The 144,179-nt window shown below is 39.3% G+C and overlaps 2 protein-coding genes across 5 annotated transcripts; both read left to right on the forward strand.

Moving 5' to 3' along the window:
* Positions 1–46,254: 46,254 nt before the first annotated feature.
* On the forward strand, positions 46,255–110,435 carry HBS1L (HBS1 like translational GTPase). 2 transcript variants are annotated; one of them, XM_068399496.1, is made up of 18 exons: positions 46,255–46,413; positions 49,807–49,872; positions 51,834–51,971; positions 54,240–54,434; positions 82,683–82,791; positions 90,625–90,881; positions 91,365–91,530; positions 93,532–93,649; positions 96,308–96,454; positions 97,128–97,202; positions 97,999–98,116; positions 98,303–98,371; positions 102,998–103,102; positions 105,113–105,203; positions 106,790–106,898; positions 107,526–107,626; positions 108,547–108,691; positions 109,766–110,435. In XM_068399496.1, exons 1-18 carry the CDS (start codon positions 46,371–46,373, stop codon positions 109,775–109,777), a joined length of 2,064 nt encoding a protein of 687 aa, XP_068255597.1. In that variant the 5' UTR covers positions 46,255–46,370; the 3' UTR covers positions 109,778–110,435. The 2 variants fall into 2 exon arrangements, with proteins under 2 accessions (XP_068255597.1, XP_068255605.1); XM_068399504.1 differs by lacking the exons at positions 46,255–46,413; positions 49,807–49,872; positions 51,834–51,971; positions 54,240–54,434 and adding an exon at positions 64,665–64,684.
* A 2,468-nt stretch (positions 110,436–112,903) lies between these two features.
* ALDH8A1 (aldehyde dehydrogenase 8 family member A1) lies at positions 112,904–122,900 on the forward strand. 3 transcript variants are annotated; one of them, XM_068411343.1, is made up of 7 exons: positions 112,904–113,041; positions 116,917–117,064; positions 117,450–117,605; positions 118,958–119,107; positions 119,759–120,015; positions 120,864–121,025; positions 122,448–122,900. In XM_068411343.1, the coding sequence occupies exons 1-7, from the start codon at positions 112,904–112,906 to the stop codon at positions 122,898–122,900; spliced, it is 1,464 nt and encodes a 487-aa protein (XP_068267444.1). The 3 variants fall into 3 exon arrangements, with proteins under 3 accessions (XP_068267444.1, XP_068267460.1, XP_068267452.1); XM_068411359.1 differs by lacking the exon at positions 120,864–121,025; XM_068411351.1 differs by lacking the exon at positions 118,958–119,107.
* The last annotated feature ends 21,279 nt before the right edge of the window (positions 122,901–144,179 follow it).

Below are 144,179 nucleotides of genomic sequence, written 5' to 3' on the forward strand. Positions count from 1 at the left end.
AAAACCAGCCCCTTTCCATGTAAAAATCTGCATCATCACACAGAAAATTATTTTCTTTTCAAGGCACACTACTAACAATAAGAAGCATTTGTTGCATATGCAGCTCCATCTTTTTAACCTGTAAGAGGGCACTGACATTCAAAGCAATAGAAAATTAACAATATGGTGGGGTATTGACATTGTATGTTATCAGCATACCTGGAGCAATACATCCTTTCCACCTACTCTTGTCACACGGGAGACTGTGAGATTTCTTGTCTTTATTTTATTGCTAGCAACTAGTATTTCAAAGGCAATTGTGGTGTTTATTTATTTATTTAAAACATGATGTGATAAAAATATTAGACAAATTTGATTAGTAACAGAGGATAGAACAAATAAATGTAAACATGGGCAAATAAGTTTATTTTCTTAAGTGATTCATTTAAGCATACTAATATGTCAAGAAATAGCAATATGCCTTTCAAAATGATAAAGTAAACCCTATTCACAAAAGAAGTGATTTGCTCTATGTACATGGTTTACCTAGAAGGGTGTGGTTACTATAACGTATGCCTGGCTGGCAAGCAGAGAGGCTTTTGTTCTGTAGCTGCCTTTAAATGTGTCCTCTGACAGAGGTGCACCTTTGCACCGGTTTCACAGAGAATTCAGCCTGCTGCTTCTCTCCCATTTTTGCTCTTGTAAATGCAAAGCGACTCCAGCGATGCTTCTTGAGGTACTATTGATATACCCGGCTGTACCTCAAAGTAGAGCTTAATCTATAACCCATAGTAGTGTAGCTGAGGGCAAACATGTAAATGAGTTTAGCCACCTACTTGTGCGATGCAGAACATAGCAACCTCCCATACACACCAACTGCTTACATTTACCCTTTTTTCACTGTTACGCCACGGGGGAGGCCTGGTTACCACTTATAGCAGTCTTCCTCCCCTCTGCTTTTATTGACTTGGTACACTGGAAGGAAAAACATTTGGTTTACACTGGTTTAAATAAAAGGGTGGGCAGACTCTCATCTTGTCAAGCCCATTGTCTGTAAAATTCATTAATTTCTCCTTGTACTGGAAGATATGTAAAGGCTTATAACTTTCCCCCTCTCAAACGTTCTCCCAAGGTTGGACTATCTGAATACTGTGAAGTGGAATCAATCCCTCCCTTATTCTTTTTTATTTTCCTTCACACTTACTCTATCACTGTGGTAGCCTAATGTAGGCTAGATGGCAAAGCTTTTAATTTCTCACTATATTTGTTTTACATCCTCAGGCCCTGTGTCACCCCTTTCTGTATTAGTCAGTAGGAGGTGCCAAAAGATTGGCAAGAAAAGTAATTTTTTCAGGCCAAGACAGAATTAATCACCTCCATTTTATACCTTGCAACCCTTGTTACTCACTGCTGTTCAAGAGCTAGTCAAATTATGTTTGCAGTAAGGTTGTGTATACAAATAATGCTGTACTTCTTCCTGTCTTCCTTGTGCCCATAAGTGCTGCATTTAATTCAGTTAAGCTACTCCTACATCACACCATTAGTTTTGAAAGGAATTTGCTGGATCCTAACTAGAAGCAAGACTAAGTGGTTAAATAGGTGGTTGCTATTGCTTAGACAACTCTGAAGCAATCACTATGTTATTACTGAGTATTTGTGTCCAACAAACTTTGTGTATCCTGCTTGAAAATTCATTCACCAAACGTTTTGTAGCAATAACTCATCAAATTGTGTGTAACACTGCATCTGCGTTCATTTACATGCACTGGTTTTCCAGGGTTGGAAATACTTTGGGGACCTGCAAAAATATTTCCTGAGGTACCTCGTCACTGTCAATTGACAACATTCGGAAACTTGTGGTTTGAGAGCTCAACCAGATAGGAAAAGGACAGTCAAAAGTATTGAAAGGGCTTATGCTCGTCTTCCTGAGCAGAGGGCACCTCAGCAGTGGCTGGGTGCTTATTTTTCTTTAGAGATTTGAGCCTGTATTGGGTTTACAGGACGAGGTTAGCCTGAAAATTAGCCTCGGTGGCTAATTATAAAAAGGAGTTGGTCCAGCAGACCGGTGACATAAGTGAGTAGAAAACCAGGTCTGTGGCCAGAGTGACTTGCTGACAGTGCTCAGCTTTGGGAGCTCTGCAGTGCAGGAACTACAAAGATAAGTTGTGAAAATGAAAACAGCTTTAAAAGACAGGTGTCAAAGTGGAATTTTCTGTGCTTTCCTTTACTTCTCCCTTTAGTGAAGGCTGGTGAGTTATACAGAAAATGATACTTGGAAGACTCTTTCATACATTTCTTATTTAGATACCCTGGTCTTTTGCCGTGCACTCTCTCACACGTGTAAAAGAAGCCATTGACTTTTGCATTCACACTTCCAGTGCTTTCGTTACGTTCATTACTGATGATTGCACTTTCTGGACACGCTGGTGTTTGTATCCCTATTCTTTAATGTTTTATTACTTCTGTTTTGTGCTTCCCATATGTTTCCGGGGAGAATTCCCTTCTTTCTTTTACTTGTCTTGTTTCTGCTTGCTTTCTGTGTATGCCAATTAATAATGAAGGCTATGCCTGTCCTTCCCCTCCCTATGGCACAATGTGGTTTTTCTCTAGCTCTCACTTTTTGTGAAAAGTAGGCCATCTACTGTTCCTTTCTAGTATAGATTACAGATCGTCCAGCAAATGGTCATATTATGCATATAGCTTCAAAGGTGGACTTCACAAGTCCCTGTTCTCCTGTTTATAGGCACTTCTTATTTTGCAGGCATATTGTGATGCAAAAGTTTCCACAGCAAACCGTAATCTTATTTCTTTTTTTTTCCTTCTTTTCAATAGTAACCAGTATATTTGGGTCATGTGTTCAGCTGCCATAACCTTATAGTTTTTCATTTTGTAAAACAGATAGTGTTCAGTTTTGTTAATCTAAGAATTTTCCCCAAATTGACATTTTTCACAGTTATACATCAAGCACGTTTCCTCTTTCCCATTCTCACTGAAGTTAGAGGGCAGGAGATGACCAGCTAATGATTTAGACAACAGTTAGTGACAAGTTTTGTCAGTTTAGCACATTTTTGTTGCATGGTGGTTGTTGGTTTGTTTTTTGTTTTTTGTTTTTTTTTCAGTGTGGTTATGAGCAGAAAAGTGACTTTAAAAATTGAATCTTAGTAGTACACATATCTATTCTCCATATGTCTTCTGAGTCATATCTGGATAGTACACTGACGAAAACAAGCTTTAATGTTGTCACCACTGTAAAACACAAAGAGCCGTGAAAAGGGAGCTGGCCCATCATCTGCCTGTTGTACCACCAGGTCAGCAGTTGGGTTCTGATTCCTCAGTTATTTTTTGGAGATGCTACAGAAACTGAGCATTGAGAGCACTTAACTTCTTGTTGGAGGGGAAACTGCTGTGGGGGCAATTGTTTGGACTTCAGTTTGATGGGGATATTACTGCTAGATTAGAATCAGATGCAGCCAAAGACAGCTTTTCTGGTCAAAAGTTGGATGTTTCTTCCTTTCCTTCCTGTGAAAACTGGCTGAGGTACTTGTCATGCAACATTATGATTGGAAAAAATTTCCTTTACTTAGTCACCTATTAAGTCTGTAATAAAATATTTACTACTTGGTTCATTAAGAATAAAGCACAAATATAATAATTTTATTATGCTCAGTCCATTCTTTGTTCACTTGCAATCATATATGATTTCTTAGTGCCTTGCCTCTCTTTATGTTTTCACATGGAACTTTCAGTAAAATTTTTTAATCCAGTTTTACGTAAATAGCTATTTTCAGGGATATTCCCTTTTCTCAATTAGAAATACAGGTATGATCGTAGTTGCTCTAGGGAGTGGTTTTTTTAAATACACCTACTTTACATAAGCAAAATTACAGAACAATTCCATCTTCTTGAGTATCTGACTCTTTAAACTGGTCACCAACAGAGAGGCAGTCTTGCACTGGGTGTGATTGCTGTACAAAAGAAAAGGAAAAAGAAAGTAGTTAAAAGTACCTTTAGCAGCTCTGAGAATGATAAAATGAGGCGGATTCTTAGTGCTTTGTGGGTAGAAATATAAGATAAGAAGAGGCAACTCACTTTTCTTAAACCAGACAATTAGGGAACCAGCTGAATTGCTGGGGGGTGCATATGAATAAGTAAAGCATCTATCCTTACTGATCTATCACTTGTCAGATGTTGTTTTAATTTGATGAGGAGGCCAATGTCTGCTTATACCCCCACTCTGCCCAAATGTAACTAGAGAGCAGGACTCAACTCTTAGGGTGAGGTACTAGAAGTCAACAGTGGCAACTCACCAGCTAAGTGCCATTATGGAGCTGTGACAAATGACTTCTTGACAGACATATAGGAGCTATCTGGTTACAAGGGAAGGGGCATTAAAATTAACCTCAGATGCCCTAAATCTCAATGTAGTAAGCTAACACACACAAATTCTGTCCTCTGAGGTGCCAGTGCCTTCTAGAAGTCAAAAATGATGCTGAAGGCCCTCTGGGTTAGAAGAAACATAATTCTGGAGGAGTTTGGATAGAATTGAGAAACTTTTTTAATATAAATTATTTCTAATATAAATTATGAAGTAGTCAATGCCAATGTCTAAATGGTCCATGTCTAGTTTTCAGACTTAGCCAAATGAATGTCATAAGTTGATTACAGGAGCTGCTTCTTCAGGCTGCTTTAAACATGGGCATAAATCCTGTACTAGTTCATACTGCACAAGTTCCTTTGACTATGCAACTGCAAGGGATAAAAACATTCAACTGAAGTAGATATGTATTAAACCTATTTTCACACTACCAGAGGTTGCTTCTGTGGCAATTCATGTGATTTTTTAATCTCGGATACCTCTTGGCTTCACAAGCAATAGAGGCAATGTTGCTGTTTCTGTTTAAATGTGTGGTTTTAGGTAGTCCTGATAATACTTTTGTATTATCAGCATCTTTTGTGGAAAAGTACTCACACAATTTTGCTGAGACAAATTTTCCTGTGATTTTGCAGATGGTGATCACCTTTGCTCTTCACCTAAATTCCCATCTAAATCTAAATGTTCCAGAGACAGCTGGACGTTGTCATAATATAGTCTGTACAACCTCTGTCTTCTGTAAATAGATAGGTAGAAAGATAGACAGAGCTTCTCCTAGCGTCAGTCACTGAGATGGCAAGTGCTTCTCTGCAAAGTCTGTTTTATTTAGCTGACACAAGAGGAGCTGATCTGTACGTAACTGTGCCAAGGAAGGATCATCTTGTCTGCACATTTCTTCCAGTCTCTGCCTTTGCTTGAGGATATTGAGGGCTGGTGATAATGCAGTAGAAATTATATCTTGCCAAAAAAGCTTTGAAACCTTGCCCTATAAACCATGGTCCATTTTTTTTTCATAATAGTTCCTCTGGAATTCCCCAGTAAGAAAACATACTCTTAACCTTCCCAGTGACATTTTAGTTGTACTTGGTAACCACACAGTTCATAAATATTTTGGCTAATATTCTAGCCCAGCTGGCTATTTCTCTTCCTCTAGTGCACAAAGATTGATATCCACTCTTCTGGTCTTCCTCAGACAAAGCTGGTATTATCAAAAAATCACCCTTTTTTTTTTTTACTGCCTTACTAAAGTGTCAGAATTCAGAGAGTCTCTGGCTTTTTACATCCTGTAGGCTACTCTAGAAATAGCGTTTTTTTTCCAGCAGTTTCTAAAAGCCTCAGGGCCATCCTATCATCTTCTATTCTCAGTTTCCTCTCCAGGTTTTAGGGATTACCCTAAACCTACAAAAGAATATGTTTTTTTTTGCTTGTAGATAGTGATTCACTGCTGTTTGAAAAGGCAGGGGGTATTTTGTGATTATTTACTCTACTCTGTAAGGTTCTGGTCAGGCAAATGTAGTTTTGTTGGTTTTGACTTTCCCAAAGAGCAATGGCCTGATTTCCTTGACCCTGTCATGTCTGTGCTTTCTTCCACAGGATAAATATATTGATATTTTCGTTTCTGTAACTGGACAACAGGTTTGGACATCCATTGTTATCAAAACTTTTCATAGGACAAGGTCGTGCTTGGCTTTGGAGTCATTTACCCCAATTAGCAGAAATCTTGTGAAAGGAACGAGTCATAAAAGCTTCATGTGGTTTCATTGAGAGAAGAAAGACAGAGGACTGCTTTACTCTTATGTGGAAAGTAGCAATACCAAGAATATTGTTTGTTTTACAAGAAACATTTTCAGGCAATTTGGTACACTACACAATATTTTTTTATGGGTGTTGGAAAGGCCCTGTCATTCTGTATTCCTTTCCTTTCTGATACAGATGAGCTGGCTGCGGAGAATGACCTCAGGGTTACTGTAGGCAACAGTGAAACTCACAAAAGATTCATTTGTAGAATAAGTGTCTTCCACTGGTCTCATTTCACAGGGGATCAGCACAAAACACACCAGCTACTTCCCTTTGCCTGAGGAAGATGCTCGCCACTTGCAGTTATCATCTCCTGCGCTCTCTGAATTAGTAATGGTGATACAGGCCCTGATTCATGGAAACACTTGTGCACTTATGAACCTTGAGGAAACACTCATACCTTCTTGACCTCCTTTTGATTAAGCACATGTACTGAGTACAGAAGTACAAAAGGCTCAGGCCTTCCTCAATTAGTCTCTTGTGTTGGAAGGGGGGAAATATTGCCAGTACCAAAAGATTAATTTAAAAATTAAAAGCACTCTCCAAACGGAGAAATCTGAAAATAAACACTGTTTGCAAGAAAGAAGCTCTGCCCAAGTCCGTGTGAAATACCATATCTTGGGGAAATATATCTGCCTGCCTGATGGCTTTGGGAGAGCAGTTACCTGAACACATTGCTGTCCTATCAGGATTTTGTCGGTTTGTTTCTGGTCTAGATGCATGCTATGTCTTATCCTGCAGGATCTGTTACTGTGGCACTTGGATCTCTTGGCTAGATCTTCCAGACCTTGTCAAGAAATGAGATTTGATGCTCTTCATCACTGCTACAAGGGAATTGCCTCTTCAGCTTTTCATCCCTCTTGCCTCACATTTCAAGAGACCCACCTTCTTCAGATGCTCCCTTTGAACTTTTGTATCAGTTGTGTTGATATGACATTACGACTCAATAGACTGCTGAACTGTACCCTTCCTATACACTGGGTCTCAACAAACAGCCACTGTGTGTTGTCTTCTCTGTAAACTGCCCTTTCAAGTCCAGTTCTCCCGCTTGGCTACTGAGGTTTATTTTAGCTTGGATTGGTAATGAAGATCGTTGTATACTAGCTCTCACAATAGACACACCAGGCCTGTTTTAAAGCTCGTATGCTTACCATGAAGGAGGAAATCTGCTTTCCAGGGTTCATCAGACTTACCAACACAAGAAACAGAGCCTGAGAAGAATGGCTTTGCATGCTCCTCCTGGGTGCCTTTTGTGCAGCACATGACTGAAAAATGACCTTTCCTCTGGCGTTTCCTACATTTTGCATTTCTAGCACATCTATGATCGAGATCAGTCTTTAAGTACTGCCTTCTGCTTTGATCACATATGCTTGCTATACTTTTCTGTGTCCTTTCATTAGTTGGAAATACTTTCATAATGTCTGTCTTCGATACTTTGTTAAACGGCCAACTTCTTTCTTAGGGTCATCTCAGTGTTGTTCTTTAGAGTGCCAGTGGTATATGACTAGAAAGCCATCCATTAACCCTTTTCAGAAATAACAATTACCAGGCTGTCTCAAATTTAATTATTCTCATAGGAGTTACACCTTGGCAAATACTTCGGAGTCTCCCTTTGGCTTTATTACCATCTCATAAAGCTTTATTTGGACATAAAGTTATAGTTAAGTTTCCTGAGGCTTTCAAGTCTTTCATCTTTTTTTTTTTTTCCTCCCTGATTAGGAAAGCTGTGATTGGTAAACCAATTTTCTCCCCTTCCTACCTTATTGCAAACTGAGGGATCTCTCCCCTACCTTTAGCTGTCCTTGCGTTAAAACTTGGTAGCCACCTGTGAGAATTCCTTCTATTCTGGCTATTCTGTAACTTCATCAGCGTTTTAGTGCTTCAGAGTACTAAGGCCAGACTTAGGTTTTCATCTTTACCAAAGCTAAAGTTGTTTAGCTTGAAATCACACTGGAAAGCAAGCTAGTGAAAACAGTGCAAAACATGGTATAAATGATATTCTTTTTGTTTAGCCTGACTCATATTAATTTAGCTATAACTATCCATTTGGGATAAAATTTATATGAATCACACATTTGAATTCATTTTACTGCATGTTCAGTTTAACTGAAAATGTAATTTTAAACTATATAACTTTTAATACAGACAAACCTCACTGGTGATATATAAACATATATATATATATAATCATATTCATTTAAACTCCCTAGTACATACACTTCTCAATGTACTGAGTTAGTAAAACCTACAAGCCAAAGTACTTGGAGAAGTTACTAGATACTTTTTAGAGATAAGAAGTGGCTGACTCAAGTGTTTATTGAGTAGTTGCTTCATTCCTGTATTGAGGTTTGGGCATACAAACTACAATTTTAAAACTCACTTAAAATTTAGAGTGGCAGAGATGGTGAGTGATGGTACGTAAAAAATCAGGGAGAGGAGGTAAAAGAGTAAAGTGGTGTAAGAAACCGGTTGTTAGATACTGATAGAAAAATATGTGTACATACGTGTATATGTAAGTATATACACCAGTTTAGACAGAACTTAGGCTCAGATGCAACCCTCAATTTAGTAGTTCTTGAACAGGCTCCTTGCATGATGTTCTATGCCTGGTTCTGTTTGTCGCAGAGTCAAAAGGATTTTTCTAATCATCTAAATGAGAGTAGGACAAAGGCCAGGACATAACACATGAAGTCAGTCCTAGATGCAATGACTTCAAGAGCAATGGCCAGCAGCAAATCACGCAGGTACAACTTCCTCAAGTGTGGTCTTGGAGTTGCTGAACTCACTTGTCAGACTAAGAGCTTAAGAGAAGAGGACTGCACACTGCCATTGATCTGTTGCATGACCCAAAGCGTATCATCTAGCTTCAGCAGGTCCAGCTTAAGGACTTTTACAAAGGATAATAACATTTCCCTTCCTTAGAGGACATTGCAAAAGTTAATCCATTAAAGTTCATGAGAGTCACTGAAATGATCGTGATATAAATCAAACGGAAAGTTACTGAAGCAAAAAACTCTCTGAGAGATATCTTTCTTTTAGAACAGTTTCTTGTGCTCCACTTCCTTCTTTCCACACAGTGGAGGTCAACAGGGGCAGAGATAGCCCTATTATTTTTCCTGCTCTCTATAGATTTTTATTACACAGTATTTAGGCAATTTTCTAAAACGCAGTAGTATTTATGCCTTTTTTTAAGCCTTCAACATCTCCAGCCTGAGAAAGTTCAGCTTGGGTTTTTATATCAGATATTTAGGTCTGTTTCTTCCTGGAACACAATGCAACATGAAGGATAATGGTATCAGTGTCACCCATACAAGTGAGACCCGATTAAATAAGGTGGGACTTCTTCTTTCATCTGTATTATTCCAAAGCCTTTTTTATTTAACACTTAATCACCGCAAATGCCTAAACTATTTGTGAGAAAGTCTTCCCTATTGATTTTTAATATTCTTATCTTTCTGTTGAGGCTTGAGAGATCAAAAACACAAGGAGGACCTCTAACAGGGGAACATCTGATATATAAAAGCAGCAAAGAAAACAACGCAAGCAAAAATTTGCATGAAATTAACGTTCTTTTAAAACAGCAGAGAGAAACATACCATCCCATATTTGTTTCTTACTCTTACAAAACATACCGTACAGCAATGCTCAGAGCCTCCGTTACAAATGCTAATGGTAATAATATTAATGTGGGTCCTTATCTGAGACCTGATGAAGTCAGTTAAAGGCCTTCCATTGATTGCAGGGGATATTAGATCAAGCCCTTTCAGAACATTTTTTGGTCAACTCTTGTCCAACCGTTATTTCGCATAGGAGAAATGGGTTTTATCTCCCTTCTGCACTCCGGGCTTCTATCAGCAGAGTGACATCCAAGTGATCCAAACATGAGAAAAGCCCAGGCTGTCCCAATGGTGAAGTATGGAGGGTGTGGCAGTTTAAGAGCCTCAACACAACGACACATAGGAGAGGAAGACAGAGTGAGGGAAAATAAATCACAGAGCAAGACTGGAAGGTAAAGAAGTAGAGAGGTATAAAAGCAGTTCTTCAGTTTTTCTAAACCAAAAATAGTCCAGTCATGTTAAGACATGAGCAGGTTGGAAAGTACAGCTTCACAGTTTTAAAATTGTATATTGTTTTTCAGCTGTAACACAAAAGAGAGTTTGAAAAAAGTGAAAAACGTTCCAGCAAGTTTCAGAGCAGGAAGGAGGCTATGCCAAATTATTGCTGATGATCAGCCTTTACAGGTGTGCTTTCTCCTTCACCTTGATGGGAAATCCCCTCATTTATTCTCATAAAATGTAGCAGAATGATTGTAAGCAACTTCCTACCTGGTGTCCTTTTCTTCTGCTTTTCAAGCCACAGCGAGGCAGCAGGAATTAAGACCCTGCAGGTTTCGGCACATGGATGAAACAATATCAGCTCGCACAGCATCACTGGCAGTGGGGCTCTGGAGGGACACTGGCAGCCCTGAGTAAGGACACGTTTAGCAGAGTAGGGTCCAGCTTAAGCTGTTCACTGTGGCTTGGTCTTCCTCCAAATACTTTCTCCCACACTTCTCAAGAAAGCTTGCTTTACTCTTAAAGTAAGAACCATGTTACGCAGTGTTGCATTTTAGTAGGGAAGTGCTGACTGTAAGTGGGATGGGCATTTGTTTCATATTGTTTTAGAATAAAGATGATTCACAGGGAAAAATACCTTTAACACTGTATCCTATCACATCCTTTCTCCATTATACAAAAAGAACTAGATACTAGTATGTCCAGTTGCACATTTTATTGCCCAAATCCCAAAATGACCCACAAAAAATGGAAAGGACAAGCATGACCCTAATGTACTCCCTTATGATCTCAATTATCAGATTCCTTCAAAATATTAGAAATTTTTTATCAGAAAATGACATTCTGCTGTCAAAATACAAATATTTTACAAGTTATTTTTTTAATATTTTGAATCTTACTGGCAATATCAGCTTCTATGTGTTATTTTAGGATTTTGTGCCATTTCACTTTTATTTCATTCATATTTTTATTTTTTAAAATCTTTACATTAGTGCTAATATGATGTCTGTGTTCTGTTTAACATTAGAAAGAATAGTAACAGTTTGTATTGCCACACTGGCATCATGAAGCAGAAACATTCCAGTATTTAGTGTTTTGATACAGTTGTTTTCATGTTTCCCCAGAAACCTTTTGGAATTTGTTTTATACAGCAAATCTCAATATTTTGACCCTTTGCCCCAAATTTGGAAATGTAATTTCTTCTTACCTGGCATTAAGCTGATAATCAGCACCATTTTCTTCTCAGTTTTTGTGGGATGCATATGAGATTAAACATTTGTCTTGTCTCTTGTTTTCATTCCTCTTACTCTGCTCATTCCCATCCTAATGCTACAGCCACAAAACCAAAACTAATCCTCTTCCCTGTGCACTCACCCAACTGCCTGCAACCAGAGATGAGACATTTCTCCCCTCCTGTAGGAGCTCAGACTCTGGGATACTGATAAAAAACCCTTGGAAAAAAACAGGGCCACATCTTACTCCATGTATTTTGGTGAGATAGATACTGTCTATTTTTTAATTATTTATTAATATAAGGGACAGAATGGGAGATGAATAATTCAATGAGACCTTGTATTAATTTTGCAAACATGCCACAAGAAAATATATACATCATAATATTTGGTAGCATCTCAAATATACATTGCTACTTGTGTACATGCAATGAAAACATACAGCATATTCCTCTGGCACTGTAATTAGAAAATGTGAATGGTTAAAGAGCTTATTATAAACAGAGAGAAAAATATTTCATTAATTTTAATTTATTTTCCATTATTATTGTGTTTCACTGTTTTTTACACCCAGTAAATAAAGTACTACAAATGAAATATTTGACTAAATAGAACTTAACAAGTAGGAACAAGCCTTGAAAAAAAAGTCTTCATTATTTTTGATTAATTTCCATCTCTTTAGATTTTTACTGTGATGAAAGATATAATTAAAGATTTTTCACCAAAGGCTTGATCCAAAGCTTGTGAAAGTAATAGGTGCTATCATAGCTTCATTAAAACTAATTAGGAAGGCTCCTGAATGAGGAGGAGCAAGATTTTGAGCATGGTAACTTGCATGAGTTTTACAAATTCAAGATTTATGTTTTGAAATTACAATTCCTGTTCATGCAAGTACCGCCTATAAAAAGTAATGAACAGAAAGTTGGGTGGAAATCTTGAAATGCTTGTTCAATTAAAGTATTTTCATGTGAATGTACTGATTTTTGTAAAGATTTTGCAAGAAATTACGAAAATGGTCTATCATTTCGATTTTCATATTCTATGTATTGATGTGCTAAATATACAGGGCACTCTGTACTTAATATTTTAGCTTTTTCTATCATAGCATTAGCCAAAACCTCAAAGCCTAAAATAAACGTTGTGACTTAGCCAAAACAGATATTCACAGCATATTTCAATCTGAAAAAAATAATATTTAAATTTTCCTGCTGATTTGGGATGAAACAAAGTGCTGGCATCTCAGAGTCTCACAGGGGGTGACAGTTCTAACTTGCACATCGGTGGTCCACTTTCTTCAGTTGTGCGTGTGGTTTGTCAGCCCGTTGTCTTGCTGAAGTCGGTGGAAATCTTGCCGTTGAGTGAATCACAGAATCACACAGAATCACAGAATGTTAGGGATTGGAAGGGACCTTGAAAGATCATCTAGTCCAATCCCCCTGCCGGAGCAGGATTATCTAGACCATATCACACAGGAACACGTCCAGGCGGGTTTTGAATGTCTCCAGAGAAGGAGACTCCACAACCTCTCTGGGCAGCCTGTTCCAGTGTTCGGTCACCCTCACTGTAAAGAAGTTTTTCCTCATATTTATGTGGAACCTCCTGTGTTCCAGCTTGCACCCATTGCCCCTTGTCCTGTCAAGGGATGTCACTGAGAAGAGCCTGGCACCATCCTCATGACACTTGCCCTTTACATATTTATAAACGTTAATGAGGTCACCCCTCAGTCTCCTCTTCTCTAAGCTAAAGAGACCCAGCTCCCTCAGCCTCTCCTCATAAGGGAGATGTTCCACTCCCTTAATCATCTTCGTGGCTCTGCAGTGGACTCTCTCTAGCAGTTCCCTGTCCTTCTTGAACTGAGGGGCCCAGAACTGGACACAATATTCCAGATGCGGCCTCACCAGGACAGAGTAGAGGGGGAGGAGAACCTCTCTCGACCTGCTAACCACACCCTTTCTAATACACCCCAGGATGCCATTGGCCTTCTTGGCCACAAGGGCACACTGCTGGCTCATGGTCATCCTGCTGTCCACTAGGACCCCTAGGTCCCTTTCCCCTACGCTGCTCTCCAACAGGTCTGTCCCCAACTTGTAGTGGTACATGGGGTTGTTCTTGCCCAGATGCAGGACTCTACACTTGCCCATGTTATATTTCATTAAATTTCTCCCCGCCCAACTCTCCAGCCTGTCTAGGTCTCTCTGAATGGCTGCGCAGTCTTCCGGTGTGTCAGCCACTCCTCCCAGTTTTGTGTCATCAGCGAACTTGCTGACAGTGCACTCTATTCCCTCATCCAAGTCATTAATGAATATATTGAATAGTACTGGTCCCAGTACAGACCCTTGAGGGACTCTGCTAGACACAGGCCTCCAACTGGACTCTGTCCCATTGACCACCACTCTCTGGCTTCTTTCCCTCAGCCAGTTCACAATCCACCTCACTACCCGATCATCCAGACCCCTCACTACCGGATCACCCAGACCACACTTCCTCAGTTTAGCTGCGAGGATGCTGTGGGAGACTTTGTCAAACGCTTTACTGAAATCGAGATAGACCACATCCACAGCTTTACCATCATCTATCCACCGGGTAACATCCTCATAAAAAGCTATCAAGTTGGTTGAGCATGTCTTCCCCTTGGTGAAGCCATGCTGAGTGCCCCTAATGATCCCCCTATCCTTGATGTGCCTAGAGACAGCACTAAGAACAAGTTGTTCCATCACCTTTCCGGGGATGGAGGTGAGGCTGACCGGTCTATAGTTCCCCGGGTCCTCCTTCTTGCCCTTTTTGAAGACTGGAGTGACATTCGCTTTCCTCCAGTCCTCAGGCACCTCTCCTGTTGCCCACGACTTAGCAAAGATGATGGAGAGTGGCCTAGCAATGACTTCCGCCAGCTCCCTCAGCACCCGCGGGTGCATCCCATCAGGGCCCATGGATTTATGGACGTCCAGGTTGCTTAATTGGTCCCTGACCCAGCCCTCATCAACCAAGACAGATTCCTTCTCTATCCTGACTTCTTCTGGGGCCTCAGAGGTCCGGGGCTCCTCAGGACAGCCTCCAGCAGTATAGACAGAGGCAAAGAAGGCGTTCAGTAACTCCGCCTTCTTTTTATCCTCTGTCTCCGGGGCCCCCACCTCATTCATCAGGGGGCGTACATTGCCTCTCGTGTTGATTTTACCTGCAATGTATTTGAAGAAGCCCTTTCTGTTGCCCTTGACCTCTCTTGCAAGGTTTAATTCCAAGGAGGCCTTAGCTTTCCTAGTTGCCTCCCTACATCCTCTGACAACAGACTTATACTCCTCCCAAGTGGCCGGCCCCTCCTTCCACGATCTGTACACTCTCTTCTTCCACTTGAGTTTGCCCAGCAGTTCCCTGTTTAACCATGCAGGTCTCCTGGTACCCTTCCTTGACTTCCTACCTGCTGGGATGCTCTGATCTTGAGCTCGGAAGAAGCAGTCCTTGAATGCTAACCAACTATCTTGGGCCCCCTTACCTTCTAGTACCCTGTCCCATGGGATTACCCCTAGCAATTGCTTGAAAAGGCCAAAGCTGGCCCTCCTGAAGTCCAGGGTTGTGATTTTGGTAGCTATTCTGTTCCTGCCACATGAGATCCTGAACTCTACCCTCTCATGGTCACTACAACCAAGGCTGCCCTCAACCTTCACCGCTTTAACCAGACCCTCCTTGTTAGCGAGAACAAGATCCAGCAACGCTCCTCTCCTAGTTGGCTCATCCACCATTTGCATCAGAAAGTTATCATCAATGCACTGGAGGAACCTCCTGGACTGAGGATGGCTGGCTGAGTAGGCCTCCCAGCAAATATCAGGGTAGTTGAAATCCCCCACGACAACCAGGGCCTGTAATTGCGAGACTGCTCTCAGCTGCCTGTAGAAGGCCTCATCACCCTCCTCATCCTGATCCAGTGGCCTGTAATAGACACCCACAACAGTATCACCCCTGCCAGCCTGCCCCTTAATTTGCACCCACAAACTCTCAGCTCGCTCCTGATCTGCCCCTGGACAGAACTCAATACATTCTAGCTGCTCACCCACATAAAGAGCAACTCCATCTCCTCTCCTTAGTGGCCTGTCTTTCCTGAACAGGACATAGCCATCCATGACCACATTCCAGTCATGCGAGGTGTCCCACCAAGTCTCGGTAACTGCCACTAGATCATAGCCCCCCGACCGAACACGGATTTCTAACTCCTCCTGTTTATTCCCCATGCTGCGTGCATTGGTGTACAGGTGTGAAATAGGATGATAGCTAAGAACTTTATATTCTTTTGAATAAATACATATCTTTCTTAGCTTTTCCTTTTACCTCACCACCTCCTTTCCCCTTGCATCTCCACAGCCATCTCTCATTTCATACTGCCGTGACAATACTTGATAGACCACCGTGGGCTCTGTGCAGCTTGGTACGCGCTATGTGGATTTTTCTTTTGTGATTGAAGTGTCTCTCTTTCAATAAGAAATGTCTTATGGCAATGCCCCTCAAGGGCCTATCTCTCTATGATCAAAATATGTTGCTGTTATGTGAATTTAAGCTGATTCTGACCAGCCAGCAGGAAGGAGAAAAGAGGAAGGACGCTGGTGCGGTTATGGTGTTAGCCAGAGCCTCTGGGGATGAAGGTGCATTTCCCTGTTCTGCCACAAATGGCTGTGGTGGTCTCAGGCAAAATAATTAAAGTACTATACAGGTCCCTAAAATGTTGCTTAGGCAGCAAAGTAATACTTTAAAAATCCTATTAATTTTAAAGTAATACTTTAAAAAATCCTGAAACCACTGCTGGTTTTGGCCTGAAATTCATCAGGCCCCTAAGCTTTTATTTCCCTCTGCCCATATAAGAAATGCTTCACTCTGGACATGACTGAACAGCTCAGTGCCTGGCTCATGCCTGAGCTTGCCCGGCCAAAAAGCCTTGGCACTTCTCCACCTACTTCCAGCTGAGGAAGGGTCTGGCTGGCAGGCTCACCTGCTGCCAGCCCACCTGGCTGGTCCCAGGCGGGGGCACAGTCAGGGTCTTTACTGTAGGTTATGGTCGCACCTTTGAAGTGCATCCCCCTGCCACCCTGCTCCACTTGCTCTGCTCCGGTCTGGTTGCAGGCTGCATGTTCTCTCAGGTGGAAGTAAGATGGGAGTGCACAGCAGGAGCACACCTAGTGCACTCCTGTGCTAATTGGCTTTCAGTACCTGCTGCCAGACTACAGCTACTCGCAATTAAAACCTCCTGAAATGCTCAGCGGGTGGACATGGGGTCCTCAACATCAACCATGTCATGCAGTGAATCATGCCTATTGAGGTGCTCTACTTGCTAATGTAGACACAGAGTGGGAATTAAGTGCGGAGATGCTCAACCGTGTCCCTTTTGCACCTAACCTTCAATTGCTCTGCAGCTCAGGTCCCCACCCAGGAATGCGGATGTCAGTGCTCTTCTACCCATCTTATGCACAGTTACTGGATTTCACCCTGTGGTTGTCAGTCAGGTATTACCGTGCTTGAGTAAAGATTTCATGAAAAGAAAAAAAATTCTCTCTTACAAAGATAAATGTTAGGCCAAATTCTGTGCTTAGTTAAATACATGTAATAACCAAGATCTTGGAATTTTCTTCCTCTACTTAAACCTTTGTAAAAAGAGTTAGAAAATCTGTTAATCTGCCCTGATTTCCTTTACTAAAAGGCAGGCAAATACTGTCCTGTTTTTTTACCAACAAGATGGCTGGGGAAGGATGGGAGCTCAACAATCTGTTTTCAGTGTCTTATGGACTTTTATATTTCCCTGTTTGTAAGTGAACTCTTCTCCACCCCTACTTTCTCACAGGCGTATTTAACCGATGTACATTTGAACTCCTTCCTCACCTCAGTTTGCACTCTGCCACTGTCAGGTGGTTAGTCTAACTTCTCCAAAACTGTGTTTTTGTCTATATTGTTAAAATCTTATATTTTCATACCCTGACTCTCCTGGTGGTAGCTTTAAAAAAAATAAATACAGCCTTTCTTTCATTAAGAAGAGGGATGCATTTCAAGCCATGTTAATTAATCTTTGATAAAATCTTGAGGAAGACAAGACAACTGAAGTTTTTAAGCCCTGTTAGCTAGTGAGGGGGAGCTAAGGATTTTAACAGAGCTGTAAATATAAAAAAAGATTAAGATGCGTTAAGTTTTTAAATCTTATGCAATAAGTCTTTGAGGGAGATGAAAGAGGTAGAAATCTGGCTTCAGAATACTTGAACGGCTGGTATCCAAGTGACACTGATTTTCCAGATTTGTTTTTACCTCCAGAAAGTCCAAGAAAACTCAGAAAAGCTAGGTACAATAGGTACACTTTCTAAATACCAGTCAAAATTATTATAGTAGGGTCCTTGGGCACTCCTTGTGCCCTTTCCTTTAATCTAGGAAAGATTAAAGATTGTTTTTCCCTTGGTTTCAGAATTGTAGCATAGACCATAAAAGAACTGGATTAAAACCAGCCTTCACTTATTTTTTTTTCCCTTCTCCTTTTTAGAGAAGACAAAGTCTGTATACCAAGTATCTAGCCAGGTGCATAGAAAAGCAATATATAGTTTCAATATGAAAATGACCACCTCTCTGCCTCAGAACCCTGACACATATGCATTACATTACACAATCTGGTGTACATTGTGATTGCCACTTCCAGAGACATGAAAGTCATACAAGCCAACCGTGTCCTTCAGTCAATTTTGGATCAGGCCCCTGGTTGCCTTTTCTGAATTGAGCATTGGCTCACTCAAAATGCTTGAACAAGTCACTTGGGGAAATCTTTTCTAAAAAGTCCCCCACATTTTGGGTTCTTCTTTTTTTAGATAGCCTAATTTAGACACCTGCTGGTAAGTGTTTAAAGCCAGACAACCGTAAACAGAGGCATGCAAAGTCAGTGAATACTTTTGAGCCCTTTCAGCCTTACCTCTGTATGGCTGATTAATTTCTGGTGTGATTTGGGAGGCCCAGATGAGTTACATCAGGGCTAAATTGTGAAATTTAAGTTTGTGTGTATAAAATTGATTGAGTTTTTTTTTCAGAGAAGCCGATCAGGATCTTCAAACTGTAAGGACTACAGGTAAGTCCTCAATCTACTCATCTATCTGTCTACAAAATATGGCCTGCTCTGATGAGGTTTTGTGTCTCTTGACCAGAGACGGAAAAGATGCGTATTTGTTAGCTTCCACAGCTTTAGGCACTTGAGACTGACATGAACCACTCACTTCAGACTGTTATTAGCAACAAGAAATCCTGAATTGCAACTTAGTTCAAAAATATTAAGGAAGCTAGGATGAGGAGAAAGCACATTTGGTGGTCACCTTTTTACTGCTAAGCTTATCTCTGTCACAGGGAATTAAAAGCAAAATCAAGAAACAAAACATTGAAAACAGAGAAATCCACAAGAAAAAAAAGAATCTGACTCATGAAAGGGATGCCCTTACTTTCCTTATTGGTAAAAATGAATCACTTCTGTGTGTGAGAGCTAAGTGAAAAAAAGATCAACTGTAAATATTGCTTTCTTTTTCCTCCCTTTTATCCTGTTCTTGCACCTACAGGCTGTAGTTGCTATGAAAAATAAATGACATTTTCTGAAGTGATATCCACAGAGTCCCCATAACACTCAGACAGCTAATCTGGAAGTTAATCTAGGTTCCCTTATTTTGTTCAGTTGTCCAAGCTTTTGGCCAAATAGCACGAGACAAATTTTTAAGATTCAGTTGATCTGCCCTTGTACTTAAAGCCAGTATCTTGGTGTTTGTGAAACTCTTGTACTCAGCTAAGATGTAGAGGTGGTGTTTTGCCTGAGCAGGCTTTTGAGTCTTTGATACAGAAACTTTGTGCTTGTCATTTTAGTTCGCTATGTTTGATCAAAACTTCTTGTGCCTTGGTGCCTGTGAATAAGCCTAGTCTTTTCTCTGTGCAGTCTGTGATAGTGAAATAAAGAGACGGAGAACTAAAGGTGATTTGACTCTGAAGTTAACAGAAAGTATAGGTATGATTCAGTGAACAAAGGAAATCCTGTCCCTAAGCTTGACTTCAGTGATTGTTGGCCTATGATATAAAGGCCTAAGTATGTGATATGTACCAGTGTTCAGTAAAAACAAAAGCAAACCCAACTCTATTGATTAATAGTTTTTTTTTTAAATAAAAGATGACATACAAACCAGAAATGTATATATATTTTTCTTTTTTAAGAGACTGCTACAAAACTCAAAAATAGTCCCAAACAAAATAGCACCAATTCATTCACACAATACAGACTGACATATTAACATTTGAACAGTTGGGGCCACATCTGCGACCTCTTATAAATTACGCATGCTTATTTTTTCCAAGCAGAGCTATAGCCAGTTTTCCCTCACTGAGCATCTGGACCACTGTTTATAAATTACCTGAGTGTAAATTAACGATGGAAGTGTGGAGCCATCCCCAAAAGACTATCGCCACTAAAGTAAAAACAAGTGTAATTGTCAGATTATTGTCCAACCTGTTCTTGAAATACTTCAGTCACTCTGCTAGGGAAGTGAGTAAAGTCTTCCAGAATCTGTCCAAAAGACTTTATCACCTATCTGCATACGATTATCACTTGTATTAACTGAAGTGGCCTTTGAGTCAGATCCATAGATCCATTTATCAACTTCGCAATATAATATGCCTCTTTAAAACTGCACAGCACAAGCAATATCCTTCAACCTCTTATTTAACAGGACAACCAGGATGGCTCCCAGTGTTTGCAAGAGGGCTGAAAAGCAGAATACATCTAGTATGCAATACAGATGTGACTAGGATACTTTTGGAGGCTCATAGTATCAGCACAGATAGGGAGGGCACCACCAGAAATCTCCCAGCACAGAATAAACCAATATTTGCTTTTTTCTCCTAGTCATGTGATATTGTTGTCTCTCAATCAGTTTGTGAGGCACTCCAGTTGTTGCTCTGCTGCCCTGCCTAGATCATTGCTCCTGTGTTTGTGGCGTTGTACTCCTGTTCAGCATTGTGCAGGTTTCTTCTTTGATTTTCAACGCACTAAATTTTGACCATTCTTCCTGTGTAAAAAGACTAGTGTGAACTGTGATCCTTTTCACCAAAGTATTTGTGGCTGCCCACAAGTTTTTAAAGTACGATTTCTATCGTACTGTTCAAGTCATTATGGGAACATTAAATATAACTGGATTCAGAAGACCCATGGCAGAATCGTATCCACTTGAGACACTTTCTTTGTTCAGTGGGGAATCACTGATAAGTAGATTTGAAACCAATTTTTTCAGCCAACTTGATCTACCTGATGGTGACTACATCAAGATTCTGTTTCCCTCTGAGAACGCCATGTGGACAACGACAAAGCTTTATTGCACTTCAAATATAGCCTATCTTCTGCTTCTTCCTTCTGTGCTACGTCTATTACCTATCAAAGAAATAAATTAGTTTGATTTGAAGCAAGCTGTTCTCGACACACCCTTGCTGCCTTTTATTATCACTTTATTATCTTTAAGGCACTTGACATGGATTGTTCAGTAATTCGTTTCAGGATTTTTATAGACTGATTATTAGTTTATGATGCTCAGCATTGTAACATCTTCCTTTCTCCCTCTTTAAAAGGCTTCTGCCCTTTCTCGTTTTCTGCAGTCTCCTTTGTCCTCCTCAGGTTCCCACAGGCAATCACTAATATTTGGTAAAGTATCTTGGTTAGTTCCAAAATCAGCTAGTTTGGCTACTTCCAAGTTTTGCTAGTTTTGTCTAGAGTAATTTTCATCCAGCTCTGTGGGCTAGAACATAATTCACTTATCCAAATATGTTCTTTAACCTGCTTTTTCTATGCTCTGTCTGGTACTCTTCTGTCCTTGTTAAAATACATTTTTTTCCAAGTGGCTGATTGCAATTTATCTTTTGTGTTTGTGTGTGTGTGAAGTTATGCTTGCTTTCTTCCTACACTATGCAATGGATCTATACATTGTTTTCCTCTTCTTTCTAATACATTCATAGCTACTTTTTTTCTTGCCTATTATGCCTCATGATAATTTAAATCTGTTTTCCATCTGAGGTTTTCTGATTTTTCCCCACTTGATCATGCTTGGAAATAAGGCTTATAAAATAATATGCCTTTCAAGAGCGCTTGCTGTAGCAGTGGAAATCCTAACCTGAAGGCCAGGAAATACAAGTTTAAGTACTACTCAACTTGCAAAATAAAGTCTCAAAAGCAACGAGAATTAAAGTGAATGGGAAACAGCCTGCAATCATTGTTCAAAAAGAAAGTCACCTCTTCACCTCACTCAAAGCTGAAAATCAGTAGCTGCATGTTTTATGGCATTATGAACTAACTCAAAGATATTGAATAAAATGCTTCTATTTTTAGCCTTTGTCTTTTAATATAAGGAAATTACAGAAAAAATAGTGACTGATGTTATTAGGAAAATAGTGTTAAGAATAGAAGATTATATTGTAGGTTTGACATAGCAATACCATAGCTGTATCATGAGATGGGTCATGGTGATCACGTAACTGACCTAAAATGTTTGAAAAGTATCATATGTACTTCACAAATAGCTTCTGTCAATACTTAGTCTCTTGTATGATCATGCACCTTTCTCTCTTCTGTTCAGAAGCCTAGACTTTTCTAAAGAGGCTGTGTTTTCTTTTAAAAGCTGCCATGATATGCCTTTGAGCATGTTTCATTTGCTGTTTTGACTGGCTTGACTTCTCACTTCAACAATGCAGCTGAATTACAAGTCTTGCATTAATTTTAATTCATCCTTTTGATAACGTTAATAATAAAGAAGTCAGTCTTATCAGGGGTGAGGATCAAGGAGGATTATGAAGCTGAAGCATGTGGGATAGAATAGAACATGAATCAGTTCTGCCAGATGGAAAATGAAAAGATGAAGAGAGAGGAGTAGGGGGTGGCTCATGAAATAGACGAGGAGGATGAAACAGGAGAGCAGAGTGTTACTGTGAAACTTCAGGCTTTGTGGGAATTCACAAGACTTGCCTTCAAACATCCCAGCCTTTTCATAGAGGCACTATGAATATAGGCACTGCATTTCTGGTATTGACTCCAATAGAGAAAGGTGGCTAACGTCATTACTGTGCTGCATGAAATTGGGAGCAAGTCACATGTGGCTGCTATGGTGAGATCACGCGATATGAGACTGTGCTGGAGTTTGAATTGCTAAGTACTCCAGGACACCTAGAGTAAAAGGGAGAGGAAGTTCGGACGTAGGCTGCCTTATGACCTAGCTCCAAGCCCTTTTCCACCCATTCCACAGGGCAGTGGTGGGACAGCTGAACGAAAAGATGCTTCACCTCCCACCTATCACCACATCCTTCCCCAGGACCCCTCTGGCTGTTCTCTGGAGATATGTACTGAGCTTCTTGCCCTTGGCCACATGCAGATTATTTTAAGTGGCCTGAAGGAGCAGGAGAATTGGCTCCAACACATGGGTATCATACAAGCCAGGTCGAAGACTAGCTATGATTTTCTAGGTGATGTTGTGGCCACGTTAACTTGAAATAGAGACTAAAAGTTATTAGCATGTTAATATTCATACGGGAATTTTCTGAACACTGAAGGGCAGCTAGTGCCAGTGAACATCAATGAGGGCTTGACACCTGACTCTCAGCTGTGCCTCCTTTCTGAGTCACTTACAGGGTTGACAGAAAATTAAATTAGGGAAGAGGTAGGCTAAGGAGTGTTGCAGGGGTGAGTAGGAATAAAAAGAGCGAGGACAGGAACAGCAAAACTTACCCACATCTTGGGCTTAAAGGAGCAGTACATTGACAGGGATTGGCAATCAGCAATGGGAAATATGGGAGGCAGGAAAACCCTTCTGCATGCATCTGTGAATAGAAGTAATTTTTTTAAACAAAAGAGTATTTCATCTAATTGCAGGTTTCATGTGTTAAAATCAGTTTTTGCTTCATTAGAGCATTTGCAGTGTGGCTGGTCAATCTGTAGATATACAGAGATATCCTTATAAATATAGATATAGATATAGAGCCCAAGCAGCTTTTCTCTGACTTCTAGTGTTATGCTTAAAATAGCATGATGGCTGTTAATATAACACAGCTTTATCATGTGCACTATTTAAGTCTGCCAAAATAAATGGGGATGTAAAGGAAAGAGAGGGACGGTGGCTAACTGAGTAATGTTCAAACTGTCAAATTCCTTATGAACAAATTAGCTGATCCTAATCTAGTTGACATTGGGAAACCATCCAGGACCTTTTTTTTTGATATAAGATGACTTTTTATTGGAACTGAAACAACTGCTTCCTTGGCTCTGATTACATCCTTCCTCACCACAGAGTGCTTGGTATGGCTAGCAAAGAGAAGTCTTATTCCTTGTCTTACGCATTCTGCCCATACATCAATACAAAGGGTTCGGGGAAGGGGATAAGGAAAACCTCTTTGCTGAAGGCAGCCCAGAGAGGAAAGCCTACAGTAGGCTGATGTAGATGTGAGAATGCTAAAGTGTTGCTAGAAGGCTAAGCTAGAGCCGGGCCATTCCACCATACAATACCAGCCAGGATTTTGTGGTGGTCTTTCTGAAATGGGGCCTTTCCTTTCCCATCTGCTTGGAATAATTATGTGCTCATATTTTGTCTTCCTTGAACCTGTTGGAATTAAACCCCTGACAACAAATGGATAGAAGATAACTTCTGCTGTGAAAGACTTCTGTTGTTGAGTTATGTGGGTGAGCTGTGCCAGTTTTCAGTCGTCATGGGAAATCTCCTGGTGTGCATATGATATGCTTAAATGTGGTGCTTGGGAGAGCTCTTCAGAAGTCTGTTCTTCAAGTTTTGTTCCAGTTCCAGCAGGCTGGTCCACCAGCTCAGCTTTCTGGTTGAAGAATGAACAATTTGTTACTTCAAATACCTTTGGGTTATAAATTAAAAGTGAGGTTTGGCTAAGTATCAGTGAATGGTTGCTGGATGCTGGGGAACTAAAAGGCCACAACCAGAGGGAAGAGGAGTCTCACGTCTTCTGTTCAGAAACAAAGACAGAGAAAAAATAAAACCCTTGAAAGGGGAAAATTAAGAGTTACAACAACCACATATTAGAGCTAATTGCCCGGACACTTTACGAAATTTGATTTCAGTGTGGGGGGAACTTAATTTGCTCTTGGCAACAGGGTAGAATGCTTAATTCAACTTAACAAAAATACGTTTTTTGAAAGAGGAAACAAGACTGACAGAATTTTGGCATGTCAACAAAAGGCAAGAATACAAAAAGAAAAGGATTAGTGAAAATGAAGATCAAGAAAGGATCAAAAATATATTGGCTAGAGTCCAGGAAACATTTGTTACATTTTATAAGCAATGCTATTCTTCCCAAGTGTGTAGAACAGAGGAACTAGCTGATCTTTACCTAAAGCGATATTGGCCACCCTGCGTGCTAATGAACAGATGTCCCCATAGGAATCAGAAAAGCGTTGATCTCTGTACTGTAACTGAAAAGGCATAAACTGCCAGATCCACATGCATTAAAAACAAGTGGAAAATTCAGTAAGGACTTGCACAATTATATTGATTTATAAACAATAATGCCTAATACATTAAATATCACAGAATCACAGAATGGTTAAAGTTAGAAGGGACCTCTGGAGATCATCTAGTCCAACCCCCTGCTAAAGCAGGTTCACCTAGAGCAGGTTGCACACAATAAACTGGTTTTACATTTAGTAAAAGCTTTTCTTGTCTTCTGTTTCTTACAACATAAGGACTTGAGCCACGCCATAAAATGACGAGACAGCAGGCTTAAGAGAAGGAGAATATTTTTTCCATGTGATATCCAAGTGTATTGTGGCAAAACCAGTGCCACAGGATAGCAAGAAGACCAAAATATAGATTAATTAAAAGAGATCAGTTAAATCAGCATAGGATGGGTCCATCAGGAGGTTTCAGAGTGAGAGAGCCCTAAACTGATTATTATTGACTGCTGATACATACCAGCATCACTCAGTATGTGTCCTTGTTCCTTATATCCTCCTCTTAGCATTTTTGATAGCGGCCAATGCAGATGTTGCATACTGAGCTAGATTGGTTTTAGGTCTGACCCAGAATGAATATTTTTACAGTCTACTCTTGCATTCATATGACCTGATTGTATTTCTGCCATATTTTTCTAACAAACTTAGGAAAAATTTACTCTTTTCTGTGATTCCCAGCTGAGCCTTGCTAACTAAATATATAAGCATTCCTTTACAAGGTCAAACAGATTAGCTCGAACCAGGCTCAGAGTGGTTCAGTTAGGAGTCAGCCTCTTTGATATTGCACTGAAATGGACTAGGAGTGTTTCAGTAATGATATGAGCAACAAATAACGCATGAGCAGCTTTTTTTTTTTCCATGTGATTGCAATCACTGATGTATGGCTTGGAGTAGAATAAAAATTCAGAGAAGAATTACTGGAAGAATTATCTGACTATTGGTGTTGCCCATCCAAAATTTTCTCATTACCTATGTCTAATAAGATGCAGAATGAACAGACTGAAGAAATTCTTCCTGCGGTCTAAACTAGGAAGTGTATAATTTATTTTATTCAAATAATTTATCTGCAAAGCAGATTAAACTTGAATGACTTTCCAAAGCTATTCAAAGCTATTTCAAAACTGTATAATGTCAATTTTCAAAAGTGTTGCCTGCCAACTTTGCCTGGATACCTCGAGATGCTGGGATATTTTTTTACCATGCCTAAATTCAGATCAAATGAGGAAAGAAAAGGTTAAGGACAGAAGACTGTGGGAACTGTCAAGAGGACTAGTAATTACAGAGCCAAGTCTTTCACTGCTGAACTCTGTCCACATGGGCACTGCTGAATGTGTCAAATCATTTTGGTTTAGCTAGACTCAAACAACCCACAACTGTCTCTTTCTGATATGGAAAAATATTTTTTTTCAGTTTATATTATGTCATTTGGAAAGGGATTCAGGCTTGACTGGGAGGAACGTTCTCATACCTGACAAGGTCCACTGAGCTATTTTTATGTGAGCAATGATACTGCTGTAAGCAAGTGACTAAACATTCCTGCATAAGTAAAGCACGAGTCACTACTCAAGAGGCCATGTTAGTAACCAAGAGACGTAATCTGGTGGCATTCCAGTGGTCTACTAGCATGAGCTCTGTTCCCTTGGTCCAGTTTCTGGGAGATGACCACTGCCACTGGAATTACAAGTAATTTACAGCCTGAGATGGAGCAGTCAAGATCTTGATGCTCTGCACTAGAAATGGCTTTCCAACGTACGAGGAGCAAGAAATGTAAGCAATCTTAAAAAGAAGAAAGCTAAATTGGAGGCTTTTGATATGAAAAGCTGCCCAAGCCATTTGTTTGCAAAAAAGAAAAAGTTTTTGGAAACAACTAGAGATTTTTATCAGAGTTTTAAAAAATGGCAGTGAATCATCAGAAGTCATTTGCAGTGACTCATACTGTGGTCAGAGTTTTCATATGTCAAGCAGGTATTTGTCTCAAAGAATACCTTCTGGTGTTTCTTTTTTTTATTTTCAATTATTTAGGATACTACTTTGTATTTATTCTTCTACAGCAGTCCATGCTATGAGCACGTACAGTTCAGTCTGTCAGACTAGCTAATCGTGCAATGCCATGTTCTGTACCTCTTTCAGTTCAGCTATTACAAGCTTTGAACAGCCAGAACAAAGAGAGCTGAACTCACCTTTGCATTACAGTGTTTTGAGAGAGAAATCTATGTGTAGGTAGCTTAGAAGCACACTCTTGCTGATTGCTATAGGATGGGTTGTGTGGGCTCCTTCCCTTCGCAGACCCTTCTCTGCCTCATGCAACCTGGACCTAATCCAATGCCCACTGAAGCCCCCTCACGTTTGACTTCACTGAGCTTTGGATCTGGATTCTCGTGCAGAGTGTAGCGGCAATATTGTTCATTGACATTACCGCCTATAACATGCCAGGATGATTGTAGATATCTGCGGAGCAATGCTAAAACTCTTTTAAGTAGAGGGATGCAGTTGTGCTCCGGACTTCCTTCTTAGCCCCTGCCTTATTAACCACCTGGGCAATGACAGTTCTTAGAGGTTCAATAGCAGCTAGGTGGGTAGGATTTAATTTTCCTGTAATGCATAATTTAGTGTGGTACCATGCTACTTCCGTCAGGATATAAGCCTAAAACCACGCTACCCCATGTTCAATAAAACACCTGTTATTTGTTCAGTAGAATTTTTAATTTTGACTGTACTCAGTCTCTGGGGAAGAGTCTTGCTGCTGATTTTAAAGATGATGTTCCATTTGGCTTGTTTTAAAATATTCTTTTCTACATTGTATGTGACATACTCATCTTTGGAATTTTTCATTATTTTAATTATTAGTGCAGAATTGTACCTGATGTGATCTATCAATGTTATTCCTTATACCTGAAGTCACATCTGGAAGTTGTGAACATATATAATAGAAGTGTCAGAGAGTTTCTCTGAACACTTAATTCTTTAGAAATTAAAATAGTAAAAAAAAAAGATTTTTAAAGTTGCTGTAGATATTTTTTAAAGAACTTCATTGTTGGTTACTTTTAAGGTACTGACTTCATTTTATAGTAATTCATTGATGGTTGTTCATCTGGGGAGAAATATTCTTCATCAGTACCATACAGTCTTTTACAAATAGGGCCTGATCCTTTATGCAGGTTCAATTTAAAATCAATAAGATTAAAGCTGTAATGCAGTTTTGCCAATAGTTTCCCCCACACTTCTCCCTCCTGGCATTCTTGGAGTGAAATCCAAGGGTTTGCTGTAGGTGGAATAAGCACGTCTTGGGGAACAGCTCCTGGGGCACCACAGCTTCTCTGCTGGGTAGAGCAGCTGGGAGCACGGGCTAATCTGCATCAGTGACCAAGCTGACACCCCACTGCCCTTATTAATGCTAATCTCATTTACAGACAGTTTTGCCCTTTTGTCCAACTCACCGAGGCTTGCATTGAGTGGCATGTGGCTGGACTTGAGGAAGCAGTCATTTTGATTCTTCTCTTCTGGCATATTAGAATAAAGCTGTGAAGGCACGTACGAAACAGTGCGGTCTATGGATGTGTTATCTCTTTTCTGTTGTTTGACAGAATTTTGGTGCCCTTCTGACTCATAAAAAAGAGTTGGCAGAGAAGCCACAATGAACTGTGTGCCCCACTGGTGATAGCAATGAAAAAACAATGTCTTGGGCTGAAATTTTGTTTCAGCCTTTGTTTCAGAAGATACCTTTCATTATCAGTCTTTGCTTTGAAACATATATTCTTACAATTAACTATGTTCAATTTTAGTCTTGTACTAATTTTGAAAGTCTTTCTTACTTTGGTAAATACATATATACACAATATATTAAAATACCATTGGGACAGTTATTCTTCTTTAATTTGATTTGAGATTTTTGTCAGTACTCTGAAGAAAATTGATAATGCTAATCAAACTGAAATGATAATAAAATTTTCTGGGTGCCTATATTACAAGTGCAGTAATTGTACCTTGTATTTGTATATGCAAGTAAGCATTTGAATGTTTAGAATTGATGCATAGACATATCAACATACTCCTTAGCTATGCTGTACACATATTTAATTGCACTTAAAGATGCATTTGGGGTACTTCTTCATGCATACGCTTATTGTAAAGCCAACACTATGCTGAATATTTCCGGTGATTGCAGAGAGGTTTCGTATGTGTAATTAATAGGTGGTTCCATAAGCAGAGGAATTGCTGGCTTCCTACAGATTTGAATCCTTTATCCCTTAACCATTTCCACCACAATAGTGCCTGCTCAACAACAATTCCCTCAACACCTCTGGTACGAAGGAGATGTTGATATCATGGCTGACTTGGAGATATTGATGTGCTTGGTGGCCAGCCACTATGTGCAGGTTCATTGGTCAAGAAGGCAAATATTTTTTGTAACTGCTGAGTTCTCCTTCCTTTTGCTCTACTGCAGTATTAATGTGGGATGGCATTCCACCTAGGAGTTGAATTCCATGAAATCCTTAGGATCACAATTATCACTGAGATATTTGCCACACTTTGAAATGTGTAGAAACTGGCCAGTGAAATCAGAAGGTATGGGGCAGGAGACATACAAAGGAAGAGATAGACAGACCTCTGGTCAGACAGCACAATCAAATCCTCATTTCCATAGGAAATCAAGCTAAAAACTAAAGACAAAATTTATGACATCTGACTTACAGTATCTACCCCAACTTTTCAACAACTGTAGGACTGAGTTTGCCCCAGACCCTGTGCTTGCCCTGGAACCCATGTCCTGAAACTAAGTTTTCACTGAAAAAGCAACAACTAAATCAACAAAGAAAAATTGTTGCATGGTGTTACTGTTGTAAGCAAAACCTTCCAAACAAAGAGCAGTAAAGAAAGGTTTTTTTCTACTTAGTCCTAGAGAAAGTCTGATGTAATAGAGTAGGGAAATCTTATAACCACATGAAGATATGGGCTATAAATACATTGTTCTCGCATAGTGTTTCCTCTGGTCTAGCCAGAATGACCTACAATTCTCTTGGCTTGGGTTCTTTTTACCTTGAAAACAATTTTGAAAACTTTTGGTGCTTTTATATCTCCTTGGCCTAACTTTAGTCTTTTTTTCTTTCTTTTTCTTTTCTTGCTTCCAGTATTCAGGGTCTCTTAGCACCTGTTGACTGTCTCATTTCCCACACTTTGTGTCATCATGTGATAACACCGGCTGAAGGGCTTCTTCTGAAACAACAACCACAAAGGCAGACTGTGGTTTTGAGAAAGGCACGTGTTACAGAGGGTGACATCCAACACTATCGTGATGCCACCTGCATCTAGGTTTGAAGTAGTCTCACAAGTAATGTGAACCATGTCTGAATCTGTATGAGTGTCAGAGGTCCAGTGTAGGACCTTGAAAAGAAAATTAGCTGGCTTTAAAGAAGTTAGTTACTAGTTAGCAAAAAGGAACACATTTTAAGGACTGAAGTCAATTACCTCCATTAAGATAATTTGAGGTCCTAGCCATATCCTCACATGCCACGACCCCTATTCCTTAGCTCTTTCTCAAAAACTACAGCCACAAACTCTGTACCACATTCCCACACAAACTCCCACCACATTCCCATCCTACCTTGGGATCCCAGTAGCAGCTGTATTCATAGAAGGTCTTATTGCAAGTACTGTGAATGTCTTCTTTCCTAAGACCTCATTCCCTGCCTTCAGACATATTGAGTGAAGAAAGAAGTGACATCTCCTGCCTACCTGAGAAGAAAACCCACCACCATCCTGACAAAATTATGATCGGGCAGCAACAGTCAAGAACTCCCTCCTTCCTCCTCAAACAGCCAGATAAAGCTAGGATGGTATCAGCAGATGACTCTCAATGTTCAAGTACCTCAGCTTGAAGGGTTGGGTCTTCTCACATCATTACTTTTTTCTAGAGGATATGATGCTTTTTGCAAGAAAGGTACTGCCAAAAAGACCCACAAACCTTGAGAAATACTGACAAAACCCAGAAGATGCTTGGATGACTAAATACAAATTTCAAATACTTTCTATTATCCCCCCAAATGAACGGAAACAATGGATGGTCCCATCTGCCCACCTGAACCTGTGGAGAAAATTCAATGCTGTGAAAATTAACACTCTACTCAAATTCATACTGAAAGGTCATCTACATAGTAAATCTTGATTTGCCCCCCTCACAGTCCAGAAATAAGGTTGATTTTAAGTCAGCTTCAGAAGACAGCTGTCTAGAGTTGTGACAAGTTTGTCTTCTTCAGAATCATTCACCTTCCCATAAATGCTCAGGATTTTCAATTCTCAAGATGCTACTTTGTCATGTTACTACATTTACTATGATCTCACAACTGTACACACCAAAGCTGTGACTGTTCCTTCACACATTGTTTTCATTTGGAGTAAAACCAACCTACCATCAGTCAGGATGGCCACCACGTGTCTGTTTTCTCAGCACATACAGTCAGCGCAGCTAGCTGCTAGCCTGCTTTTACAGATAGCTACCACATCATGTATTTACTTGGGGGAACAAACAGGAAACAAAATACTCAAGAACTGGGATGCAGGTTGAAACTGTAAGAGCACACATCTCGAAGATCGTGAGGCCCCCAGACTGCAGTAGGGTGTACTAGATAAGTTTATTAGGCACACAGTAGTCAAAAGAAATAGAAGGGAGGAGTGACAGGAGTACGTACACAGGGAGCATTGCATGAATGTGTCCTGGTTTGGACTAAAACAGAACTAATTTTCCTTTCAGTGATTTTTACTTTCAGCTAAGCTTCTAACTGCACTTTCTGAAACTAACTGCATGTTTTGCAGACAGTGTCTGCTTCCAGGACTGATAACGCTCAAAGTTTACAGTTATCACTGAGGCACTGGTAGGGATGTTATGCAGAAAGGCTCTTGCTGTACTTAGTCTTAGAGAAACCAAGGTCACTGCTAAATTCCTCACTGCTTACGAGTGAAGAGCCGAAGGGGGGTCGCACCTGCAGGGAGGAGCGGACAGGGCAGGTGATCCAAAATTGACCAACGAGGTATTCCATCCCATACACGTCATTCTCAGTATAAAGTGGGGGGATCATGAGGGTCTCGCCCCCTTCTGCTATGGCCAGTGTCCAAAGAGAACTCTGTCCCTTTTTCTGCTGCTCCTGATCCCAGTCCCTGCATTCCTGGATCCAGTTCCCGTCCGTCGCTGGGCCCAGTCTGGGCCTTTCTGGAGCCTGCCCTGCAGTGCCAGTGGTGACGTGACCGACATCGGGGGAGCGCGATCTTGGTTTTGTATATATTTGTATATATTTAATTATTTCCATTATTATTATACTCTTTTTCATTATTATAGTTTATTAAAACTGTTTTAACTTTCCAACCCGGAAGTCTCTCTCCCTTTTCCCTTTCCCTTCGCCTTTGCGGGGGGAGGAGGGTTAATAGAGAGCATTTGCCATCAGTTTAATAGCAGACCCAGCCTTAAACCATGACAGAATGACAGAGAAGTTAACTGCAGATGGAGAAACGTAAGAGAACGACAGTAAGCTTAGATAATGGTCACTGAGATTTTCTTACACTTGCAAATAAAACAGGGTCAGAGCTCATACTCGTGCACCGTTCTGCAGTTGCTGATACTTTTACAGTTTTAGCACACTTCCCTCGCCAACTAGCACTACTACCCTGGAAAATGTGTGGGCATTGCTAAGTGGACAGCATGTTACGTGAACTTTTCCCTTTAGGAGGTTTGGATAAAATGAATCTGTTTGGGATGGCGGGGGGGGGGGGGGGGGGGGCTGGGGGGTTTGGACCTGGATTCAAGCCATGTCATGTCTTTTGTCTTCTGGGCCAAAGCACAGTCTCCAGCCTGTTTTACTTAGTAGTGTACATGTAGCCCAAAATACCTGTCATAGAAAGGGAGGCAGAACAGGGTGGTCAGGGGTTTTTGGATGCAGGCCTCAAACTTTTTTTCCTGGCTTTGAAGAATTTACTCATGAGATCAGGATAAACCATTACATCTAAAAGCCGTTCACCAATTCAAGTAAGAACTGATTCGGATAGTTTGTGTAGGAGGTCAGATTATGTGATAACATTAGTCTTTTCTTGATTTATAATCTGTAAAATGATCAGTATTCCTGGACAAGACAGAAAAGAAAATTTGTCAGAAAGGAATAACAAACTTGCAGAGAAACCATGTATAGGTAAGTTCAATAAGCGTGAAGATAATAGCTGCCTCAAGGTTAAAGGTAGTTCCATTATTAATGAATGTGGGAGCTGAGTGGAAAATCAGCAGGAACCTGTGTGTGGGTCATAAATGAATATAAGTATTGTCTTCCAGCTCTCACTGGTGTAACCAGGAAAAGCCTCACAGCCTTCACTGGCTGTTGAATGAAACATAAAGTGCAATATTTCTAGTTAAACAAATCATATATTATTCTTGATGGGTTACTTTTTGTCTTTTGCACACAGACCAGAGTTTTCATTAATCTTTTTGTAAATGTTTTCTTGCTTTTGTGGTGATCACTGTTTTGTTTTGTGATGTTTTCTTGAGGGGAGACATTTTGATTTTTCAGAATCAGATGGGTTGTGAGAGCAGAATTGGAAATACTGAAATCACCTCATTTTTGTTTCTTAGTGGGAGGCCTGCAGGGAAGAGCAAAACCAAGTTTGCTCAGCCCAGACAAGCTTAGCAAGACAATGTGAGGTGAGGGCTGAAACATATTCTCTGATCATCTGCAGGCCATGGGTTTGATAAGCATAGAACCCTTATTGTTGATGGTGTACAAATCCCCCAGGAATCATCACGCTAAAATTGCATAACCAACCACTCAGTGCTGAGTAGAACAAATTTACACTAATGAACGGGGACACTCTTTGAGAAATATTGTTACGTGAATTCTCACGCCCATGAATCAAAGAACAAAAAAAAATGTTTCTTGTATATAGCTAATTTTTTTTGATTGATGGTAGCTTAGCTATAATGCTTTATCAGAAGGGACTGCCATATCACAGAATCACACAGAATCAATCAGGTTGGAAGAGACCTCTGGGATCATCGAGTCCAACCGTTGCCCTTCCACCACCCTGTCAACTAGACCATGGCACTAAGTGCCATGTCCAGTCTTTTCTTAAACACATCCAGAGATGGTGACTCCACCACCTCCCTGGGCAGCCCATTCCAATGTCTAATAACCCTTTCTGTAAAGAAATTCTTCCTAATGTCCAACCTGAACCTCCCCTGGCGAAGCCTGAAGATGTGTCCTCTTGTCCTATCGCTAGTTGCCCGGGAGAAAAGGCCAACTCCCACTTCACTACAACCTCCCTTCAGGTAGTTGTAGACTGCAATAAGGTCACCTCTGAGCCTCCTCTTCTCCAGGCTAAACAACCCCAGCTTCCTCAGCCGTTCCTCGTAGGTCAGACCCTCCAGACCCTTCACCAGCGTGGTCGCCCTCCTCTGGACTCGCTCTAGCACCTCAACATCTTTCTTGAAGTGCAGGGCCCAGAAATGAACACATATGACATGATTGCACCATTAAGATGATGGTCTTACAGAGCTGCCTGCAGATCACCCACGTCTGTGCCCCCCTCACAGACAAACAGACACCCGAAGGCCAGTGTCTGACCCTTGCTTCTTCCCGTGACCCCGTCTGACTCTCCTGCCAGTGAGTCACAGTAACATTGTCGTTCTGCCTCCAACTACCTTGCCACTTGAAAGGCTGTGTGCTGGCTTCGCTTCCTGGTTTTCCGGGCTTAGGTCACGAGAGGCTGCTGTACTACAAACAGGTAAGCCGGAGCTGGGGCTCACCACAGTCGTTAAGGGTGAAGCCAAGGTCACTGACAAACAGCAGGAAATCACCAGCTGAAGGCACAAACTCCGTTAATGTAAGAGCTCTGCAACATTTGGGAATGTACCTGTAGCTGTTTATACTCACAGAGGATGGATGGATGGGTGGATGGATGGATGGATGGATGGGTGGATGGATGGATGGATGGATGGACAGATAGATGGATGTACAATGCATTCCCTAGAACGAGCACGGCCATCCGGCTTCCCTTGCTGCTCAAACCTTCCCAGCCCCTGAAGACGACTCCTAACTCCTGCCATCAGAAAGCCTAATAACAAGTAATTATAAGCTAATATTTGCACACTCTGACAACTGAGATCTACATTGTGAAGCACATGCTCACTTTCCTCCACTCATCTGCTGAGCTGTGCTTATACAAGTCTCCCCGTACTTTGTTTTTCATTAGACATTTATCCCTCAAGTCAAGAAGGCAAACAATCAATAGTAAACAACTACATATGTACTGCATAGAACTGGTAGAAATGATTGATTTTTAAGTAATTATTTAATTAGTTGGCTTTGAAAAGGTGATTATTTAAAGATTTGGAATCTTCATTATTACAAATGTCCCTTTTCCTTGAAGATTCAGTGATGGAGAAAATGAGTATAGAAGAATCCATTATTCCCTTCTTCCCTGCGGCTGCAATTATAATGTTAGGCCAGATAGTACCTATTACCTGCCTGCTTCCTGTTATTTTTGGAATGATCTTAAACAGGGTGAAAGTGCTTAGCCAGGGTGTGGGAATACGAAGGTTTTATTTCATCTTTCCAAAGATAAACTCTATATTGAGCCAGTATTTTGCATGACAAGCTGAGGACCAAAATCCATTGAATTTTACGTGAGTCTTACAATAATGTCAAATAAATTTGGAAGAGACCCTGAAATAACAAGAATACACATCCTGTGGGGATCTGGAGGGGATGTTGCATTATCATTCTCAGCAAATGCACACCACGTGGCAACGCTTGCAAACAGCACTTTTTTTCACTTTCTTACCCTCACAAAGTATTTACTGTTCACATAGTTAAGTGTGTTAGGTCTGTATTAGGCTCAGACTATAAAAAAATCACATTACTTATACCTTGAACAGATTGTTTGTTTGAGCATTTTCATGGAATAAAACTTATGTCAAAGCAACACATTCATCCATTCATCAGCTAAAGTAGTATAACTTTTTCCTCAACCTTGCTGATGTAAAGAGATCACATTCAAACTATATTGAAAGTCTGTCTGTTTTACCTTTTGCTACTGATATAAAGCACTGTAAGAGACAACTTTTGCTGCCAGTCAGAGAGACAGGACAGCATAAAGACTAGTGATCTGTTTGGGTAAAACTCAATGTAGACTTAGTTTTACAGATTTTGCCCTTTCTGAAGGAAATATATGCAACCATTTTGACTTCACTCAATTATTATTTTCCTTTCTTCCTGTATACATCTTTTTCATGGCTACAATTTTGCCCTCCATTCCCATTTGTTTGATTTTCCCCTGGTTATTTTCAACAGAAAAACATCCCCAAAAGATTTCAAGAGCTCATTTTGTGTGTTGGAACAGCTCATAACCATGTGACTAATTAAGGCTTCTTTAACTTACATCGGTGGCTAATACAGTTTTCTACTATTTCACATATAGCCTTGGATTCTTCTCAGAATGAGTGCATGGTGTAGAAGACAGGAAAATCAGTTTGATGTACAAGAAAGGAAAATCAGTCCCTCTGGGTCTATATCTGGACTGAATTTACTTTAAAAAAAATACACTACTTGCATCCAGGTTATGAAATGGAAGTTTTAAATCCTGCAAATTTAATGTGCAGCCACATTAAAGGTGTCCGCAGATTCATGAAATGATTCTCATTTGTACAACACTGATTTATTTCATGAACCTACACAAGTCATATAACTCATACAAATGCAAAACTGCTGTAAGGTTAAAACTGCACTTTCAATACATTGAGAGTCTTTTAGTTGGTCATAAATATATATATGTGTTTATATCCATATTTGAGATACCACTGTTTTACTGCTATTGCTGTTGTGTGCCAGTCTCAGACAAGAACAATGCAGTACTAAGTAGGGTACAAATACAGAAAAAATAAAGATGATCCTTTTTCCAAAGAGCTTATAACCTGAGACAAGCATTTTTTTCTGGTTGAAGAATAGCTACCTTTCAACATACAAGAAGATTTTTAAAAAAAAATTGAATCAATGGTTCACAAACAATCACTTTTTCCTCTTCTTTTTCAGAGGTGACAATTTTTCTTGATATGCACTCAAAGATAATGTGTCAAGTGTGCTTTAAAATACTGGAAAGCGTCATGTCTTTATTCCAAGGTGAAGGAAGTCTTGTACAAGCACACAGTATTTGCTAAGCCCCTATATTTTTGTAAACTGGCAGGCTCCCTCACCAGCCAGGGAAAAAAATCCGGTACCGCACCCAAGCCTCTCTAAGGCCCTTCCCTCCGGCACAGTTTATTATCTGAAATGCAAACTTTACCAAGTAGCACAACACAAGGTTATTTCCCCCAACTAAAGCTACCCTCAAGGGCCCCTACAACCAGGAGTCAACGGATCCAGCTGAGTTTCTTGGTCTGTAAGCAAGACTCACTTGATGCCTTCCCTTTTGGCCAAATAATGGCTCAGGACCAGCTGCTTCCAGTGCTCCTCTCTTACCTCCTCAGGCTCAAAGGGGAAGCCTCGGTTACTCGCCTCCTCTTCGCTATGTTTCACTTCTTTTTTTTTTTTACTCAATCTTGTGTTTTCACAGATAACATCCATTGGCATTTTCTCACTGCCTGAGAATATAGATAAGAATTTTTCTGTACCTATTATTATTATCTTCTGTTGCTCAGCTCATGGTTCCTCTAGCAGTAATAGGGTGTCTCTCTAAAACAGTTCACTCCACTGGAACTCAATGTACCATTTTGCAGTTTTGTTCCACTAAAATTCTCTCCTTTATATGTTTTGTTGGTCTGGTTAGTGTCAAATTGATTCATGAAAGCCAATGCAATTATCTCTATTGACTTTCATGAGGATTGGACCAGACCCCAAATGAATTTCTATAAAAAGATTACCAGAATCTTTTAGTTGGAGACTATTAGTAGAATTCTGCTGTAGCATTTATTGAGAATGAAATGTGGATTTCCACACGAGCACAGCTGAATTAAAATGCAGTAGGAATACTTATTTGTTTCTATTGCTAATAATGCTCTTACTGATCCTGTTTGTAACATCTCCAATCATTCTAAACTTTATTTTAACAAAGTTAAGTGACCAAGTTAAGTTACAGCATTGCATCATAGCTGTAAATTATGATCTCAAATTTATGAAATCCAGGAAAGCACTGATGCATCTATCTAATGTTCTGCCAGAACAAGGTTTCTGAATGGCAAGTAGATACCAAAATTTATTGCTATGGGGTTAAATTTATTCCTGATTAAAGTGGGAATTCACTTTTACCTGCCTTGCCAAATAAATTATACTGATTTAATTAATCAACTTTTAATACTCCTGAGTATCAATTATTAAACACTGAATAGAAGTAATTTAATTATCTCCTCAATATCCTACCATCAACTTAAGTAATGTGGATAGATTGTGACTATTTACATTAAATCCTTCAGACTCCAGGAATAGCTTCTGCCAAATAAAACAAGTTGTTCCACAAACAGCGAAAGGATGAAACTCGGATTCTTCTGCACTGCATTTGTTGTCCCCCAACTACACTTCACAGCAGTAAGCAGAGCTGCTCCTATATGTCTGTGACACCATCACTGGGCCCGTACTGTGGCTAATGTGAAACTCTGCATACACGCAGAACATGTAACAGGTCAATTTTAGATGTTTTTCTGTCTGAGGGAGCACTAATTTGAGTCCCTCTCTTGTATCTCACCTTCTGTACAAGTTTAGAAAAAACCCCACGCAGATTACTGATGTAGAAGGAAAATTAAATTAATTCTCAATTTCCACGAGTGTAGAGCAAAGAAAGACTTTGTTGCTGCAGGAATCCGCTCTGTTCAAAGATGTAGTTACTGTAACTCAGATGTGTTTGTTAGCCTCTTCAGAGGCTGTCTGCAGGAAAGACTGATGCAAGGTACAGGCGATTCAGTACAAAGTCTTGTGGGAAATTATTTTTATCCATAGCAGAAGGACAGAAAGAACCATTTATTTCCATTGTGTCCACGTATGATTTGGGAAAAACGACTTTATTGCTAACTGAATTTGGCTCACACTGCAACATTGTTGTGTCTTTCAGGGAATTCATTGCATGGATACAGACATTAAAAATATGTGGACTTCAATGAAAAGATGAAAGTTCACCACATGTCCAATCAGCAACAAAATCACATAAAGCAATTTATAATTTTAAGCATATTAAGCAAAATTTTATGTAGTTAACGTGTCCTCAGAGACAGCTTAGAAAGTGAGACAACCACCTTTTCAGAAGGGGATACTTTAGAGGTAGAATAATGTTTAAGTAGAACAGCTACATCAGTTAAGCTTTTGACACCAGTATTAAAAAATTGATTCATAAGGCTTAAGCCATGTTTGTTTTTATAAACAGTGCAGATATGAAAATTGGGGAGACGAGTAACACATATCCAGTTAAACTGAAATCCTGCCATCACCCACGAGGTAGCTGTTGCAGCACCGTAAGACCAAAAGCTTACATGTTCCTTTACATAATATACTGTGTACAGACTAGGGAACTTTGGACTGGTACTGTTTTTTTCTTTAATTGGTGTTTCTCTTTTACACTTTGTGGCTAATGTTTTCCTATTATCAAGGTCTTGCATATTTTCAGCACCCACCCAACTCTGTGGTATTATATGCATTTTTTAAAGGTCTGAGTGACAAGTACATTGATATAAGTGAATCATCATTTTGCAGGCATAAAATTTTATCAGATTGGTTTTCAAGTAGATTTATAAATTTAAGACAGTGCATCTGCCGTACAAGATTAGCTCATGGAAGATAGGACATGTGTTCTAATAGCGAGTGATAGAATTTTATACTTTAAACATGTGAAGCAAACTAGATAGTAAATGAGCATCTTGTTAAGTAGTTCCTGGTTATCAGATAAAGCAAACAAAGCTGAACTAAAAGGATATTACTATGCAAGATTAGGCCAAGTTTCCACTCCCTGCTAGTGTCACTGCGTTATGCTCCAGGACTACTTTTGACTCTAGGATATACAAAATATAACCAGATGACAAAGCAACGAAAGCAAAATAAAATAACATCTGAAATGCATTATTTCCTGTGATTGCAAGATGAATTTGCAATACCTGCTATGGGATTCTTCAGTCTGCAGCACATGAGAATTAACTGAGAGATAAAGAGGGACTTGAGAATTTCATGTAGAATTACCCCCTTAGAGTAAAATTTTTTTTGGAAAGAAAACAAAGACTTTAGTCAAAGACCAAAGTACAGTATCAGTCTGAATGAAGCCACATTTCTTATTCATCTAATGATGCTCCCTGTCACACTTAATAATACCATATATCTCTTTTCAGCCTGACGTATCCCAATTTTACAGATTCATTTCTGAGTCTCGTGTGCGAAGGAATGTGATTCAGGAAAACCCTGCAGGTAGCAGACTTCCAAGAGAGGTGAGTATAGAGGGTTTCTCTGACTCAGTGGCCGTGTCACCCCTGCCATCAGGATGCCTGTAGTTCACCCCTTCTGCATCACACAAAGGTAACGGAACCTCAGGCTGCCTACAGACCGCAGATGGCTGTACAGCCTTGCAACGTGTACACAAGGTAATGCTCCATGCTCCACAGCATGGAGGGCAGCAGACTGCACACTGCCGGTAAGGCTGCACTCGACATGAGCCTAACGAACACCACGTAGCTGAGATTTCTCCTTCAGGATACCCTACGACTTGCCCAGACCCCATGTGTGAGTCTGCACTTCAAATAAAATGGATACATATTCACTGAGTTTGCCACAACCTCAATTAATACATGAATATCAAACGGTAGTTCTTCTGGATGTCTCCTGGAACTGGGAATTTATTCTTCTGCTGGAAGTCTTTGTTGTGTTTTCCACACAACAATTCTGTTAGACAATTTTTCCCCCCAGTCTAGGACAGCTTTTTTTAGGTCAGTAACCAGAAAGGGCAAAAAATAAGTCTCTGAGAGACGAGCATATGGAGTTTTCTTGACAACATATTGTCCATTCTGCCCAGCGTATGTAGTTGGGCTTGCCAAAGGCAGGTCCCAAAAATTTAGAAGCGCAGAACACAAAACAAAATCAGAGTAATTGTAACATAACGCTTAGAGTTTAACAAGCTGCCTTCCCAACAAACTAACTATAATTATGCCTCCCACAAGCATACATGTGAGGGCATTTGTTTTTAATTTAAGGTCTATATGAAGAGATCAGCAGTGGAATGTCCCAGTCAGATTTGTATCATGAATTACTTTATTCAGAAAAGTGAGGGACTTTTCAAACTGTATTTGCCCTGCTTTGATTTGCACTTGTGGATGTTTGTGTAGTGTTTCTTAAAAATATTTTCCAGAATCTAAGTTCTCTTTTTCTAGAGGCAATAGAAAAAAGATCCTACTGGTGTTACTGGGAGTTTGACTGCATCCCTATGTTCAGTAAACATACCTCACCACAGATGTATTGGTGAAGACACAGTTTATGGCAGTAGCCAGGATTCATGACAAACTTTTTAAAGTGCTTGCTAAATTGATGTGTACAATCATATATAACAGAATGGTGCCACTAAATATGTATGTGAGTCATTGTAATATGCTTTAGCACAGACATGTGCATCGTATTCAGCTGAGTCGTAATGACAGCCTTCTGGTTTGTCTCTTCATTATGTCTGTAGCTCCCATTAATTTATCCTGTCAGTCACCTGTAACAATTAAAAGTAGATTGAATCACTAACATGAAGATTTCCATACCTTGCAGACTTTTTATATAGATTTTAAATATTTATTGTGATCATGTTTAAGTGTTCTTGTCATCTGCACAAGTATCTAAACTGTTTGAATCCTGAAATGTTTTTAGCTTTGATAATTTAATTTGGCAGTGAATTTTACAGCCTAATTCTGTGCTGAATGAAAATTGTTCACTTTTATCACTTTAAAATTTACCTTCTTTCAGTCTCAAGGAATTTTCTCTTTTACTATGAGGGAAAAAACAATGGCTACTTATGAGCCATTCCCTAATACATACTTTGGTCATGTCCCATTTTATACATCTCCTCTGTAAGACAAATTCTTTTTAATCTTTTTAATCTTTTTAATCTTTCTTCGTGTAAGAAATTTCCCATGCCCCTACTGATTGTCATTACTTATCTCACTCTGTATCAATGATATACTTCACAGAACAGCAAGAAGTGAATGCTACTCTCTATCATAATCATATTATTTCTTTATTTGCATTCAGTGGTAAAAACAATTGATCAGGGATTTTCGGTGAGTGCTTCACAGGGGCTGCAGCTACCATGCTCTTGGCAATCGTGCTTGAATTTGAACTCCTGCTCTCACAGCCACGTGGTTCAGGGCAGTTCTCCTCCTTGCAGAGACTGAACTTCTTTTCTGGACTGATGTTTGGGTCACTGCAGATAAGAAGGAGTCTGGGAGCCAGCAGGGAGGCAGCAGGATGACAGGGGAATTTGGCATTGAGCCCAAAGTATTTTCAGAAATATAGACATAGATGAAGTCACTGAAATGTTTTACTCCTTATTGTAACAGTAACTTTACATACTTGTGATGAACACAAATGGCTCATGTTAAACCATCCAAATAGGCAACTGTTGCAGATCAAATTGCCATTACATTACCTATTCATCTAACTTGGCTAGATCCTGTTGAAATTGTATAAGGTCTTGACTAACATAAATCACTAACTCACATGTGAAACTTGTTGTTCTGCAGACTGATCCATTCTCAAAGAAATAATAAATATATTTAACAAGATCATTCATAGTGTGGAAAATTGGAGATGCTTGCTATTTACCATATGTACAAAATGATCATTTATTAATACTCTTCACTTTCTGACTCCTAAATCAGCTCCTGATCTAGATGGTGTCATTTTAAACAAAAACAGACACATATTTATTGGCTGCAGTTCTTTTGATCTAGTCAGATCATTTATCACCTGGAAAAGTGCTTAATGACATTGATAATATCTATATTTTAAAACTTAACGCCCAGACTGCATATTGTGGTATAACATCTGGAATTAAGCTGTTTTTTTTTCCCCAGACCATGTCTTGCTCAACTTTGGTTTAAAAGGAAACAATATTGAAATAGACTGGATGTTTTTCAACCAAGAACTTTGAAACTACTAAAAAGCTGGGTAACTACTTGAAGAAGAAATAACATAATTCAATAGACTTTCTGCTTAGCTAAAAGAAATTATTAAACATTTTATTAGTTGATTTGTATTGTTACAAAAAACCTTAGTAGTGCTGGGGCTGGGAGTGCCCAGAACACTGCTGAAAAAAACAGGATTACCAGTAATGCTGCCACTTGGATTGAGACTGGTGGCCTTAGTTCACTTCTTAATGAACACGCCTTAAAGCAGTATATAATCTCAGTGGGCAGGAAGGAAACGAACGCTCATAGTGATTACCAGAAGTGACCTGGTTAGTCATTCCTCAGTCAGAGCTGCTGGAGCCAGACTGACGAGGTTCTCTGATGGTGCTTTAATTGCTGCTGAAGGAATAATGTTTACTTATAGACTGCTTTGCTACCAGATGAACAGCTTTCATGAACCTTGCACTCACTTACTTACAAATAGCACTAAGGTATAGCTAGGGCTTGAAGACTAAAGCTTATCATTTCTTAAACACCTTTCCCTAAAACATTTACATAGGTCTCAGAGTTAAGGAAAGCCAAGGAATGATCACAGTGTATTTATGACTCTTTGAAGATACTGCTGTAATATGAAATAATTGTTCTTCTGTATGAAATTGTTGTTCTTTTTTTTTTTCTTCAGATCTTCATATGATATAACCTACTACACTTTAAATGAAGAAAAATAGCAGCCTTCCAAGTTCACTGTTAATGCCATGGAAAGGCTACATAGTGTATGATCTCCTACATTGGGCTTAGATTTCTTTCTATTCATACAACTATTATTTATTTTGTTAAATACTAATTTTGAAATCTTGAAAATAATGTTACATTTGAATACCAAGCAAATGAAACATGGGCCATATCTGTGGAGGCCGCAGTCACTGAAAATCAAGAGCGATAACATAATAAAGGTGAACGTAAAATTCAAACATGAAAAAATGATTATTTGATAAGCAGCTGGTGATTTCTGTAAAAAGCATGAATAGGAAGCATAAAAGGAACGTCTTTGCAATAGGATGGTCATGTGTGAAATGAGAAATATCACTGCTTGAAAGAAAAACCCGCTAAATTTACATGATTAAGATTTACTAGAGTTTTTAACATTTGCAAAATGGGATCTAAGTAATTTTGGAGGCTGGAAAGAGTGCCATTTCCAAGGTAAAGCTGTTGGAGGCAGACTGGCAGGATGCTGTGAGGGTTGTAGTGCCACAGTGTCTTAAGTCACTGCACTAAAGGCTCAGCACATGCTGGAATCAGGTTTTGAATTTAGAAGTGTGTCACTCTGACTGAGTAGTATTAAATCATAATGTATGATAGCAATTCTTCACTTCTGTATCTTTGACCCATATCAAGAGATTGGGACAGATAAGGATGAACATAACTTCTGTCAAACCTCTGCTGTAGAGAACATTTGGGTCACTAAAGGTCAACAGGACACCAGCACTAATTAGAAATCTTTGTTTCCAGTTCTATTTTAATCTTAGCACCATGTGAAAGACATTATATAGTTCCTAAGTTTGAGCAGCTGCATGTGCTGTTCTGTACAATTTAGTTAGAAATATGCAAATAACATAAGGAAACAATCTGCATATTTGCATAAAATTTGTACGTGAACACAAACTTTGGCCTGTGTTTAACACACCCTGCCTCCGGCGGTGACCAGGAAGGATGTGGAGTCGCAGATAGTGACAGTTTTGGCATGTGGGCCAGGATGAGAAAATAGTTATGCGGCAGTTACAAAACCACAGTATGTGTGTTTGCAGGGATGTGTGGCTACACGGTGGGATATCAGAGGACACCTGGGGCATGCAGGTGGCTGGAGGAGGCTGGATTTCTGGTGTTGTCAAGGCCAGATAGAAAGATAGTAAATAAGGTATTAAAGGTCTTGAAGATGGAGATATCAGACTTGAGAAATACTAAAGGGATTGTCTGCCTAGCAGCTCCTGAGCATGTAGATGAATGCAGGTATCTGAGGAACAGCTGGACTGGAGGATGTAGAAGCAGCTGAGTCTGTCAGAGCTGGAGCTCAGCAAGGACCACTGGCAGGGCCTGTGAACAGGGACCTCTCTCCCATCTCCCTCTGCCACCGAAGCTTACAGTCTTCTCTGCTTGCCCTTCTCACTCTGACCCAGCAAGAGCAGTAGCTGTAGGGACTTTCCTTGATTACCTGATCCCGTGGCACTGCAACAGCATCTGCAGGCTGAAACTCGGCTTTAGATGGTGCCTACAGTAACGTGCCAATGAAGTCAAATCAAGACTTCCATGGAGCCTGATGCTTTGACATTTTGCTGCTTAACGCTGCCAGTAGCAATGCTAATTAATACAGTTTGCATTTATCTGCAGTTAACTCATTTAATCCCGGCCACTAGTCAGTCACTGGATTGTAACTGCTACTGGTCACCAACAAGCCAGGAAAATTTGAGCTGTTTCAGATCCAGAATTGAAAAAACTTTAGTCAATTTCAAAGCCTTTTGAACTTTGCTGCTGTGGTGGTACACAAATATGGAAACAGTATTGTGAGAGTGTGTTTAAATGAGCATATCTTCCAGTGAACTTAGGCCAACCCAGAATGCTATGTTGTCACCAATGATGTAACTGTGTCGAATAATCTTAAATACGCTTGCTCACATATGTGCACGTATGCTTGCAGCACTTTATCATATTTTAAGTTTGAGGTGTGAATAATGACGTAGCAACGAGGGTCACACTTCAAATGCCAAGACTGCGCCCGACTGTAAGATCAGAGTCGTGGCAGCGTCAGCAGCAGGGTGGGCAGCTGCAGCACCGCCACGACGGGGGCGCCTCCCTGGCGGGGGGGGCAGTGAGGCGGACAGGCGTTATCCCGGGCCGGGCCGCAGCACGACGCCACTGGAGACTGCGCACAGAGACCTCCCAGAGCGCGGCGCCGCTGCGGCTCTTCCCGCAGCGCCTCTGAGGGAGCCGAGAGAGGCCGGGGTCGCCGGGCGCGGTGACAGGCGCAGGCCCGGCGGTATCCGGCCCCCCCAGCGCCTCGGCCGGGCGGCGCGAGGCCAGCGCCCGCCGCTGACGTGGAAGCCGTCCCGGCGCCGGGGCGGAGCGCGAACGCCTCAGGGAGCCGCTTCCCCCTCGCCCCGCGCGACCGGCCGACCAGTAAGCCGCCGGACGAGGGGGCAGACGTCGCGCATGCGCGACAGCGCGACGAGGCGGAAGGGTGCCCGGCGCGCCTGCGCAGCGGTATCCCGCCCGGCCCGCCGGACACCAACATGGCGCCCTAGGTCCGCCGCGCCAGCGTCACCGCGGGCGAGCGAGCGAGGCGGCCGCCGCTGCCATCATGTCCCGGCACAGGAACGTCCGAGGTTATAACTACGACGAAGGTAGTGGCGAGCAGGAGCCGGCAGCAGAGCTGCGGGGGGCCGCCCCAACCGCCGGTCCCTTCGCGCCCTCCCTCCTCCCCGGCCCGCACCCCTTTTCCCCCGGCGGGCCCTTCCGCCCCGCGGGGGTCCGCGGCGGCGTCCGCAGGCGGCGGGGTGTGGCGGGCCCCGCGCGGGTGGAGGGGAAGGCGCGGGGGGCTGTCAAGGGCGGTGGGAGGGGAGGAGCAGCCCCCTCCCCTCCGCGGGGGTTGGACGAGGCTCCGTGTGAGGCCTCGCCCCGCCCCCGCGCCCCCACTCGCCCGTTTCCCGCCCGAGCGGCGAGCCGGGCCGGGCGCACGTGGCGCCGTCGCCGCTGCCCTTCAGGGCCGCCTCCGGCTGCCGGGATCTCCCGGGAGCTTCCACACGGGGAAAGCGCGGCTCTGGCAGGCAGGCCGGGCCGTGGGTTTACCTGCGTTGCCTTAAGCTGCCGAAGTCGAGTGCTTTCAGGCGGGTGGGAGTGACTTGGAAACCAGCCTCAATACAATTGAACCTGCCATTCTTCAGTCTTGTAAAACTTAAGTTTGTGTTCCCAGTCTAACGCTAGCAAATTGTTGCTGATGTTCAGCCATGATAAGAAATAAAAGGCAACAGCCGTTCCTTGTAGAAGAAATGTAGTTCTTAAAGATGGCGTTGAGCATCTAAGGAAGAACCTGTTTTTCAGACACGTTTCTGTCATATTTTACTTAAGCTCGCATGGAATGAACGAGCTCTTGTGTAGGAACTCGGCTTGTGCCTGCAGTGCTGCAGCTTTTTTTGTGCCCTGACCCATTAACTTAGGCAAACTGTAAATTGCACCCTTTTTTCTCAATGGTTTTGTTTGTATTGGCTTGGGCTGTGGAAAAATGGACACACTTCCAGTTGATACTGGTATTTTAAAGAACACTTTGGTATGGGAGGAGCTATTTTGTTGCCTCACTTTGTCAGATTATGTACAAAAATTGCAAGCACTAGTTCTGCCTGCCTCTGGTCTTCTGCTGTTGAGTGGACAGATGCAATGTGTATATGTGTTATAGTGGCACAAGTTGGGTTTTGCACTGTGATCTTGGAATTTTTGGGGAAGTCATGTAAATCCATGTGAGCCATGGCATCTGTGTGGCCTACCTTGCAGGTTTTGCTCGTGCAAATTTACATAATACAGGCAAAATCTTAGACTGGTTTGGGGATTTTACTGCTATTCGTTCATCTTCTAGAGAGATTTTCTTCATCACAGATTGGTTGAAATGTTGATTTCAACTGAATCTCTGTCATCTGTGAAGTTGCGTGCCCAATCTGTAGAATTCATTTCAGTGTTTGTACACTCGTTAGAATCTCTTTTAATGAGGTTACTGAGATACATAGTAATTTGCTGTAGCCATGTGAAGCTTAAGTTGCTATTTGAAACTTTACTGTTGCATTACACATAAGGTTTAATTAGAAGTGTGTATATGTGTGGTCTTTATACTTAAACTGTATGCTACTTTTGTAGTCGCATATAATCATTTCTGTCCCAAATGAAGTACACTTTTGTGTCTTCTTTTTTTATTTGATGTAATGCCATATGTTCTTTTAATGACACTTAGGATTCTGTAATGCTTTGTCTGGCCCAATTATTTGTCTCCTTTATAAAGTAAATATTTGCAGTATTTTTTGGTCTCCTCTCCTAGGAAGGCTTAGATCTTGTAGCCTTTATTTGACCATATTCCATTTCTGTTCTTTTTGAGGTATTGTGATCAGAATTGATGATGGTATTCCAGCTGAGTTTGTTGGTATACAGCTGTTGATACTATGGGATGCTTCCGTGGTTTATACTCTGTTCTCTGTAATTTCTTTAATTTTTTAGTAATTATTTTTGTGGTCAATGCAAGCTGAGCCATTTTCACTGAGGTGTCTTTTTCTTAGTCTAGAAATTAAACCAGTATGGGATATACAAGTAATTCAAGTAATGCCCACTGACAAGACTTACCTTGATTTCACTTACTACTAACTGTGAATGTTAACCATTCACAGAAGTCATCTTGGAGTTCTCCTTGACACTCTCCAAGTATTGGCCAAACTACAAAAACCGTTTTTACCTTGAAAAAAATATATAACTCTTCTCTAGAATTTTTATAGATTAATTGGTCCTAGCGTGGAACCAGGAGACAGTGTATTCTTTTCAACGTGGTCAAAAAGTAGATAACAATATGCGCTTTTTTTTTTTTTAAAAAAAGACAAGCAATCAAAACAAGCATATAATATGTTTTCTTTATCCTATGATACTTAATTTCCAAAGTAGCTTCCTGGGTCTTCCACTAAACTTTTCATACACTTGTGCCAGCCCTTTTAGCTACAGCTTTTGGTTGGCATTTTTTCAGAAAATTACAGTAGATTATAGAGTTAAGTTTACTTTGATTTTCTTGTTCCATGTTGAGAGATAAATGAGCCTTTCATGCCCCAAATTCTGAGCCTTTTATAGATGGATATAGTGTTTGTCCTGTCCCAGTTCTGTTGTCTGTAAGTTGATACCAGAGTGCAGATTTTTTTTTTTTTTTTGGCTGTTAGCTACTTTCCTCTCTCACTCTTTTAAAACAACAAACAATACATGTTATTTGTGAAACTGCCAAGTGTATGCAATAACATCTTAAAAATATTTCACTACTTTTTCATGTATTTCATTATTACTTAGTGAAAATTACAAAGTTATTTTCAAGATTTACATAATACTAGGATTTTTTTTACAGGGGGGATAATTTACTTTGTGTTTCCTGATAGCTGATTTGTGATACCTTTTTTTTTTTTTAATGGGGAAAGTATATGGCTATGTTTAAGTAACTATATAAAGTTCTTGCTTTTTGGCTGAAACAATTTTGTGTATTCAAAGCGGATTGTGAATTCTGTTTTTGCCTTGCTGAACTTGAGTTGAAAGGTAGATGACCATGAGGATAGACCAGAGAAGAAAGCTGAGAAGTAGATAGGTATGGGGTAGAAATGCTGATCCTGAGTTGTTGGAGTAGAGGTAGTAATTGAACTGTCTGTGGTTAAGACTACTGAGAGGTCAAGCAGAAATATGAAGAGAAGTACCATGGGTAAAAATTTGTGAAGCTGTAGAAAGTTGGGTTTGGACTGTGAGGGCAGCCTTCCAAAGGAGATGCTGAAGGAGGAGGTGTGAAGCATGGCAGCTCTTGAGAATTTTCAGCTTTCCTAATGAATAAGAGTATTAAATGTTAAAATTCTATTATTGTAACTTAGAATTTCTTACCTAGGTAAATAAACAGTACTTCACTTCTGGAATACTAGAGATGCATAATTTCTTAAAACTTTGTGTAAAAGCTGCCCTTTGAATTATAATATTAAGTATTTAGAAATTGTGCAGCTAATCTTACTGTTTATGCTTCGTAGATTTTGAAGATGATGATGTGTATGGCCAATCAGTAGAAGATGATTATTGCATTTCTCCTTCAACAGGTTAGTTCAAATGATTACATATACACATTGTCCATTGATTCCTACTCTGATATGTATTTGTAGAATAAAACAATGTTTAGAAGCTAGTAAAAGTTTTGAAAAATGCCTAGCGGCCATAATCCTGTTAAAGTCAGTTAGATAGTGTTAGGCATTGTACTTTTGGAAGTCACATTAGACAACTGGGCACATCTTCAGTCATACAAGTACATTATCTTGGATGGTCAGAATGTACTTGATAATGTAAAAATCTGTTTTATGGGAATGTGTTGATATTCTTGAAACATTTGATATGTTTTAAAATTGTTAGTAGGATCTAGCTGTGATTCTGTGCCTGGTAGTTGTTACACAACTTTGAGTAAAAGTGGAGTAGGGAGTCTTATTGTGAGATGCAGCACTGGTCCTTACTGGCTTCTGTTCTCATGCAACATTATGTGGAGCTAATAAGCCTTCTGGTATTTGTAATGTTGAAAAGTAGGTATAAAATCAGTGATGCTATGTGCTCAAGTGAGACGTAATTGGAGCGGCTCAGCCCAGTTGACTTCAACCTGACTGTAGAACCATTAGGTTGTGTTCTCCAGTGAAATCTCTGGCAAGATTATCAATTCAGGGTTTCCCCAGTTTTGGTGGCAGTATTTCTAGAGCTGAGTAGGCCCTGAAAATAGTATGTCTGATGTTGATAATGAAGCTGTGCTACTGCAGGTAACTAGGTTGGATCTAAATCCACTGCGACTGTGATGTAGTCTGTGACCTCTGGCCTTAGTTAATTACGTCTTTAAAAATCTGTTCCTATGTCATTCTGTTGATTTTAGATAAGTGAATCTAGGTGCGTATTTTTGTCACAATACAAACAATAATACAAAAATAATATTTTGTATTATTTGTAGTCACGTTCCCTGATTTAAATTCAGATTGTCTTGCATTCATTTTCTAAGTTTAATTGCTAGAATTTTTTAGACCTTTTCTAGGAATTAAGGTAGCCTTGTATTTTGTGATGAAAATGTGCAACGTGTTTACTTTTTAATCAAGTATAAACTGCTAAATTGGAAAACTGAATCTTGTTTGTGCAGAGTAATTTTCCAAAGAATTCTTTTTATGTAAGCTTCATTTATAGAATAATCTGATCTAGATTGTATAGCAATCTTTTAATAGTTGCTTCAGTTATGGTAGTTGAATATGAAATGGTGTGCATTTGGGAAACAGTTGCTAAGGCTATACTACTTATGAATATACATATGCTTTCAATATGTATTTCAGAGCTGGGGAGAATATTACATAACATAAGGAAATTTGTTTACATTATACTTTGTACATTTCTGAGAGTGTGTAATGACTGGGGGTCATGTTCAGCAAGAAGTTTTATCTATATATGCCTTAATGTGTTGCTAAATCAGGGTGGAATTATGCACTTGTTTAAAGTTTTGTGTGAATATACATTTTAACTCATGGGCTGTATTTCTAATGAAATTCCAAGAAGAAAAGAACATGTTCATTAAATTGTTACCAGTAGTTTGACAGTGCCATACTGTAAAAGCAATGTTATTTTCATGCTAGTTGTTTTTTACTTGTAACTGAGGTAAAAAAAATAATTGTGCAGTAAGGTTCTGAAGACGTTCACCCATCGATGGTAATTCAGTGTAGAAAATACTGTTTTTCAAACTTGGAGCGTATTCCTCTGTTTGAATACTGAACTTTGCAGAATTACTGCATTACATGGACACAAGGATATAGCCTAGCCTGTGGTTTCACTGTGATGATGACTTATTTATATTTGAGAATGAACTGCTATATGCTTTGTACAGTCTTCAGGTAGTAGTCATTATACAGTAGTGTCCCATCCCCTCCTGAAACCACTGCAACAGGTCAACATCCTAACTTTTTTTTTCCCCTTTAGATATGTATTTTTTTAAAGAAGGAAAAAAGATTTGATTTTTTTTAAATACTTTGTTTTTTACCTAATGCAGCAGCTCAATTTATCTACTCCAGACGAGACAAACCAGCAACATTTGCTGAGCCATTAGAAGAAGAATATGGCTATGAAGATACAGATGATACTGCTGATTATTTTACATCCAATCACCAGTTGACTGAAGTTGATAGAGGTAATTATAGAAAATAAATAATTCTCAGAACAATCTCTTTTATGAATTAAGGACTTACTAAAATAGTCTTAAATTAATGTTTATTACTTGACTGACACTGCTCACACTTTTGTAATCTTGTAGAATAGCACCCTTCATGAGCATAGCTTTAGTGGTGATTCTTCAAGTTTGCACTACCTTTTGTATACTACTTGCAACTTGGTTGCATACATTGAAATATGTTTAGTTTCTTATTAGAAATAATGAGTTTTGATATCAAATTCAGACATAAGAACAGCTGTACTGGCTCAGGCCAAGCATCCATGTAGCTCAAGGTCTTGACTCTGCAAATGGATGCTTAGGGAAGAGTATTAGAAACAGAGTATTTGTAGAATGATCTTTTCCTTGTATTGGATTCCAAGTATGGCAATTAGCAGTATTTGAGAGGTTTTCAAAGTCACACATTTCCTTGAAACAGTAGCCAATATCTGTAGATACCTGTATCCTCTACAATCTTTTCTTAGCTTGTTTTGAATTCATTAGACTTTGGTTTCCATTCAGTCCTGCAGCTGTGGATTCCATGTTACAAGCCAAGTTCTGAGCTGAGTGGTTGGGGAAAAAGTACTTGCTTATGTTTTTTGAACTTGCTGACTGATAGCTTAATTATATGCTTAGTGAAAAAGATTCACAAGTCTCTTTCCTAAGTATTAATAGTTAACTTAGTTTTTAATGCTTTGGAAATAGTCAGGCTTATTTTTAAATGTTGATAAGCTCAGAGTAAAGTGTGTTGGTGAATGAATAGACAATAATATGCTTGAATGAAATTTGGTATTTAAAACAAGTTGCAGAAAATTCAGAAACAATAGAAACAATCTAATTTCCATGTCAAGTAAATTTGTAGAAGCTATGCTAATGCATAGACATATGGGTAAATATGGTAAACTGGGGTGTAATATACATGTTTTTACAGCAGGAAATAATGCTGTGGAGGGCAATTTGAAAGAGTCAGCCCGTATGTGGATACAGGTGATCTAGACAATATGGTACCCTGGCTTCTCAGAGTGCTTTTGACAGACTCAATCAGTTAAGAATTGATATTGGAACAAGAAGGAAAATAATATTCTGGACTAAAAAAAGATGCAAAAGAAACCTAGAAATAACCATTTCTACTGTGAAAACAGCAGTGGTCCCACAAGACCTGTTATATTTGGTATAGTGTGCAGTGTTGACCATTAGTACAAAATTATTGATTGCAGTCAGTCTGTTTGCAGTTTGGCAAGATTGTCCTTGTTGAGTGTTGGATAATAAAATGGCCAACCAGCACGTTGTGCAGATCTCTGCCAGTACTTGATTTGCAGAGCACATGTCTGGGGAACATTCACTTTTTTTTTATTTGGGTTACGGGTCCGAGGGTGCTGATTTAAGTAACCTTGAGGAAGTTGGAATTCGGTGGTGTGGAATTCCCCTAGCCAAGTTCTGTAAACATCACCATCTTTGAGGAGGTGTTCAAATAAAGAATCTGTAGTCATCTTCCTGCTGTTCAATTCCTGTTTTCTAAAATCTGAACTGGCAGAAACTGTGATATTCACGAAGATTTTCTTCTGTTCTCTTGCGCTTGTACGTCTGATCAGCACACTATTTCTAAGTGGCAGCCCGGTGAATTTTCAGTCTCTTGTTGTGCAGCAAGTCAAGACTTAAGAAACTTATTTTAGTCAAGGCTTATACTAGTTGCAGAAATATGCTCCAAAGAAAATTGATTTTATCAGCCAAAAAATGTATCAGAGTTTTAGGAAAGGTGAAGATTGCAGGTAGCTTTAATCTGCCATGTTGATCCAGAGTTTTCAGTTGTTAAGACCTGAGGCCCCCGAAAATGCTGATTTACTTTGGGTGTTACAGCATCTGTAAACACTTAAAATGTGCTGTTCAGTGGGATTCCACGTTGACTTACTAAATTACTTTGAATAATTTTAAGGTGATTATTTGTATTTCTTCTCTGCAATAAGATAGTTTTACAACATCAAAGTATTTCAATATTGAGACTTTATAGACTAAAAAATAGTAGTCAGTGGTATGTTCCTTATAGCAATATCTGAAATATTCAAATATTCTGCAGGGTTTCGAGGCAAAGTTTATCATGGCAATAAGTGAGATTGAAATTAATTTCTAAAGGTTTTATCTCTTACTGTGATATTTTTCTCCTGTTTTTGATAATCAGGTGTGTGGTGCTAGTGGTTAGGCCACTTAAGACATTTTTTTGTGCAGCTTATAACAGTAATATGTCTCTTTTAGCCCGTCTTAATTCATGCCTTGATCAAATGAGAGAAGTTTTGGCAGAGTCTGTACCAGAGCAAACAATGGTGCAAGCAGTACTGGATAGTAAATTTGATGTACAGAAGGCTTTGGATCTTGTGCTTTCACAAGGCAGTAAGCAAAATGTGAAGACCAAGAATGAGGACGCTGTGATTGTAGGAAAGATGACAAAAGGTATACTTCTGTTTAATTGTTTACATTCAAGATGATTCATTTCAATGTACAGTTTAATTTTGGCTTTACAAGCTGTGAAGATGCTTGTTATTGCATTAGTCATTTATTAGAAAATCAAAAAAGACCAACTTTTCTATTTCTGTGTTCTAAAAACATTTAAAGGAAACAGTAGTTTTTCTTGGGCTAGAAGTCAAAATAAAACCTTCATGTCAGCTTAAATTCAAACTGCAACCATCCGCAGTTCACAGTAAATTTCTGATTTCTAATATATGTCTTAACTGAATTAATACATGCCCTAAAGATTGGACAACATCTTTAAGTTTTATGCAGTTCCTTTGTTTGGTGAACTGACATCTCCCATCCCCAATACCTCCCTTTTCTTTGGTAGCGTCTATACAGTAACTTTCTTATTTTGATTTATGCTTAAATCTTTGTAATCTTTACTGGCATTGCTTTGCTGATTCTTAAAGTTTCTTAGGTATTTCAGTAGATACCCATAATTTAATTGTAGAACATTGCATATCTTTGGATAACACTTAGTAATTAAATGCCTTTTCGTGTTTCTTCTTGATTTTTTTGTTGCTGCTGTCTACTTTAAAAAAATTGGATATTTCGTTGTGACTGCACTTCGTCCGAAAATTGTTGGCTATCGTAAGGTAAGGAGACTTACTTTGTTGTCCAGAAATCTCTATTGATACAGACAGTTTCTCTTGTGCAGTAGAAAATGTTTCTGACAACACCAACAAACCTGGGTTTGGAAACTTGACAGCCATAAGTGGTTCAGCTTCTTGCTCTTTAATTACAAATGACAAAATGCTCCTTAATGCTGAAAAATCCAATATACCTTCATCTGAAAGGAAAGGATTGAAATCCTCTTCGCTTGTTCTGTCAGCTTTCAGTGATGATTTGTGTAAAGGATCACTTTGTGAACTTGTGAATAAACAAGCAGAGAATCAACTACCAGAAAGTGCTAATGCCGTAAGTTTGATTCCTGACAGTGAAGATGTTTACTTTAGCATAGGAAGTAACCCATCTGGAAATTCTTCCCTTAAGAATTTGGAATGCAAGGAGACACCGGACTTGAAAACCTTGCTGGTGCAAAATGTGGTTTGTGATTCTATGAGTCCTGAAGACAGCATTCCTCTTGTTTCCTCAAATACTTCTGATTATAATAGTAATGCAGATTTTTACAGTCCTCCATGTTTAACAAGTGCTTTAGGAAAATTGGCTTTTGATAACGAAGTCAGTCATACTGTAAATAGCAAGAGTGAACTTCTTGAAAATTTTTCTTCACTTGTGCAAAGCAGAAAACAAGAAAGCCCCTCTTCAGATGTGGCTGCTTTGCCAGTGTTAAGGCCTGGAAGTACGTCATTGGCTGACTTACTTCAGGAGCACCAGGAAAGCAGTGCTAGCCACTGTTATTCTTTGGCTGATCTTTATGCCCAGTCAACAGCAAATCTCACTGATACGAAACTGGGAACCTCACCATTATCACAACTAGTAAGTCAACCCCAAACTTCAGGTGGGATGCCAGAGCTAACAGGATCTTTGTCATCTCTAGCCCTCTCTAAAGTTTCTCCACTAAAGGAGATTGAGAATTTATCACTCTCGGATTTAATAGCAGAGACTATTGAAATAGATAAAACTCAACAAAGGATGGACTTCCCCATGCTCAATGTAACTGAATTGAGGCCCTCTAAAAGAACCAACATTGATTTAAGTGTCCTTGTAAAAAATGCAGATGTATCTGCAGAACAAAATGTGGTAGGACAGTCAAACATCTTAAGCCCTGAAACTAAACTTTTAAAAGAAAAACAAGGAAAATGTTCTGATTTTGCCAAAACAAATAAAAAACCCAAAAGAGGGCTTACTCCTAAGAGGCAGGATTTATCCCTTCCATGGATGAAGGCGCTGCGTGCGAGACCTTCAGCTTTTGCTTTAACCTTGTGTCTCCGTTATCCTCCAAAAAGTTATAAGCGGCGCACAATTGGTGTACATAAAGCTTTCCTATACAGTAGACAAGTACAGGATGTAAAACCCAAGGAAACTGGTCCTATCATAGCCATAACACCATTTGACTTCAAATCAGCATCTCCTGATGATATTGTGAAAGCTAACCAAAAAAAAGCTTTTACAAGAGAGTAGGGAAAAAAAAAAAAAAATCAATGTTTATATCTTGGTATATTAAAAAAAATCATTATCTAGGACCTATTTATAATTCAGAATTGAATTTTTTTATTTTTTTAATTGACATTACAGTTCTCACTGTTTGATAACATATTTGTATGTGAACTTTTAAGCTGTTGCACTGTCACTGACAATTTAACATTTTTAACTTTTGCAAGGTCTTGAACTCTAGTTTATAGATATTGCATGTACAAAATTCTGTTAACACCATTAGACTTCTTGAAACATCTCTCTAGGTGTTGAAGATATAGTTCGTTGGGAAGAACACTGAATTGTTTTGTGAAGTAATTTAGTTTTGCTATGTGGTGTATAGTTTGGGGAGCAGGAGCCTCGCTTTATATTACGACTGTTTTATTAAATGTTCTTAAAGTTACATTTTCTGATAAGGTATGTTATTAAACTGCCAGTCTTGTAGTTGATATTTCCAGTCAATGTCACTATTCTCTTCTATCTTTATACTGATTACAATAGTACAACAGAAATACCTTTAGCTTTTAAAAGCCTCACTAACCTCAGGTTTTGACAGTTTCAGTTTTGATAGGACATGTATAGTTTTTGATAGGACCAAATTTGTAGTGGAACAAGCAATTAAAATTGTGACCCCCCCCCTTCACTCTCCAATCAGCTGTCAAAATGTGATATTCAGAATTTTAAAACAGCCATTTTGTAGGTGTATACATGTTGCATGTATTTCATGAGAAGTTTCACTGGGATTCTATGGTTTATTCTCAAGTCTTTCGGAAAAGTATTGGAATAACAATTCTTTCAACTTTAACATGAGAGTCTACTCAATGGAAAAAAAAAATCAGGCAAAGCGTAAGTGCTGTTTGTGTCTGCCTCTTGTCTGTTTTGAAGACAGCTTCCTTTAGTAATGGAAATACAGTATCTTCTACTGTTTGCAGCCATTGCTGTTACTTTGCATCTTTAGGTGGAAGATCAGAATCAGGACATTCTGGACTTACTTTTTTAGCTGATAATTACCAGATTTTGGTGCCCCCGTTAGTCAAATTAGTAACTGCATGTATGTTTCAACTTTCCTTTTAGTACACATTACTGCTTTTAATATATTTCCAGTGTCAATGTCAGTATTTCAGATCCTGAACAGCAATAAGAGCAATAAAGGATACTTCTGCAACTAGAAAAATACGTTTGTTCATATACTGCCATACACTTATTCATGCTAAACTTGGCAGCTAGTATGGAACAGTAGGTATAATTTTCATCTAGTTTTAATCTAATTTTTGTTGAGCATGTTAGATCAAAAAGGAGACAAAAACTTTAGGTTTATTCCTGACTTCAGGTTGCACTACAATTTTTTTTCTAAATGAAAATAAAACATGTTCCAGTGCTCTCAGGTACAAATTTCATGTTCTGTATATTTTGGTTGTTTGTCTAGTTGATGCTATTGTCATTTAGGACTATGAGCAGTGTGACCTCTGACCTCTTGAATGACATTAACGTTTCTTACACTTGCTAATAAAAGTTTTATACAATGACAGTGCTGCGTTGTTTATGTTCTAGTTGACGTGTTAATCTAGCCTTCTGTATCCTTACCTCTTTTGAGTGCCTTAAAGCATGGAAGTGTAAATAATACAATCCAGTGTACATACTATGATCTGATAAGTTCATGAGCAGGAGCATAAATGATTTATTTCCTGAGAAGACTTCCTATAGAAGTCTGTCTGATACTGATTTTATACTGGTTGTTTTATTAATCAGTCTTAATAGCAAATTCTGCTTTTTGGACAATATTAAATGCTTTTCAGTGATCAGTTTCTCTGTAGTTAGTCCAAATATTAACTTCCCACTGCTTAAAAGCATGTCTGTTTTCCCCACTGAGGCAAAATGTCCTATTTGGAGTGTTTATAATTAAAGTTCAGTTCTTCCAAAATTGTGTTTATTCTTCAAGTAGAGAAATTCTAATTTTTAAAAGTAAAATATTAGTGCGAAGTTTGGCATCGTCATGTCTGGTACATTGTTAGGTGGTTTTACTTTCTTATGTTCCAAACACCTTGAGGCCCTAATTAATGTAGGGGGAGATTTCTGATATGTGCATGTTTTTTAAATTTTCATTTAATAGCTTTGTTTTTTCCTCTAAATCTTCTCTCTTGTTCTAGTTGAACTTTTCTTTGGTTTTGGTCTGTTTTCTCATTCCTCGGGCTGCTGTTGTCTGCATAAAACGTCTGAGCATTTTTAATTATTTTAGAGCCTGAACTGGACATACACTTGAAGGTATGTCCTATGGATTCCATTGGAAAGTATGTACAAGTAGTAGGTGGCAATGTGTAGGACTTGGAGCTCAGTTTTGCCATAGGTTTCATGCAGGTTGAAGTTCAAACAAGTGACTGAAGCCAAAGGGCATCAGCATTCTGTGTTTATCGAGGGTCTTACTGTGGGATTGATACCTTAGCAAACAACTTTGAATCTCGTTAGGTAGCTAGATTTTCACATATAAATTTTCATTTGCATTTGTCAGTGTTGTTAGCGATACTGAAGAAGCAATACATGCTGTTCAGTGTATAAGGAGCAGGGTGGGGATTTTTCTTCAATTTGCAATCCTGACTCCTGAAGTGAGCTGTGAATTAGTAGAAACCTGCAGATTGAACACTGCAGAGGTGCCTATGTGGTGGTTAAACCCGAATTCCAATTAATTTTCAGCAGAGATTATTTATTTCCATGCTTGGAAAATTTTACAGTTTTGTTTTTATAAACAAAAGGTAATGTGTTACTATATTTGCTTTTTAAATGAAACGGGTATTTTAATAATTTCCTTGATTATTCCTTAATTTCCTTACTGAGAACTGGGCTTGTGTCATTAGTGACAACTTTAATTGTCTTAGGATACTGCATGATATTATGGTATATAGCATTTTTTGTATAAGAAGTCTGTGTTTGGCCTTTGCACTGAAGTGTTTCTGCCTAATGAATGTTAGAATTCCTGTCAACTAAATCTGCCTGTTTTATGCTTAACATAGTGAATATATTTTATTGATGTATGTATAAAACTCCCCCCCCCGCCCCCATTTTGCAGTTAGTATGTATCGTTGTCTAATACGGGTAATTGTGTTGTTTTGGACTCACATGTTGACATGGCAAAGTACTTGTGTCTGTGTTTGCATATGGACATAAAAAGATAATATTAAACTACAGAGACATACTACTTCTGGTATTCAGACTGTATACTCCTAAGCTATTTTGTACATTAGATTTATTTTGTACATAGTTTTTAAGAGGCTGCTGAATATTTTTAATATGAAATTGCCTTGATGATATTGCTTTATGTACTTAAATAAAATGCAGATTCTTAAAGGACTGACTTAATTACAATTTCTTGTTAACTTACCTGATAGAAATAAGAGTTGTGATTGAATATTCTATAATGATTGTATATATTGTGGAAACAGGCTCCAGTTCTTGTCTAGGTTTGTGTGGGCATACTTCTTTCCATGGAATATTCCTTTGGAGAAAGTAAGGCAAAAACTGGCATCTACTAGTGTGTCTTCAGAGACCATATTGAGGCTCCAATTTGCTTTTGGTTAGAAATGGGTTTGTAAAGGGTTTGTTTTTAGATCATTTTGATAGCATTTTTAAACCTTATTTGGATCTTAAAAAGGAAAGACTATCAGTGAAATAAAAAAGCAACTGTCTGAAGTTAATTCTCAACAGTAGAAATTACAGTAGAAATTAGAGCTACTACAGTTGATTTCTTAAAATCAACATTCTTAACATGTCTCTAAATACCTGTTTCATTTTTCTCTTTTAGGTTTCCTTTTTTCTAGCTGATTTCTATCTGAACTTATTTTGGGAAACCAGGGCAAGTTGAATGTCAAAGTATGAAAAGGGTAGGAAAATAACAAGCCCTATTGGGATATCAAAAATAATTGATGCTTTGTACCCTTTGGGATGTGTTTTAACGTAATTACATTTAGCTGTTTTCTAATTACAACAGAAAACACTCTTGAGAAAAGTATAGAATGTTAGGAGCATAAACTGCAGGTTTAAAAAAACCCATGGGATTAAAACTTCACATACCTGGTTTTTTGCTTTTTATTCAGAAATAACTATATGAGTAATTTCTCAGTGAATTGTTCAGACAATTCTCAGGATCTGAAACTTCAGAGGCAGCAAGCTACTGGAATTTCTGGAACTGTTGCACAATAATATTTCAAAATCTTATTTCTATGTGGTGCAGTGAGGTAGTCTTTGCAATTTTGTGTTTTGCTCTATTTAATCATGTCATTCAAATACATTTTTCAGTAATCAATTTCTGAAAATCTACACTTACACAAAAAGTTAAAGAGCAACTACTACTACTGCAAAAATGAATAGCTATACAAAATATTTGTATGAAGATAGGATATAGGTTGTCTTTATGAAATGTATATAGTTTCTTACAGTATGTTTATACAAGGGCAGTAGTTCAAGGTTATACACACAATCATTCACATCTCTTTCAAATCTAAAATGCTCAGCTTTTTAAAGTTAAAGTGTTTTTGTATTAAATGTTGATTATGAATTGTGGTTGGGAGAAAAAAAAAAAACCAAAGTAAAAATTTCGTCACACTGTAAGTCATGCAGTAAAAATAAACTTCCTGAAGTGCTGAAAAGGGGATGCTTCTCTGCTTTTTTGTTGAATAGCTTGTTCAAACAGAGTTGAATTTTTATGAATAACTTCTATCCTTTTTGATTTGTGTGAAATGTAGACAGCTGATAAACTCTTAAGTAGATTTTATGTTCAATTCGCTATGTCCAAATTGCTATTTAGATGATGAGGAAATGTCATTAGTCCAAGTTATGTATACTTGTGTGTGTGCTAATGGTTTTGACCTTAGAGGATTTTCTGTGGGAAAGTAAGAAAAACTTCTTTTGTGAAACTGATCTGTTTAGTCTGCACTAGAAAACAAAGTGATGAAACAAAAATCAAAGCCAATGGTGATTTATTTATTTATTTCTTGAAGCAAACTCTTTTGGTCTTCCCAAATTGGTATCTCCATGCAGTTTGATGGGAATGGGTCTCTGTGTTAGTATTACTGTACTATACAGCCAGTTGCCCCTTTATGTAGACTGTTTGTTGAAGTATACATTTTTACCCAAAGTAAAAGCTAATTGCAATTTGTGATTTTAGGGTATCGTTGAGATGAACAATTCTTATGAAATGGTTCATGGGTTTCTGGCATCTGTGTAGTCACGGAAGTGTTCTTTAACTGGTTTATGGACACATTACGTACTTAAAAATGACCCAATAAAAACAATTGTCAGTGACTTCTGTGGTATGTCAGTGGTTTGTTGGTCAAATAATTGATTTGAATGCTTAGTGTTGGTAGGATTCCTTTTGAAAATAACCCGTTGCCCTTCTCTACAACTTTCTGGTAATAAAATGACCAGAAGGTGACTAGAACCCATAAAATGGTTGTAGGCTGCAGAGATTAAAATGATACATTTTGAAAGAACTCATGGATAATTTGTTAAGAATTACAGATTTATGAAGACATAGTGAAAAGTGTCTTGCTCTTTTTATAATGAGAATATGGAGATTTTTGAGAAGAGCTGCTTGTGAAGTATTTACTCATAATCATGTCAATATATGGAGGTAATAGCTGATGAAGATGTATGTTATTTTAATATTTCAATTCACTATTTTGAGTCTTTTTGTCCATAACATCAAAGAATGAAATCTTAATATAAGTTTCTTTTTAACTGGTGGCATATGTCAAGAACATACGTAGCATTTCTTAAGCGTCCTTCGCTTGATCTCGGCAGTGGGTATTAGTGATGTTCAGAGATTGCAATTTGAAATGCATTGTTGTAGTATGTTTGCTTTCACAAGAGAAGCAAGAATTTTTGTTTGATGAAATTTAGCTGATAGGTATGGGTGCTCTGGAAACCTTTCTTAAAGTTCAAATTTCTAAAAAGTGCTTATGTCAAAATGGTACCCTCTTAGTCAAAAGGATCTGCGTTATGTGCATATTCTTCTCATTTCTGCTTGCTTTTTCTGGCTAAACTACATTTTCATTTCTTTTTGCCTGTGTTAGTATTGCAGAACAAATACAGATACTGGTGAGTGAGCTAGATTCTATTCCATTTCGGGCACCATTAACGGAATTGTTAACCACTTTATGATACTAAGATTTTTGGGTTTAGTGATGTATGAGCAAGAAGGAGGTCAGATGTCTGTAAATGTGCAATTCTTGCAGGAAATTAAAGCTACTGTGAACTGAGCATGTTTAGTTCGGTTGTTGTTGGGGTAGCAAGGAATCTAGTCTTTTTAGTGCAGTCATTCTTGTAGTTGAGCTGTCTTTGTGGGGGCACTGGCTGTTTTGTGTTATGGTAATTTCTCAGGAGTAGCACCAAGAACAGGGCCTTTATAGGGCTATATGTATAAATATTTAATAAGAAACAAGCTTCACAGTAAAGAATCAAAATTGAAAGTAAGGCACAGGAAGTTGAAAAGCCTTACTCATGATATGCCAGATAATCTAGGAATAGAGCGCAAGTCTCAGGCTGTAGTCTAGTTTTCTAAATATTGGACTATACTGCTTTGCTTGCAACTGTTAATAGAGAAGCAGGTCTTTCCTTACTGGCATTTTATTTTTGATTTATGATTTTTATTGATACTGCATGTATTCAGGTTTTTGATGTAGCTATTAAGACTGTGTGGGCAGTTTCAAGAATACAAGCCACAAGTAAAATTAGTATGTGCTTAGCTTGCGTTTTGTTAATGTTTATCTTTCAATTTTCTAGAATTCTTTTTTTGCCTCTCTTGTATAAATATCTTCCTTCTTTTTTTGCTTTACACCAGTAACAAAGAAACAAAAATCCCACAAACATTACCACAGTGTGACTCAAGGTAATTAGCTTTTGCTTTTCACTCACTTGAATGCAGCAAGGTTTGGTTTTGGTTGAGAATGATGGGTGTTTCTCAGTCCATGGACAAATACTTATTTCTCTTCTGTCTTTTCATGCTACAGATGGATAGCAGTTGCTTCCTAGTGCAAAGTGTCAGAATGCAGATTAATGTGCTTTTACGGATAACTTTTATCACTTCTGCTTTGTGGTTAATGGACGAGTGAAGTTGGGAGTCTTAAATGAAAAAACAAAGAAACATACTTTGGATTTTATTTATAGGGAGAATTTCAAAGAAATCCTGGAGGAGCAAACATTCTGAAGTTTAATGGTGATGTACAATATATTTTCATTAGCCTAAGAGTCCCTCAGGTTTTACTTCCGTTTATCATAGTGGGCTCCAATGCTTTGATTTCGCACATTTGAAAATCTGTTACTTATGCCTGGGTAGCTCAGTTTTGTCCCCAACTTCAATTGGCTGTGCTAAAACTTTTCAGTAACATGGCAGTTCTCAAATGCCAGATATAGTGATGAGAGCCCATTATACTTAATGATACTCTGATGCGGCATGTATTCGGTATGTGACAAAGAGAATGTGTTCTTTACTGAATGGAAATGTTTGAAATCTGACATGACTGATGATATAGTTATATCTTAAATCATGGAAAGTAGTGAGAACTTCAGACTTCCGTGTTTTGTGTAAGAAAAATATATACACAGACTTTGAGAAGTTACTGAATCTTGGCACTGAGGTACTGTGTGGGTTTTAGAAAGGAAGTGGCTTATTTCAGGGAAAAATGTGTCACCAGCAATGAAAAGCTTTTTAGAATCCTTTGAGATACCTTTTTGAGATTCTTCTCATACATGCTGTACACCTACACTGGAAAAAGTGACACTCCAGGCGTTTTCTTTTATGGTCCTTTAACACTAATTTGGTTGGTTTTGGTTTTTTTTTTGGACAAAGTGTAAACCAATACAAAGTCAATCATTTTCATAGCTGACTATATCATGTATGAAAGTTGGGTGTTTGCTTAGAAGCTAAGAGAGCTTAGATAAAACTAAAAATGATTGTGTCCTTTTTAGAACTTTTGGATTCCAGAAGAACCAGAGATCCTGGGGAAACAGTAGCTCCACTTGTTCTCACAGTGGGCTTCTATCTCACTCCCTTCAGGTCATGATAAAGATCAACCATCAGTTGGTTTTCTCTGTGTCTTTAGAAGGTAAAGTGAAGAATTTATTAAGTTCTTAAATGTGATTGTTGGAGCGCCAGGAAAGTATGTTTGGAGTCACTTTTTTTTTTTAAAATCCTGTTAAGTTTTAAGGATGAATGATAGCTGCTGTAGTGCTGTTGTATATCAATTTAAACATTGTAAGTCCTACCTGAAGTTTGCACTGGAGTACTCAAAGCAAGGCTGTTGACAAGGCTGAGAGAGTAGTATTTTGCAGCTGTAAACCAATACATTTCAGCTCTATAAACTAATAAGACATCTAAACATTAGAAGTGTAGGCATATCAAATCCAGAATTGTGGGAGCAAAAGAGACACTTTAAAATATATCAGTTACTGATGAAAAGGAGCTTGAGTGCTAATAGGAAACACATGTAAAAATTCAGAAATGAAATTAAAAGGTAAAAGCCAGGAAGGTGTAAAAATGCAAGCTTAAAACACAAAATTACTTTACAATGTCTGTTTATGCTAGGTGTCTTTCACTACAAATACTATTGTTCCTTCCCTGTAAAATTTGCGTTATCAATACCTACCTTATCTCTGTACTGTCTTCGGGTTATGTTTCTGCAGTATCATTTTTTTTTATTCTGTGTGATTCAATATTGTTATAAAACATATTAGTTGCATAGTCTAGTGTATTATGCCACATACGTTTCTGTTGCCACCCACCCACTACTTGTGTGCCTCTGTTTGCACCTGAACTGGTTTGTTCTTGGGTGACAAAATATTATCCGTTTTTCATCATCTCAGCTTCTGTATTCTTTCATAAAACTAGCATTTTGGTCTTCAGAGTGGGCAGTTAGAAATGCTTGAAGTACCAGGTTCCTCCCTTCTCTTATACTTGTGACACTGCAAATGGCCCTTAAACTTAGGAGTTTACTGTCAGAATCCCTGGTAGAAATTCATGCTTAAAATACCAAAAGCCTGGAAAACTAGGTAACTTTAATATGGAAAATACATGTGTCTGCAGAAGCTGTGATGCCCAATTGGCAGAGAAGTGGAAGAGCTTTGACTGGTTGTCGCTTCAATTCTTCCATATTTTTACTGTATATAAAAGTTCAACCTAAATGGAAATTTTGTATCTAATTAATTCCAAAATATGAGTTGAAGTTGTTTTGGGTACTCCTTGTTTGAGTCCTTGTTACCACTTTTTGTGGTTTTAGAATCACATTTTCCTATTTTTAATGTCTTCCTCTTCCCTATAGCAGACCCACATAAACAGGAAAATGACTAGCTTTGCTTGTCAACTAGGCAAGATGGTGAAACTGCATATACACCAAGTGCTACTGAGTGCTTAAGTTGAAAAAGAAGGAAAAGTGCCACTTAAAGATTTTAAGGAAACATTTTTCAAGGCAAAAATGTGATTTGAATTGTATGTTTTTAACACTTATTTTTTTGATAACATATGCATGCAACCAAACTGTTGTAGGTGCTTGCAGGTACTACTGGATATGTGAAGTGTCTAAATACTCTTTCACTGCATCAAGGAAGATGAAAATATTAAGCAATGAACTTGAGTCCATGCATCTTCCTCTCTAAAGTCGTGATAGAGTGAAATGAACTGCTTCAGACTGGCAAATGAACTTTTCGTGGCATTCATCTGCATCTGATAAATCTTGCAAAGCTTATTTAAAACTGCAGGTTATATATTTGCCATATTCAGTTGTTCTTCTAAACTCAGATATGCAGCTTTTTATAATCGTTTCATGGCTCTGAATGATTTAGGCAATAAAGAATAGAGCTTCCAGTGCTATGTTTCACATCACATCTATACATAGGTTGTTATTTTCCAAATGTACATCTCCCTTATTCAGGTGATGCCAATGTTCCGTCTCCATTGTTTCTGGTCTTAATTAAACAAGTTCATCTTTGATAACTCTGGAATTCAGATATGTTTGGCTGGTGCCAGAGGAGTTCATAGGAAAATGTCAAATAAAGAAATTTTCAGAGTAATAATATACATAAATAATGCAAGTGTAGATAAGTAATGCAGGTAATGTAAAACATTCTGCAATTAAAAAGGGAAAACTTAACTATGTAAGTGAATACATTTCTTACGCTGAAGGGTGGGGCAGTTTTTATAAACTTTTCCTGAATTTTAATGCACAACAGATTTTTTTTTTTAATGTATTTTGTGCTTCTCAAATGTATGTTGCTATGTATGTCAAGTAGCTTATTTTTACCTTGCTTACTTCAGCTTGGCCAGTATCTGCGCTTCTCTTTGCAACAGTTTCCCTGATAAATACAATTAGAGCTTAATACTAGGATTGTGTATCAGTTAGCTAGTGAAAGCCCTACTGTCAACTTAATCACCTAATTAATGTTAGATTCACTAAATCCCTAGTAATGTCTGTTGTTACTGGTAGCATCCATAATGTGTTTCTTATGGAATGTCTTCCCTGTGTATAATCTGTTGTAGCTAAGTGTTTGTACAGTGTGGTGTACAGTGTGGTCCAGGAAAATTGCTTTCATGGCTCTTTGGATAGCTTAAGATTCGTCTCTAAAATTGTAGTAATAGATGTGCAAACTTGTTTGCCTTTTTTTTTCTACTAATACGTTGTTTTTAATGCTGCGGAAGTTCTGGACTGCAGATGAATTCGGTATGCTTGATCAGCCTACTTCATTGATGCAGCTTGAGTTTGTTTTGCAAGTTAAATTCAGAGATCTTTAGCAGTTTCACACTTAGGTTTCAGAGATTCTTTGTAAATGTGTTGCCACTAACACATTTAAATAACAAAGAATGCTAAAGCTTTTCTTTCTCCATATTCTTTGTATTTTTTAATAGCCATTGCTTCCTCTGCATTTTTGCCCTTCCTCAAATGTACTCTATATATGAACAGGGCAAGATAGCAGTGTGGCAAACTAATTCTGTTTATTTAGGAAATGAGCAGGGTGCCTTGAATTAGAATTAAAGGAAGCAGCAAAAGTGGATGTTGAAGCTTGTTGATATTACAGAGAAGACATACAGACAATTTGACAAAAATGAACGAGAAGAACATTACGTGGCAGTGAAGTATGTCTTAGTAGTTTCAAACTGCTTTATATACCAGCTTGCATCTCAAGCTGTGCTTTGAGAATGTGGTCATTCTCTCCAAGGGATGTATTTAGTTATTATTTGTCTTTTGTTAAAGACAGCTGCTTTTGAGTAGGTTTGTGTATGATCAATTGAACTTTCATCTGTGTAGCACTGAGGACAAAACTGAGGTTGTGCGCTTTTTTCCAAGTGGCAGGAGTTGCTCACGTTTAGGAGGTACATACAGAAAAAAGACCTCTATGGCACAGGAATACCTGGAAAGAGTACCAGCAAGAGCTGCTAGTGGTGATGTAGCTAGCTGTATCAGAAAAGCTGAGCTTTGTATCACAGTAGTAAGGTAGAATAAAATGCTGATTTTCTAGAATAGTTATGACCAGTCAAGGTCTCTTCCAGTAGAGAACAGTCACATATGGAATAACACATCTTCATGTAGCCCATTGTTATGGACATAGTACCAAAAACTGGTGGATAAGAATGCGACCAGACTTTAAGCCTCGTTTCCCTTTGTTTCTCTTCTGATGTTCCACCATGAGTGGAAAATAGTATTAAGGAGTAAGACTCTAGATGATGCTGGGAAGATGTTCTGATTTTAAGTGGTATCTAATATAAAAAATAGGGAGAGCACACTGCTGAATAATAGCACGTTGTAAAATGTAATCTTTAGTATTGAATTGGTAGGGTGCGAGCATATTGTAGAAACATCTTGTTTGATCATGCACCTACAACCTTTGGTTTCATGATGTAAGAACACATTGAAAACAAAATTCAGCTAGAGTGAGGAATTCTCAGGTGTTTTCTCCTGGTGTTATCTTTTTAAAATTGATGTTGAAAGTCTACAGAACACTTAAATTGTCTCATCTACATAGAAATAATTTACAAATCTAATTTCTTTTTAATTGTCTTAAGCTGAATTGGATATAAGAAAAAGTGTTAAATCTTTAAGTAGCATTTCTGTCATTTCTATTGCAGAATTGTGATCCTGCTGTTATTTTTTTTAAAAAAGCTACTTAATATTTTGTAGTTGAGGAATAATGGAAAATTGATCTAATGGCATAAAACACCTTAATCTGAAATCTTGGAATAGTTAAGGAGGGGAAGAGCAGGTACTTGATCAATATTAGTGTCTAATTTGAAGGAAAAAAACAAAGGAAAACCAGCATCTTGTTAATTATTTTGCTTGGTTTTGATAAGTGTATGTGTTTTGCTTCATTATTTTACATTTAGTCCTAGTAAAACGGGTACTACAAAAGGTGTATGTTCACTCAGCAAATTTCCTTTGAACAGATTGTGTGAAGTGTTTACCTAATTTACATGTGCAAAAGAGAACAATGCATTTTTAATGTCTTTTGTTTTCAACTTGTCCTTTCTTAACTTTTATTCTTTCTGATACATTAAAAATGATAAAAATCTGAAAATGTTTAACATAAGATTCACAGTTTTTTAAAATAAACTGAGTTAATGTATCATTTAACTTTTTACAAGGTTGTACATTTCCAGTAGCTTCTTAAGTTTTGCATGTTGAGAGACTGGTTGGAATAGCAACAGAGGTAGGATTTTCAAGTTATAGTACCTTTGAGCTATGCTGTTTTGTAAAACCCTGTAAAATGTTGTATTCTGTACTCTATCCTCCATCTTTTAATACAGCTCTTTCATAATCAGGGGCTTATCAGCTGCTAGGTTTGGAAGATCTTCTATAGTTTGGGTTCGTCAGCTATCAGAGGTACCTTTTGCATCATTCCATAAGCTGTATTATTAGTTCATGTGAGCAGACATCTTGTTTTTTTTCTTTAAAAATTTTACTTACAATAGTTAGCTACTTAAGTAAGGGCATCCATGTGTGCAGCTACAAATACTTGCTTTGAAAAAAACTCCTGTTGTCTTGGGGGCACACGGTCAGACGCTAGACTGCCTTAAAAAGTGAGAGCACCTGTTCCGTGTAACATGCTAGTTCCTATTTCACAGCTTATTCTTGTTTCTTCAGAAGCTTTTTTCCATCTGGAGTAAAAGGTGTTGCTTATTCACTGAGCTGAAGGCCTTGCACGAAACACAATCATTTCTGCAAAGCAGGCAAGCCTGTAGAATGTCAGTCTTGTGTTTTACTGGTTCCATCTTCATTGGAGCCTGCTTTCCAGCATCATTATTTCCATTCTGGTGAATACTGTCACCTTTTTCCTTGTCAGTTTCCTCAACTTATTAAAACTGCTCATGGTCAAGAAACACAAGCGCTAAACTTTGTTTTGTGACAATCAGAAAATGACTGTGTCTAATTTATTTGGTCAAAATAATATCTTTTAATGATTTTTATTTGGGGATTTATAATAGCACAATAGTTTTCACTGTATCACAGGTTTTTTTGTTTGTCGGCATCAACTTTTTGTTTGTGTTCTTATATCTAATTGTAGTTCTTGGTACAGAGAGTTGCTGTCCTCTTTGATATGTTGTTTTTTGTAAGAATATTTATGGTTCATGTAGAAAAAGCTCAGTGAGTTTATTCGTCTTTGTACCTTAGTATCTTTTTCTTCAATAGCAATTTTTTATCTTAATGGAAGTCTCCATTATGGTTATGGACCGTAGAATTCAACCAGCATTTAAGTATTTGTACCAAAAATGCGATATAGGTCTACTTTGAGTTACGTATATGAACAAATACCAAGCCTCCCACACAAAAATGGTTGTTTTTCAGCTGAGGCTCACACCCAAAGCTGATTAGTAGTTTACAGCGAAATAATTCTAATTGGAAGATTGTAGCTGCCAAAGTGCAAAAAAATGCCCCAAAAAACTGTCAAGAGTCTCATCATTTACTGTGTAAATGATACGTGTATCATTTACAGTTTCTGTCCATTATAGTAAGGACATTCTACATAGTTTTAGCAGATCCCAGAGAAGTGCCCTAACTACTGGCTGGGGAAGATGTCTCCGTCTCTGTTGAGTAGGGGGTGGTAGGCATGGTGAGGTTAATCAAGAAGTCAGTTTTGTCATGATGCAAAGTAAAAACCCTTGAAATATGAGCTGTTCCACACACTGTGCTTCCATCTTTTCAGTCCTGTTTCTGTTGGCAATCCCATACCACCATTCCTACAGTCTTTACCTTTAATGAAATTCTAATGCATGCTGTCATTTCCTTTCATCTTCATTATAGGTAAAGCTTTCAAAATTGGAGTCTTTGGCTGGCTTTTTGTAAAATATGTAGGTAGAGTATGTCTTTTGTTTTTTTTTAAGGAAAAAACCCACAAACTAAAAGGGGACATCTCTGAGGATTTGCTATTTAATTACCATAACCTTGCAAATAGAAATGCAAAAGTCAGTGTCAATCAGTGAGTCTGTCTCCCTTGTACTCATGAACAATTCCTATTTTTTGTTATTAAATGCATTTGTGTTTCAATTTACAGTAAGGGACGTGTGTACATAGTGTTTTCAATAATTGCTGGATCTTGATTATTTTTTTTCTTTTAAACCATACTCAATCTGTTGAACATTTTTGATTCTTTGAAATCATGTCTTACATAAGTCCCTAAACAGCTTTTTTCAGTAGCTGATAAATTCTTGATATATGATTAGGTTATTCTTTTGGTCCTCTGAAGTCACAAATCTTCCACTCTGAAATGCGTCCTGTGCTGTGACATTGCAATCTGCACTGCCATCCTTGAAATCATGGAGGGATATCAAGTAAATATATTTTTCTTATACAGGGCTAACTTTGCAGAGAAATAGAAAAGTGAATGTATGGACAAATAAATCTTGCAAATTTGACTGACTTTTAGGAAAAAATCGATTGATTCTCCCACAGATATGTCAGTGCTCTGACCTAGTTGGGGTCTAGTGTGGTTGTAATGTCACCAGCAGAGTGGGAGAGTTGAGAATTCAGGGAACCTGAATTAAATTAAATAAGATTTTAGCTAATCTTACCTTGAAGTTCTCACTGCACTAAAAGTTTGTAAAATCCGATTTTCCGGAACTTATAAACGCTGAAAATACTTGCGGCTTCAACATACTTAATTGTGCAGGGCTAGTAAATACACTTGTTTTTCTGCAACTTTAAAAGGCCATCTCATTAAGTTCCTGGAGAAAGTTTGCAGAATGGTTGTGGAAGAATTGAACAGATGTAAGATGATTTTATTTTGTATATACTATCAGTTTGCCAATATACTTTTATTGTTCACTATTCTTATATTTAAACTTCTGTTTCATACTGAAGTAATATTGGTGCATAAATCGAAGTTGTTGATCAGAAGGCTTTCTTCTGTGAAGCGCGTTGCACTCCTGTAATGTAATCAATGGGAATGTACTTGCATAGATAACGTCAGCGTGTAAAAGGCATGATGTTGTTTCTGAGTCACCTGGATGATGTGCAGGCAAATAGCACCATCCTCTGGCATTATAATATTAGTTAAGAATTAAACCTGAGATTGCTGTCTGTTATTTTTGGAAATTCAATATAATTGTAATAGAATGTACATATTGTACTTTCAGTTTTACATACTCATTTTGGGCCAAGGTTTTAACAGAAATTCTGGTAATTTGCATGGACTCTGTATATTCTGTTCAATTAAGTGACTGGCTAAAGGGGATATCTTTTTAGGGTTATCCTGCCCATAGTGTTGACTCTGCTCTTTACATGACCATTTATGGTAGGAAGTTGCGCTTCAGAAATATCAGACCGAGTGTTTTCTAAATCTCAGTGAAAGACAATTCACAGTCATTTAAGAAAAATTCGTTGAATTAGAAAACACCACCAACGACTTACGGTTGTGTATGTGTGGGAGAGTAAAGGTGCTGTTACAGAACAACTGCAGATGTCTAATAAATTATTTTTACAGCAGATCGTAGCTTCAGTTACAGATTGAGAAGGGGCATCACTGGCATTGCTAGAGTGCAAAGAAATACACCTCCCACAAATAAGGTTTCAGTAGTTACAGGATGAGTTGTACTGAGTTACAATTATGTGAAGGACTGGATTTTAGTCCATTTAACTATAAGCAGTAGGCACGAGAAATACCGCAGGGTCATTCTTTTCAAAAACTTGATGGATGAGAAAGTCGCTGTTTTGATTGTTGTGAATTCCTATTGGACCTTTTCATGTTTACATATCAGAAATATCAAAAGGCGGCAGCTGATGTTTGTGTAATCTCTAGAGGAAAACAGATGCCCCCCCCCCCCCCCGCCCCGCCCCAGTCTGCCTTTCTGTACAGCGGATCTCCGTTCTTTTACACAGGAGGTGTTGGCTTAGTGAAACTGGAAATCTTGAGAGCTTTACTCCAGTGACAGTGCCCTTCTTTCCCCTAATATGTTAACTGTGAATGTAAACCAGACAAATTATCCATTCTTCTGGAAAGACCATACCAATGGTCCAAGCTGATCTATGCGTTCCTTTGTTGAAGTGGGTTGCTTAAATATAACTTTTTAAATGCTGATTGGAATTTCATATTAAGCATCCAGATATTGAGACATACAAGTTTAATTTTCTAAAACACTGAATGCTCACAGTTGTAATAGAGGTCAGTAAAAAGTTTTGTACAAAAATACGTATTATACCATTTTCTGAGACATTAGGTTTCTGTGGGACATCAGCTATTCTAAATTAAATGAACACCATTCAATGGAATGATTGCAATAAAGGGTCACAGAGGAAAAATTGGTAATTTGAATAAGTCCTGACGGCCAGAAAAGTTCCATGTGAAGGTGTTTGTTTCAGGTAAGAAGAGCAAGACAACGCAGCAGTAGCTGACAGCTGTATTCTGTATCATTTGGCTTCAGTAGGGGAGGAAGTGTTGATGGCAAGAGGAATGGTGAGACTAAGTTTCAGGCAGGAAAGAAAATGTGTTGTTATTGCCTTGGTATAACACATTACACCCCATCCACTTCAACCTATTCTAATGTCAGTGTCCTTCTCATCCTCATCATTCATTTATTCATTTTCAATTTTTTTAAATTAATTTCTGTTTGTGCCCTAAATACAACATTTCCTCATGTCATTCCAAGTTTTTCATTGCAGTTCCATTTTTCCACTTTATCATTCCAAACCCCTTATCTAGCCATTCCCAATTTCCTACTTATTTTCCAGTCATTGGCCGTGATTATTTTCCACGTTCGCTTTTTTCCACCAGTAGTTTGCATTCATTTTTGGTCCTGATCCTCTTCTGCTTTCTTTGTTCATGTTTAGCCCTGCATGTAACTTGTCACTATGTGGCCTCTTGCTTTCTCTCTCTCCTTACATGCAGTTTTTCCCCAAGTTAGGTTGTTAACGAAAGTCAAATTTTTTGTGATCACTGTGGCTTTCATTTAATTTTCTCTGCTTAATTGATTTTCATTCTTGTAGTCCTTGTCTGTCCTTGATAATCTGCTTGTATTGCTGCTTGCCAGTGCTCACTGTTCTATTGTTTTTTTTCTCTTGCCCCCTAGTTTTGTTTACTTTTTATGATGATCTGAGGCAGATCACGCCTCTAGTTTACTGATGTGATAGGAAACTATGAAGACCAGAGGAGAAGTAGGATTTGCTCTCAGGTCACACAGCCAAGTCCAACCTGGTCAAAAATAGCCACAGCAGCTACATACTGAATGTTGACGAAGTATTTTGGGGATTTAGTTGTTAAGACATAAGAGCATGTACAAACTCTTTTCTATGGCCAAATTGAGTGCATTTTCAGAAGGTGAAAAGATCACTTGAAGGGTTTAAGTTACGCAAATAATATTTTCTTCAGGTGCCATTTTTGAAAATAAACTGTTCTGTCTGATCTTTTCTCTCTTAGTTTCCCTGTTCTCCCTGTCTGGAAGGTAAAAAAACAACCAACCAACCAACCAAGTGAGCCCCAGGCAGGTACCTCACTTGAACAAATTAATTTTTGAACTAAAGAGTTCAACTTGCTGGAAGTTGCAAGCATTGAAAGTAAAGCCTAAGCAATGAGAAGTGCCAGCTAACTGTAACAGGCGAGGCTGCCAGCCCTTCTGACTGTGCCTACTGCACATCCAGTTTTTGCAGCTGCATGGAGTGAAGGAAACTGTCTCTGGAACTTCAGTCTTGGGGTAGAAAGTTGTGCTGTCTGTGTGTCGTGGGTCACAGAGATGTTGGAGATGCTCAGGAATATCACTCAATAGCCCGCTGTATCCATCCTCCCTTCTGCTGTATCAAACCTTAAAAACAAAGCAAAAAAAATCTTGTAGTCAGGTGCAAGTAGACATTTTTTTCAGCATTTTTCAGTGAAAATGCCTACTCCCAGTTTCATTGAAAAAAAAAAAAAGTCATATTCACTATCTGAAACTTTGCAGAGAAGGTAATAGTTATAACAACAAGACGAAGTTACCTGGAAAACCCCTGATTGTGGTTTCTATTAGGAAATAACCTGTCTTTTAAAAAGAAAAAGTTCAGTGTTCTTGTTTGGAGAATTGTTTTCAGTAGTATCTTTAGAATGGCTGTGTCTCAGCACTGGGGGGTGACTTAGCAAGTTGCCTTTTCTATTATTTTGGACTGTTGCGTTATTTTCATATTTCAGTGCTGTGGATGTTTGGTAGCATCCATTTGTATATTGTGGTTCATAGTAGTATAATGTCATGTGTTTTCCTAAAAATTAGTATTTTGAAGTGGTATAATTTAAATACTAGAGTAACATTTTATTTTGAAGTGTTTTCACATGTGGCATTTTTATTAGAGCTAGGTGGTGTTTCTTTGCTATCAGAGGTGCTCCTTGGAGGGCTGCTGGTGTTTCAAGGATCATAGAAGAGCAGGAGAGACTTTTCTAAATAATTTAATTTTTCTTTTCCCAGTTATTCTTTATTGCTTTATATATTTGCATAAGAAAGGATTCCTGTATGTTGAACTCAGTTCTCACATATGCAGCAGATTTTGTCACTGATCTGTCAAGGTCCAAAGAAATTTAAATGCTGGGCTATAGGGATGAGTGCATGGCAAATTATATGCAGGCAGAGTGTTTTAAAGGTTAGTGAACTGTGTATGTTTAGGAACTCTGGGATGTTCCAAGTTCACTAGTTGTATTATATACTGGTAGGACATGGTTGAGACTCCTGAACTTCTGTTATTCTTCCCAGCTGTAGGAGTGTTGATGATACTAATAGTACCACTGCCACTGAAGGTCTAGTGTGCTCTGTGTCAAGCTTAACTAAACTGTGCTGCAAGTTGCTGCCATGTCATACAGCATTTTATAGAATTTACAAGTGTCAAATAATTCAGTTGAATTATAAAAAAAAAATAATTTTCAGTAGTGTAGCTCTTTGATTTGACAAATTTTTCTATTTCCTTATGTTATTCTTTTTCCTATGTGCTGCATCTGGGCAAGAACAACCCCATGTACCAGTACAAGTTGGGGGCAGAGCTGTTGGAGAGCAGCGTAGGGGAAAGGGACCTGGGGGTCCTAGTGGACAGCAGGATGACCATGAGCCAGCAGTGTGCCCTTGTGGCCAAGAAGGCCAATGGCATCCTGGGGTGTATTAGAAGGGGTGTGGTTAGTAGGTCGAGAGAGGTTCTCCTCCCCCTCTACTCTGCCCTGGTGAGGCCGCATCTGGAATATTGTGTCCAGTTCTGGGCCCCTCAGTTCAAGAAGGACAGGGAACTGCTAGAGAGAGTCCAGCGCAGAGCCACAAAGATGATTAAGGGAGTGGAACATCTCCCTTATGAGGAGAGGCTGAGGGAGCTGGGTCTCTTTAGCTTAGAGAAGAGGAGACTGAGGGGTGACCTCATCAATGTTTATAAATATGTAAAGGGCAAGTGTCAAGAGGATGGAGCCAGGCTCTTCTCAGTGACATCCCTTGACAGGACAAGGGGCAATGGGTGCAAGCTGGAACACAGGAGGTTCCACTTAAATTTGAGGAAAAACTTCTTTACGGTGAGGGTGACCGAACACTGGAACAGGCTGCCCAGAGAGGTTGTGGAGTCTCCTTCTCTGGAGACATTCAAAACCCGCCTGGACGCGTTCCTGTGTGATATGGTCTAGGCAATCCTGCCCCGGCAGGGGGATTGGACTAGATGATCTTTCGAGGTCCCTTCCAATCCCTAACATTCTGTGATTCTGTGATTCTGTGAAATTTGAAGGGAGAAAAAAGACAATTCTGCTGTTTTTAAGGCAGATTAAACATTTTAATTAAAGGCTAGGAGCTCGTAGGTTTTATGGCATAAATAGAAGGGTATAAACAGTTTGAAATTTGTCAGCTGGGATATGTTACAGTCAACATTTTGAAATAGCTGATTACAATGATGAATGGATGTATTAGAGGTTAATATAAACCCACATACATGTGTCCAAACGGGCGATACATACTTCTGAGCACAAAATTGTATGTAATCAGGCTGGCATCTCTGTATCTGGTTGTCTCGTGTAGCCTATATTTGGAATATTTTCACAATTGTAGGGCCCTAAAATTAGTTTTAAATTATAGCACAGCATGTAGGAAGGGAAATATTATCTTGATAGAGGCCTCAGTTATTAAATCTGCTTTTCAGAGAACTGTCTTGTCTGTGCTTCTGTTGTTACTAATACAGTCAATAGTTGCACTGCCAGTAGTGTATGCAAAAAATATTTTTTTTAGTCAGTGAGTCACGAAACATGCTTGGAACGAGCTCATGACATGATGCACAAAACCAGCACAAAACCAGTGCAGTGTCTTTTTTCTTTTATGCAATTGCTGGCTGTTGCTGTATAATTGGTAGACAAAGGCGTAAGTGGCTTGCTTGTGGTTATATAGAAAGTCTGTAGCAGAGCAAGGGATGCAAACTGTATCTTCTAGATCAGAAGGCATTATGTTACATGTATATTTTTCCATGGCAGTGCTGGTTTAGACAGTGCTAGGAGGACCTGCTTAAGTAAATTAATTCTGTCTATTAAGTGTAAATAGCATCTAGACTCCCCAGCCCCATTGCAACTTGAAATAGTATGCAGCCTGCTCCTTTAAGTGCTCGTACCACTTTTGAAAACAGAAGAATCAGTATAAACCAAGTAAAAATTTCACAAGCATGTAAATGACTTTAAAGCTTTAAAGAAAAAGAAGCTGCAATCTGGTCACAGTTAATTAGCACATAATTCCCTTGGAGGTGCACACCTTTGCAAGTGCTGATACACTGCTAGTAGCTGTTTTGTGTGTGTACATTCTTTTGATAGGCCTGTCTTCTTTTTTCGCAGGCCTGTCCCCTTGGTGTTTTACTACCCTCCCAGCTGTAGCAATGCAGCTGTTAAGAAAGATACTGAAACAGAATTACTGAAATAAAGTTTAAAAAAACCCAAATCAACCAAAACTAAAAACCCAAGATACTTTTTAACTGCAGATGGGTGACTTGTGGGGAGTAGGCATGGATTTATTTAAATGGAATTGCCATCTGAAAAAGCACAGACTCAAGACGTGCCTAACATGTTGACATTCTTCCTTTCTTGTTTTTCAAGCTGAATTCAGGCATAATAAATATTCTGGTTCATCTTATCAGAAGCAGGCTTCTCTGTGCAGTGGTACAGCTGAGCTTGAAGTTTCAGTGCTGTTGTACAATTTGCTGAGGGAAGGACAAATTGAGAGAAGTCTCTGTGTATAGAAATTGAAAATGGTGGCATTTTGTTTCTATTGTTGAAAAGGTATGGCCATCTGAACGAAGTCAGTGTGGATTTAAATACCTAGTGCTAGTATGCCTTTCTCCACATATGCCAATATCCCTGCTTCACTTGGTATCATCATTTCTTACTTGAGATGGTGGTTGTTTAGCAGCCTCCTGTTTTTATGCACCTCTAAACTACCTGGGAACAGAGTAGACTGACAGTCAACTTTTCCAAGTACTGAAACGTAACTTCCAAACCTCCAACAGAATTAAAAGACTGATTTTTATCTTCCTATTTCTTTCAATGTAAGTATACAAACATCCAAAAACTGAAAAAATAACTTCTCAAGCCTGTTATGTATGATAAAGAAGCCAAAATAATCTTTTGATTTGTTTGTTTAAATCTCTTACAGGTAATCCTTACAATCATTTTTACAAAGGAAATCCAAAATCTAGGGAGTTGCTTATGGCAAAGGAAGATGATTGACTATATCCATACACTTTTTGCTATTTCAGCTTGAACACCCAGAGAGACTGTGTTAATTTTTAAAGACGGTCCCTGTGTTTTACTTGCTTCCTGCGTGTGTGTGTGTCTGTGTCCTGTTTATCAGTTTGCACATACTTTATTGCACCATCAGATTTTGGGATTGTACTTTTAATAATTTTGAAGTTATGGCAAGTGTCTTTAGTAATACTTTTTGAGCAAATCAAAAAGCTTTTCAGTCAGAAGGCCAAAGGGCACTCACAGGGAAGGTAAAAGCAAAGAGAAGAATAATACAGGGAAGAGAGCTTTGATTGTCAAGTTGTCACACACTGCCATAGTTGTACTGGAGTAGTGTCAGTGCAGGTCTCTGTTCCCTTTGGTATTGGGCTGATCCTAATTAAATACTGAGACAAGATACATCAGTGTGTGTTTGGTGTTGTAATACTGTTTGGCTTGTAGCTACAGCACGCTTTAGTCTAGGTACTCGGCTGTCAATGCAGTCTGAATACCAGGTATCTGTGTGAAAACTACTTTGCTTAAAATGGGCTAGAAGTTTTGGTTTTTAAACATTCTGAATTGCAAGAACTATCATGCTGACAAGCCTTTACATTTTTATAATTTATAGATGTATACTTTCTGTTTTCATGGCAGGAAAATTTCTTTAATTTTCCTAGTGGTTGTTAGTGAATTGCCAGAATTTTTATGGAGTGTCCTCTTCAGTAAAATCTCTTGCTCTGCAGTTTGACACCACGGGCCAATCGGCGCATATACTTGCATGGGATCTGCTCTTAGTTTTGCTTTTTGTAATGTTGGAGTAAGCGAAATGTAGCAAGGAGGTATCGAGGCTTCTTTAGGAGTTTATGAAAGATGTATCTGTCTATTTTATGTTTACTCATGATTTAGGAAACATATTGCCATTGAATTACTTAGGTATGTGTTTAAGAATGTTCCAGTGGTAGTAGGCATGAAGAACATTTCTGAAGCCTTTCTTGGCAAAAACTTATATATCATTTATATCCTTTCCCTTCAGAGGTCGGTTTTCCTTACAGCTGCTTTTGTCCTAGTCAGGTTGGGGTTACTGCTCCTACACTTTTTCCAGGCTGTAGTGCACTTCAGTTGCCATAGGATACTCTGCTTGTTGATTAATAAGTGTTTAAGAATTGTATCAGCATTGTGTATTGACTTCCTTTTAGTTCAGAGGTGCACTTTGAGGATTTGCATATGATCTGTTAAGTGCTGAATAGCTTTTGCTTTGCCTACTAAAGCAGATAAGAACTTATCATGCAGTTTTCTCCAGTGCCCTATAGATTAGATAGTATATACTCCTTTCCCAGCCTTGTGTCCTTTGTAATGAAGCCCATAATTATTAATCTTTAATGGTGCCTGCAGTGCACAAAAGACAGAGTTGGTCCTTATCTCAAATGTGCTGCTTGATTTTATTGTACTTGATTATAAAAACATCAAAGTCAGAAAATTACATTTGACACTTCTGTCAGTAGTGTTACTAATAATTCTTGCATTGTCTTTGCATCTGTTTGAATGCCACTGTTCCAGAGTTGTCTTCTATGGTTTAGTTTGTTTTTATACTATCCTGGTCTGCTTCATCACTCCACCTATGCTGAAATATTAGTGCTTTATAAAAATAAATAAATAAACAACACCCAAACTGTCAGTGCCTTCGATGGACAATTGCTTTACTTTTTCTTGCTCTTTGTAATTTTATTTTGTATCTTCTCTCAGCTTTTAGTGTTTCCTAATCCCCAGTTTTAGATTTCTGTGTTTTCTGTGTCAAATACTTGATTCTTTGAATATATTTTGTCTCCTTATACATTTAACTTTGGATCAGTGTCAAACACCCCAACAGTATGTATACAGAGTGAAGCTTAATTTCTGAATTGATTAGAGAAGATGTATTTTATGAAATCTTCAGCTGTTGATTTTTGGATCATATGTAGCCAGTACTGCTAATAGTTTGCAAGTTATTTGTTAATTATGTTATATGAATTGTTATCTTGGTTTCTTTCAACTAATCTCATTTCAATTGCATTGTGTTTTTTGTAATTTTTAGTTCCTAGCAGCCAGATTTCAAACATGGTATTTTCTGAGAATTAACTGTAATTCAGCTTTTAAATGACATGTAGAGCATTCATGTTTAACTGGCAGTTGAAGGTGACAGCTGCTTGAAAATTGTTAGAATTGAAGTGGAAAAAAATGTACCAAGTTGGCAACAAAAGTAATGCAATTTTTACTGTAACTCAAGTGATTAACTACTTATTAAAAAAATGCTGTAGGTGATCTATGTAGGAGCTTGAAGTTGAAACAAGTGCCTAACTAGTAGTCCTTGTCCAGTGATGTGAGAATTTTATATTCTGAATCTTTACAATTTGTCAGTTACGTGAATTTTCATTATTGTAGACCATGTTTTGTGCTGTTGCCTTTATTTCTCTTACTGTTTTTCCTTATGTACAGTGTATTTAGTATGAAACCATTAATAATACACATAACAGATTACTTCTTCCAGAGATCTCCAAGTCGCATATAAATAAAATGAGTATCAGCAGATAAGACAAATGAGGGAGATGAAGACCAAGTCATAAGTTAAATAAGAATGTCTTGATCTGTCGTGTGATTGTTTAGAAAAAGTTACACAACAGCTTTTTTGGTATGTTGTCTGTTACAGACATGTCTGTGGTATTCTGTTTCCTTACCTGAACTCTTCAGCAGCCTTGACCACAACTTTATATATAACCTGCAAAGCAATATGATTCAGTGGTTTTAAAGGTGTAGCCGTTGTACATCAGAACTCAATAAAGAGTTAACCTAAATGAGTAGGACCAAATGACTCCAACAGTTCATCTTCCAGTAGTAATCTAAAATACTTAAAAGATTAACTTGTTATTCAGAATAAGTATTCACTTGACTGGCTGTCCGAATTGGTCTGTTACTGGAAGAGTAGCACCATTTTTCTAGTTTTCAGGTGTATCTGTAGGTGAAGTTTGTTTAAAACTTCTGGCTTAATTCAGGTTATTGTTTTGCTTTTCTGTGTGTATAACATCCTTCAGAACACAAGGTACAGCTGCTGTCACTCATGCTGTAAAGCTGGAAGTCCTTTTCCTTGAAGGAAGAAAGGATCCTAACATGTTAAACAGGGAATTGTGGAAAGAAAAGAGCTAGTTTACTTCTTTTCTTTAAACTCCCTCTCCCCAGACTAAATTTTTTTTTTTTTTACAGCTTGACAACAAACTATTAGCACTGTAGTGCTATTAGTTGTGAAACTGTAGTTTCACAAAATTCAGAATGAACCTTACTGTAATTGTGTTTTCATTTAAGTTATGGTAAAAATTGATACATTTAAAGTAATTATGTTACTCAGCTCTGGTAATTATTTTGAAATAACCTTAAAGTTAGCTAGCTTGGGTATTGCTTGGCTTCTTCGGCGTAATTCAGTACGAGACAACTGTGTTTCCAGGTTTCAGGGAAGGCCTGGTAGCCCATACATAGCTTGTGCTGCTGCTAGCAGTACCTGAGGTAGACATATTTTTTTTACTTTACAATAGCCTTGAGGCTCAACAATGTAAAGGCAAAAGAAAAGCTCTAAATAAGAATTAACCTAATCAGCTAGTGAGCAGCTGCAAAGCATTTCTTCATCCTCATATTGCATGAAATGCTTCTGGCATCCTGCAGAACTGCTGTGAGTAAAGCTCTTGAATGGTGTAGGTGTTGTGAATGCTTGGAGATACAGATGAGATTTTCACAATAAATACAACTGTTTGTAGATTATTTTGAATAAATATGTAATATATGCAAGTAAGACACTGAAGTGTGAGAATTCATCATCACAGACTGATATCTTTGGGTTGAAGAGAAGTAATGTAACTTGTTAAACTTTATATTTAACACCTGTTAGTCACAACCTTAAGTTCAAACTTACTTTTTGTCTATTACTAGGAAAAACAAGGGATTCCCAGTCAGCCAGAATGGAATCTGAAATTGTGCCAAAAGTTACCAAAATGACAGTGTCTGGAAAGAAACAATCTATGGGATTTGAAGTTCCATGGTAAGCCAAGCCCTCATACATAAAGGTACATCAGTAGCTCTTCTTTCAGACTGATGCACCTGTAGCAAGTTTTCTTCTTTTTTTTTTTTTTTTCTATTTTTTACAGCAGTTTTAGTGTCGCTCTCCAGAACTAACCATCTCAGCTTCTTGTTTGACTCAGAATTACTTTCAGAAGATGGTACCTCACGTTTTGAGTTTAACAAATCCTTTCACTATGAATAGTGTAGAGAGATATCAGCTAGTTAGGTTATTTAAACATCCGCTTCATAGAATACTGAATTTTCTTGGGGTTCGTTTATTTTAAATTTAGTTCTCTAAGTGGAATTATGAAATCAATAAATCTTAACTGTAATTGCTTGTTCTTCAAAGGAAGTAATACGTTTAAGAATAATTTATGGGGAAAACAAACACTTATGGCTAAACTTTGCCTTCCTCTGCAGCTTTTATTAACTTTAACAGGTGTCCAGGGTACAACTGCTGTATAGAAGAAACCGGTCCTCCTTATGCTTTAGCTAAATTACAGTGGTTGAGCAGTAATTCTAATTTTATCTAGACTTGGAACTGTTGGGGGGATGTCTCATGAGAACATGAAAACAGACATCTGGATCAGAGTCTACCTACAACAGTAGCCAGCAGTGAATACTTGAAGAAATATATAAGGACAGGGCATGCGTGTTGGAAATACAGTCCATGAAATGTCATTTCATGTAGCGTTCTGTGGCTCCCCACCATATTTTTTTTTGATTAGGCTGTTTCTATTAAGAATACTTAATGGATTTTTCTTACTTGGATGTGCTTATTCTGTTTTTGAACTCAAATCTTATAATAGCCACCTAATCTGTGGCAAGAAGTTCCATAGTTGATCTTCAGGAAAAAAATTCGCAAGTGTAAGCAATGCCGACATCCCCACTTCATCCTGCAGTGTTTGTACTTCTGATCTGGAGAGCATTTTTGGGAGTAAGAGGGCAACGTGGTCTTTATTTTACACTATCTTGTGCATGTTTGATAACTGAGTGGAAAGCAAGGAGTTGCATCTACGTAGTCTCTGAAGCTCATTTAATACAAGGTGTGAAGTTGATGTCATTATTCCCTTTATACTGCTAAATGTCATTGCTAAGAGACATTACTTTCAGTCAGCTACTTAGATGCAATAAGCTCCAAATGAAAAATTTCTGGACCTTTCAAAATCCTCTTTCTTTGCTGTATGAGATTTGCAATGTATAAAAGAAAACATAATTTTTTTTTTTTCCCCTTGCCTCTACTAATCAGTGACTTTGGGTGTGACAAGTGTATTTGATCATGAAATTCCTATCAATGTCATGGCACCTTCATCTCTGTTGTTTCTACTACACTTCTTACAAGTTGGAGTTTTTCGTGGGGACTTTTGTGGATTAAATTAATTTGGATAGAAGTTTATAAAAAGAAAGGAATCTTAAGTGAGTGAAAAAGATCTCACAGCTAGTCCTGAATAATAGTGATTGAATTTTTTAGCTATAATAGTGACTATTTTAAATGTTTGTTTATATATAAAAAAGCAAATACAGAATTTGTATTTCTGATACTTACTTAGCAACTGCCACACGTTGTGGATGTGTGCTTGCTCCATAGGGAAGGAGCAGATAAGAATGCTTCCTCATCTGTAGACTGGAGTAATTCCTGGATAGGCTAGTGATGACTCAGTCTCTGAGGAAAGATGGTTGACTATAACGTGGTTCTCAGCCACTCTGCTTCTCTTCAGGGACACTGAAATAGTTTATATCATGCTTGCTTGCAGTTTGGTGACATACTATTTTTTGTGACAGAAAAATTAAGCCTTCAGGACCTGCTGGTAATCCCTTCAGACAAATCCTCAGTATTGTGAAGGTGTTTTTTAATTCACCTCGCTTAGTGGTACTGCTGAAATACTAATTGAGAACAAGCCTCTTTTGCTGTAGAAATGGGATGCACATTAGGCATTTAGCTCTAAGATGGAGGAATAGGGAAGAAGTGGAGCAATTTGTAAAAGAGCATGAGATTTGGGGCACATCCAGTCAATGAATATGGAAGAAAGCGCAATTGAAATTGTAAAGTTAGCTGCATGTCTGAAGACCCCTGCATCAAGGAGTCTGTGATGGCCTCCTTTCTTCTTTTGTCCTACAGGCCGCTGTGGAGGCACCACCAAAGCACTAGGACCTTGACATGAGGAATGGGGGAGGATGCCTTGACTGTATTTGCGTCATATTTTTCCTTCTCTGCTGTAGGACAGTGACATTTGCTCTCCTCCTTCTTTTCCTAACAGCTGGAGCTTGACTAGCTCCTTTCCACAGTCTCTGCGTAAAGTCTGTGCTAAATATATTGTGGTTAGCTGAACCACTAGCATTGTCTAGCAAGCTTGTAATGACTTTGTACACATCCATTTCTGAACTTGAAAAACAAAGCAAAACATGAACCCTTGCCTCAACTCCATAAGTATCAGAGTTGGGTTTTTTCTTCTGGATTATTGACAGCATGAGGATGAGTTGCCAAGGAACAGAATGAATCTGTGTTTATTAACATCTAAGAAAGGCTTGTTCCTTTGACTCTTTTCAGACCCTTTTTATGTTATTGTTGCATTGATAAATGTACTGCAGAGGATTTATAATAATACAGATTTCTAAGTACATAGTTTGTATCACTGACCATAAGCACAGTGTAAGAAATTATTCATAGCAGTTTGGATTCTAAAACATTTGTAACTGTGCCCCCTACTCTCACCCCCAAATATTTGTATGGTGTTGGTGCAGACACCATTAGAGGGTGATTGTATGATATGTATGAAGTACTTTTTGTTGTCACCTTTTATGGGATCTTAAAGGTAATTCATGGACCATTTTTTTAAAACCAGTGGCCTAGCATTAGCAAAAAGAAACATTGTTTGACTAGCTATTCAGTCTTTATGATTCAGTCTTGTGAGGAGGTATGACCTCATAATAATAAATTAATCTTATTTAAAATGAATGGATTATTAGAAGTAATGAATTGCTTTGAGCATTGATGGCCTTTCTTGGTGGGTATTCTTACTGAGATTGTCTACAGAAAATGGAGTTTGCTCACTTCTGACAAACTGTTTTTCTGATGCTCTAGCAAAACTATTTACCAGGCTTTTTCTTCCTGTTAAGTCATGAAGGAAGCCAGAAGAAGTTGTGAGCAAAAAGGGATGATTAGTTTAACCAGCCTGACCAATACTGTGTAATTAATAATTTTGAAAGGGGAAATAAATGTAGACAGTCCTGTAATGACTGTAAGTACCCCGAAAGAGTCGGTTGTATAAAAATAATTCACTAAGCGTCCAGACTAGAAGATTGAAAATAATGTTTAAAAGCTAAATTATGCAGAGCTGATCTTCAGCAGATAAGCTTTCAGGTTCTTTGAATGCACGGTAGTGTCAGCCTTTCAACAGTTGTGGGAGATTGAGTGTCTTCTAACATGTCTTAAAACAACTTACGTTGTATTTCTTAATTTTCCCCAAAAAACAGTGACGTAAACATAACAGTTTACTCAGTTTACTCTTATAGTCCTTGTTGTCAAGACAACATAGGAAGTTTCTGGCCTGGCAGTTTTGATTTTGACTAAATGCTGGTCCTTGCCAGGCTTTTGTATGTCTGCTAATTTCCTAACAAAAAGCTGTGGTAAGCTACTTTGACATTTGTGCCTGAATTGCTGGCGGTCAAGCTTTCTTGAGTACATGACCTCAGTGCACATACAAGGTGCTTAATGGTTCTGTCCTTTCAAAGAAGTCAGGAGTTGCTTAATCAATGGCTCCATGTTAGCGGGTAGCAGTGATGTGGCAGACAGGCACAGATGTTGGCAAACTGAGACCGCTCTTGGTAGTTCCGTCAAGTTCTCATACAAAGATGCAAGCAATTAGTTAGGAAGTGCTCTTCCTCCAAGTATAAATTTTTCTTGATATGGTGGTTCAACATAAGTCAGACCAAGTTGGAACTTTGCTACCGAAGATGCTTGCTAATGCAATCGACTTGTTTATACCCTCAACTACCTGTACTAGTGATATACTAGGTACTAGTATGCTATCCTGTATGCTCTGTCTTCTGACAGAAATTTTCAATTCAATAATTTTGGAAAATCTAAGTGGAAAAGGCTTACTGAAAAGCATTTTCAATGTCATTCACTTTTTCATTGACTGTTAGAAATGAAGCTCCTTAGTATTTTTCTGAGCTGTTATCAAGCTTTCGATAAACTTCTATCTGGTTGCCATGAGGAATAACTAACTGTCAGGGTCTTATTGCTGCATGTCTTTTCACATACTTCCATGAGACTGGAACTGTACGTTTCATCTGCCTGTTGAGGTATCTAGCAATAAACTCACTCTCCCTCACGTTGGTCAGCAGGAAGATGAATTGTCTCATCAGAGATGCTTTGTAAGTAGATCATGCACTCTATCCATTATGATGTTTCTCCTCTGAAATGGCAAGTCTTGACTTATCATGGCATGGATTGTTTTCAGGTTTCCAAGACATGGTAATGTCTGAAACTTGTAAAACTCTAAATGGAACAGTGTACTGACTGTTCAAATATTGCACCCTTGAAAAAGTAGCAAGGCCTAATGTTACGATGGCTGGAGTCATGTTTCACTCATTATTTCACTTGTATCTAGCACTTTTTCTTTGCATAACCCAAAATAAAAACTGTTTGGCAGCCTTAAGCAGTGGTAGTCACAATAAAAGCTACTTAGAATTGAGAGAGTAGTATTTTATTTGGCATCACCATGATTCTTTCAGGTACTGTAATTAGTTTGAATTCTACCACTCAGCATCCGTCCTGTTTTTTGGAATCCTTACTGACATAAGCTTTGGCCTGCAAGAAAATCTGAGCATCTGGGATTAGAAAAAAAATAATTACCTAGCTAAACAAAATAGAATTTAGAAGCTTACAAATAACCTCTCTTTCAAAATACATTTTGTCTTTTGATAGTCTTGATGTGACAGTCTTTGAATACATTTTGGAAAGCTATAGAAAAATGTGAGATTTATGGTTTTGGGTCACATGGCTTGCAGCTTCATCTAAATATCTTCCTTTTAAATTTTTTTCATTTTTGAAAATTTGGTTTGAGAAGAAATGCAGACTTTGAAAATGAGGGAAAACTATTGGCATCTCAAAAGGCTGCTTTGATGTGGCTTCTTATACAAATACGTCTCTCCAGAACTTCAAATATTAGAATTTCAAGGAAGAAAACTTGATATGAATGTAAAATACCATATTTGGATTACAGTGTGACCTTTGCATATTGGCACTAGTCATAGTGCTTCAGTGTGAAAGTGCTAGACGTTATGCTGACACTGAACTGAAGTTTATCTGAAAAAAAGGGAAAAAGGTGGAAGAGAGTCTTGATGAAAGATGTCTAATGCAAATTGATTGTAAATATATGAGGCTCTCTTAATACATGATTCAGGCAAAAATCATCTGGTGTACTTTATATCATTCAGATGATTTTAAATACATTATTAAAATATGTAGAAAGCTTTGTCAGTGCAATTCTCTGCATAATTACCTTCTATTAACTTGATTGTTTTCAGTCAATTTTTGTGAAGTAAAATGTCCCTGAAGAGACATTGGAGAAAATAATTGTTATGCCATTCCGAAGTAGATTTTCAGCTTGAACTTAATGTACTATTCAAGGAATTTTAAAAAATAGAGCCTTCTGTTCATCCTTATAGAAATGCACTTATTTTTTCCAGTAAAAGAAAGCACAAATAACTCTAGTGACTGTTTTTCTGTGGAATAGTTCATGTGTAATCACGTTTCTACATAGCTACATCTAAAGCAATGATGACCTACTAATTTTTGGAATTTAGGAAATCAAGTGTATCTTCTTATAAAGAGTATTCAGCTTGTCAAGATATGATGTTATATACTGGAGCTTGTCTAAGGCTATACTTGGTGATACAGTACAGCTGGTTTCATAGTGTCAAATCTAAAATGTCATGATTGTGTGACCTAAGGCAGTAGTTTGATACAAACTTGTCCTTCTCCTTCAAGTGGTTTAGAATATTGTGATGGGAAGTTCTTATGCATAGACTTCATACAGAATTGTCTCTCCATTATGCAGAATCTGTGCCCTTGCAACCAGCATGCCTGGCGTAAACTAAGTTCTTTGCTTAGCTAGCTTGAGAAACGTGCTTGTGTATCCAGCCTTGATGCAAGAGCCTGGCCTTGGGTTGTGGAACTGTAGCCAGAAAAAGTGAGTGCTCACATTTCTGCTTTGGGGGCTCACAGTCAAGAGAAAAGCTTGGCTTTAGGCCTTATGAAAAAGGTGTTAAAATCTGCTGCAATACTGATTACATAGGTGGGCTCTGAAACTGAAGGGAAAAAGGGACACCTATAAAATGTCCCATGTTGCTTAGTGCTATAACGAGAGGCTAATTGTACATTCAGTCTGAACACTTCCTAGGTTTAATTTTTTAGATCATAACTCTTGAACTGCTTTGTTCAGTAGACTAACATGCTTGGACTGTGTTGTATCCTGAGATATATGTAATGGAAGGGACTAATACAATGCAAATATTCCCTATGCAGACAGAAATGGAGAAGTAATGTCAAATAAAAGCAGAGATGTCACAATGTGGGATTCTGAAGGAGCAAAATAAGTAGTTTTGTTTATAGAAATCAAAAAGAGGAAAACTGGGGAGTTAATTGTGGTAAGTAAACAGAAAGTGGAGAGTGAAAAATTCACACTGGATGTGGAGACACTAGAACCTGAGAGCCTGCATGAATCTGTTCCATAGAACGCAACCTGCAGCATGGTGGTACTCCATTGGAAAGTTTTCGAGGGGTAAAAGCCTCTTCTCCATGGATAAAGTTTTAAATACAGTATTTTGTATGTATTTTCAATATACTATAATCAGTCAGTGGTTTGTATATTGAAGTTTGCTGTGATAGAACGTTGCCACACCTGTAATAACTGCTTCTGTTCCTGTCTTGCTGCTTACATTAATGCCTCACCGTGGAGCTCTCTCAGGCAGTAAGAAAGCTTTTGCTCTCTTGAAGATGCTACTTAGCATTTGTTTTTAGTGGTCATCTTTGCCATAGCAGGTGAAGAATCATATTGTATATTCTCAGAACACTTGTGTAAATTAGGAAAAGATACTTATTTAGAAATCAGAGACCAAAATAATGGAAGAGTGTAAAAGAATAATATATTTAGGATTATTTACTATTAGGATTAGTATGGTGATCTGTGGGAGAACAGGGTGTTAGAGAAGGGGAGTTGGGGAATCCAAATCTCCTTAGTCCTAGATGCCTTGTTTTATGCATAAAACAAATTTTCTCAGTATTGATAAATGTAACTCATCTGTTACAGCTCTGTTATAAGCATTGCACCTTAAGTTGCAGCTCAGATATGCTTAGTATCTACTCTGTATACTGTATTTCTGTTCTCACAACAGAACATCGCTACATTCAGCTGGAAGACTTGTAGTGTACGTGGAAGCTGTTTTAGGATTGATGCTTCAAAGTTGACTTGGGCTCTTCAGAGACAACCAACTCTGTAGTTGTTCTGCACAACTGTCCTTTCCCTGTTAAAAGAAGTGGCTGTGGGAAGCTTTTGTTTATCTGTTTCACGTATTTTACAAGATTATTTCTTATCTTGCTTTTGTACACAGTGCTTTTCAGACAAGATGTTCAGAGCTGGTATCTGTGCAGTTTGTATCCAGCTGCTTATCGCTTCCACCTTAATGGGCTTATCACATACTCTTTGTCTGGGGCTTACATGATAGTGAAGGGAAAACTCAATTTCTCACCTATATTTCTATGGCTTCTTTGTCATTTGCATTCCTTGTGTTTTCTTTTTTTCCCTAGTGTGACTGATGAAGAAAATGGCCATGCTAATTCACCTCAGAAAGGACTGTTAACTGAAGATGCCAGTGTAGCTTCTGGGGTATTTGAGGCAGTCTCAAAGTCTACTCTTTCATCCCAAGTAGTGCAGGTTTTAGAAGAGCAGAATACGGTGCCTACTTCAGTAAAAAAGTCAAGCAAGACAAAACCACAAATAGATGTGAAAGCAGAGTTGGAGAAGAGACAAGGAGGAAAGCAACTGCTTAATTTGGTTGTAATAGGTAATACTGTTAAATTAAATTTTTGACAAACACAGAGATTAAAAACTGTATTGATTGAATCTGGAAGTGATACAGAAGCAAAACTGCCCTTTCTCTGGGGCAGGGAAATCTCATACTGTTTTCAGTCGCATCTGCTTGACAGTTATTCTTTGGAGGGAGTACATTCAGGTGTCCTTGACTAAGACAGTGAGATTGACTTAGCTTCCTTTTGATAGTATAGTAAAATGTACTTTGGTTTGATCTCATTTTTGCAGAGTGTTCTTTTTAGTATGAATTTGGAGGTGCTACATGGCTGTCATGCTAACTGACAGTTTCAATGAATTGTCTGTCTGTGTCTCTATCTTACAGGATTGTGAAATTCTATGGATTGCATAAGCGTTATTAGTGCGTGTGATTTTCATATGTTTTAGTATGTTTCTTCTTGTACTATATTAAAAATGCATAAATTAATAAAATTGATACAATATTTATTTCCCTCCATAGGACATGTTGATGCAGGTAAAAGTACTTTAATGGGTCATTTGCTCTACCTTTTGGGAAATGTGAACAAAAGAACTATGCACAAATACGAACAGGAATCTAAGAAGGCTGGCAAAGCTTCGTTTGCCTATGCGTGGGTCTTGGATGAAACTGGTGAAGAACGAGAAAGGTAGAAATATCTTTTAATGGGAATTACCTTTTTTTACTGAAAGAACAGCATTTGTTAAGAAGTATCAATCTACTAATAATGCTTTATTAGAAATATTCTAAATGTTTAAAGATATTTACTCAATACTTATTAGCAAATATTTTTCTTTGTCTATATGAGTATATGTTAGCAAAAAAAAAACCAATATCCTCATTTGGTTATAAAAAATGGGAACGAGAAGTTGAGTATTCTTGTATTCTTTATGAGCTGCATTTTATTTATTAATTTGAAATACAAAATTTAAAATTAAATTTTATCATATTGAAAAAGTATGTAATGGGAAAGCAGTGAAGCTAATTTAAAAAAAATCTAAGAGCTTTTAAGAGCACTACATGGGAAGCTAAAGACATGATATTCTGTGTTCACAAAATATTTATAAAGGCATTTTCTTTTGTGTTCATATTTTTACAATCACTAGTCACCCATGGTTTCATAGCACATAAGCTCTTCTGATTGGAAAGATAACCTTCACAATGTAAACAGATGCTGAAGAACATGGAATAAGGCAGTTCCTATCGAGTGTGTAACTTGTTTTTAAAGGCAGATACACTTTTGCAGTGTCCTTGTATATCGCTAAACTTTTGTCTACGTGAATCCTTTTGTTTATGAAGTGCACGTACACACCTGAGTGGGGGTGTGTGTGTTGGGGAGGTGCAGGTACGGGCAAGGGGAGAACAATCCCAAAGCAACCAAACACAGATTTTAAAAGTAGCCTTACATCAGTTAAGGCTGATGATACTGTAGTAGTAGTGTTGTCATGACATTATAGTCTAAGGATGTAAAAGAGGAAAGGTCGATGGGGGAAAGTCTTTTTCTTAATCCCCATAGATGTAGCTGGGTGTAAAATGGACAAACTTTGAAGATCAATTCCTTTCACAGATATGTAATAGAATAATTAAACACCATGTTAAGTATGTTATTTTATTAATACAAGCTACCTTTGATAGTGTGTAATTAACACGTGAAACTGAAAATAAAGACAAGTATTTATTTCCTGTGAAGAGCAAAATGTTAACAGAAAGTAAAGTTTGTGGAATAATTGTCATGAGCCTTAAAAGTGATATCCCTTGGTCTATGGTTTTTTTTTTAGTATCCAACAGTCGTGCATTTAGGTACCAGACTTCTCTTCAGAAGATAAATTGTAATTATTAAGGGAAAAGTTTTCTGAATTGGTATTTTTGATTGATTCTGTTTTCTCTTTACTTTGAGTTTTGTGTTTTTAAAGAAAAACTTTCTGGAGCCATCTGTAAATGTTTGGGCTTTTGTTGTTTTTTTTTTTTTGTCATTGGAAGTAGCGTATTTTAAGTACCTGTGCTAATGTGAGAAGTTTTGTCCCTTGAAAGTGCCTGTCTGTCTGTCATCTATGAAGGGAGATGCAGATGCTAACCCAGATACAGACGTGTGCATGATAGGTGTTTGCATTTGATCAGATGAATCCTATTCTGTGTGCTGTGCAGAACATGGGGTTGTTAGTGAGATGTGGAACTGAGTCAAAGCGCTGCGATCCCTCCTTGATAATCAGTAGTTCTGCATGTGGATCTTTGCAAATGTATAACTGGATTCCTATAATCCCATCCCTTTATTTTTTTTATTTTTATCTATGTTTCTGTTACTCTGATGCCTTTTTCTGAAGAGCTAAGTATTAAAAGTAGAATAAGTAATGATTTAAATACGCAGTACAATTTTGATGTTCTCACTGTGCTTGTTGGGATATAGTTGGTGCATGGAGTTAGTACTGTGAGTTCTGGGTGTTTGTTTCTTCACAACTAGAGTTGCTGACAGGCAACTCTAGAGGTCTGCTTTTCCAGCAGGCAGGTTTCCTTCTTTTTTTTTTTTTGTGCAGCTAAATCAAATGAAAGCTATGAAGTGTATAATTTCATGATTGTGTTTTTAATAGCTTTACACCTCTATGAAGCTTTCAAAGCAGTTTTAATGGTGCGTTGCATGTATGCTTTGTTTAAGGGGAGTGACAATGGATGTGGGTATGACCAAATTCGAGACAAAGACTAAAGTAATTACACTGATGGATGCTCCAGGCCACAAAGACTTCATTCCAAATATGATCACAGGAGCTGCACAGGTAGAGATGGTCTAAAACACTTTTTCCAATAACATTATTATTTATAACTTTTTCTTAAATTGGTTTTCTTCTTCTTTTAAAATCTAAGATGAAATGGGATCGTTGATGGTGCCAAAATATTGTTGAGGTTTTCATGAGTTTTCTAAGCTTAAAAAAAGAATGTGTTTGTTTAAAGGCCATAGTTTTTTTGCGGGGGGGGGGATGTTAACGTTTGGAGGAGAGTTTTATTAGGGAAGTAATTTGAATACTGAGTTGCAGTTTGGTGAAATCAGAGTTGAGCTTTGAAAGTTATTCAAATGTGGCATATGTCTACTCAACAAGAAGTTCTGTGAAAGGGGTCATGTAGGTAAAGATTTTAAGTGGTTTTGAGCTTAAAAAAGATTTGGAGAGGTCAGACAAAAGGCATTCTTCTATTTAGCAATGTATTTTATATGGGATGAGAAAACATAATATAGATAACAAAGTTTATGCAGAATGCATCTGTGTTGTCAACAGGACATTTGGAGAGACTATGTGCCACTTGCTTTATGAACAGTAGGTAAAGTCAAAAGTATTCAACTCATTGAATTCAGTATGGCACTTACCATTCTCATATAGGTTACTTATTTGATTTATGGAAATAATAAATCAGAGGGGGAGAAGAATAACATGTGGTTACATGACATAAAATGTGTGAATTTTTTTCCACCTAAAGGCGCCCTTTTTAAATAGTAGAATTGATTCTCCAAAGCAGAGGTGTAATCAAAGAATATTTTTTTTCCAAAGCTAAATGTCTGTGTAGAGGTTTTTACTTTGTGCATGTCATTACAGTCTGAAATGTGAGTTTGTCTTAAGATCTCAGTAAGGATGGGTACTGTTAGTATGATTTTACAGGTAGAGAACTATACTGTAGGAAGACTGGTTTGCCTCAAATTCTGCTCTAGCTCTGAAGGAGAGCCTGGGTAAGAATTCAGACCTTGTGACCCAGTGGTTAGGCTGTAGAGTAGTCAGAAGTTTGCAAATTATGGTGTAGAGCTTGTACAGTCATTTATATTGTGGAGCACATGTTGTAGGAAGTTCAGGAGTTTTAAAATTAGAAATGGATCTTTAGTTTCAGAATAGTGGAAAATGTCAAATCAGCCACGCCATTTTCTTTACAACTTTAAATTGGTTTGTCTTTTGGGGGAAAAGTAATACGGGCAGAAGTGTTAAGAAAAGACTTGCAGTTCCACCAGCAGTTGTATCAGTTCAGCAGAAGACGGGGCTGGCCAAATAAGACTTGGTATCTCTGTGTTCCCTCAGCTCTCAGGATGGTGAGGGGCTGGTCTATTCTGAAGCCTGTTAAGGAATCACTGAAACTTTGCAAGTTTCTGTTGCCTGTTAGAGTAGGCTCAGCGCTGAAGCAAGGGTGGAAGAAAGCAAATGTGGAAATGGCTCTGATGCCTTTTTATCGTGGAGAATTCTGTTAGGAGGTGAATCCCCAACTGCTGTTATGCAAAATGCAAATCAGCCTTATCAGGGCCAGGATCTGGCCTTTGATATATAGGGTTAATTCACGTAAGTCCTGAGGTACAGTTTTTATAATTTAGAAAATACAGGATGTCCTTTTTTTGAGGGAGAAGTTCACCGCAATGCACTTCTGAGGCTGAGCACTGTGGGGAAATTCATCCCTCATCCTTTTGCCTTTCTCACACTTGCACCGTCTCTGTATGAGCTGTGGGGATTTCACGCCTAGGACAAAGCAAGGGGAATTCAGAGCCAGGACAAGTGTGCTGTCTCTGTTCTTTCTCCTGGCATCCTGAAGCATAAGCATGTAAGGAAAGGGAGCAAGTGCCACTTTTTCTCCTCTCTCTTTCCATTATGTCCATCTCATCAGTCCTATGAAATTATCTTACACTTGCCTCTTGACAGCAGTACCTTTATTGTTCACATCTGTTGGCATTGCTTGGTACATAATGATGGTCTAACTGGCTGTTACTTATCGAAGCAGGAAAAGTAGAAGAAATATTAGCAGCATTTAAGGCTAACAGCAGAATTTGTGGTTTTTCCGTGTGCTTACATGCTGACTTTTGGGCAGTGCTGTAGACTGTGTGATACCTATTTGCTCTTAATGCTGTGGCAGAGTTTGCATAGATGATAAAATAGGCTACTTCGTCTTTTCCACCTTGTGAGTTTGGCATGCTCTATTCCGTTGAGTGGACTGTGAAGCATCCACATCCAACGTGCAATCGACCTGTCGTCCCAGTTGTATAGTGAGGTGATTTATCTGTAATTTTTTCAGCTTCTCACTATGAAGGTATCCATACTGAGGGAGGGAGAACTGGACATTGTGCTCATACGTGTTCTTAAGCTTCTGGAGCATGGACTGCTTTTGTTTAGTTGAGGTCTGTGCAGCACATCCATCACGAGTAGTTTGAAGAAGACAGGTTCCCAAAACCAAGAGTTGACTTGTGTTTAACAGAAAATTGTGGCTTATGACATGAGATGACATAATGCTATAATATCTGACTAAAGTGGGCATGACACAGGTAGGACTGAGGAGTTGCAATTACATTTGAAGCACATCAGGATTCCTGCTATGTGAAGTACATTTTGTGTGAAACGTTGCTGATTGACATATTTACCCAGATTATTTCCACCTCTTAACCACTTTTGATTGTCTTTTTTTTTTTAATCTAGGCTGATGTGGCTATTTTGGTTGTGGATGCTAGCAGAGGAGAGTTTGAAGCAGGGTTTGAGACGGGCGGACAAACTCGAGAACATGGATTATTAGTGCGCTCTCTTGGAGTGACACAGCTAGCTGTTGCAGTCAATAAAATGGACCAGGTACAGGCTTAATTTTTTCGTTTAATGTAATGGCTTCCATCTAGGATTGTGGACCGTAAGTTTAAGGATCAGTGTTGTGAAACTAATAATAAAATATTGTTTCTTTTTTGAGTCTCAGCTCTCTCATGTTTTGACTTTACAATACTTCTCTTCTTATTTATGGGTGTATTTTCAAAGCACCCAGAGGGATAGTTTTGGTGCTAAAATGAGTAGAGGTCCCTCTTGTGAAAATTTCACATAAGCAGTTAACCCAGTGGCATCTGCAAGGGCATCTTGGTGGTCATTCAGGTCAAGACCACAAGAGCTTTATTTAAATCTGTAAGGTGTGTTAAATATTCCTAGTTGTGTTTTAGATTATTACTGTGTTGTATATATTCTGGCTGAATCTGAATTTTCTGTAGACTTAAAAAAAAAAGTTGCTGTCCAAGGACAAATCAAACTAAAGGGGCTTGCAAGTTAAGTGGTGTGTTGTTTGCTGTCAGTAATTGTTGATGTGTATGCTCTTGTGTATTCAGCTATGAATCCACCTGGAAATCTCATGTTTATAAATTCATTGGGTACTGTGTGTGAAGAACACCTACTGGTACTACAGAGTTGATGACATGCAGCTGTATGTTCCGAGTCATGGTTAAAAATCTACAATTTTATTATCATAAACTGTTTCCTATTTTAGGTCAATTGGCAACAGGAAAGATTTCAGGAAATTACGAGTAAGCTTGGCCAATTTCTTAAACAAGCTGGCTTTAAGGTAATGTAAATTTCTGAGGTCTCTGTTGCTTTGTTCAGGTGTTTGGGTAGGATGAGCTTTTCTTACAGTCAGGTTATTTTGTGTCCCTTTCCTGCTTCTACTGTGTGCACATAGTATAGCAGATTCCTTTTGTTGCTGGTAGGGTGTACATTCAGCCCTGGATAAGGTTAGTCAGTTCTTTAGTACTCTTTCTGTCATCATCTTTGTTTAGGTCTGTTGAACCTTTGGGGCACTTGCCTCATTTGTATTTTCTTGGGATTGTTGTCTACAACGCAGAACAGACCAAGGATCTCTGTCTTAATGTTCAGGATTACGTGAATGACAGTAGAGAGTTTTATATCAGAGCAGGTGTCAGTGTGGATTATGAACTTATAAGAACACTCTCCATTTGCTGTTCTTGACCATTCTTACGTTTCCTTAGTTCCAACTGCTATCCGTTTGGACTGGCTGTGGCCTTCCTGAAATCCCCCTATGCATAAACCAGCAATTCAAACCAAAGTTTTGCCTGTCAGATATGGAATTGGACTTTGTTACCTGAACTCAGTTTCTAGTTGTTAATATTGCTATCATCATGTTTAAATATATCCGACTCTTTGTCGGAGCACTGTGATCAGGCAAGAGGTAAACAGAAAGGAAATGGATCCACCAAGTAATCTGCTTTCTCCAGGGGAAACGCAAATGTGCCAGCTGTTCTTTTATAGCTTAGATGCCTAAGATTGAAAAAACGCACCTCTTGCTTCTGCTAGAAGATTCTGTTGTTAATGTATGCTTAACTTCTGTTTGTTTTCTTAATTAGGAATCAGATGTGGCTTATATCCCAACGAGTGGCCTTGGTGGTGAAAATCTGGTCACAAGGGGTCAGTCAAGTGACCTGACACAGTGGTATAAAGGAAAGTGTTTGTTAGACCAAATTGGTAAGTGCAGTTTTCCTCATTTAAAAGCTAATATATCTGACACCTGTGTATGTCAAAACTTATTTTGGGGGAAATGTGGAACAGATTCTTTGGAATGCAGTACAGTTGATTTATCCCTAAGTGAGAAGTTGTTGAGATAGTTATTGAATACAGAAATTCTAAAAGGTCCTGTCAATTTATTTGCAGATTCTTTCAAGCCACCACAGAGATCAGTGGATAAACCATTTAGGTTGTGTGTTGCTGATGTTTTTAAAGGTTGGTTGTTTTTATAATATTTTCACTGTCATTTCACCAACATATAATACAAATGTTGAAAAATGATGTAAAAATGAGACTTAAAGTAGGAGCTTTATATATGTCAGTAGTCTTGAACAGGAATAGTAAGTTTTCAAGCACTGTTCTTTGTTGAATTTTAGATAGTATCGCTGAAGGAGAAACACACCGGAAAAGAAATCGAAGAAGAAAATCTGCATGACCAGCTAATTGGCTATGTAAAGAGTTGATGGTTCTGTGGGACAGAATTAGGGAGTTTCTCTTTCCCAAACTGGTTCTTGTTGCCTAAATGAATGTTTCTCAAACTTTTTACGAGTGTGCCTTTGGACTCTTTTCACCTTGCACTCCTAGATTTTAAAAAAGTTTGACGTGTTCCTTTTATGTTCTTTATTGTAGCTGTAAATAATGATAAATTCGTTCATTTTCATATAAAAATTTGGGGGAGTGAGGTAGAAGAAAAGGGTGGTGATGGTGAGAGTGTTATAACCAGCTAAGGATTTCATGAAAGGCAGCTAGCTGTTCTGTATTTGGACAGCAAATAACTATAACCAGTTCTTATTCCCATTGTCTGGAGAAAATAGACTGCCTTGAGCCTTTAAGGTTTTCTTGGTAAAGTTGATATTTTTTTCAGTTAAATGCATTTACATTTACAGGTAATTTAGAAGAAATAAGGTTTGTAACACTCATTCCATTTGAAATGTTCCATAGGTCCCTTGAGAAATGTTGCAAACTAAATAACAGCATGCTTTGAAATGTTGTAAATGTTTGTAATCAAATATTATTGAAATTCGTATTTTAAAAGAAATTTTACTTTATATATAGGGTGTTTGTAGGGGAAGTACAAACAAACTGTATCAAAATACTGATTATAATTGGAAAAATCAATTTTGTGCAATTTTCATGTGGGTCTTTGAGAAAACATTAGATGCTGTACACAACCTGGGTTAGTACTTAAGGTATGACTGGGTTATGACTTAAGGTACTGAAGCCATAATGTTAGATATTGAAACCTTGCATGAGTATTTACCCTAGTGTGTTACCACTAGTTTTGTCATCTAGGCCGTCACTGTATTTTTTTTTTTTAATTTTGTGAGCTGTGGGAAAGTGTGTTAGGATTATTGATTGAGATATTTCAAAATGTTATCACAGCTTTTTTGTTGCAACAATCATTTTTTGTGTTGAGCTAAGTTTCACAAAATAAGCAATTTTGACTAAATCTGTTCTGTGGAAAAGTCTAATTTTTTGCTAAAGTATGCAAAAAAATAATGGCTTTGGAAGGGACTCAATTTACATATACAGGGTTTATCACTAAATGTGGCCTTTTAGGTGTTTTTTAGGCTATTTTTTGCTTACCTTGTGATCTCAAAACTTAATTAACTTGGATGCCACCAGAGGAAGTAGGTGGCAGGTACGAGTACATGAAGCAACAGTTGTTCTCAGCTCTATTACAGTGCCTGTGCATGCTCAGGAGGAGCTGTCCATAGAAGTGTGTGAAAAGTGAGAGTGCTGAGTGTACTCTTACGTAGTTTGGAAAACCCCTTTCTTTATTAATGTTACCCACGCGTATGATTCATCTACCTCAGCCCGATTTTAGCTGTTGTCCTCCATAGCCCTCCTAATATTCTCTCCAGGCAAACTACCTCCTAATCCAAGAGGTCCCTGTGAATTCTTTCATTGCTGCATCAGTCCCCACTTAGCGTATTATAATGCTGTCTAGGGTATGACTTGACCTGAGTTTAGAAAAGCCTTGTCCGGCAGACAAATCCTCAGGACAAAGAACATATCCTGGCAGAACCTGAGTACTGTGATACACAGAAATCAGGCCATTTTTTATATGCTGATTCTGTCCCCCACTATCCGGTTTGTGCTTGCATTGATTTCATGGGGAACTGAAGGAGCTTGACACTTTGCAGGAAGCAATCAGCATGGGAGAGGGCGAAGCTTTGAATACCACCCTGGTTTACCAAGCCAGAGCTGGTGACAGAATCATAGAATCATTTTGGTTGGAAAAGACCTTTAAGATCATAAAGTCCAACCATTAACCTAACACTGCCAAGTCCACCACTAAACCATGTCCCTAAGCACCACATCTGCATGTCTTTTAAATACCTCCAGGGATAGTGACTCAACCACTTCCCTGGGCAGCCTGTTCCAGTGTTTGACAACCCTTTTGGTGATGAAATTTTTCCTAATATTCGATCTAAACCTCCCCTGGTGCAACTTGAGGCCATTTCCTCTCATCACATGTTACTTGGGAGAAGAGACGGACACCCACTTCGCTACAACCTCCTTTCAGGTAGTTGTAGAGAGCAATAAAGTCTCCCCTCAGCCTTCTTTTCTGCAGACTAAACAACCCGTTCCCTCAGCTGCTCCGCTTAAGACTTGTTCTCCAGACCCTTCACCAGCTTCGTTGCCCTTCTTTGGACTCTCTCCAGCACCTCAATGTCTTTCTTGTAGTGAGGGGCCCAAAACTGAACGCAGTATTCGAGGTGCAGCCTCACCAGTGCTGAGTACAGGGGGACAATTACTTCCCTAGTCCTGCTGGCCACACTAGTTCTGATACAAGCCAGGATGCTGTTGGCCTTCTTGGCTGCCTGGGCACACTGCTGGCTCGTAATTGGCCAGCCATCGATCAACACCCCCAGGTCCTTTTCTGCCAGACAGCTTTCCAGCCACTCTTCCCCAACCTGTAGCGGTGCATGGGGTTGTTGTGCCCCAAGTGCAGGACCTGACACTTAGCCTTGTTGAACCTCATAGAGTTGGCCTCAGCCCATTGATCCAGCCTGTCGAGATCCCTCTGCAGAGCCTTCCTACCCACCAGCAGATTAACACTCCCACCCAACTTGATGCTGTATGTGAACTTACTGAGGGTGCACTCAATCCCCTCATCCAGATCATTGATAAAGATATTAAAGAGAACTGACCCCAATACTGAGCCCTGGGGAACACCACTTGTGACCGGCCGCCAACTGGATTTAACTCCATTCACCACAACTCTTTGGGCCCGGCCATCCATCCAGTTTTTTACCCAACGAAGCATATGCCCGTCCAAGCCATGAGCAGTCAGTTTCTCCAGGAGAATGCTGTGGGAAACAGTGTCAGAGGCTTTACTGAAGTCTAGGTAGACAACATCGACAGCTTTTCCCTCATCCAGTAAGTGGGTCACCTTGTCATAGAAGGAGATCAGGTTAGTCAAGCAGGACCTGCCTTTCATAAACCCATGCTGACTGGGCCTCATTGCCTGGTTGTCATGCATGTGCCCCATGATGGCACTCAAGATGATCTGCTCCATAACCTTCCCTGGCACCGAGGTCAGACTGACAGGCCTGTAGAATGTGAATGTGATGATGTGAAAAAAAGAGAAATGGTTCTTGATTGTGCTTGGGAATGGTTGGGAACCTGGAACCAGTTCATGTTTCTGGTTGCCTGCAAGTGCTTACAGAGCCAGCTTCAGGTTCTTTTGTGTACCATATTGAGGTGGTATTTGTACCATGACTTGCAGAGTCTTCTTCTAGCAAGTATCTGCTTCTCCAGTTTTCTGTTCTTCTGACATCCGATGTCATCTGTTAATTGACTGCATTCATCTCATTTGCTGGAATAAATAGAGGAAAATTAGCTTGCAGGCATACTAGTAATATTTTCCAGCTAGATAGATGGAAACATTCATCAATAATGGTGATGAATGCAAAAGAGCAAGTTGGTAGTATGTGACCTCAAGATTTGAGGTCAACTTGCTCTTTTGAATTCAGCTTTAAATGAATCTTTTAGTCTAATGTGACACACCAAATACTGAGATGCTTGCTTATCACTGAATTCTAATGTTCAGCAAAAGGTATATTTGTTGTTTGTATGATTACTGAAAACATCATTGTAGAATCACTTCAGAGAATTCTTTTTAAAAACACCTGCAAACACATGCTCAGGAGATGAGAATTTCTTAAGGTGTATGTGCATAAATGTGCATGTGTAGCATATCTATTGAAAATAACTGACATATCATTCAAATAATGACACAGTATTAAGACATTGAAGAAGAAAAACTTTGCAGATCTTTTATTCAGAAATACTTAAATCATCCACAATTATAATAGCTCCTCGTATTAAATAGGACTGAATCAATCTTTGACTTGCCAGGAGTAAAAGGAATATGCAGACAGAGCATGTAGGATTCTGACCCAGTTAAACAGTAAATGGCATAGGAATTTGTATGTGTATACATGAGAATTTTTATGAGAGGTCTGTGGTATTTTTTTTTATCTGTAATTGTAGTGAGAAAGTGCTGAATTAAATAAAATTGCTACAAATTAAGGGGTTTAATCTAATATTGCAAAACTAAAAAATATTTCTTCATGTAGCTACATTTGTTTAAAGAAGGATATTTCTCCCTTAGTTCTGAAAAACATAAGGTCTAGAGGTTTTGAATTTAATGTTTCATTTTCATTATGATGCACAGCTGGCTAGCTTGCAAGTACTGAACAGTGTACTGGGGGGTGGAACCTGTACTTCATTATATTAAAAATTTATCTGTGCATTGCTGAAGGGCTAACTTGTGATGGGAAATTGACCTTATTATGAAGTTTTTTGAAATTATTACTGTGTTTATTACAGACCAAGGATCAGGATTTTGTGTGACTGGTAAAATAGAATCAGGCTATATTCAAGTTGGAGAACGACTTCTGGCAATGCCTCCCAATGAAACTTGCACTGCAAAAGGTACGGTCTTCAGAAGCGTGTTTACTTTCAGGTCAATACTGGGCTAGAAGCAGTTACTGAAATGGTAACAGACTGTCAAACTGATACTAACTGTCAAACATAAAATGTGAAAGCATAAAACGAATTTCTTTAGATGTGACTGTGTCTGTATAAAAATGTCTATGAAGAGTATGTGAAATCTTGCATGGTTTTTTTTCACCTTTTTTTTACCATATCAGATATTCCAAATGTTATAGCCTCATGACTTTTGACACTGCTTTATGAAGAACCTGTAAAAAATGTCTGAGTTCCAGCAATGTCTAAAAAAATATGCAGTACAGGAATCATTAATATGCAGCTTTGCTGTGGAGTGTTACTGCTGTTAGGAAGTGTGAGGATGTGGAGCAACCTTTAGAAATTAATCTTACTAATTAGATGTGAAAAAGCTTGAGAAATAAGTCTCTGCTGTTTGATGTTCATGAGGTTTGTTACTGATCCTTTCATAGTATACAAACTTTCAGGATATAATTGTCCTGAGCAACTACAAAGAGAAGAAAATTGGATTTAAATTTCAACACATTTGATTTCTGAAAAGTGGAATAGCTAAGTCAGGACATTTAATGTTTAGCTGTTTCCTGATTAAACTTGCTGTCTTTGTACTGCAGGATTGTTTTTGTTTCATATGCAAACAGAAAGATAAAATTATGATTTTCATACATTGATCAATGAATAAAAAATTAAACACTCAAAATAAATGAATAGGTTTCTGTATCTGACTATTTAGCCTGAGTTCAGCAATGTGCTGGTTTGACTGTCGTGTTCTGTTCCAGAACCAGCTCATTCAGTGCTAATTTGGGAAGTGTGCCTGTTTATATGGTTGTATGCACGTTGTTCACATGCACAGTAATGTTACAATAACGTGGATGAATATGGGTGTCAGACCACTGTAGTCACCCCTCTGTTTTGGGAGTGGAGGAAGTAGCATGGAAAAAGATGTATTTTGTCTGAGTGTTCACAATGGTACAATTATATGATTTTTCTTTTGTACTGCCTCATGTGGCTGAAATGCAGGTGAAGATTGGGGGTGTTAGTTCATTAAGCATGTATTATTTATATTTAATATAAAGGAGAGATAATTTAATTTATCATACAGTATTTACTAAAGGTAGTGTGCACATTAGATGCCAGTTTTTCATTTCAAGAGGCTGAGCTTCACTTGTTTTGTGAGAATGACACGTATATGTGAAATAATTATCAACACTTCTTAAAAACCAGTACTTAACATGCTTGGAGTTGAATGATGTTTTCTGGCCTGTTTTTGACAAGTGGTTTTGGGAACACGTAAATACAATCCGTAGCGAAATAGAACTAGATCCCATAAATGTATGCAGTATTCATAAAAAGTGAGGTTTTTTCCTTTCCTTCTTAGTGTCTGCTTGAAACCTCAGAATGTTAAGTCAAGAGCAATTAGTTTTGTCCTCACCCACCATCCAGGTTATCTTTTAAAGTGATTAAATACATCAAAATCAGAATAAAATTACTTTTAAAGATGCTTTCTAATAGACGCGACATCGTGAACGAAAGGCGTCAGTTACTCTTTTTTATGAAAGAGTCAGCAAACCCACTTAAGGTAAATGAAAGTTGACATAGTACCATTAAAGTATATGAAAGATGCGGTCTAGGGTGTGCGTGTGCCTCAAAGGATGGGTGGGGCAGATACGGAGATATTAGTACTACGGCATTTTCAGGACTGCGTCATCTGCGCTGTGTGACAAGTGCCAGGTCCCCTCCTCTGGCTTAAATAAAGCCATGTTATTGTGCAGGGTGGGGTGAGAGAATAGTGAGTCCTCACCAAGGGGGGAAAAAAGCTTCCTCAGTCTTCTCAGTTAAAAAGCTTTTACTCTCAACCCATTCATACTGAAAATTGATGAGTAATGGTTGATGAAGCACAAATGGCCCAAACAGAGCTGTTTGTTTGTAGCTCAGAACCTAGGTACTTCACTGTGAGGTTCTGTTCTTACTCATTTCCAGGAATCACACTGCACGATGAACCAGTTGATTGGGCTGCAGCAGGAGATCACGTTAGTCTCACTTTGACCGGCATGGATATCATCAAAATCAAGTGAGCAAAATTGGGTTTCAGTCTAAGTAACGGTTTGTTTTTAATGAAAAGCTGTATAACTATTACACTTAACAATCAGTGGTTTACTTGAAGAATGATGTGGCTACCAGGATATTTAAAACCAAAGTGATGCATATCACCTGGCTTGCATGTACAAACGTTGGAAACATCTGCTACATGTACAACGGCAACTTCAGAAGAATACTGTTAGTTTTCGTACTTTGCCCTAGTGCTGACACTGGTAACCTTCAAAGCCTTTTTCCTTAAGACTTGACGTTGGACATTTGAATTGCTGAATTAAGTAAATCCTTATTGCTAAATAAAGCAAAAGATTTTTGAAGAGCTCATCAAAACATAAATCATTCTAGCAAAACACATCCAAACAACTGCCACTGCATACCAATAAGTAAATCTGGACAAGTGGAATTGATGGAAACTGTTTATTCAACACATTTAGCTGCTTGTAACATTTGTTTCGGTAAATGCTTTGCTGACCCTTTTTTTGGGGGGGGTCTGATACATTCAGTGAGACACAGCAAATCTCTGTGTCTATTTCAGTCTGTAGTTTTCATGCTAAGCTTTTAGGTTAAGTGTCAGTTGTTGTTCAGGCGAGAAAATTGGATCCATAATTTGTTCAGCTTTTTTACATTCCAGTTGGACTTCAGACAGCAATCTTCCAAGCTATTTTTTGAAAAAGTCCTTGCATTGATATTTTTGCAAATTTATGCTCTGCTTTAAAGGGAAAAGTGCAGGCTTTTCTGTATTGCCATTTCATAATGGGGTGTGATTCTCTGTGGTAAATGCGGCGGGGGGAAGAGTCTTGTTCTACTTGTTGAATGAAGGCTTGAGTCAATTCGTTACCTTGATGTCATTCATCTTTTGGAGATACGTTAGACTTGCCAAGAAAAGGTACGAAGTTTTAAGTTCTCTTGATATTGATGAAATTTAATTACATCTGATATATACTTTTAATCATGCTGTTTGTTCTCTTCAGTCATGTTTTTCTGGGTGGGATTAATTTTCCTTTCATTTTAGATGGCTAAAAGTAGCCACTGTGAAAAAGCTGTGTCTAATTTACCTTACTGACTTGTAATGTTGTGACTCCATGTAGAGTTTTTTGGAAAGGAGTGCTGCTGAGAGCTTAAGTTTTGGGAGTCGTGATCACAATGTTCCTTTATTCACAAAATAGTTGTTACAAGCAGCAGTACTGCAATTTTGGGCACCCTACAGTATTTTATGCTATTGATCTGGAACAATTAATCTCTCAATGAAAGTCTAATTCTTCAAAGTACCTACGCACAGGAAACAGTGACATTTTTAGAAACTGATTAGCAATGGACGTAATTGTTCACTGAACTAGACAGACCTCTTCATGCATACCCACAAAATACTGTAGACATTGTCTAGGAATTAATTTCATTACAGGCTTTAATACGGTGTTACGGATTTTTTTTTTCCTCACAAGTTTTATTAAAGTGGTGGTGTCTTTGTTTTGCTTGTCCAAAATATTTATCTTTTTCCAGTGCAGTGATTAACATTTGTATGTCAGGATATACATCAGTTTCTTTTGTTCTCTTCTCTTGTAGTGTTGGCTGTGTATTTTGTGATCCCAAGGAACCCATTAAAGTTTGCACTCGTTTCAGAGCTCGGGTTCTCATCTTCAATATTGAGGTTCCAATTACTAAAGGATTTCCTGTAAGTCTCTGTGAAAGTTCCTGTGTTCATTACAGGTTACTCAGGTCTTTTCCTCTCTGTGTTTGGCCCTCCCCCCACCCCGGAATATGAGAGGCATTTAGCATCCAGGAGTGCTTCCTCTCCAGAGGAAACACATTCATCTGTAATTTGAAGAGGATATATGGGGTTATTGTGGCTGCTTACGCATATTCTTACTGGCTTTTAATACATAGCTGAGCCATTTCAGAGAACGCGAGTTCCACCTCAGTCAGGCTAGCCTGTCCTTTAAAAAGCTCACACCTTGTAGGAGTATAGTGATGCACTTAGTTGTAAGATACCTTTGAAAATAAAAAAAATATCAGTTCATGCTACAGAACTGCACTGAAGTGGCAAAAGCAAAACACTTAAGAATGAAAAATGTGTTTATGATGAATTAATACATGACCTTTGTGTCTTATCTGTAGAGATCACAAAGTTTAGGAGCTAGGAACAGTTACTGAAAGTGAGGCAGGCACTCCTGTGAGAGAAGTTTAATAAGCATTTGTTTAAAAAATTTTATGTCTTAAAAGAAGTTGATGTTTTCAAGTATTAACACCTAGAATTTCTGATTATTGTAGAATGTTTAATAACTGAAAAAAAAATTTTTAGGTGCTTTTACACTATCAAACCGTAAGTGAACCTGCTACTATTAGAAGACTGTTGAGTGTCCTGCACAAAAGCACTGGTGAAGTGACAAAGAAAAAACCTAAGTAAGTGTTTTGAACAGTTAATAATTATTCAAGAAATGGGCTGACTTTTGATTGATATACGGTATATCAAGCAGGTTCTATTATGAAGCAATAATGTGTTTATGAAAATATGCTTTCATTGTTTTAGTTAGTTTCATGTTTAGATTTCAGAGTGCTTTACAAAGTGAAAAACCTCCTGCCTATTTGATAAATGCTGAGCACCTGAGATGTAAAATGACTTGCCTAAGGTCACTTGCAGAATTGGGAGTGAATCCCAGATCACCTGCCCTGCACTTAAAGGATTTTTTTTTCTACATTATCTCTTTACTTCCTGTAATAACACAGGATCCTTGATATAATTCTGGAGATGGGTTACTGTCTAAAATAAATTCAACTAGACAGTGGGTCAGAGAAAAAGAGATTTAGGGAGTCTTCCCACACAAGTTAACTGTGGGAACATCCCTCTAGTTATTTAAAGCTGTATTTGGGTAGAAATGCTATTTGATTCATATGTTATCAGAATAATCCTTTTCCAGAAATTGCATGGCTGAAACTGTTGCTGAAAGGTAATAGGAAGAAAAATCATGACTTCTACAGAGCAATGAATTGTCTCTTTAGTTGTTGGGTTAGAAACAAGACTTGATTTCTACTAGACATGAAAAAACAGGTATTAATAAGATAATTAACTTCAAAACAATTTGTTAAATGTTGTGGTGGATGCCCTTTTCTAGAAGTTTTTAAAGAAAACTCAGATGCCTTTTTAAAAGGTGTGCTCCAGGCAAATGAGTTTTCAGTCTGGTGGCTTGGGTTATACTTGAAATCAAGCTTGATCATTATACTATTGGCTTTTTAAGTTGATTTTTTTCCGTTTATTCACTGTTCTCTTTTTCATTTTTGCATGCACATATTTATAATAGAGTTTTCTGCTTATTTACCTGCAGGTTCTTGACTAAAGGACAGAATGCTCTAATAGAACTACAAACTCAAAGACCTGTTGCTCTAGAGTTGTATAAAGATTTTAAAGAGCTTGGGAGATTTATGTTACGCTACAGTGGTTCCACTATTGCTGGGGGAGTTGTCACAGAGGTATGGCATTTTTGTAATGAACTTTCACATAGCATTTAGTTTTTATGGTTAAGACCTGTTTTACACCCTTTGGCTTAAAAGTGAATTTGTTCAGCTGAAAAAGAGACAGTGCTTCAGCAAGATATGAGGAAAACTTGCCATGATTCTGTTCAATTTATTAGGAGCAAAAATTACTCTATTTAAAATTTTTGAATGTTGTTAATTTTTCCCACTCTCTCGAGTTAAAAAATAACCCTTCACTATTTTAACATACGTCAGTCTTCCTGAAATCTAAATGCCTGCATAAATATACTGGAGGTAGTTTGTAAATAAGAAGTGTTGGCCATTTTTACTGTGGCTGATTTGGGTCCCTGATCTTTTTCTGTTAGCATTAAAGACAATTGTACGTTTGATTCTTACCGATGCCTGTAGACATTTTCTGATCCTGTGTAAGTGAAAGGAAGCAAAGGCTGTGAAGCTAAATATAAATGTTTTGCCTCCTATTAGGAGCAAAAAATATGAATGTCCCTCTATCTGTCACTTTAAAAAAAAAATCTTGCTGTGATTTTTGAATTAGAATTTAAGTTCTAATTGTAGACTTGAGGGAGAGCAATTTAGTCACATTAACCAATTTCTGGTACTGAGACATAAAGCTGAGTCATTTAATGTCAAAACTGGGAACGAGAGTGTGAGAATTTCTGGCTTCTCCCTGTGTGTGTAGGAAAGTTGTGCTAGGTCTGTCAGAGGCTCTGGGCCTTATGAAGCTTTAATGATCTTAACAGTCTGTCTGGTCTTAAATAGGATCCAGAATTAGAGCTTTAGTCTTGCACCCATTTTTCATTAAATTTAACTTGAAGTGAATGGGGGCCTGTTCAGATTTATGATGCCCAGTGTTTGTAGAACTGAGGACTAAATAACTATTTGATTGTTCTTTGGGAATTACTGTTTTAGTACCTTGTTCCAGAGAATTTCAGAGCAAAAGGAATTTTTTTTTTCTACAGCTAACTATATCATGTTGAAAAAAGCTGTCAACGTTTTACATTTAGTACTTCATTTTTCACCATAGGGTTTTTCTCCATTTGTTTACATTTTTAGATTAAAGAATGACAGTGATGCCAGAACTTCCACCGTCCAACCAAAATGCAATCCGATATGCAAACTTCTGTTTAAGAACCAGTTGCTTCAGTTGAAGGAAAAAGTGCAATTAATTGGGGAGAAGATGATGATGACAAAAGGTAAATCCTGTGAGACATCTGGGGAGCCCTTCATCAGTCTCTCGCACTGCAGAACAAGATGCCAACTGACAAGGAACTGCTGATGTTGCACTTCCTGATCTCAAGAATCTCATGTGTTTCTCCGCGTGGAATTTAGCCCTTAGAGAGCTTGATGGAAAAATCTTAGAAAGTTGAATTAGAGAAAAAAGTGATGAATTATCATGAAACAAACTCCTTACTTCCAGACATAAATTGTTTACATATTTTATTTGATTTGCTTTTTTTTGCTGCACATGAATTCAGTAAGGTAACTTTATTCGTCTAATATATTTTTAGGTTTGAGTTGAATGCATATTCAGGGGAAAAAAAAAACCTATTTACATTGGTTTCAAGAGAATGGCACGTAGTATTATCCCGGGATTGTTTTCCCTGTCCCAAAATTTATTTAAAAAAAGAAGTTTTCTTTTGCTGTGTAGTGGAAGCTGTGCCAACATTGGCTAATTTTATTTTTTAAACTGTAAGAATAATAAAATAATTTTGTCTGAGCATAATTTTTGTCTTCTTCATCTGTTGTTATTTCAACACTTATAAATTGTGTTAAGTCATTCTTTACTTTCCATAATTCAGAAGTTTCAGAGTAAACTTATGAGTTAAAATGCGAAACTGGCATGCGACTTGTCTTTCTGTGGAAGTAATTTCAGTTTTTCTCATGTTACTTGGTACAGCTACTGTGCATATGCATCTCTCTCATCCAGACAGTGCTCTTTTGAACAAAAGCTGGCAGTTTAATCATGGTATGTATGCTAAAGCCAGATCGTTGTGCTTACTCAAGCCTGTAACTCCTTCCTGCTTTTCAGTAATAGGGCAGGCGAAACCTCCCAACTGGAGCTCCTTCTGCCACCTCCAGCATAAGTTCAGGACAGACACACTTTACTACAACTTGGAAGATTTTTTTTCAATAGGAAGTGTGAGAGGACCTCAGGTATTTCGGGACCTGTACGCGAGTGCGGGGTGGAGACAGCTCTATTTTGACCGTAGTTGGTAGTGTGGGGAAGGAACTAAAGTACCGCTGCAGAGCATCGGTCATGGGTTAACTGAAGTAAAGCTGTGCCCTGTGTAGTGAAGAACACAAAAAGCCTATGATCATTTTTTAGTTGAAAGTCTGGTCCATACCTACTCTTCCCACATGTTTTTTTTGGTAGGTAAGTTTTTTTGCACTTAACATGCTTTAGCCCCAATTCAGCAGATACCTGCACTTGACCACATAGATAAACTGTACTGTTGACTGCATGCACGTTTGTAGAAGTATCAGCAATGCTTTATGTGGAAATAACTTTTGTAAAATCTTATGAATCTGAAATACCTGAAAACTGTTATCACCAAAACTGAAGCTTATGAATTATCACTATTTGTTATGTCTTTTTATAGTCCAGAAATTGCATTTAAATACTAACCTGTTTCAACATGCCAGCTGTGAAGGTTTCAGTGCACTTGTTGCATCCCAGAGATTCATACTGCCAAGCTCCTGCATTTAACTGTTCCACTTGAACTTGCCTTCAAACCTTGAAAACGTTTAGGTTGCTTTTAAGTCAGGGAACAGCTGAAGTGCTACAGGCAGAAGAATGTGTCTTCAGTTTTAAGACGTCAGTAAATTCTTTGCTGTTTGTGGACGAGGAAGTGTGATATGGGATGAACCTGTGATAACCCTTCTCACACATGGTTGCATTAAATTTTGAGACTCGGTATTCTGTGGTGACAGAAAAGCCACTGCATGCTTTCCCAGTTTGTGGCTTGGGAGAGCTAAAGGTATTACCTGATCCAGTTTCAGCATGACTGCACTACCTTTCAGCACTGATTTGAACTCTGCCCAGAGGCGCTAGCTGGTTGATGCATAAATGATCTGTTGTTGTGCAACAAAAATGTATCACCTTTATTTGATGAAAATACGTTTGCATGTTGATCCACAATAAATTTGATGGCTTGGCAGTGGTCTAGGGTGCAAAAACTTTCTAAACTGCTGATTCAGTTATTCATGCTTTCCTGGTGACAACATACTGCACTTCAATATGGATGTAGTGTTTTTAATATCTCTGGAGTGCAAGGAGGTGGCATGCAATCTTAGAGCAACTCGATAATCTAAGCACTCTCTGTTGAAGAAAAATCTTTTACACAGCTCTTACTGAGCAGTTTAGGTTCTTGGGAAGTTAAAGAAAAACCTAATTATATGTAACAGGCTTCTCTATAGTAATGTGGCTTTTACTGGAATATCTATGGAAGGGAAAGCATGAAGCCGGTGTCTTGCTGCTTTTTTAAAAACTGACAACATACCACAGAGTGTACCAGGTAGGATCGTGCTTCTTCTTTGAATTGAGGAGCCACTCAGCTGCTTGTATTTTTTGATGTTTGGGGATACTGTCAGAAAAAAGGATAGTTTCTTACACTTAAATCTTTTGTTTTGGCAAAACCATTGTTTTTGGGGTTACAAGGAAAGGTATTGATGATGACAAAGCAGTAAACAGGAGCTGCAGACATGCTAGTCCAAGTGTCTTTTTTGTGTCTACTGACAGTAAGGAGCACGTCCCTGGCTAGGTGTTTGGGTCTTGAATTATTTTGTGTAGTTGTTGCAAAATGTCAGTTGTTGCAAAAATTCTTCAGACTTGAGCTTGAAAAAGTGGTATAGGGAGAAATTTCCCTGTCAAACCATTCTTTTTCTTCCCTTCTTCAGTATTTTATTTCCTATAGACAGAGACGGGCCGTTTTCTAACATCTTAGATGATCATGCCTTCCTGCTTCAACTTCTAGAAAAGAACCAAGTGTCACAGAAACAGTATATATTTTTTTCCTCCTTTCCTGTTTCTGCTGTTGTTGCCAGGGTTTGTTCCCGCTTGAAAGCGTGCGGTGCAGGGAAGACAGAGAGAGAAGGGGAGGAGTTCAGACTGACTGTGCAAATACATACACACCTACTAATCTAAATTAGTACCTCATAGAAAAAAATCACAGGTGAAGCAAGTGGCTAACAATGGCTCACTCAAAGACTCTCTTAGTGCTGGAAAACTTTATAGCTGGTAAATTCGTTCCTTGTTCCTCCTACATAGACTCCTATAATCCGTCCACCGGAGACGTCTATTGCAGGGTGCCAGACAGTGGCAAAGAAGAGGTGAGTACTATCCAAACGTGCAAAGGAGTGCAAATGTTAAATGCACATAACATTAATATTTTGAGTGGGAGAGGCTGTAGGCTAGAGAACAGAAAAACACTGAAGACTTCAATGCTTAAATGAGTAAGTTCTTGATTGTATTGCAAGGCTGTGTAATGTATTGCTGCGGCAGCGAATACTGTTATTTTTTTACATTTTGCTGTGAGAAAGTTACAGGCTGGATCCTAGGCTGGTATAAATCAACAAAGCTTCAGCAACTACAGTGGAGCTCCTTCAGCTCACGTGAGAGATGTCTTGTGCATAAGTTAACAGTAATGCTCAGACTGGCAGTAAGTATAAACAATCTGGAAGAAAGGATCTCTTCTGTGAATAAACTTAGAGGCACTGTATACAACTAAATGTGTTCTTCCTGATTGTCTTGGTGATTTACAGTTGTCAGTTAAAAGGATTTTTGACTTGCTGGCTTTTCCCTGAAGTATGGTAAAAAGCTTCCAGACCCCTCTGGTTTTGACATTAGCAGTTGGATATTAGGTGACGGTGATGAAGTGACTGCGATGAGTGTACGTTTCCTTATAATGTAGTCTGTCCTCTGTGTCACTGTAATGTTTCCTAGTCCTGTGCTCTCTGGTGGGATGAATGTTTCCTGGTACCTTATACATGTTCAGGTTTGGATGGGTGATCTGACATTCATCTGAGGAGCTGCAGTTTCATTGATGCTACTTTATAAGGGCCCTACAAGTGTGTGTCCAACACTGTTTCAGGTTTACTGAAGAGAAATGACTGGAAAAGCTTGGATTAACGCAAAGGGCTTGGAAAATACAAGTAGTGCACGGTATTTTCAAAATTTTTTTTAAAACAAACTGCTACTGTGTGGAGCTCTTCCCTTCACTTGCATTTTAGTCCTGTTGACATCTTTTCTTTTTGCTTCTCCCAGCAGAAACCTTTGCACTGTGATTTCAACTGGGTAAATATTTGCTAGATGCTGATGACCAAGGGTTAGAGAGTAACATGTTGCGTTTCCTAGAATACATCTGTGTAAGTTCATTCCAACACTAATTATGGCTGAAAAGACACCTCTTTGATGTGCAGGTGCAAATCTTCCTGTTCATTCATTTGCAAAATCATTAAAACCAGAGAGATGTGAGAATGCCAGAGCAGCCTAACAAAAATAGGCTGCTGGCCGTTCTGGAGCTATAGTTCAAATATACGTTAAGAGCAATGGCAATTCTCTTTCAGCTTTCTGAGTTAGTGGTTGTGCATAGCAGTGGGAAAACAGTTAAAACACCTGTAAAGTCAGTGAGTGCTTTACTCCTGCGTTTAGACAACTATACAAGGAGGCTGAACTCTGCAGAGCTGGTATCCACTGGTGACTGATGGGAGTATGCTGCAGGAGAAAGTGCAATCACATACTACTGAAAGGGTATCTGGAGATATCAAAATAAGCATCTAGACCCAGGTTCAACAAAGAACTCGGGCTGCTCGTTTCTAGCAAGGCTCAATGTCCTGTTGGATTTTTTTCTTGGTTAATTTTGATGGAGGGTTAGAAGGCGGAGCTGAGACAGACACCAAATCTGTTGCTGACCCTGGAATTTAACACCAGGTCAGCTGCAGTGGCCATTTCAGACAGTTTCTGCCAAAAACATCAAAAGTTTTTTCAGGGATTAATTTGTCCCCTACCTAGATGTCTTAAATTCCAAATAGCAGCACCAAAGCAGGCTGAACAGCTGCCCTGTATCTCCAAAAGACAGGCTGGTGAGGGCTAATTAGTCCTGGCAAATATCTCCTTAAAAAAACCATCTATCTTTCAAGAACCTTGATCCTGTGCATCATGCACTGGGAAAGCGAACATCATGTCCTGAGGGCAGTTTGGGGTATTTTGGTATCAACCTTTTATGATAGCTCTGATTGTGTGTTCTTTCTCTGTCTCTGCCATGTGCAGAAGAGGAAAGCAGAAGGAAGTGTTTCAGACACCCACGTTCATAGTTGAATTCTTATGCACATTTTCTTTATGGCTTGACTTTCTTTGCTGCTTCTTGCTAGTCAAACTAAGTAACTGTTTAACCTTTGTACGCCCTCTTACTTCTGTAAAAATCTCTCCTTTTTTTCCTCTTGCTTTTTTTAGATCGATCTACTGCCACTTCATTCCTTCCTTTGCTGATTTTCTTTTCTGCTGTCTGTGAAAATGCAACATCTTCCTTATTCTAAACCCACTGGAGGGTTAAAAATGCAGATAGCCTTAACTGCACACCAGCCTTCTTTTGGTGCATGCAACACCTGGTGGAAATGGCCACAGAGGAGAGGACAGATGAGAAGCAGCACCACAATGGCACCTAATGACAGGAGGATGGAAGAACAAGTTAATTAGCAAGGGTGGTATGGTTTCACAGAGGGTGAACCTTTTCATCTCAAGAAGCTGCAGTTCCCCTTTCCCAGGCCTGCTTTGGCCCTGCTCCAGCTGTTCGGTGGCTGACAGCGTGCCACCATTGCCACCTGAGCAGTAGGTTGTCGAACTACGGTCGAAAGAGTCTGAGCTTGGCCAGTGACCCGTGTGACCTTGTGTGAGTTGGTTTATTCCCACCCTGGCCTCCATACCAGTACCGTTCTGGCCCTCAAACTCTCGTCCTTATTTTTAGGGAAACTATAAATTTTGGTGTGCATGGGGGAAAAAAAAAAAAAAAAGGATTTCCACCTGCTTGAACTTTTGTGCCCTCATTAGTAAAACATCATTGGAGTGGCTATAAATTATTTTGTGATGGTTTTTGTAACACCTATCACAGTCTGAAGGAACAACTTTGGAACTCAGTTTTGTGGAACTGATGGAAAGGAGTCTTCAGTGACTGCATGGGAACCAGTAGTGCAGCAACATTAGGAGAGGTCAGAATTCTCTGATTAATCTTACATCGGCATCCTCCTAGTTATTGACTTGGGCAGATTTCCAAAAGCTAAAGAAATTTATGAGCAAAAAGGATGGGAAACCAACTAAGGCAGCTTTGGCTAAAAGCCCACCTTGATGCATATGTTAGACTTTGGAAGCAATTAAGAAGTGATACATAGGAAGCAAAAATCGGGAAATAGGGCATTAAATTAAAATAGGGAAGGATGTTGGTAAACATCTTTAGACTGGTAAACAACATTGAGAAGGAACTGCTAATAAATCGATAGATGCAGGTAACTTTCATTTAAGAGCCCAGAGGAAACGATTAATGGAAGAGAATGCTTTTTGGTGAATTTTAATCCTTTGAAGCCTAGTGTGCTTCAGAAAAGTGCTGGTATTCTGCCACTATTCAGAAAGGTCAGGCTGAAGGACCATATTCCTATATGTTATATATATTCCTAGTCCTTGCTTGAACCAACTGGGGGAAAGGGAAGAGGATGTCAAAGGCTAGCAGGGCGTACAGTTTGTTCCTTCCCCAACCCCTTACTTTCACCATTGCCTGGTGTGGCTGAAGTCCCCTGTTGCAAAGACTGTGGATGCTTAGACTGAGGCTGCATTTGCTCTGGGAGATTCTTGCACTTTCCCCCTTGAGAAACAAGGTTCTGCATGGGTTTGGCCAGTGGCACTTGCTGGTGCCAGTTGGCCGGTCCGGCATTTCCTCCAGGCCTGGAGGGTTGCCCCCAAGTTGCTGGAATGTAGAGAAAAGCAAGTTACAGTGAAATAGAGTATCAAGAAAAGAAACTGTCTTGAGTTACAGGATAGTGTCTTGAGAAGATGAAAATGAAGCAGCTATCAATAGCCACAGCTATGAAGAGATGCAGTCTTCCCCAAAATGTGATCTGGATTATAAGCCTCTCAAATATGAGTTCATCTGCTGATTGTTTGGTATTCTTTCTAAGGCCTTCCATTAATATTCACCATCCCTCTTTTGATTTTTTAGGTGGAAGCTGCTGTCAAAGCTGCCAAAGCTGCTTTCCCAGTTTGGTCCTCAAAAAGCCCATTGGAAAGATCTCAGACCCTGAACAAATTAGCAGACCTGATTGAACATGACCTGGAAGCATTTGCACAAGCTGAGTCAAAGGATCAGGGTAAAAACTGGAACTGTTGATCTCAAACGTAGAGTGTCTTGCTGAATATTGAAATGGAGGATAAGGTCCAAATTCTTAGTATGGTGTGAGCTGTTGGTGCAAATTGGAGTTGATGTGCATGAACTTTGCGGAAGTCACTGATATTGGATTCCTGGGTCATTCTTGCTTTTTAGAATTGCTGACATGGACTTCAGTTGTTAGATATTTGGAATGCAATACTACAAGTGAGCTGTTGTTACTGACAATGGTTGCACTGTGCTGGGGGATTACTTGGGCGCAGGACAAAAGACATTTCCCAAAATACATGCAAATCAGCTTTCAGAGCAGAGTTTAAAGCACTGTTTCTGCCCATGATAACACAGCAGTGTGCTTGGTTTTGTTTCAGGAAAAACTATTACGTTTGCTAGAACAGTGGACATCCCTCGGGCCGTGTACAACTTCCGATTCTTTGCCTCTTCCATCCTTCATCACACGACAGAGTGCACCGAGATGGCAACCACGGGCTGCATACATTACACCTCGAGGGCACCTGTAGGAGTTGGTATGGTGTTCCTGAAATGCTGAAAAGCTTGACAGAGTGTCTGCCCTAGCAGTGTCTCAACAAAGAAAGAGGATTTATCAAAAGCATTTATTGTCTCTGGATCATGTGTGAAGCACGACTAGTCTGCTAAAGCATGAGCAACTTTATGTAAAATCAAGTTATGCTACTTCATGGTAAAAAGAATGCTTACGTGCCTTAAAAAGCATCTTGGTAGCTCTCACCCTCGAAATATCTCTTGTGTTTTGTACGTGTGTGTCTGTGTGGTTAAGTAACTGGGAGAGCTGGATCCTCCTCACCTTTGGGGGAGCAGCAGTAGCTTGCAAGGTGACATTTCAGCCTGCGACTGCAATGCCCAGGGGCGTCTGAACCGCTTCTAGCTGGGGAATTGCTGGACTCAGCCACTAGATGCTGCTTATGCTCCAGAAATGGAGTGGCTGTGCTGAGCTGGCGGGGAATGGCGTCACAGTGATGCCATTATTAGGTGTTTTATCTAAATATATATGAATGTTCCACATTCACACTTGAATTATTTAAAAAGTAAAATTGGCTAACCTAGAGGACCTATTTAAAAGTTTTTGTGAGCAGTGGAGAGCATGAGTACTTCTGGTAAAATTACTCTCATAAGGAGGAGTCCCACACTGCATCTGCTCCATCAAACAGCGAGAAATCCTGTGGCTTTTGTGAGCAATCACACCTAACTATTACAGACTCTTTTTCACTATTTCCTATAAATATGTAAAGTGAAAGTATTCCCAAATGCAATTACTCACAAAATTCTTATCATTCAGCAATTTGTGGGAACAGCAGTTTGTACACTGATAAACTTTGGCACTCATAAGTTAGGCTAAAATTTATCAGGAAAATATGCACTGTATGTTATACATGCTCTTTTTTTGTATTGAAATTGGGGAAAAAAAAAACAACTCTAAAGAGCAAGAGAGAGCAAGAGTGATCTGAGCGAGCACACGTTACCTCAACTTTCTGTTTGCTAACACAGAATGTTACCACAGCCCAGCTGACGTACATAGTTTTTTATAGCTAACCTTGCATTAATGTTCCTAGAAAACACTGAAAAGTTGCTGTGAATATAAGATTCTGCCCTGAAGAAGCAGCAAAACTTATCCAGAGAGTTCAGCTGATCACCTTTAGGATCATTTGCACAAATCTTTTAAAATTATCTGCCTCTGAGAAATGTTTCTAGCTGCAAATTTGTTGTAAAATTGTCTGAAAAGAAAAGCCATAGCCAAATTCCCTTCATAGACCTGAACTGGTGTGTAACTGCTTGAGGTTAGAGAATCGAGTTTTGTCTCCCAGCAGACCAAACTTTTGACTTTTGTGGTTTTGCTTTGTAGCTGGTTTAATCAGTCCCTGGAATTTGCCACTGTATTTGTTGACCTGGAAAATAGCTCCTGCCATTGCATGTGGAAATACTGTGGTTGCCAAGCCAAGTGAGATGACATCTGTCACGGCTTGGATGATGTGCAAACTCTTGGAGAAAGCAGGTAAGTGCCATAACATGCTAGGGAGGGGGATGGGGTGGGAATGCTTGCCTGTGCACCATTTTTTTTGTTGCAGAAATCAGAAAGTGCTCAAAGAATTTGGGAAAGAGTGTTTGCTGTAGCTGAATGTTGCACTGGAGAACAAAAAGCTCTCCCTGTCTTCATACTATCCCATCTCCCCACCAGAGCTGTTGCCCAGTTTTTTCCACTATCTTCTCATGGGAAGTCTTCCTGCGCCTCCTTTCCCCCTCCTGCACTCCACTTAAGAGTGTCCTAAGTCTGTGATGCCAGCAGAGGAACCATGAGGGCGTAAGAGAGTGAGAATCAGCTCTCGGTGGCTGTGTCATGGCTGTATCTGGTGCACTATTAAGAAAAACTGGGAGAACTGCTTCTTCCCCGAATGACTGAAAACTGAGTCTCTGATGACGAATGTCAGGCAAGCTTGACTGATCAGTGGCATTGGTTTTATCTTTTAACCGGTGACCCCTGGGATTATTAAATTTCATGCATTTCAGCTGCTACGTAAGTTAAGAGTCAGTCTTTGTCACCCTAGAGCTACTGGTAATTTTTTAACTTCAGAGACAAAACACAGTGAAGTGAAACCAACAGAGCAAGGGAAAGGGTACGATGACTGTGTGCCTTTCTTCCCATCAGGAGTACCCCATGGGGTGGTGAACGTGGTGTTTGGAACAGGCACCAAGGCAGGAGAAGCCCTTGTCTGCCATCCCGACGTGCCTCTGATCTCCTTCACGGGAAGCACGCTGACGGCCCAGCGGATCACGGAGAAAAGTGCTCCACACTGCAAACGGCTTTCGCTGGAACTGGGAGGAAAAAACCCCGCAATCATCTTTGACGATGCCGACTTGACCCAATGCATCCCCACGACCCTGAGGTCCAGCTTTGTCAACCAGGTGCCTCTCACCTCTGTAGCGTGTAAACTCTGTTTGCAGCAGGGAGGTGTGCACGTGTCCGAGAGTGTGTGTGTGTGTGTGCACACGCACGTGCGTGTACCTTTGGATCCAAATCCTAAACTGTCAAGGTCTGCTTCAAGATTCTATGTTGTAGGAAAACGGTAAATAGAAAAATATGAAAAAAATTTCATTATTCCACAAGCAGGGAAACAAAATAATAAAGGGCTCTTCCTAGTACTCTCCATCAGAAAACAGCAAGGTGTCATTATCCCTCTCAAAATAGATATATTCCTTATCCTTCCAGAAAGCAGCTGTTTTAAATCCCACCCTGCAAGGAAGTAGGAAGCTTGCTGATTTGCTGGAATTAAATGAGGAGACTCCCCCCAAAATTCTGTCAATGTTCCTCTTCCCTCATCACCAATGTTCCTCTTCTCCTCTCACCCTCAGGAGAGATCACCAAAGCCATGAAACTATATCAAGGCAAATGTTCAGAAAAATAGCTTGGTATCAGAAAGGGATTATCAGGAAATGAAGACAGAGAAAATTCAGAATTGGAAATCACATTTCTAATGAAAAATGTTGGAGAAGACAACATGTAATCAATGAAAAATCAAATTTATTTGCATTAGTAAATGACTGTACAATCCTGTTATTGCTGTTGTGTCTTTTTCTTCTCTTTTCTTTTTTAATCTGGGAAAAATCCTGCTTTGCAGTGTTGGTGAGTGTAGTTTGCACTCCTGAGGATGCAGGCACACAAGTCTCATTCTGGGACGTGCTTAATACTCGTCAATAGTACAATGTAATGTGAACTGATATTGTTGTTTTTCTTGTTTGTTTCTTTTTGGTAGGGTGAGATCTGTCTCTGTACCTCCAGGATCTTTGTTCAGAGGGGCATATACAGGGAGTTTTTGAAGAGGTTTGTGGCAGAGGCTAAGAAGTGGAAGGTTGGGAACCCCTCAGATCCTACAGTCGACATGGGAGCACTAATAAGTAAAGAACATCTAGAAAAGGTGATGTTACATGGAGTTTACATGATCTCATCTCATCTTTGGAGGGCTATGAAAAGTGATTTCAGAGGTGTATGGAAAAGGCCATGTCCCCTCCGAGATTAGCTCTGAGGGCTGATAGTTCAAAGCCGTTATAAGGTATCTTTTTGATAAGATTTCTGTTGCCTGGGGTCACGTGATTACTCCAGGAAAATCAGCTCCATGGGGAAAATAATTTTAAATTGGAAACAATAATTTTTTTCCCATTTGAAGTGAAATAATTCAAAATGTGTAAATCTAAATCCTGAATTTGTACTAACCAATCTTAGAGTTCAGCAACATTTTCATGGATTTTAATACTGCATTTGCTGAGATCACTTATTTGCCTAATAAGGTAGTTAACAAGGTAAAAGTTTCATTTTTATAACACTCTGGCAAATCCTGGGCACTACAAGACACAGTTTCCTAGGACTGCTTACAGTAATTTGGAATTGCATATGTGTAGAGGAAAGCTGAGATGGTGCATATAGTCTGCTTTAGTGGCTTATGTGAAATGAATTTTTATGGTGTCAGAGCTCAGGAGAGCAGATGCTCACATCCCAAGACTATCTATCTGACACAATCAGCATAAGCAAGAAGCAGACCAAAAACCGCAGAGTGAGAGAGAAAACCAAACCCTTGTCATGCGTCCTGACGCCTCAGCAGGTTCTCCAGGCCTGTTCAGAAGTAGAGTGGCAGAAACACCCACTTCCTGAGGTCCTCGGTCTGTGGCATCACAGTGGACTTCTGAGTCTAACCTACCAAGGTGGTTAAAAGAAGAGAAAGAAGCCCGATGGTGTCTCTGTGGTGTTTCTATGGGGAGAGAAACCAGGCAGAGATCTCAGAACATCAGAAGTAGAACCAGTAGCATGTCCTATTTGTTCAAGGTAGCATATGATAGCAGCAGCCATGGAAACAGCTTTAATTATTTATTGATGAGATTTTCTATAGCATTCATGGCTTCATCATCCTATTGGCGTGTAAGCATTTAACAAGCCTGCCTGTGAGGTAGGAAAATATTACTGATCCCTTCGAGTGGCATGGAACACGTGGCAAACTGCCCAAACTCCTGGAAGAAGGGAGGGAGGCTCTGGGACAACTGATGTTTTCACCGGGGCCCTACCCTTTTGAGAAGACTTAGCAAGAAGGGCCAGTGGTGTTGCCTGCTAGGCTAGTAAGTGTTTGGAGAGAGAGAAAGATTGTTTTACAGCAAGAAATACCCAGCCTCACTTTTACAGAAACATAACAGAAAAGCTAGGGAATTACCTCTGCTGTTAGGAGGGACATAAAGGCAATGCGATCCGGTTGGAGATATTCAGGGGCTCCTGTTGATGTGCCTAAACTGGAGAGGTGGACTCTCAGGATTTCTTGTCCTTTAGCAGTGATGTTTTCCTGATGCTTCCCCAGGTAAGGAGCTATGTGAAGAAAGCCCAGGGTGAAGGAGCCAGAGTCCTCTGTGGAGAGGGAGTGGATTCCTTAGCTCTCCCAACTGGCAACCAGAAAGGCTATTTCATGTTGCCCACAGTTATTGCTGAAGTCAAGGATGAATCTTGTTGCATGCAAGAAGAGATCTTTGGTCCTGTGACATGTGTGGTAGCATTTGATACAGAAGAAGAAGTGATTGAAAGAGCCAATGGTGTGAAATATGGCTTGGCAGCCACTGTGTGGTCCAGCAATGTGGGACGTGTTCATCGGGTGGCACAAAGACTACAGTCTGGATTGGTGTGGACCAACTGCTGGCTTGTTAGAGATCTGAACTTGCCGTTTGGTGGGGTGAAAGCCTCAGGCATAGGAAGGGAGGGAGCAAAAGATTCCTATGAGTTCTTCACTGAGGTCAAAACCATCACAATAAAGCACTGACGTTGTCAATAGAAGTGTTTTAGGGTAAAATAAATGACAGTAATTTACATTACCATAAATGGCTTTCTGGAACACAGGCTGCTATTATGGCCGTCTTTTTCTTGAACTTCTTTACTTTGGTCAAGTAATATCAATGACAGTCATCCCAAATGCTAATTTTGAATTCAGCCTTCCGTGTTAAATGAGCAGGTCAGTGCAGACTCTACAATCAACCCAGCCCAAGCCCCATGACTTGCTTATCTTATGGCTCCTAAAGCTCTTTGAGTATTCCTGTCTCAAAAAATCTCTCCCTCTAAGGCAGGTTGGAAAAAGGATGATATATGACTGTACCTGTGGTTGGGCATTGCTGTGAGGGACAAAGTGACAAGCACGTTGTGAGGCTGACACTGTAATGGGAATCAGCCCATTTCCACTATAAGCAGCGTGTTCCACGTACCAATCCATATTGCACTTCACTGATACTAGACAAGGACGAATGCTACAGCACACTAAATGCCTAAGGCAGAACCTTTAATCTATTAACTAGTATTAAACCACGGGGTCATGAAATTTTCATGATACACAGAGACAATAAACGTTTTAATTATAACCTGTTTTATGGTATGCAGCTGAATCATCCTAAGACTTGTTCTCTAACTATTTTGAAATTACAACCTTTTGTCACTTCTAAGCCTTGGTGATGGTGGTTTTCACATCCCTGCACAAAGATCTGGCTACATCACAGGCAGTGTCGTTCTTCATTAATACAGACTGGAAGTGACTCCTAAGAGAACTAACTAACTGTTGGAAATGTTTGTCACCAAAATGTAAAACCATTGACAATTTTCCCTCGTTCATTTACAGTTGTGGTTTTTTTTTAAATTGTGTATCTCACCAACTTCTTCACATTCCACAAAAAGAGAAATACAGTTAGATACACATTCCCCCCCTCCCAAGATGGCTATGTTGCTATTGAATTTTTACAGCAGCCCTTCATGATTTGTTTTTTAAGTTTTGAGCTGAATTTCACAGTAAACAAAGTGGCACGGAGTTTCAGAAATGCCTGTATTCTGAGAAGAGCTAATGAGTCGTCGGGATATTTTTTCAGGGCCGTTGGGTGAAAAAAGGTCACCTCTAAAATACAAAAAAAAAACAATGGAAAATTATTACTGATGAGATGTGAAAGAATGGAGCAGCAAATTGCTCTGATGCTCCTCTGCACACCAAAAAGATAATACAGAATCACAGAATCAACTAGGTTGGAAGAGACCTCAGGGATCATCGAGTCCAACCTTTGACCTAACACCACTGTGTCAACTAGACCATGGCACTAAGTGCCACATCCAATCTTTTCTTAAACACCTCCAGGGATGGTGACTCCACCACCTCCCTGGGCAGCCCATTCCAATGCCTAATAACCATTTCTGTGAAGAAATTTTTCCTAATGTCCAACCTGAACCTCCCCTGGCACAGCTTGAGGCTGTGTCCTCTAGTCCTGTTGCTAGTTGCCCAGGAGAAGAGGCCGACCCCCACCCCGCTACAACCTCCTTTCAGGTAGTTGTAGAGGGCGATAAGGTCTCCCCTGAGCCTTCTTTTCTCCAGGCTAAACAATCCCAGTTCCCTCAGCCGCTCCTCACAGGACATACCTTCCAGACCCTTCACCAGCTTTGTTGTATTCCTCTGGACTTGCTCCAGCACCTCAATGTCTTTCCTGAAGTGAGGGGCCCAGAACTGGACACAGCACTCGAGGTGTACAGAGTACAGAGAGAGATTTGGGGTTAATAGAAAATGCAATTTTATTTTTTGTACAGTTTATAACATTTTTAGGGGTGTGGAGCTATGATATGCAGGGCTATAATACCTTGTAAAACTGATGTAGACAGTCTAGAGGAGTCTCTAGGCCTTGAATACTAATCCATACCTTTATTTTTATATTTCTTGCATAGTGTACCTTTCAAGAATGTACTTTCCAGGGAGGATTTATTTTTTCTTTCCAGAGATTGGCCAAGCTAATGCTGGTATTTGTGTTTTTCTTAGTAAAAATAAAAATGCAAACAGAGTGTTTTAAATTACAGCTGCAGTAAGGCAATATTTTCTCTTCTTTAAGTGCTTTTTTGGTGAGAGGAGTCACTGGAATAAATAGTGGTGGTGGTGTCTTCACTTTGCATGAGTCATGCCAGGGACTGCTCTAGAGGTCTTAGAGTGGGGGATGGATCCAACCTCCCCTCTTCCAGATGTCACTCCAGAGTGAGTTCCTCATTGGGAGCATTTGATACGTGTGTCCTGAGTTGGCTGAAAAGCTGATTTTCTCTTTCAGAAGACTTTTTGAAAATAACTTGTACCCCAGAACTGGGGCCTGAATGTGTGATGAACCTTGAAATCTTTGGATCCAACCTGGCTGCAGGGCAGACCTACCAGGCAGGCTGGGAACCTGGTCATCTGATGGATTCGGAACAAGTACCCACAAATGGAGATGAGTTAAGGAAATACATGAAAATGATGGGCTTAGTGAATTGATGTATTCTGAAGAAGCACATTTTGTTTTAAATCTCTGCATAGATCTATTCATGACCATGTGGCGGCAGCAGAACACCTGTGCTGTTTTTTTTATCCCCGAGTCACTCATTTTGCTGGTAGATGAATGAACAGCTATATCAGTGCATATTTCATTCTGACAATTATTTTTTTTTTTTACAACTCCTATTTGGAAGACCAGAAGAACCTAAAAGTTGTGAAATGCTTCATTACTTTGGGGGGGCAGGCATTTTCAGCAACAGCAGATGAGATATTACACAATTAGTAGATTTGGATGGATTCCTTTCCCCACCTGGACCTGGTCTATGTTCAGCTTTAATGAGCTGAATTTTCTTTCAGGTGTTGATTTTGGCTTGGTGTTAGATGTGATGGGAAACTTCTGTATATATCTCATGTACACAATTTGCCTGTGTGTCATCTAAGTGTTTCTAGCCCAAGGTATGCGAGGTGTTTGTAGAGTGGTGGAGTAGTAGGTTGGGAGGGTACAGAGCTCTGCAGGACCCCCATGTGAGGGGTATGGAGATCGTGGCTCCATGACCAGCTTTGCTTTGAGGGTTTCTCAGAGGTGAACTCCTGGGTTGCCCCATTCAGTCATCCCTGTGTCCAGCACCTCAGAGAGGTAAGGGAGGTCCAGTGGTGCTAATGATGATGCTTACTTTTGGGCAGGAGGGAGAGCCCATGTGAAGATACAAAATATTGTCCTTCTCTGCATTTTCTATCTGTAATGGACTTCTTCCTTCTCCAGTTAAGGTGCAGTTCAAGTGCATTGCTTATTCTTCTATTTCTTGCCCTTTCAGATGAGTAGAGATTTACATATGTATATAGATGCACGGGTGGCTGGGGGGGTGTTACCTGGTGGGGAGATTTCTTTTCCTGCCTGTAGTAGTGGATAATTCTTGCATTTCACATGCCCACCTCCAGCCTCAGGTCCTAGCCCACAAGAGAGCTGCTGGTGCTCATGGCTGTGAAGCAGGTGACATGAGAGAGGTTACCTGCTTGTACCAGGAACTGTCTGTGGGGTCACTGAATTATTCTACATACCAAGTGCTACAACTTTCCCATATTGTCTTTATTCAGACTGACTTCTAGTATATCAATGTGCGTGGATAACTGTCTCTCATCTTAGAGGTGAAATAGTCCAAGAACTTTTTCCTGCAGATGGTGAAGTTGCCTGTTGCAGCTACTTTGTTTCTGGATTTTCTGCTCTCGGTCCCAGTGCACAGCGAAGAGGATGTCCTGGAGGACGAGGCAGGTTGATCCAAGGCATCAGGCTGACGGCTCTCACAGAGCTCTCTGGGCTACGTGACCTGGAATTTTCCAATCCGGCAGCAAAGCTTTTTTTTTGTAGACTGCCCTGGCTCGTGCATGAAATCATGTGGCCGTTGTGAGAGTTTGTTTGATTACTGTTATGTAAAGCCCAAATTGTTGCTCCATCTGTTAATTCTTACAGATGGAGTATAGTTCTGTTTAACACCAGAAGGTTATCCCACTGGTGTGAGATGATTACTTTACATGGGTAGGTAGTAACGCATTTGCCATACTTTACAGTTCTTGATTAGCATAGGGTTATTTTTGTTCTATTTTGGATCTTTTCTTAGCATGTTTATATCTATATCCAGCTATTGTATAATGCTGGAAAGCAGCTTTGCTTAGGGAGACTCTGGGCGTACTTTGGAGAGGAGACACATCAGTCCTAATGTTTATATTCAAATTAAGCTGCATCCCTGTTCCCACAGTGTGTGTAGCTTAGGCAAAACAAGAAGTATTTGTAAAACTCCTAGGGATGAAAACAGACTTGACTTTTTGGGTCAAAGAAAGTTTCATGCCTAACTTAAATGTGCAGAACTAGAATGGAAGCTAGGCTGGTTTTAAAACAACAGCTTTGAATTTCTAGACTTCAGAAAGCTATACCTTAGGATTCAGCTTCACAGGTAGAGTCAGATCTCTTATCCCTAAGTCTTTCCTCTTAAAACAACGACCAAAAAAAAAAGAAAAAAAAAAAAAAAGGGTAGTAGGATCCTGAGGGACCTGGGAGGACTTTCCTATCAGGCTTGTCCTCAGGACTGAGATACAAGTTTTTGCTCAGTCTGGAAGGATGTTTGCTCAACACCTGTCTCAGCTCTAGAAGGGATGCCATCTGAACTGTCCAAGTACTTGACTTCAAGCTTCTTATTAAACCTATGGATTTTCTGTGTGGTGAGAGAGTGAAAAATGAAAACTGAATGAAAGTTTCTTAGGCTGCAGAAAGACCTGGGTCCCACTTTCCACCCTAGTTAGTAGGTAAGTATGCTGTAGAAAGCTAAATGCAATGAATAGAGAAGACTCAGAACAGTTGCAGGAAATCCTGGTGATAGCCATTTTCTTCATTGAATTCTGTTCCCCTCCTTTCTGAGCAGTTGTTTTCACACCTGGAGGGTGATGCTTGCACTTAGGCGGCCTCAATGTTGTTCTAGAATATATAAAATCCCTATTTGTAACACTTGTATTATAGACGAAGACTGGTGTTTAATGAGAAAAAGAGAGAAGTCCTGCAGTATTATAAGTGGGTAAACTGGATGCATTTTAATGCAGCTGAAAGTTAGTTATGCAGCCAGAAACTGTATGTGTATGGTGCTGCCTCCTGAAAAGGAGCAGTTGAAAAGGAATTGGAGATCATGAGGGAAATCACAGTCAGTATGAGAATACCAGCTCAGCCAAACCAGCCCAACAGAGCAGAACTCAGTATGAGCTCTGCTACATCATTGCAATTAATGGAGGAGCCAGCATGATCCCAGAGAGGATAAGCAGAAGTGTGCTGAAACTGCAAATATTCTTTACTTTTGTGTGTAGTATTACTGTCATGTTGTGCATCTACTTCTGATCTCTTTTAAAGGAAAATTATTCCCAATTTTGAAAAAAGTCCATCTGGTGTGGGACTTAGACCTTGACATACTTTGGCTTCAGAAATACCCGCTTTACAAAGACAGCTGGTGTGTGTATATGTGTGTGTGTGTGTTCAGATGCAGGGAAGCAATTACAAGGGTTGGTGATGAGTCCAGAGGGGCAGATGCACGCTACTGGGCTGGTATTTCAAGGAGCAAGTTTTGTCTTCTAAAACACAGGAGGTGATGGAGCACTCCTGACTGATGTCCTCTCTGTTGGGTGATGAGTTAACCATGGCACAACCTGGCTTATGGTGTTTCCCTCTGGCACCGGGTGTCCGTAATCATTTCCTGGAAAATGCAAATGCTCCCACAGATGGGAGCACAAGTGTCCTGAACAGGCTATGGCCTGGGGTTTAAAGAATGTGTTTACAGAAAGGGGGAGATGCGGAGTCATGACCCGTCAGGTGGATCAGGCCAAGGTTTCTCACCTGGCTATGACCACTCAGTCTTTGTCCTGGGCTTTGGGAAGCTGCACTGGACCTCACAGATCAGCTCAGGTGAGAGCAGGGATGCCTGGTCCAAGGAGCCCACTGGGACGTGAGTAGGTGAGAGAAAGATGCTAAACTTCGGTAGAGACAGAGGCATAAGTACTCGTGCAACTTCACTGTAGGCACGTGGGGCCTTTGCGCAGTTATGTACAAGATGAAATAAGAACATTTCCCTGTGTATAAGAGGTGTTGTGGAGTGCTCAGAGATGATAACAATAGGGCCTATATAAGTTGGCACTGGTGAGGCCACATCTTGAATACTGTGTCCAGTTCTGGGCCCCGCACTTCAAGAAAGATGTTGAGGTGCTAGAGCGAGTCCAGAGGACAGCGACCAAGCTGGTGAAGGGTCTGGAGGGTCTGACCTACGAGGAACGGCTGAGGGAGCTGGGGTTGTTTAGCCTGGAGAAGAGGAGGCTCCGAGGTGACCTTATTGCAGTCTACAACTACCTGAAGGGAGGTTGTAGTGAAGTGGGAGTTGGCCTTTTCTCCCGGGCAACTAGCGATAGGACAAGAGGACACAGCCTCAAGCTTCGCCAGGGGAGGTTCAGGTTGGACATCAGGAAGAACTTCTTTTCAGAAAGGGTTATTAGACATTGGAATGGGCTGCCCAGGGAGGTGGTGGAGTCACCATCTCTGGAGGTGTTTAAGAAAAGACTGGACATGGCACTTAGTGCCATGGTCTAGTTGACAGGGTGGTGGAAGGGCAACGGTTGGACTCGATGATCCCAGAGGTCTCTTCCAACCTGGTTGATTCTGTGATTCTGTGATTAAGTCCCCAAATGGCTTCTTTCAGAGTAATGCTAATGAGAGCTATCTTCTGGTTTCAGAGAAATGGTAGTAATTATAGACCATTTACTGCGGAGAAGTAAGGACACACATTCATTCACAGGGTGCTAAACTTGTCCAATTAACTCTGAGCTCCTGAAATAATAATGAAAAGATTATGCTACCATTTTAGTAATTGAATTTTCTCCTCCTTTGGGAACAGTGCACATTAAAGTGAGGGTTTACCCTTGGTTACAGAGAGATTTCTTGTTTTTCTTCAAGTTTGGTTGACCCAACACAAAAGTCGGGCAAAAGTCACATTTTCTGCAGCTATAAAATAGCATTTTCAAGGGTTGATTTAAAAAAATAAAAGGAAATAAAAGGAACATTTTCTAATCTTGCCTTAATTTTTTAAAATGGATTTGTTTACACTTACTTGGCTTGAGTGAATTAACTGTGTTCACCTGCTGAAAATGCAAGCTTTTGTCCTCAGAAGGAATGCCAAAATGTTTGTTGGTGGAAATACCAGAATGTCAGTCTAGGATTGTGTTTGGGAGTCTTGTGCTAAAGTATCCATGTTTTCACGTGAGTTAGCTCAAAACAGGTAAAGGCTGTATTTCAGTCACCCTTTTCCAAGGAGACACTGGAGCCAGTTTTGCATGTAGAGAAGGACATTGAGTAGCCATGATAAGATAGTCTTAGGGGTTTGATTATGAAATTACCTCCTGCCTGTGCTGTTTTGTTGCCAGAACTGCACTAAGCTTTTTGAGGATGGAAACGATACTTTTGTAGCTCATAATTATATTCCTACAGTTAATAATTTTTTTTCAGAGCTATCAATTTTCCCTCCTCAAATGCACAGTGTGGAGGGTTTTTCTGAGCATCAAATAAGTCTCTGGACTTTGTGGCTTTGAGTCATATGGGACGGGGGTGTAAACAGGCATCCTGCAACAGCCACGTGCACAAGAGTTTGTTGGCGATTTGAAGAGAAATTTGCTGTCACTGCTGTGAGATTCCTCTAAATCAGTTGACCCCTGCAAGGAGCTTCAGGCTGCTTCCTCTGTTGGTGATATGTTTTGAAACCTTTGCTTTGTGTTTAAAAAATAAATATATGTGTGTGTGTATGTGCATAACTATTCAGATATGTAGTTTTCACAGTGTGGTTCTCCAGTAAGAAGGGCAAGCTGAGCTATTGATACATGTACTTCCAAAGAAAATCTCACTCCGATCTGAGACCTTACCTTCCTGTTCTGTTTCTTTCCATGAGCAGCCTAAAAGAAAACAGCTTTTCAGATTCCTGAGCTCTTTATAGCACAACATGCTATTTATTTGTAGTGCTTAACAACATAGATTCACCTAAATAATAAAATTCCCTTATTTTAAGAACAGGGGTCCAGGGGAGGTCACATTCCTCTCAGCTGATACAAACAAATGTCTACTTTTGATCACCAGCTGATGGTTTGGTCTTGGCTTTGCTGTCAGCCTGCCTAGGACTCACTTTTCCTCCCAGGGTCTGATCAATACCACTTTTCCCCAGGGGGGTTAGAACAGTGTTTACCAAAGCAGCTCTCACTTCTTCTTCGTCTGAGAGCTGTGGCTTTTTGCCACTGGGGGAGGAAAGCTATTCCTCCAGTCGTTCTTCCTGAGGTTTGGCTGGGTTATTGCAGTTTATGAAGTTTGGACGTTAAGACAATAATGTTCTGTCCAATGACAAAATTCAGCGAGATGTGCATTTCTGTCTGATTTTTAAATATGCTTAATTTTTCTTTCCTTCCTAATTAATATTTGGAAATCAGCTTTCATGTCCTCAGATTCACTTGTTGTTGTTTTGCTCCTAGATACCATTTCTTACTAGTGTCAGTCAGTGATATGAATTATTTAACGGACATACTGTGCTTCAGAAACAGCATTTTTAGCTGGGCTGCTATGTACTTGGACAGACACAAAAAAAAGATCACTTTTTGAGGAAGCTGTCAGAAATCTCCTGTATTTTAAACATCAAAACTGCAAGCCCTGAATGTTGAAGAAAATGTCATAGTGTTCTAGCAATATTTACTCTAATGTCTCATTTGAGTCGCCTGTCAAAAATAGGTAGTGAAATCACATCTCCGACTGAGATACAGCTTGGAAATACCAGTATCTAAACAATCCCTGAGGCTCCAAGTAAAATTTTGATGAATAATCCTGTGATTGGACAATTTTTCTGGCATACATTTTCTGTGCAGCATCAATCTTCTTTTTATGTTTTTTTATAGCAGAAAAGATGGATTCTGGTTATCTGTTCTTAGCACTTCATTCAGAGGTCTTCCCATCTTCAAAGAAGTATATGAACTTTAGCTAATTAAGCCTCTTTGCACATCTTACATCTGAAAGTGTGAAGCATTTTTCATTTTGCTGCTGAGGCAATTTATGGACAGAATATACGCTAATACCTGCAAGATATTTTCTTCAAAAGGAGTGAGGGTGTTTTTTTCCTTGTGCAGTCATATCCTGAAGGGCTTGAATAACCTTGCCAGAGAAAAAAGTCACTTTGGAGGGGAGAGGAAGAAGGTTCCTGGCTGAAATTTTCTTGCTTATTCCTTTCCTTTAGTTGTAATGTGGTTTATGTGGTCGCCAAGCATCCTGGATAATGCTCACTGATGGGACTCAAGGAAAAAGGTGTTGGCTGGTGTGTACTCTGGCTGCTGGGTATCTGGTAGGTATGAGCTGGAGCAGAGCTGAGGTAGGAAAAGTAAGAATGAAAGCTTCCAGTATGCATTACTGGGAGGTCAGACTGCTTTAATTCAGGCAGTTGGTCTGGGTAGTTTTTATTTCACTGTAGGTAATGCTTGTAAATCCATTTATATACCTCTAAATCATAAAGAAACCTTACAGTAGCAGTAGATGGTATTTATACCACAAGAGAATTCATAGGTGTAAAGAAGCCAGAATGTAAGTGAGAACTGCTGTCAGGTGAAGGTCAGAAAAGAAAAAAATAAAAAAGGTTTTACAGGTGTTGTTGACTTTTGCCTTTGAGAGCACTCAAATCATGTACCTGAACACAGAAAAAAAAGCAACTGCTGACTCTCTCTCATATGCAGGACAGGGGAATCACAAATCTACAGCAATATTCTGAGCAATACTAAATTTTCATTTGGATTTCACTGCCATTAGCAGTGTAGAAGCTTAACTTATGTTGGTTCAAGGAAGCAGCCATTAAGGGCTGGACTGGCACTACATGGAACCGCCTTTGAGATGCTGTCAGATTTTGGTAACTCTTGAAAGAGCTCTGTTCCTTGAAGCTAAGTCAGATCATTTTTGTGATTAATTCACATAATTATTTCTCTTTCCATGTGCAGTCTGCTTAGCTATTCTCCAGGTTAAATTTAAGAAATGTGATCACTCAAAGCAGTGATCATGCATGGACTGAGCCCTGCATGGTCAGAGCAGAAGCATTAAGCACGCCAAATCAGGGTTGTGCTGTCTTATCAAAACTGGAAGCTGCCCAGGATTTTGCAAACCTTGTGTGAAATCTGTTTTCTTTTTCTACGTGGCCCTGAACAATTTGCCATGCTTTGAATAGCTACAGGTCTAACTTTGTATGGAGAGCCTGCAGATCTCCATACAAAACACTTGACAGCTGAAACAGCAGGAATGGGAGTAACTCCTCTTACTCTATAACAGAAACTGGTCCATACTTTGTTAATGGGAAAGTGTGAATGAGGAAAGCGCTCTCTAGTCCTAGGGAGGACATTGAATGCAGCATTCTATTCTTCCCACATAAAAGGATGTGTCTCTACTGCCAGGGGCAGCCCTGCTCTGGATGAGGAGCATGGTTGTGGAGCTCAGACCAGCCCTGCAGAGCTAGGAGGACTCAGCCTGTTCTCGTCACTTCACTTCGGGTCATTGCAATAGGAAGTCTGGCCAAGCACAGTTTAAATCTGCAGCTCCAGCTCTTAACTTTCTACTTAGAACTACAATTCTCCCTTGGAGTGGGATAGGGGCAAAGGTAAAGAGACAGTCATTAGACTGTGTGACCACAGTATTGTTTAAAGGTGACCGTATATGCCGGATCAGCGGCTGTCTCATTTTCCCCCTTTCCCTCCTCAAGCCCCCCAGAAGGTTAATACAGTTCATGTTCCTAGACAGCGGTCATGCAAAGCGGCACTGCACCCTTTCCTCAGGATGTGTCCCATGCGATCTAATCTTTAGAAAGACCACGTCCTGAACTGAGAGTTTAGGGTCACATTGCCACACATGGAAACAAGAAACCTTTCCCTGCACTTCTCGTAAATGTCAAGACTAAGTGATGAGCTCTGTGAAAAGGTGAGGGGAATCTCCCCACCCTATCCATGGACCTTTTGGCACCGCATTGTGTGGTGTGAAACGCGCTCCACCTTGGGTGATAAAAGGAGTGCTGCTATTTCTGCCTTTTGGCACAGCCGGCTCCATGCCGCAGGTTCACGGTGATAAACAAGCTGTGAGCTGCTCGTACGGAGTGGCCACGGTGGCGGCTGCACTTTGTCCCTTGGTGGCAAGGCAGAGCGTGCCGTGAGGGAATGAGGAGTGGCTCTGGGTGGTAACAACCTATTCGTGACACATCCCCACCTATTCTGGAGAAGAAATATGGGCAGGGTCACACACTCTTTCCTCAACAAACACCCTCATTACCTCGAAATTACAGTTTCCAAAGGGGCATTGCTCTTGCTCTGTGTAATTTAAAATGATGGCTCCGTGCTGTTTTTAGAGTGGTGCTTTCTTTCTATGGTAAAACGTTTGCATTGAGGTTGTTTAGACTTGTTTGCTCCACCACTCCTAATTCTGAGGAAACTGTAGGAAGTTATGAATAAATGCTGGTAGAATTAAGAGCCCAAGAGACCTAAATTTCCTCCTCCACAAATGGAGGCAGGTCAGGCAATAATTTCTGCAGTAGGGCCTCAGCTCTGCCCTGCTAAGACTGAAGAGAAGCAACTCGTTCGCAGTGTGCACAGGCACCACCAGCAAAGGTGCCAGCAGCCATGTTATTGCCGAGGGTTGGATCCACCTCATTTGCGCTGCTCATCAGAAAGACATCGGGCAGCACTAGCTTTTGAGCTACAGCACTAGCTTGATCCAGGACTGAACCAATAGCCCAGCTAACAAAAGTTTCTGCAGTTTATGGCTGGCTCTGAGGTATCTGGGAAAATGCAACAAATATATTGCTGGTGCGAGGAGAAGCAGGTGTGTGTACACACTTACACATACCCCCACCCCCATCCTTCACAGTAGGATTGCACTAGGATCTTTGCAGTCTCCTTTCTGATAATGAATCTGTTTTAACCCCTGAAGTGGCAGCATATCTTTTGCATGATACAGTGGTTAGCCGCTGAGGGGTGTATATAAACACATATACTCTTCCTTAAATCCCATTATCTGGCAGTTCTCCACAGTAGCCTGGACCACATTTCATGCTGCGTTTGCTCCTATTAGAGATCTGAGACAGCAACTGAGCATGTAAATAAACTCCCAGATTTTTTTCCGCCCCATTGAGGAGCTCCCTGAGAGCACAAGCCTGCCATACAAGCACTCTTCTCTTGTAAGCCAGCTGGAGAGCAGTAAATATCCCAGTTCCCTCCCTATAAACTCATATTTTTTTTATTCTGTCCCTATGCACCTCCAGTCACATTTGGGGTGATAGGAGTTTGATTTTCAGGTGGTACATCTGGGTAGACCCTCATTGGTTTACACTGGTTACTGGTTTGGCCCCGTTCCTTGGGGAAGTTCAGAAGGAATTCTACCAGGACAAAAACACACTGCCGTCTGTTTTAATGCCCTCGCACAGTCACTTGTGTCTGCAAGCACTTGTGAAGCTGGGTAGGCTTATAGGGCCAGATTTACCAAAGGCTTTAGACAGACAAAGCAAGACTTCAGTGCTATTTAGATAGTGACTTCTCATGTTGCAGTTTCCCAAGCCGCCGCTTAGCTACCAAGTAAACCTGCCATCCTCTCTGCATTTAGCATCAAAATGTTCCAGGTCCCTCAGTCCTTTCAAGTGTGTGTCTAGAAGCATCACTACTTGTGCCTCACGCCAACTTCACTGGCAACTGGGTGGGCCGGGGCATGAATGTGCCTGATAAAACGTTATTTTTCATGCATTCCCTAAAGGTAAATTGTGACAGAGTGAGAGAGCTGAGTACACAAAACTCTTGTTTTCTTGCTTCCAGGACAGCCTGTCCAATTTATCTAATGGAACATAAAAGCAGTTTTTAATAGAAATGCCTGCAGTCATTGAAATAGGAACCCAGACTGGCTCTTCCCTGGAGCTGAGTGGTCATGTGAACTTTCTCTGGCCTGTTTGCACATGCCCAGCACTATGGACTTTGCTTTGCATCTGAAAATTTGGAGTTACTGTGCCTAGAATGCATGGGGCTGTAGGTTTTCATATGGCTTCTTAAATGTTGTTGAAAGGTTAAAGCTGAGGGGAGAAAATGGTGTCATTATCGAGGGAAAGGAAGATCACACTTTTCCTATCACTCCGTATCTGACTGCCTGCTCTGTCCTTCCTCTGCCCTGCCCAGACTATGAATAGGGAGTTCGGAGGTGTTTCCTGCAGGCCAGCTGCAGTATCGTTGCTGGAAATTCTCAGTTACAAGTGAAGAACATGAGCTGGATCACAAGTGATGAGTTACTGGTGACTGATCTCAGCTGATGGGGGGAAAAAATGACTCCTCGGTGAACTGGGCTACTTCCAAAAAAAGAATCCATCACTTTGGAAAAGAGATTAATGGAGTATATCCAGCAGCTCTGCTGGCTGGTGGACAGCAGTTTGCACTGCAGCCACCGGATGAGGCATTTGGTTGTGTCATCATGTGATTATTTATATCTTCCGTTGACTAGTACATTTGTTTCCCCAAAGCAGAGTGGGTGTATGATTTGCTATTTTTTATTCTTTATTGAGTTCTAAATATAAACCAGCCCTGAAGGGTGTGTAGAGCTGTAGTGCTGATCGATTTGGATGGGATGGGAGGAGGCTGAGGAACTCCCCCTGTCCGCAGAGGTCTCCTCTTCTTCTCAGCATTCACAAACTTCTGAGCCAAGCAATGAATTTTCCTTTCTGCCTGGTTGCTGTTTATTTGAGGAACAGTTTGCCTTAGTCTGCAGAATTAAGACCATTTGATATCTCTTCTCTCAAGCACCACAAAGAATTTTACCAATAAAATCATTTGCAGTGTTGTGTGTGTTCATGATTTTTGCTAGAGCAAGCTTATATTCTGATAGTTATAAGCTTCTTTGGCAACACATGGAAAGAAGGACTAAGTTTATGGGGTGTTTTAGTAGTGTTGATCTCCAAAGTGAAATCTTCCTGAACCAAAGCTTTTGATAGCTATGGAAAATTTATCTGACTGATCATTTATATTAGGAGGGGAAAGTTCTCTCAGTTCTTTCCCTCCTTCTTCTGATAAGGTTCTTTTTTCAGTCTTGTATGAAGTTATATTTCAGTCTTGTAGTAATTTAAGTTTTAGAAGTACAAAATGATTGGTTACATATGTATAAACCTAATGTTTACATAAATTAAAAAGGGAATGGATGAAACAGTTCTGCTACTTCTGCAAAAGCTGATTAATGTCAAAACAAAGAGGAACATCAAGTTCTCATACTGGGTCCCATATAACCATTTAAAAATGTGGAAGGTGTATGGTTGGAGGGCCTCCATAGTTTTGAGCAGGAGACCCAAGGTTTGTGAAGAATGTTCTCCTGAGGCTTTCCTGTGTGCCTATCAAAGATGGTTTCCCAGCAAGTAATTGTCTAGCATTCCTCTGGACAAGGAGAAGATACTGGTTTCCACCTCAGAGCATACTGATCTTTATCACAGGGGTATGTGTCCAGCGTTAAAGACAGTGAAAAACTTTAAAAATGTTTTAAAAACATAAATAAGAATTTAAAAGAAGTAGTTACCTGAAGCTCACAAACTTCTCGAAACAGATTTTGGTTCTGATATTCAAAACTTTTGTTCTCGTCTTTTTACCATGATGTTATTCCTGTCTGCTTTACCTTTGCCTCTGCAAGTTTGAAATACCAAACAGCAAAAGGACAGAGCATTGGAAAGCTAGCAAGCAAGTTGCTCCTGTGAGGGACCCTTGTCCCTAAGGTTTTAAATTGGTATTAGACCAGATCCAGATGTGATATACTTCGAAACATGAAATCTTTGGAAATTTGCCTGAAATTGATGGGAACCTGTGCCTGTCAAAATGTTCAGGCACCTCTAGTGGCAGATTATAATTCTATTATGTCCTCTTTTTCAGCTTCTACTGGCTATGCTGAGACTTAAACTAGTGTCTTTTAAGTGTAAGGGTATATGATATTTACAGTTGTATAAGACCTGAGTCTAACATTACGAATTGGACCATAGACATCAGGCTTTACAAAACACAGTTTGGTTGAAGTAAGGCAAGCTCAGTTACTGTGCATGTAGAAGCATAGCAGTATGAAAGAATTACGTGAGGAAAAGCAATAAATGTTTTATCAGCTGAAAACAGGAAAAATCTAGGTGATATGACTGATTTTATGAGAAACTGTTCTTGACAAGTCCAAAAATAGGCAGCAGAGCCAAAAGAATTTTCCACCCATGTGTTCTCATTTCAGAGTCAGCTTAGTTGAGCAGAGTTAAAGTGGCTTTTTGGATTCACTGTGAGGTACCACTTATGAACACTGTTTACTCTTTTTACTTATTTATTTTCTTTTATTAACAAATGACTGTTCTTTTACATGAAAACTGCCAGAATTAATACAGATTCCTTTAGGAATATGCTATGGAAAATACATACCATTTTTTTTCCAGCTATACTCTTAGAGACTTAGTGTATGTCTCTTGCTAGCAGAGATGTATTTGAATTGAATTTCAGGGATGTTTGTGCTTTATTTTTGAAGCAGAGCATCAGAGCATGCTGAGTTCTAAGACACCCTTGGGACCTCACTGTTTTTGTTGATGTTGTCTTTTGTAGCAGCCTGTATTCAGATTGCATATAAATCCCCTCCGCCTTTGTGGCAGGTGATAGCAAGACACTGGGTAGAAATGATCCTAGAGTGACGTCAAGGAAAGACATCTGACATTTTTCTACCAGGCATGGTCACTGAAAGGGCAGAGGGGATAGCTGGAAGCTGCAGAAGCCCAACCATGCTTCAGCTGAGTCATGGGGGCACTGTTGGGGAACCGAGTTTTCCTCCTGAAATTCCCAAAAGGTAGTTCAGGACCAGGCTTGAGAGCACCTCCTAAAAGCAGGCAATTTAGGAAGTCTGAGGTTTTTCAGCACAGAAAATAGTTTCAGAAATTTGTACAAACTTGCCTCTGACCTTCAGGCCAAACAGTAACTTCTCCCTGTTCTGTCTTCATTGATATTTTTTATTTATTCTTTCCCACATATCTATTTTTTATTCCAGCTAGTTGGGGATATTTCTCTGCTTTCAATGTACAAGTTGATACTGTATTTTTTCTTTCCTCTATAAGGTTCTGATAGAAAGTGAATGCATATTGTACACACACAATAAAACTATAGACTTGTGATCATGGATTGGACGTCTCTTCTTATACCTGTTTTGATCGTGATTAGCATTTGCATAACAGAGTCTGTTAGGTGTTAATTAAAAATTAAAAAGTTTTCCTTACCAAGGCAAAGATAGTTTCCTTGCAGATTAAATATCTGTTCTATACTGTCATCTTTGGGCTGTTGTACCGGGAGTCAATGCCTTGTTTATTCTGCAACACTAAGTGATCTTTTAGAGCATGCTGCACAATCTTCATCTTGGTGCTGCTTACCAGAGCTAATAAAGACTCATTGCGGTCTTGTTGAGCCAACAGGAGGGACATTAGGTGCTAGTAAAACAATTTAATTCTGAAGGTTTGGATCTTCATTCAGTAATCAAAACACACTGCCTTTCACCACAAGTGCTATGCTACTGATGATTGTTGACATAGCAGCTGTATTGTATTGAGGAAAAAAAAAAGTCTGTATACTAGGTTGACCACAGATTTATTTTTAAACAAAATCCTGACTGACCTCAGAGGACAACTTGCATGCTTAAATTTAAGTATATGCTTAAATATCATATTAGAATTGAGAAACTCTCAGAGATATTATTATGCCTGAAGACAAAATCTTAAATTTAGCTGAGTGGAGATGCCTCTTTAATACTCTGTTGTGGCAATAAACAATGGAAACCATAATGTGGCATTCAAAGTTAATAACCTGAAGTTAATGCTTGCTTATTTCAGAATTATATTATATTTAGAAAGAGTGGGAAATAAGGAGCTTTGCTAGAGTAGAAATGTAGGACACAACTGCCAAATAATGTGAGAAATTGTTAAGTTATTACACTACTCAAGCAAGAGTATTACTGTAGTATTCAGTGGAAGTTGTCCTTGCTTGGTACCCTCTCAGCTGTGGACATATGAATAGCTTCACCTGTGATGTCAAGCTGTCCTGAGTCAAAGATATTGACAGTTGAAAGTGATTAAACCATCCCAGATACCCTTGGTGAATTAGTGGCCACTGCCTCACACTTCCAAATACCTGTTTCCAGGCTGCTCGTGTGTGGTCAAATGTTTTAAGGTGATTCATTTATGCCTTGAGCCTGGGCTTTTGATATTCATAGCTTCAGGTGTGTCTCACTGTGTCTTGGCCTTGTCTTCATGCTGAGCCTGATAAACTTTCCCTTTTTATCTCGGCATATGAGTGTCTTCTTCCTGCTTAGTTTACTCACATTCAACATTCATCTTCAGAAGTGGGTTGAACAGGAAAATGCCCTTGTTACTTCTAGGATAAGAGTGTCCACACGTGGAGAGTTAAATGTAATCACTACTACATGTGATGCTCTGTGGCATTCGTGCAACTAGGCAGACTGCATCCCCTTTACCTCTGAATAGAGTTGATTGCTACAGAGCAAGGGTAGGCTGGTCCTTGCCAATAAGTAAATTTGCCTTAAAACCAATGTTGTACTGACTACCTTGCCCTTCACGCTAAATAGAAGGGACATTGAAAATCTCCTGTACGCAATGAAAGGTGCCTACATACGTACCAAGGGGCAGCCCCGCTTTTTGGGACGTGATGGCTAAGGGATTTCCCCCGGGACAGGATGCAAATGCAGAAGAAAAGGTACCTGTTGGAGGGCACTGTTTGTGTTGGTAGGAGCCAGGCATTCTGGAGACAAAGTGAGAAAGTGTGAGCTGATCCCGCTCCCACTGAGGCTGCTGTGAGACTTGCTGACTGATTTCAGCAAGGGCAGTCACGCTGGGTGACAGTGTGTATCTAGGAAGAGAAACTAGATCTCCCAGCTGTTTTCTGAATTCTATCAAAAGTCCAATGAACAGGAATTAATTTCTAAAATGGCGGTTGGAATATCTACTATGATCTAATTTAATAATTTGGGGATATGCAAAGCACCCTACAAATCACAATGAACTAGTCATCCAGCAGACGTCTGGAATGAGAAAAATACAACCTCTGTGTTACAGACAGGGGAAACTGGGGCACAGAGAAGATCAAAGATTTAGCTAGGCCCTTTGGTTCCATTTTTAATTAATACACTTAACATGTATAAAATTAGCCAGTTAAAAAAAGAAAGTTGTGTGGAACTGTTAGCTGCAGAATTCAGAGAAATTGGTTTATTAAGTGGAGTTATACAAAGAATGTACTGATCTCCAAACCTTCCATCAGTGGATTTCAAACATGGTGCAAGGGCATCAAATCAGGTTATTTTTCTCCTGGCTAATATTTTTTTCCACCCTGCTACACTACTCAGGTGCCAAGGTAATGAGGTGACGATACTGTTATTGCTACAAAACTCAGAACAGAACAGAACAAAGAAACTAGTATGGGTATTAAAAATATCTTGTAATTGCCATGTGTTACCTTAAAATCCATTAGCTTAATGATCTTGATCACCATCTTCTTGGGCTTTACAGCATAATTCCACTGCCTTTAGCTTAGTACCTCCAGATTTACACTAGTGTGTGTGAAATCAGGCTGTACTTGTAATTTGATTCTGTGTTTGCAGTTGGAAGGAAGCTAATTTTTTCGCCAGGCTAGAATTTTAATACCAGAGGCTCATAGAGCAATAGGGTTTGAAGAACCTCATGAACTTGTCCAGGCTTTGCTTCTGCTTCAGGCCAGAGTAGTTATACCTGTATGTTTATTAAATTTGTCCTTAGAAACCTCTGATGGTGGAGAGTCTCAGGCACCCTATTCCAGTATTGCTATCTGCACTGCTAAAATGCTTTTTGCTAGCTAACCTGAATTGTCCTTACTGCAAGTGAAGGTCATTACACCTTCCTCCCATCCATGATGGACAGAAAGATCTCATTATGTCTCTCCTCCTTCCACTAGCTGTTTGTTTACATATTGCTAGATTATTTTACCCCATGCAAGTTGTCTTTGTATGTCATACTTTCTGTATCTCTCTTGTTGGCCACTGCTTTCACTGGATTTCTTCACATACTTTGACAAGGTGACACTCAAACCTGGCTATGGTGTTCGAGTGGGAGCTTGCCAGGACAGAACAGGGCAAAGGACTCCTTTCTGTGCCTCATAGAATTAGAGAGGTACATGTTAGTGCTGAACAAAGATCAGCTTTGAAATATTACAGCCCTCAGGATCTGCCCCTTTACCATTCGAGACCCCTTTTCCTCATTGTTTTCAATAGACCTTCTCAGACTCTGTATGACCGTGATATTATTATGGCCCGATATGCAAACTATAGTTTTCAGGAAAGTATTTCCTGTTGAAGGAAAAAAATGTTCGCAATGGGAAAAGGTAAATGCTGCATCAATGAGGAAAAGCTAGCTCAAACACAGCCATGCACAAGTTTTTATTTGGTTCTGCATCAGGAATTTGACTTCTGCTAGGATATATTGCTATTTATCACTGAAAGGATATGGGAGAACAGTTACTGGTAATCCTTTCACAAATATGTTCCTTCTTCACCAGCACTCTCTTTATAGTGATGAGAGAGAAAACTCATGTCCCTGTGGAAGAACCCCTTCCCCTCCCCTGTATTGGATTAATACATATATTATATATGGGGTTAATCCCAAAGTCCTCACACAGTCAGTAAAAATGCATCAACCTTGCTGGAACATGATCTAGGTAATCCTGCTCCGGTAGGGGGATTGAACTAGATGATCTTTTGAGTTCCTTTCCAATCCCTAACATTCTGTGATTCTGTGATTCTATGATACTTCTGGGTCGTACCTCACAGCAAGGACTGGACAGGGCCAGAGAGTGAATTTGGATGTGGGAGCCGAAAAGCACCCCTGTGCCTCATGTGCCCAGGGACACACAGGGGCACCACGGTCTATGGTGGGCAAGGAGCTGTATTTGGCACTCCTAAATCCCAGGCTCATTGGCTAGTTTTCCTCTCACTCACCTTCCTCTCGGTTAGTAACCAGAAGATGAAACATAGATTTGCTGGTGAGAGAAAGGTAGTAGTCCCATATCAGCACCTGCTGACACAGCGGACACATGGGGGTCATATGCTGATATTGAGACCATGCAACTGCACCCCAGTCCCCACCTGTATGTGCTGTCTGAAGCAATCTCCTGGCCTGGGGCAGCTACACAGCAATACAAATGGATGGGTTCCTTCAGGCCAGATGGAAGCAGAAACACAAATATGTGGGATTTCCTGGCACCCAGCCCGGTGCTTAGCTTGTGGGAATGTGTGACTTCTGGAAGGCACCCATACCCACACCTGAACCTCAGTTCACAAGGACGGGGATAAATCAGCTTTTGAGTAACTGCCAGCATCCAGAGATCACTGTACATTCGTGAAGTCATCTGTGTTGAGAAATTTTGTTTTCACTTTTTTTTTTAAAAAAAAAGGTTCCTTCCTATTTTTGTAGTTTCTCATACCTGTGAAATAAATTTTTTGGATTTAGCTATATTTAGATATATGTAGCTGAGACAGGTAAGCTCCAGCATTGCAAAGCTCATGGTAAAAATCAGGATAGCTGGCAATATTTGATATTTTTCTCCAGGACTTTTGAATCATATAGTAATGTCTTAGTCATTGCTTTTATTACTTTTTTTTTTTAAAAAAAAAAGAACGAACAAACCTGTTCTCATGACTGGTCAGAAAAAAACCTGAGAACATGAACAAATTGAACACCAAAGGACCAGGAGTCTAGAAATCAGAGTAAGAGCTTGGACACCACTCACTGAAAAAGTTTGCATTTTCAAACCCAGCTGACAGCATGAGGGGCAGAGGGTGGGAGGGGAGGAAAGAGGGTCCTCTTAGTACCCTTTGGGGTGGCCGTGCTGCTTCTGACACGGAGCTGTAGCTTTTCTTTACGCTCACTCAGGCACCAGCTTTTAACAGCATTGACATGTTGCTGCCTCCTGGGAGCTGTTATTTAGTGCAGCAGCAGCTAATTAAACCCTGGGAAGCAAAGTCCTGGTTAAGTGAACCTCAGCTACACCTGCTGGGGCTGTGCTGCCTGTCACATGGGCCTTGGGGACCCTGAAAACTGGATCATCATTACGTGCTGGCTTGCCTGAAGCTGGTGAGCCCATGGGGAGACCCACTGCCCGCCAGCTTGCCTGGGGCCATTGGCCAAGTTGGCACCCTGGGACCTTGTC

Source organism: Nyctibius grandis, chromosome 1 (genome assembly GCF_013368605.1).
Source record: "Nyctibius grandis isolate bNycGra1 chromosome 1, bNycGra1.pri, whole genome shotgun sequence".
In the NCBI taxonomy this organism is placed as follows: Eukaryota; Metazoa; Chordata; class Aves; order Nyctibiiformes; family Nyctibiidae; genus Nyctibius; species Nyctibius grandis.

Coding starts and splice junctions, on each gene's coding strand:
- HBS1L (XM_068399496.1), top strand. CDS start 46,371: ATGTCCCGGCACAGGAACGTCCGAGGTTATAACTACGACGAAG. Junction 91,531..93,531: donor ACTGGTGAAGAACGAGAAAG/GTAGAAATATCT, acceptor GCTTTGTTTAAG/GGGAGTGACAATGGATGTGG. Junction 98,117..98,302: donor GTGTTTGTTAGACCAAATTG/GTAAGTGCAGTT, acceptor ATTTATTTGCAG/ATTCTTTCAAGCCACCACAG.
- ALDH8A1 (XM_068411343.1), top strand. CDS start 112,904: ATGGCTCACTCAAAGACTCTCTTAGTGCTGGAAAACTTTATAGCTGGT. Junction 117,606..118,957: donor GAGGGCACCTGTAGGAGTTG/GTATGGTGTTCC, acceptor TTTGCTTTGTAG/CTGGTTTAATCAGTCCCTGG. Junction 121,026..122,447: donor GTAAAGAACATCTAGAAAAG/GTGATGTTACAT, acceptor ATGCTTCCCCAG/GTAAGGAGCTATGTGAAGAA.